The 144,179-nt window shown below is 31.8% G+C and overlaps 4 protein-coding genes across 5 annotated transcripts; 1 reads left to right on the plus strand and 3 right to left on the minus strand.

Annotated features, from left to right (window-relative positions):
• Positions 1-15,380: 15,380 nt before the first annotated feature.
• On the plus strand, positions 15,381-70,199 carry LOC143056781 (uncharacterized). Of its 2 annotated transcripts, none has more exons than XM_076229943.1 (13): positions 15,381-15,686; positions 42,334-42,456; positions 46,505-46,715; positions 47,866-48,078; positions 52,353-52,475; positions 53,470-53,676; positions 57,415-57,572; positions 61,923-62,053; positions 63,814-63,976; positions 64,754-64,958; positions 65,674-65,851; positions 66,926-67,115; positions 68,979-70,199. In XM_076229943.1, the coding sequence occupies exons 1-13, from the start codon at positions 15,483-15,485 to the stop codon at positions 69,267-69,269; spliced, it is 2,397 nt and encodes a 798-aa protein (XP_076086058.1). In that variant the 5' UTR covers positions 15,381-15,482; the 3' UTR covers positions 69,270-70,199. The 2 variants fall into 2 exon arrangements, with proteins under 2 accessions (XP_076086058.1, XP_076086057.1); XM_076229942.1 differs by lacking the exon at positions 15,381-15,686 and adding an exon at positions 17,927-18,328 and having other exon boundaries at positions 68,979-70,188.
• A 2,888-nt stretch (positions 70,200-73,087) lies between these two features.
• On the minus strand, positions 73,088-94,235 carry LOC143057746 (transmembrane channel-like protein 3). Its single transcript, XM_076231130.1, has 20 exons — positions 94,107-94,235; positions 93,173-93,310; positions 91,666-91,753; positions 90,898-91,032; positions 90,370-90,436; positions 89,841-89,907; positions 89,278-89,384; positions 87,509-87,553; positions 86,889-87,025; positions 86,265-86,412; positions 84,991-85,040; positions 84,064-84,214; positions 79,202-79,311; positions 78,406-78,499; positions 77,438-77,596; positions 76,709-76,983; positions 75,331-75,486; positions 74,442-74,520; positions 74,061-74,112; positions 73,088-73,476 (listed from the first exon to the last, which is right to left on the minus strand). The coding sequence occupies exons 2-20, from the start codon at positions 93,306-93,308 to the stop codon at positions 73,391-73,393; spliced, it is 2,142 nt and encodes a 713-aa protein (XP_076087245.1). The 5' UTR covers positions 93,309-93,310; positions 94,107-94,235; the 3' UTR covers positions 73,088-73,390.
• A 2,710-nt stretch (positions 94,236-96,945) lies between these two features.
• On the minus strand, positions 96,946-110,690 carry LOC143057816 (uncharacterized). The gene is made up of 4 exons (XM_076231237.1): positions 110,641-110,690; positions 105,602-105,905; positions 101,338-101,484; positions 96,946-99,467 (listed from the first exon to the last, which is right to left on the minus strand). Exons 1-4 carry the CDS (start codon positions 110,688-110,690, stop codon positions 98,604-98,606), a joined length of 1,365 nt encoding a protein of 454 aa, XP_076087352.1. The 3' UTR covers positions 96,946-98,603.
• Positions 110,691-130,622: 19,932 nt separating this feature from the next.
• Positions 130,623-135,676, minus strand: LOC143055956 (protein C3orf33 homolog). Its single transcript, XM_076229012.1, has 5 exons — positions 135,642-135,676; positions 134,329-134,451; positions 133,322-133,381; positions 132,194-132,508; positions 130,623-131,555 (listed from the first exon to the last, which is right to left on the minus strand). Exons 2-5 carry the CDS (start codon positions 134,422-134,424, stop codon positions 131,265-131,267), a joined length of 762 nt encoding a protein of 253 aa, XP_076085127.1. The 5' UTR covers positions 134,425-134,451; positions 135,642-135,676; the 3' UTR covers positions 130,623-131,264.
• Between the last annotated feature and the right edge of the window lie 8,503 nt (positions 135,677-144,179).

Raw genomic sequence — 144,179 nt, forward strand, 5'->3', positions numbered from 1 at the left:
ACCGAAGTTTTTGATCAATTGTGTATATCTGAAAAAGAAAAAAAAAACATGTATTTCTCGAAGATTAAAAGTTTGACGTTCGTTCTTTGCCTAACATTTGCCTTCTTTGCTATAAACTCACAAATAAACGGAGGCCTGTTTGTAACATAGGATTTTTATTTGTATTGTTGGATGGAAGAAGTCCAGATGGCTATATTTCTTTGTGAGTCAGAATAAACTCATCATAGATACCAGGACTAAATTTTGTATATACGCCAGACGCGCGTTTCGTCTACAAAAGTCTCACCAGTGACGCTCGAATCCAAAAAGTTAAACAGGCCAAATAAAGTACGAAGTAGAAGAGTATTGAGGACCAAAATTCTTAAAAGTTTTGCCAAATCCAGCTAAGGCAATGTATGCCTGAGGTAGAAAAGCCTTAGTATTTCAAAAATTCTAAACTTTGTAAATGTCCAACAATCTGATGTGTAGGTATCCCTTTCTTGCATCATAACCCGTAACTATGAGACACAATTTATCCTTAGTAATTTTTATGAAATTAATCGTCATAATATGCTAGAAATATCACATTGTAGACTAGTCATGATTTCGTGTACAAAACACTCATCAGATGTACTCCAATGAAACAGTTTGAAGATCTATGATGAGTTTATATACAAACACTGGGACGATGCCACTGCTGATAGAGATTAATTTGAAATTTTGTTTACTTGAATTATCATTGATATGTTCATATTTATAAATTTTTACTTGTATAAGTCTCAAAAATACTTGTTTGGCTTTATAACTTATTTGATCTGAGTGTCACTGATGATTCCTGTGTAGACTAAACCCGCATCTGGCGTATTAAATTATAATCTTGGTACCTTTGATAACTTTTTCTGAAGAATGAATTAATCTTTTAATAATTTATTGCTGTGTAAAATTCGAAACAAAAACCAAAGTAGGATATTTGACATATAGGACGTTCTGTAATCTAATGCACGTGAGCTGTTATTATTTTTACAGTCCTCTATAAAAGCAGCACACAAAGCAAACCTTTGAACTTGCATCCTATGTTTATTTGAATTTTTGTAAACAAAAGGTATGTAGTCTGTTTCCATCTGTTTAGTATATACTGGAATTTGATTGGACAATAAACATTAACTTCATTGCAATTTTATTGTCCAATCAAAGCCCAGTGTATATGAAACTGATTGAAACTCCTCCTACCTATTGTTTGCAAACACCCAAGTAAACATAGCAATCAAGTTTATCAAAGATTTTCTATGCATGCTTTTATAGAAGAGCTGTAAATTGTTTCCCAATGGAATCTACAAGAAGTGCACCACACATTTTTTACATACGACAATACCTGTACCATGCTAGTCAGGCATATGACATTTGCTTTCCTTTCGTTCTTGATGTTTCAGTTTTTGAATTTACCATTTGATAAAGGTCATTCGGATTTCCGTTATGAATTTTCCTTCGAGGAATACTTTTTATGTTTCATTTTTACTTTTAATTGTTTAAGTAAACGGCGTCCAATTATAAGATTTATTGAGCGGTCGAATCTATGTTAGAAAACGCCCATTGTTGTTGCAGAAAGGGAATAAGACTACATCGAAGATAGTTAAACTATAAACCCCTTTTTTGTCAAAAGCTTGCAGTTCTTTGAAACTGATATTATCAAGATGCTTGATTTCTTGATTGACAACATATTTGTTACGTTCGGAGGACGTGTTTTTCAGTAGACTGTCGGCATTCAAATGGGAACTAAACTGTACCCCTCTACTTGCCGACTTGTTTCTTTATTATTATGAGGCTGACTTCATGCAGGAACTTCTTAGGAAGAAAGATCAGAAGTTAGCAATATCCTTTAACTCTACTTTCCGCTATATAGATGATGTTCTTTCACTAGATAATTCAAAATTGGTGACTATGTTGAACGAGTCTATCCCATCTAGCTAGAGATAAAGGATACTACAGATACAGTTTAGTCGGCTTCATATCTTGACTTAAATCTAGAAATTGACAATGAGGGTCGGTTGAAAACAAAACTTTGCGACAAAAGAGATGATTTCAGCTTTCCAATTGTGAACTTTCCTTTTCTAAGTAGCAACATTCCAGTAGCACCTGCATACGGGGTTAAATCTCACAATTGATACAATATTCCCGTGCTTGCATTTCCTATCATGATTTTCTTGATAGGGGTTGCTGCGCACAAGGAAGCGATTAAAAACCTAAAGTTCCAAATGGTGAATTTGAAATCATCCTTTCGTAAATTTTACGGACACCATCACGAGTTGGTTGACCGTTATGGAATAACCGTTTCACAAATGATATCGGATATGTTCCTTACGTCATAACTACAATCCCCTTCCCTTTCATGAATGTGACCTACCGAATTAAACTATTTACCAGATTTTTTATCACATAAGCAACACGACGGGTGCCACATGTGGAGCAGGATCTGCTTACCCTTCCGGAGCACCTGAGATCACCCCTAGTTTTTTGGTGGTGTTCGTGTTGTTTATTCTTATGTTTTCTATGTTGTGTCATATATGCTGTTGTTTGTTTGTCTTTTTCATTTTTAGCCATGGCGTTGTCAGTTTGTTTTAGATTTATGAGTTTGACTGTCCTCTTGGTATCTTTCGTCCCTCTTTTTCAAGGTTGCTTATATAGAAACTATTGTTTGACATTGTAGTTACATTTATTCCAAATGGACTGTCGCATATCAATTGTAGTTGGTTTTAAACTTAGTGCTGGAAAATAACTTGTGCATTTTTTTAGGCTTTAATTTTCCTGTCTTTGTGTTGATGTATTAAATAAACATTTGGAAGTAGAAAAGCTTTTCTAATGTTTTGTAAATTTAGAATTTCCATCTGAAATGAAATCAGTAAACTTAAATGTATAATTCATTTTAAAAGAGGTACTTTAATAATACCTACTGAATAATTGAATATAATCATAGTAGGTAAATGATTGAGTACAAAAGACACACTAAGATATATGAAACTTGTGAAAATACAAAAGTTGTATTTCACACATAACTTCCTACATAATCATTTATGCAGATACGTTTTTCTAGTGCACATCACATGTGTATCCTCTCGTGACGAATTTATCCCCCGAGAACATGCTGTGTCCAATGTAGTCAGTCGTCTAAATATTTAACTCAAATGGTTTATTTCCTTGTGATTATGCATTTTTATCTTCGATCAACTAAGAAAATCAATTTAATGCACTATCAAATTCTGATGATAAGCACAGTAATCTATTGTATTACTGAATAGATTGTTTTTGATTTAGTTTCAGATTTTAACACTGCACTCAATAATTATATCTTGATTATGACTACCTTGGGAATTCAGCTTTAAAATAATCGTATATCATAATAATCCTGTCTGTCAAAACAAACTAGACTTTGATAGAGGATTTTAATTTCAATAAAAACTGGGATTAACCAGTTTTGTTATTAGTTTTACAAAAATACCTTTGTTTACCAAACCTGTACATATGTATGTGCAAACCGGAAAAGTCACAAACCACTGTGTAGCATGACCGTCGGATATAGGTTTACCCAAAAGCAAATAAACATGAGTCTTTTTTTCCCGCCGTACAATTTATCCGGTTGTATCTCTCTTAAATAATTTTTGATGTTAAAAGAAATACAATGTTGTTCAAGCGAAGATATTTTGATATAACTTTGTTCTACAAAAAAGGCAAATAAACAGGTGAAGAATTAAATGTGTTTTAACAAGTTGGATCTCGTCACATGCTTCTTTGAACAGGTACAGTGTGTACCCCCAGGTCCGATTCTGACGATTTGAGGAAAAAGAAAGTGAATTAAGTATCATATTCAGCCAATAGTATCATATATATTATTAGGAATCAGTATCACGAAATTTTACTCCTTTACAAAACGTAGAATATAATGAAAATACGAAGTAATTTACCTCACCTGACTCCAATTTTTTTCCACTGCTACACGTGTACCTTTATCCGGTGTCGATGCTAGACGGTACGTAGAAACATTGATAAAGATTCATTAGGATCCGAAAGAAGACAGACAATACAATAGCCCAGAAAAAAACCACGCATAAAGATAAACAGTAGTAGTTCGGTGAAAAAGTATACACAATTATCGTCCTTAGCTTGATATTTATTTCTTACACCTTCCAAATTCATATGTTTATTTTATACCTTTTGTTTAAGATAGAAAATTGGGGGATGAAACAACACCTAAACCAATTGGTCAGGAATTTTACTGTAAAGTATACAAATGAATTTTGGTCCAGTTGAGAACGGTTCAAAAAAGTATGTATGAAGCTGTCAAACTAAATCATACACCCCCTTAACTTAAAATGTCAATATTGTGGGTCAGTGCTGCGAATCCTTTCTATTACTTTGATATACCTTGACCCAAAAGAAGTACGCTACATTAACAATATCATTATTCAGAAATATCATGCGATGTTCTAAAATTTGCATGTATTGTTCTTAAGAAATGCACTTTGAAATAACTGTTTTCTCAAACTCAAAGAAAACAAAATATTAGGCAATTCAAAAGTCTAAGATTGAATAATATTTCATCCCTTGGAATATGCAATTCATATTTAAACACTGCTTGTTCAAGTTTATTGGTAATGTTTTGAAGAAATAGAATTCTACATATTCATAGCAAATATAGTAAGAAGCAATTTCATGCTTGCTTTCCTTATATTGGGCACTTAAAGTGAAGAGCGTTCTTTCAAGAAATTATGCAACACATTATAAACCCTATTTCAAAGACAGTCAGGGGAAATGGAATATAATGATTGCAATAACTTCAATAAAGACATGACACACCAGTGCGATACTACGACGTTTAAATAGTATACGTGCCATTACTTTGTATGGGTACATGTATACTTTAATAGATTATTTGTACTTTAAGTTATATTTCATCAGTGCAGTATACATCATAACAGATATGTTCAAATTGCAAACTCTATCATTATCTTCATTTGCTTTTGAAAACTTGAATACTGATAGATATAGGAAGATAAGATGTGGTCCATTCAAGTAACAATTTATAAAAGTATATCTAAAAATTGATACATTTTGTAACTACCGTTTCGTTGAATATAGTTTTTTTTTCTTTTTGTTTTTGAGTGATCAAGGTTCTGATCATCAAGAAAAATCCCATTGTGCGGTAATTGATCTTAAAACATGATGTAGAAATTTACGTATGCATTTGAATTACATAAATTAAATATATTATGTGGAATGTAGTAAATGTGCTGGCTGTGTGTGTTATTCAGTGTACACCACATTTTCTAAAATTGATTGAGAGAAAACAAAATCGGGTTACAAACTAAATCCGAGGGAAACATATCAACTTTTAGAGGAAAACAACAGAAACAACAGAAACACTAAAGCGCAACAAAAGAACGAACGCCATCATATATAAAAACGAACGTTTTGATAGCATTTGCCATATTCCTGACTTGAATCTGAGCCAGAGTCTTATGATCCTTTTTTTTATTGATTCTATCATATTCTCTATATGTTGCGTAAAATATAGTTTTAATTATGCAGGGTGTGCTTACGTAATATCATTTCAGATTTTGTGTTGTGGGTTGATGGGGATGAATTTTGTTCCTATTCCCCTGTTATGGTTGGTTCCTTTGGTATGTCACGGTCTGTTATCGCCCTTTAATATATATTATTCCTTGTTGGTTTATAAAAATAATCGGCGATTTCTACCTGATTGAACGCTTTTCAGAACACGGTATTTTAATCTGTTAACCTATTTGCTGGAGGGTCTTATCTTATAAATTAAAATTTAGCCAATATAAATGCAATATTAAATTCTTAACAATCCAATAGGGGGTATTACACTAATACAAATCATTAATAAAGTAATAATGATTAACCTTGGTAAACGATATTTCAGCCGTAAATCAAATACATAGCCTTAAAGCTCACTATTTCTTGGGACCATAGTAAAAACTCACCAGCTATACGATTCGCCAGACACAGGTTTTGGCCACATAAAATAAGTAAATATGTCATAGTGGGCTAGTGTGTTATATATCAATATATATAATTAGGAAAATAAAGTTAATCTGATGCAGTTTTTTACGTATTAGAATTTATATTTTACATTTAAATTGTAACGGATGATTGCAAAAGAGGGACTAAAGATCATAAATCGAAAAAAAACATTGCGGCATATCACTTGTTATTCATCGGTAACGATAAACCCTTTTTCTAAACAAAAACTAAGTTAGTCTTGATAACTTCAGCTGGAGAATTATGCTTATTCTACTAACATATATACGTGTTTTTCTATTGGATATTATGCATTATATAAATATTACCATGTACACATTGCTACTTCTTAAATGCTTAATTCTTAAATAATAAGATTTATGTCTGTGACGAGTTGTTCCCTTTAAAAAACATTCTCAGTTATGATAGTTTCAAAAAATTAAATAAGATTTCTTTTTTTACAGAATGTTACCAAATGTGTTTACATTAGATTTTGCGGCCATGTTATTGACTGGTAGTGATCTTAACTATCATACACATAGTTTATTCATTATTTAACATTATATTTTGGATATAAAATCATCATCAACTTTTAATTAGGCCTAGTTTAATTCCGAAGTTATAAAAATTTCCCACAATCAACTTGGTGTGCTATAGTAGCGCAAAGTAAACAACTATTGATCAATTACACGAATATAAACAACTATTGATCAATTACACGAATATAAACAACTATTGATCAATTACACGAATATAAACAACTACAAGTAACCACCAATGAGCACAATCTATACCGAATGATAAAATATATATCGTACCTCCTTCACTACGACCTTGTCTCTTGTGTGACGTTGTGGATTTAAATGAACGTAATCGTTCTATCACTGGTAAATTATAAAGCAAGTGATTTCGTTACCACAACGAAAACTTCCCAATCAAATGACAAAGTCAAAAGCTCAAGCACATCAAACAAAGTGATAACAAATCTAATGTCATATTTCTGAATTTTTACAGGCATGTTCTTATGTAGAAATGTTATAATAAACCTGGTTTTATAGCTAGCTAAACTTTTCACTTGAATGACAGTTGCATATAAGACCATTCTTTTGCCAAAAATTTGTGAACAAAATAATCAGAAACAATAGGTAAAAATGTCAAAAACAGGAATACAGCAGTCAACCTTGTGTTATAAATTAATTTCTATAAAACAAACAAATGTATCAGCAAAGAAAAACAAAAATGAAGATAGACAAAGCACACCAGCAAAAAAGATAGACAAGCATACAAAATTTGCCATAGCACAATGACGGGATGTATAAAGAAAAGACAACAGTAGTATACCGGTGTTCAAATGTCATATATTGATTGAGAGAAAACAAATCCGGGTCACAATTAAACTAAAACTGAAGGATGATAAGTCAATATTCATCAATATTCAAATGAATAATAAAGAAACAGATAGACCTCGCATAATGAACTAGTTTTTTACGTGACTGAAAATAAACTTCTATTCGTGTGAATAACAACATGTGTTTTTCTACGTGGCTGAAAATAAACTACTATTCGACGTGTGAATAACAACATGTGTTTATTCCATATTCCTTATTATATTAATTACAATAAAAAAATGTTCAATATATTTTGCCTTTCCACATGCTGATAATATGACTTACAATAAGAATGTTGAACATGTTGTACATATCTTTTCACTCACAATATACCTTTCTTACGTAACATTGTTATACAGAAACAGATCCATTGATTTAGCATATTTTATTATTGAAGTGCTATAGTTTGCTATCTTCATCAACTATTGTGATGGTTTCCTGAATCACATCATAATTCCATAGTTTATAGAAGTTCACTCTAACAATATTAGCTTCATTATTCCTATTTTGTAAGATTTAAGAATTTTCAAGAACTTCCGTGAAACGTTCGTTGAGGGATTGTTTTCGAATTTTTTTTCAGCTCATTTATGCAGTCTGTTTGTAATTAGTCTGTTAATTTTGTTTTTACTTAGCAAAGCTTATTGAATTTGACAATGTGAAAGTACTTCTGTTTTTTAATGGCATGTTTTTAGAAAAACAAAGTTGTTTGGACGCACGAAATATTTAAAGATTCGATTGCGATTTTTATAAGAAGGGATAATAATGAAACATGTAAGAGTCATTATTTCGAGCCTGAAACTGTAAAAATGTTACTTTCTACAACCCCTAAACTTATGTTGGTTAAAGTGATTAAAGAAATAGGTGATATATTATGAATATTTCCGGCAATATCAATATGGCGTTATAAACAAATCACTGGTGAAACGATTTTGAACTGAAACGGCTATTTTGATCTAAACATGACGAAACAAATGATATTCTATAAATATCATATTATGACATATTCATTTTTGCAGTAATGTGTCAGATTTTGTCACTTTGGTAAATATAGTACTGTTCACACACGTAGAGGTCAACCAAAAAAGTTTGTTTAAGTCTATTTTCATACTTTCCAATAGAATATATGGTTTCGGTACTTATACACATTCGGATTTCAAATGTTTGGCTTTGAGCGTTCCTGATGAAGGTAAATCCAGGAAAGTGCTTCGGACGCAAGAAATTAATGAACGTGTTGTTTTCAATTTTTTAACCTGAACAACTCATCAAGTGCTGAATTTAACAGGACTGGATTGACTGCAATCAATCTGTATGAACAGTACTGAAATAAAAAAAAAAAAAAAAAAAACACGAAATTATCTGAAAGACACTGAAGATAAAATTTCAAAAAATAATTTATCATTTACAGCATCAACTAAGGCATAGATATATCGGCACTAAACTTCAAAAAGATGCAGTTAAATTGCCCGTTTATCAATTCAAATATTATTAAGAAACTAAGGGGTAAACTCCTTCAAGCAAGGTTGACATTAGATCAATTTGACTATTGTTTTAAAGCCAATTTTGGTCATTAAGCTTATCATGTGCCTCGGTACTTATTGATTCATGTCTTTAAAATATCTGTCTTTAAGCGTTCTTTGGGTGGCTGAAATGTCCTAATTAAAATCAATAGAATGTTTTAATAATTTGTCAACATGAAGTTTTCATCATGTTTTTTTTTTTTCAAAAATATAATATCAATGCAATTGAAAAACAAATAAATATTTTCTTTGTCTAAGGAAACAATCACATGAAACAGACGTCATTTCATTTTGCTAAATCTGATGTGTTCGAATAAATTTTCCTGCTTACCCAAAGTGTGGAAAACTGTATAGGAAAATGAGAAAGAATATTAGATTTGCATTTGAATGCATATAGATCACGGACGAAACTGATGACAACATTCGAATTTAGAATAGAAAGTCAATTGTTAGATACATGCCAAGGCTTCAGTGTTGTGAATATGAAAGTATAGCATGCGATTAGTTTTATAGTTGACAAGGGACGACCTAGAGTAATCCTTTGTTTGTGTTTTTCTTTTGTAAGACGGATTACTTTTGAACACCAGTATACTATTGATGCCTTTACAAGTCAATGTGCATAACAAGACAAATAATCAAGAATATTAGATATTCATTTGAATACATCCTGATCATGAACTTAACTGATAAAAAAAATACAAATTCAATTGTTACATACATGGCAAAGGATAAAGTGTTTTGTATATGCATATATAGAATAAGATAAGCGTTATTTTGTCAAAAGAGACGAACTAGAGTATTCCTTATTTTGACAAAGAAATAAATTGTTTAGCTGTAAAATATTTCAATTGTCATTGTGTATATGGAAAATAGAAGCATATTTGTCTGTTGACGAAATGCATATGTTGATGAGCTATTGCTTAAATATGAGCAGTTAAAGTAGGATATTTTTTGTGATGTTTTATTATTCGATATATTTTTTTAATAGTTATCTTTGATATGTTTATAAGACCGTGTAACTGGAGAAAACAGGAGACAATGCCTTTAGACATTAACACAGTATTAAGTTTATGAACCAATACATTTCAATGATAATTCCATACCATTTTAATCATTAGATAGGGAAACATCGAGACAGCAGATAGGGTAAAATTATACCTAAAGACAATGTATATTTGTTCAATAGTATATATGGTTGGATCTTTTGTCTGTGATATGGAGATTTCATCGGGCCAATGTTGTACAATCTGTTTATAATTGCTTCTGACGCTGTATACTCAAGTTTGGGGAAACTGTACCAATTTCGTTCTTATGTGGAGAAACCAGGCTCCTCCCGATATGTATTTTAAGACAATATAGAATTGTTAGATATTTGTTTAATTTTAATTCAGGATCAATCTAATATTGTTTACGATGTTAGCAAAATGTTAAAAAAAATGAAAACAACACGTTTAATATTTATATGCGTCCGAAGCGCTTTTCTTAATTTACCTTCATCAGGATCCCTCAACGCCAAACATTTGAAATCCGAAGATGTAAAAGTACCGAAACCGTTAAAGAGCTTTATGACAAAAATACCTAAAATAAATAGCCAAATTATGTTTTTAGGTTTATAATGGACAAGCATATAAGGAATCCAATATACGATATTTTTTTGTTTATTTAAGGTTTGAATTACATATGGATTAACCAAGATACATATTTATACTGCAATCAGCTATTTTACTATACAGATAAATCTATACGTATAAACGTTAGCTTTATACGTCAATGACCTCAACTAACCTATAAGCCCCGCCTACTTACCGGAACTACTGTATCTCATCAACAACGTCACGTCAAAACCATGACAACGTGTAGTAACAATGGTCAAATTTTTATGAATTTGAACTTGTGATGTCTTCAAATTAGTGATTTTTATACCATATTTATTAAATGTTATTAATTATGTTCATTTTCCCTTTCTAATTCTTTAGAATTTCAATGTCTTACCGCCTGGACTACGCTCATAGGGAAATACCCCAAAATGGTACCCCAGGAGGGAAATTCCAAACACTTTTTTAAACAATACTTGTTACATATTTTTATTTTTTTTTTTTAATTTTTATCGATTTCAGTATAAAGACAATATACGTATAGTGGCTTGAAATATGAAGTTTATTTGTATTCGGCACGAAACGGGAAAATGCTGGGTACAACCTCGCATTTCCCCCGTTTGTAAGCCTCATACAAATAAATTTCATATTTCAAGACACTATACGTAAATAGTCTAAATATATATCATTTGACATAACTAAGATCAGTATGTTCATAGATGATATGCAGCTATTATTGCTTGTGATAAACTGCCCATCAATAAATGATTTAAATTAGATTTTGAATGAAGAACAATTTGTAATACGACTTCAATACCATAATTTTTACGAAATTACGTAAATGCTGTTTTAAATAAAATTTAGAAACAGGTTGCTATGACAATATTCTTAGAAACAATCGTATTTTTGTATATCACAATAGCTATCAAATGTACCAGGAGTATAATTTAATACGTCACACGCGCGTTTCTTCTACATAAGACTCATCAGTGACGCTCAGATTAAAACATTTATAAAGCCAAACAAGTTCAAAGTTGAAGAGCATTTAGAACCCAAACTTCAAAAAAAAGTTGTGCCAAATACGGCTAAGGTAAATAAAGACAACAGTAGTATACCGCTGTTCAAAACTCATAAATCCATGGACAAAAAACAAAATCGGGGTAACAAACTGAAGCCGAGGGAAACGCATTAAATATAAGAGGAGAACATCGACACAACACTAAAATGTAACACACTTTAATCAATGCCTGGGATAAAAAAAATCCGTAGTTCGAATATCATTTTGTGTGAATTTGTCCTGTATCTAGAAATCTCAGATGTAACTGTTTTGACAATTAGTCAAGGCAATATACACGAATGCTAATGTGTGATTTTTTGTTACAATATGGCTCAAAAAGCTTAGCAAAGAAGTTGTTTATTTATTAAACGCTGCATGGAATTCAAGATCGCAAATAATCAGTAAATATGTTGTACAAATGTATGTTATTGTATGTTTTCTTTGCAAAAAAAAATTATTCTCTCTGTGATGTCATATTTGTCATATATGTATATTTTGTTTAATCATTTGGTTGCCATTGTAATAAAGATTCATTTGATTCAATCAATCATTTATTCATTTCAAATATTTTTTTATTTGTATTTGTCACAAATTTATCAATGTATCATTACATGTGTTATGTGTTAAAATCAATGATAAAAGTCGTATTGTTGGGGGACACATTAATTACAATTCCATCTGATATATGACCTGCACTTTGCGTTTACAATGAATATAGTCGATTAAACGACGTTATCTTATTAGTAACAAGATACCGCCAGCTTTGTTGTCTACAATTATTTTATGTATTTCTCGGTCATATTTATCTGTTTTGATGTTCGTCTATTTTGATTCGAGTGCCACCAATAAATTTTATATACAAGAAATGTGTTGAATATTTGAAAACCAAGGATGTATAATAATGGAAACAGTTGAAGAGATATATAACAAAATAAGGAAATACAAGAACTTATGAGGCCAACTTTGCCTGAGAGATATAAAACCGTAATAATTTCAAAATATAATTTATAAACAGAAGTTTTAAGAAATATTTTTCATAAATCATGTCAGTACTGAAGTAAAATGATGATCTACCAAAATACAATGTAGCAACATATTTAGAAAATAAAGAATGTTAATTATTTCACCAAAATCCTTCGAATTTGTTTCTTAAGTTAAACTACATACTAGCATTTTAAAGTTAACGAATCAATGCTTACAATTGTTATTCCGTTCCTAATTATCAAGTCCAACGTGTCATTAATTGAATTCAAAATGTATTAAAATTTTGGATATTTGATTTCGTGGTTTTTCCAAAGTATATATAAGAGGTAAAATTAAAAAGAAATAATGTTCTCCAAGGAAAATTATCAACAGAAAGTGTTTTAGTAAATGTAAAAATCAAAAGCTCAAACACATCAAACTAATGGATAACAACTGTGATATTCCTCACTTGGTACCGACATTTTAATATTATGGAACTTGTCCACCTTGTCTATGTTGTTGAACGGTTATTTTCTCATCTTCACCCCCGTAATCAATTATCCCAAGAATAATATTGAATCCATAATATTCGGGAATATAAGATAATGCTGCATAAAGATAATTTAAATTGTGTTCTGAAAAACCCTAATCAATATATAATGATAAAAAATTGATTAATGTATCATACAATCATGAAGCTTCAAAGAATTTAGTGACTTAAACTCAGAACATGGCTTATCTTCGTAAATCAAATTGACTAGTTAGTGGTAATAATATTCAAACTTTGATCTTATCGTTACTATTAAGTCTCATGCCTAATACGTTTAAAAACCGGATGTTGGTTACAAGAGAAAGCTTTCAAGAAACCATTAGATTACTCATCTTCGATACCTGACCAATTGAACACATTAAGTTTACTTTTAAAGTTTGATGCATTAGCTTTGATACTATTCATTGATATTTGGTCATTCAAATGAATATTAAAGTTTAGTGTGATATGCCGAAAAAGTTTGAACATGGTTATATTTTATAACATAACACGTATAAATGTTTCGTAGTTCATAAACGAAATTGCAACTTTGAATATAATTTTTAGCATGTTTATTTAGATATAATAAATATTATATTAACGTTGGTTGTTAATTATTGAACTCGGGTTTTACTAACAAATTTAACAAAAGGTCATTACGACTGTATGTGGTCGATCTGTATCGGTATGTAACGAAAGGGTCGTCCACGTCTACATTGCAGTGGCTGTTGGTGATTGATAAATACAAAAGTAGTATACAGTTGTTCAAAAGCCATAATTAGGAGAAGACAAACCGAAGTTACAAACTAAATCCTAAGGAAACACATCAACTATAAAAGGAAAACAACGTAACAACATAAACACTGAGGTGCAACAAAAACAGACGCAAATGCAACATAATTTAAAACGAACTATTTGACAAAAACTGCCATACTTTTGACTTGGTACATGACATTTAAAAACATGTTTGGTTGGTTCTTCTGTCACCATGGATAAATTACAAAATTCAAATAAGGTATTGCTTTAATAACATCAATGTTTGCGGCATTTAATTTGCCCAGCGTTGAAAACTATATGTCAGTCTGCATATGATCCCTTATATATCAGTTGGTCTTTAAAGTCATATGAAACGAGTGAGTGGTGAAAAATAATGTTTTTCCAATTCTTGAACCAATGCATGTATATATCACAAACTCAGTCCTCTGTGCACGATTTTATCATTATTTACGCAAATATATCGTATAATCGTCAATTTTTTTTCTCTCTGTCTGTTATGATTTAACAAATATGGCTGCTCATTAAATGCCGTGTTTTGAAGCCGAAGTTTACCGATTGTCACCTTATAGTAAATAAATAACAAAAAGCATGGGTATTGAGCACGTGCTTAACATGTACAATCAGATAATTGTTTATTTTAATGACAGATTCATGCGTATTGCGATCACCGGATTTTTACGAGAAGGGTTACGCTCAGGTCACTATGCATACGGAAAATATGTCGGCGAATTGCTTCCTGGAAGCAAGCAATTAGAAATAAGTAAACTTCTTCTAAATGTGGACAAATTAAAGAATTTTCCTCAGAAAAAAGTATATGTACAAAAGTTTTATAATGAAAACTATCCATTTAGTTATAAAAAACAGATGCATATTTTTTTTAATTTGAGGTTTCATATGACTTTAATGAACATCTCTTTAATTTTATACATATCATAATAGTAAAATAATTGTACGTGTCGCGGTATGCCAATTAGTTTGAATATATCCTGATGTTTAAATAACATTAATGCGATATATTTGAAATATTACCAAAGTGAAAAAAGATAGATAACAACAAATTTGCTTGTGTATTGAAAATAACAAAAAAGCATTAGAAATTACCAAAATTACCAAAGCCAATTATAGTGGAATTAAAGGTTGTCCTGTCTATACGGTTCATTTTCATTGTCAATACTAGTATTTGAGTTAAAGAAATGATTTTTCTTATTATTTTTGTAGAAAAATATTACTAAACCATATAACATTATTCTAAAAGAAAATTGAACACAAATTGGCTTTTCTAACGACTATATATTGGTGCACCCTCTAACATGCACATCCAATCATTCTGTTTGTTTCAACATACATCAATCAATTAGCCTACAGGTGATTCCAAAGTAAGATTAAATCCAATACAACAGAGAATTCTACCATTACTTTTCTAAGTATATTATGGTTGTCAATTCGCGGAAGCATTAGTCTAAGTAATATTAAACATGAAAACTTATAAATAAATTAAAATGAATTTTTCAACATAATCATAACAATTTGTATGTCAGCTTCTGGTAGGTTCTGTAACAGTGTCGATGAGAACTATTTTCCAACTTATTTATCGTACTTTTTAAAATTTACATTCAAATATTAACTGCTGAAATATTAACAATGGCAGTCGGTGGATATATACGCAATACAACAAGTTGTCATAACTTGGTATTTGGGAATAATGAAAGTTTGGTGACAACCCAGGGACTTGCAGGAACTATAACTAACATGGAAATGGTTTGGTTAATTGTTGGCTTCGGTGTATTTACTGGACTATTGGCGGCTGGCTTCAGTGCAATCAGAAAACATATTCATAGAGATAAGGTAAATTAGCGGGTTTTTTATTTGTTGCATTTTCTCTTTCAATCCTATGATAATTAAGTATGTTCGTGAATTAAATGTACAACTGTTTCTATTAGTATTATTTTCAAATGATCACAATTTTTAAATTTGATTTCAACCTATCTAAATAAATACAACAATACGCTTGATAATTTGTAAAACACCAAACTTCTCCCATAAATCTGAGATTATGTAATCACTTTTTAAAAATGGCCAACATTGCATTTCCTATTTTTGTACTTGTATGCAATTAATTCAAAATAAATTATAAGGATTGTAATTTAATACGCACGACGTGCGTTTCGTCTACATATGACTCATCAGTGACGCTCAGATTATAATAGTTTTAAAAGCCAAACAAGTACAGAGTTGAAGATAATTGAGGAACCAAAATTCCAAAATGTTTTGCTAAATACGACTACACTTGTTTGTCATCGGCTATATCTCCCAATGAATTGACGCATACTCAGTCTGTCAGAAGTCCTTTGTGGGTATCACTTCTTCACAAATTCAAACGTACTGGCAAGAACAAATTGAAAGAATGTGTTTTAATTATTTCGTTTATCATCAAACCCAACAGTTTCATTTGAAATAAAGAAATGTTCGATCTATATCACTGCCATACTACGAAATGTTCGGTCTATATCCTTGACACAATAAGAAATGTTCCAACTAATACCTTGAAATATTAGAAATCAATTTCAATTTTTGTTATAAAAGGGTATGAAAATACTCACACGTTGTGAAATTTTTAGAACAACTTAATGAATTCAATATATATGATTTGTATGTTTAAAGAGTCTGGATATTAAAAAGAATATAAATATTCATCCTTTTAGTATTACACTACTCAATTGTGTATGTTTGTGTATGTTTGTGTGATATGTGATATGAAAAGGTACACTGGTACAGCATGGTCTTTGTATAGATGTTTGGAATCAGTAAGTTAATAAACAGAAATTTAAAACGAATAAATGAATTCAAAATTTAAGTAACAAAAAAAAATTTCAACCGATTGACATTTATAGTTACCCATCAGACCATCCATTGATTTCATTTTAAAAAAAAGTAATTATTTTTATATATTTATACGATCGCTTTCCAAATTTTACTACATCACTAAAAGTTTCATACGACTACTGTATGCATGGAATGTCGTTGGTCAACTGGATGCTAATTTGTGATACTTTAAATAGTTGTCTTCCAGTAATACTGGTACCCGACCGTCATTGAAATATATTTTGTTTCTTCCAAAGGCATACTTAATATTTCACGAAGGGAACGAACCTATCATCAAGTACTCTATTTGGCCAATAAATTTTCTTTATCAGTGACATTAACAACGAGACCTTTAGTTTGACCTCCATGCTAAAGAAATTTTTTACCTAAGTCCACTTCTGACTCTGTATGACGTCTTTACACTTGAACCGTTAAATGTGTACTGATTGATACTTTAGTATGGGCGAACATAGTTTATTTATTAGTTGCAGTTGAATTTGAAGTTACTGTTCGTAAAAGCGAGAACTCTTATATCGTATTTGTAAGTAGTTGTTATTGTGTGCTTCGAACCGTTCTACTGTGTAAGCCATTTGCGAAATATTTTGCAATGTGTTCACATGTTGTGTTGCTACACCACCACTGCAGGTAGGACTAACACACATTATTAATCAAGTGGTATTCTTTATGTGCCTGTCTCAAGTTATGAGCATATAAGCGGTTATCTCCCGTTTTCTGTTTTTCGTAAATTGTTTTTTTTTTTTTTTTATAAATAAGGACATTAGTTTTCCTGTTTTCTAGTTGGGTCCTTTTATAGCTAACTGAACGATATTGGTGTTTGTCATTGTCGTAAATCCGACGTATACGCTTATCTATAACTCTGTATTTCATCTTCATTTGAACACTGGTGAAGAGTGTTTATAAGGCAAATGTCGAAATGCCGCATTTCACTATAAATGAACAATTCCTTTGTCAATATCTTGTTTAATAATGGAGACACATTTGTAAAGCTGCATTTTAAGAAATTAACAATAACAAAACGTTATTCTTGAACTAGTAAAATCCTAATGCAACTTTCATCATAGATATCGTTGACATTTATATCCAATGTTCTACTAGCTACAATATACGCCAATCAATTAGTCTACAGGTGATACAAAAATAAGATAAAATCAGGTGTTACGGGATATTCTCATTATCAATTTTATAGTTGATACTGTAGGTCAGAATTAAAAAATATATATATCATCCTTTCGAATGAGATAAAAAACAAAAACAAAAACCATTATTGTCAAATGATATCATATCATTACAACAATACGCATGTTCGAGATATTTGTTTGAATTTGACACCGTGTCGTCGTTGACCATTTCCAACTTGTTCGTAGCTGATTATCATCTACGAAATACCATCTAAAATGACAATGGGAGTCAATGGATATATACGAAATACAACAAATTGTTATAATCTCGTGTATGGGATCAACAAAACCCTGACGGCAACCAAAGGCCTAGTAGGAACTATAACTAACATTGAAATGTCCTGGTTAATTATCGGCTTTGGTGTTTTTGCTGGACTACTGGCTTCTGGCTTTAGTGCAATCAGGAAACATATTCACAAAGATAAGGCAAGTATTTGGTAGCTGTTGGATAGTTGTCTAATTTGCAATCATATCATAACTTGTTATTTTATATTGACATATTAGGTCTGTAAAAAGCAATTATCAAAACGACTTTAGACACACTAAAGTAATAATGCTCACAGTTTTTTCTTGTTGACGTCATTGTTTGAATAATTTGTATGTTTGTTTGAATTTTAACCTCAGTTGTGTGGAATGTATGTTTACACAGTTTTGGCTTCTGAATCTTTGTTATTGTCATTTTAACCTGTTCTGTCTTTTTGGATTGCTCAATCAATTTTTCAATTCAGCCGAACTATACACAACGTTCATACATGTGGACGTTCAGCTAGCTTTAAAACATAAATTAGTCAACCAATTTCGTCGGTTGTTCACAGCCAATTACTATCGTAGATAAATCATGTTTTACAAACTATAAATCAATCATTTATCATCAAACAGATTTTTGCGTAAAGACATTACACACAGTCTGATAAGAAATGTTATAACTATATCGAAAGATAGATACAATAGTTAACAATATGAAAATGCTTATTCGTGATTCTAGAAATATCATCCATGAATCTTAAAGTAAACTTTGAATATAACAGTAAATAGTTATCAAAGGTACCAGGATTATAAGCAAGTACGCCAGACGCGCGTTTCGTCTACATAAGACTCATCAATGACGCTCATATCAAAATATTTATAAAGCCAAACAAATAAAAAGTTGAAGAGCATTGAGGATCCAAAAAGGTTGGGTAAAATACGGCTAAGGTAATCTACGCTTGGGATAAAAAAGATCCTTAGGTTTTACGAAAAATTGAAAGTTTTGTAAACAGGAAATTTATAAAAATGACTACATTACTGATATTCATGTCAACACCGAAGGGTTGACTACTGGGCTGTTGATACCCTCGGGGACGAAACGTCCACCAGCAGTAAAGTGTGTGATATGATTATTTATATATATATAAGACAACTATATAAGACAACTATATGTCATGGTACTACCCTCTTCACTGCGCAAAACCAATATCCCTACTACAGGAAACCTTTATGCTAATGCTACAACGTTTGAAACGTTCGTTTTGAATGGATAACGTCACTAATTTTTATGACAATTGACAATTGATGCCTTGGAACGTACGCGGAAACGAAGACGTATATGACAGATTTTAAATACATATTTTAATGCTGTTTTCTGTCGGTTTTATTAGAAACGAGATAACAATATTGTATTTTAAGCTCCAACGGCATCAACTGGTGATTTGATGGCCGTAAATACCCGTTTATTGTCTCCGCTAACGCGTCGACAGTTACCTTTATTTACGACCATCAAATCACCAATTGATGCCATCGGAGCTTAAAATACAATGCAGTTATTATCTCCTAACTACACTGGATTGAAACATATGCTGTAATAGTAAATGAGAAATCATACACATTTGATCATAAATATAGGTGAAGATAAGCATTACCTGATTTAGTGCGCATAACACTCGTTTCCAAACAGAAAAGTACGTGGAAAAGTCAAACACATTAAACTTTCATATGTATTTTATCATCTAGCGTGTAAGGACTATACAGCCAGTAAACGTGGTCAAAACGTTTATCGTCATCATCTAGCGATTACAGATAAGATACAATTATATAAGAAAGACATTATTGCAAACAGTCTGGTGGTATCTTTCCTGTCTGTATTTCTGCTATATAAAAAAAATTGACATTCGATTGACTTGTTCAAATCATGTCAATTAAAAAATATTGGAATTTAATTCCCTGCAATGTCTTTAAGTCAGAGAAAATTAACCAATTACATACAACAGGCTATAATTGAGGCATTACTTCATTACATGGTTAAGCCTTACTTAAATGCTTACTTTATATCAATAGAGCAGACATTGTGACGACTTTCATTCATTATCTTTTCAGTAATTGCACTCACGAATCGGGAAATTTGAATATTAAAATTGTAACTATTACATTTAAAAAGCTACAATCGCATAGAGATAATATAGTTCAGAACCAAGTAGTTATCTCCGCGATTCATTATTTGACTTATGAAAAAAGATTGATTTCTTTTTGAATTTTCAAATGCAATCGTTATATCAAATCACAAATCGGCCAAATATATATCTTTACAAACATCATACGCTTGATTAAATTTTACTTGTGTTATCGCAATATTTCATTGGATTACCTTTATCAGGAACACCCAAAACCGAATATTTGGACGCAAAGGATGTATAAGAACCGAAACAGTAGAAAAGCTATATAGCAACAAACATAGCTGTATTGATACATATATAGATATATAAGTATGATATTTTATACATACACAATGCCACTATTATCAACAAATTCGTATTCATGCTCATCTTACATATTTCGATTCTTCGAAAAATAAAAATTAATAAAAATATATTCGCTGTAACATAAAGCGACTTTTACAGTTAAACGTTAAACGGACGCTGCTCGCATTGCCAAGTGAACCGTATTTTGATATATGTGTGACTTATGGATGTTGTCGACTAGTAACCACAATCTCATCCTCATCTTTTCGATTGTGATAATACTGAAAGCCACCAAGACCAATTACACTTTGTCATTTTTCAACAACAGGCCTAGGTGAGTGCAAAATAAGATACACTCGCCATGATTGTCCGAATTTAAATCATTTCTCCACTAAAATCCTTGGTAAAATAAATAAAACAAAACTCTAGGTATAGGTTTAGTTGCTCGCAGTAATTTTTCTCTTGTCTAGCAAGCAATGTTTAATAAAATTATAACACACGAAATAATAACAACAATATTCAAAGTACATACACAATTGTCCTTTACATTTAAATGGACTGAATTCAAACTTTTATTGTAATCAAACATTATTATGCGACAAAAAATAGCAAATTGATAGTCGTAAATACGGTGAGCACTTTCGATGAAATGGCACACACATATTTTCTTTATATAATATAACGATCCCCACCCTTTAAATGGCCAAAGTATTTCACGTTCATATATAACCCATATATATTTATAAAACAAAGATAAGAACCCGTTATACAACTACTCTCATTTACCAGTTTTTAACTAATAAATAGAATAGGTATAACTGAGGGAAAACCCCAAGTCTTAACGAAAAGACGTTTAAAGAGCATTTGCAAATTTTAGTGAGATTCTCGTTTCCTAACGGAAGGATGCCATTCTCTACACAGCTGGTATATTGTCTTATACCATCGATCGGTCGCGGTGATATGGTGTCAATAGTTGAAAGCCATTTAATCTAGGTGTGAACAACACCTTGACACTCAAAATGTGATTACTGATATATTAAACATAAACAATAAATTACAGAAGTTATGACTTTACAACCTACATAATAAAAGTTCATTTACAATAACCAAATTTAGTAATTATCTATTATTATTTATTGATCTTGATTAATTATTCGGTGCGAGCCAAGGCTCCTTGTTGAAGACCGGAATTGACCTATAATGATTTACTTTTACAAATTGTGACTTGGATGTTGAGTTTTCTCATTGGCACTCATATCACATATTTTTTTATCTATTATTAGTAAATTAATGTCAAAACAATATTAAAGAAGGATTAACATTTCACGACGCTTTCGTTAATTGTCATTTTTAAACGGTTTTATTTATATTTACACATTGTCATTACACATCAGTTATTTTTTTATTATTTTCATTTTACAATTCCAAGTTTTATATGTTTCTGTTGTATATTGGATGATACTTGGCAAACACCACATATATATTTTTGCAACATGCCTAGATGGTATACTCAGTACAAGACACATTATCTGCCTTAAATACTTTCCATTTCATATTAAACCCATATTAATAATAAAAGTAGCAACATTCCAGCAGCACATCCATACGGAGTATATATCTCCTAATTGATACGATATTCCGGTGCTTTCATTTCCTATCATGATTTTCTTGATAGAGGGTTGCTGCTCACAAGAAAGTTATAAAACAAAGAGTTCCAAATGGTAAAGTTTAAATCATCCCTTCGTAAATTTAACGGACGCTATCACTAGTTGATTTACCGTTATGGAATAATTAGTAATCGAAGGTACCAGGATTATAATTTAGTACGCAAAACGCGCGTTTCGTCTACATAAGACTCATTAGTGACGCTCATATCAAAATATTTATAAAGCCAAACAAGTACAAAATTGAAGAGCATTGAGGATCCAAAATTCCAAAAAATTGTGCCAAATACGTCTAAGGTAATCTATGCCTGGGATAAGAAAATCCTTAGTTTTTCGAAAAATTAAAAGCTTTGTAAACAGGAACTTTATAAAATTGACCATATTATTGATATTCATGTCAACACCGAAATGTTGACTACTGGGCTGGTGATACCCTCGGGGACGAAACGTCCACCAGCAGTGGCATCGACCAAGTGTTTCACAAATGATACTATTTTTTATAATCTTTACTTTTTTTCTTGAAATTTAAATTTTATAAAAAATCAAATTCAAAAGACAAAATGAATTTCCTATTTGATGTCTATATATATATATTGTTATTGATTTTCATTTAGTACGTCTAACAGTAACTCAATAATGGAACCGATATTAAAAAAACCTACCAAAATCAATATTTCTATAAATCTTGATGAAACTACGTAAATATACTGATTGTTTTAACATCCTTTAAAATAACAAACTCTAATTGGACAGTCAAAGAATGATTTAACTAATGATGTGTCGCTTGAAAATATTTATGTTCTTTCTAAAAGATAGAATATCGACCTATAAATAAATATCACCATTAATTTCAAATATCTAGACGTCATGTTATCTTTAATATAACAGAAGTTTGAATATATAATAAGAAAGGAGCGTTAACTAACAGAATTAAAGAAATATGCAAGATGTCTTTCCCTCATCTAATTCTCATAATGCTCTGTGGTCCTTTTTAAATGTGTATTAGAATAGTATAATTTACAATCATTCAAGTAAGAAGTGTAGCTCACTAAAACTAGATTTCATCCACCTTTTTCTGTATAAGGATTGTATCAAGACAGGCTTTTGACAGTTGTTTTCCATTTGTTTGATGTATTATAGCTGATAGTATTACCATTTGATAAAGGTCTTTATTGTTTTGAACGCTTTTGGAGTTCGTTTTGGATTGTTTTACTTTTTCTCATGTTAATCATAATACCCAATGTTATTAAAAGATAGATGACTCTCCATTTCCCGTTGTCTATTTCATTCTTTGCGATCGGTCCTTCAAATAGAGTGAACTATTCTTATTCTCACTTGCTATCAATTCCTTGTGGTGTAGAGACTTTCATATAAAGTAATGGTTTGTTCGTTTACAAGATGCATGCCGTCAGGCTATATGTAAATGGTATTAGTATTTCTTTTGTCAATGTGTTTTTTAAGTTAGCAGTGCAAAATATACATATCTTTGTTTAACAAATACATTCTGCTGAGATGAGAGAAATCGAGGTACAATCAAAATGTAATCCTCTATTACACATGTAAAAATTATTATCAAAATTTGATAAATAAATATTACTTTCAAATCTTTATTCTCAACTTGGTGCCATGGATCTTGTTAAAATATTTTAAAATTATTTCCAAAATTCGATGAATATACATTTTGACGGGTTTTTCATAAAATAATCGTGTTGGTTTTGAAGGAAACAACATTTAGCTGACTTGCTGTTTCTGATTTTTAGATTCTTTCACTGATTGCATAAAGAACAATCAAATTTTTTTTTCGAACTTAAAAAGACCAAGAAATCATTAAAAGCCATAGAAATTGTAGTATAGGTATGTGGTATAGGTGCGTGTTCAAACTGAATTTTCATTTTTAGCTCACCTGGCCCGAAGGGCCAAGTGAGCTTTTCTCATCACTTGGCGTCCGTCGTCCGTCGTCCGTCGTCCGTCGTCGTGAACTTTTACAAAAATCTTCTCCTCTGAAACTGCTTGGCCAAATTTAACCAAACATGGCCAAAATCATTATTAGGATATCTAGTTTAAAAATTGTGTCCGTTGACCCGGCCAACCAACCAAGATGGCCGCCATGGCTAAAAATAGAACATAGGGGTAAAATGCAGTTTTTGGCTTATCACTCAAAAACCAAAGCATTTAGAGCAAATCTGACATCGGGGAAAATTGTTTATCAGGTCAAGATCTATCTGCCCTGATTTTTTTAGATGAATTGGACAACCCGTTGATAGGTTGCTGCCCCTGAATTGGTAATTTTAAGGAAATTTTACTGTTTTTGGTTATTATCTTGAATATTATTATAGATAGAGATAAACTGTAAACAGCAAAAATGTTCAGCAGAGTAAGATCTACAAATAAGTCAACAAGACCAAAATGGTCTGTTGATCCCTTTAGGAGTTATTGCCCTTTATAGTCAATTTTTAACCATTTATCGTAAATCTTAGTTATCTTTACAAAAATCTTCTCCTCTGAAACTACTAGGCCAAATTAAACCAAACTTGGCCACAATCATCATTGGGGTATCTAATTTAAAAATTGTGTCCGGTGACCCGGCCAACCAACCAAGATTGCCGTCATGGCTAAAAATAGAACATAGGGGTGAAATGTAGATTTTGGCTTATCTAGATCTATCTGCCCTGAAATTTTCAGATGAATCTGACAACCCGTTGTTGGGTTGCTGTCCCTGAATTGGTCATTTTAAGGAAATTTTGCTGTTTTTGGTTATTATCTTGAATATTATTATAGATAGAGATAAACTGTTAACATCAATAATGTTAAGGGAGTTCGCTTCTCAGTTTCAAAGTAATTAACTTTTCAAATCACTGGTTTATATAGATAGGGGATTAATGAAGGAATCCAAAGAGCAAAAAATATATACACTGTGCTTGTTTTCGAGATATAAGCCATTGAAATTTTGGCGGAAAAATATTCTCTCATGACTTTTCATAGCTTTATCATTGAAAAGTTTAAGTTCCCAAAAAACTGTTAAAAAGTAATTAAAATTTTATAAGATTCTAACAGATGGCTTATCATTATACATGTAAAAGATTAACGAAAAGAAAAATGGGGGTCACCGGTCAAATTTTTTCAATGCATTCCAATAGATAAAACCAGAGGATTCCGAAAATCTGACAAAAAATCTAAAACATGACAAGCCAGCTTCCTTAGGCAACGTAAGATTTACAAATAAGTCAACATGACGGAAATGGTCAATTGACCCCTAAGGAGTTAATGTCCTTTATAGTCAATTTTTAACAATTTTTATAAAATTTGTAAATTTTAACTAACATTTTCAACTAAAACTACCAAGTTCATTATAGATAGAGATAATTGTAAGCAGCAAGAATGTTCAGTAAAGTGAGATGTACAAACACATCACCATCACCAAAACACAATTTTGTCATGAATCCATCTGCTTCCTTTGTTTAATATTCACATAGACCAAGGAGAACGACACAGGCTCTTTAGAGCCTCTAGTTGTACTTATGACGCCTTATATAACTGAACAATTGACGTTCACCTGCCATGTTTTATGATTTAAACAAAAACAAACAATTATAAATCAGAACCATGTTAGAAAAAAAGTAAAATCACAAAAGTACTGAAGTTCGAAGAACATTTAAAACGGAAAGTCTTTAATCAAATGTCAAAACCAAAAGCTCAAACACAAAAAAAAATCAGACGAATAACAACCGTCATAATCCTGACGTGGTACAGGCATTTTCAAATATAGAAAATGGTGGATTAAACCTTGGTAGTATAGCTAGCTGCTATTCTCACTTGTATGACAGTCGCATCAAAGTCCATTATATTAAAAATATCTCCTATCAGTATATACATGTTAAATATATTACAAAGTCATTTCTCAACGAAAATAAATCCAAAATAAAATGAAAAACTAGATATTTGCGACTCGAACATTTTGATTGATTATATTTCCTTTTAGTTTTTTTTGTATATTGTGGGTTTTTATTTGGAGGGGGGGGGGGGTTCACCATGATATTATTTGTCTGTAAAGTTGATTGAAATACTTAATATTCATTGCTGTTTAGATGATCAACCCTGTACCATGTTAAGTTCTGATTATATTTACTTCGTACAATTAGATCAAAATTGTTCGACCGCACCAATGAACACAAACATATGATAATCTAAATCAGGAATGCCAATAGTGATTGATAAGTTATTTTATGTTCTTGATCAATTATGGGTTGTCACTGGTGAATAAGGCAATATACGTATAGTGTCTTGAAATATGAAATTTATTTGTATGAGGCTTAGAAACGGGAAAATGCGAGGTTTTACCCAGAATTTTCCCGTTTCGTGCCGAATACAAATAAAGTTCATATTTCAAGACACTATACGTATATTGTTTTTATACTGAAATCGATAAAAAAAAAATAAAAAAGTAACAAATATTGTTAAAAAATAAAGTTTTTGGAATTTCCCTCTTGGGGTACCATTTTGGGGTATTTCCCTATAAGTGTAGTCCAGGCGGTAAGACATTGACATTCGAAGGAATTAGAAAGGGAAAATGAACTTATTGATAACTTTTGATAAACATGGTATATACATTACCAATTTGAAGACATAACAAGTTTAAATTCATAAAAGTTTGACCATTGTTAATACACGTTGTCATAGTTGTGACGTGACGTTGTTGATGAAATGCGGTAGTTCCGGCGAGTAGGGGTCATTGACGTTTATACGTATAGCTTTATCTGTATAGTAAAATAGCTGATTGCAGTATAATCTATTTTTTTCGTCAATCTGAACGACAGCAGCTTAACCTGTGGTTGAAACAATTTACATGTTTGAAGCTTTTATATTTATGTTTCAATGAATTTGTATAATCAGGGATTATGTAGAATCCCTTGTTACTTAAGGGATTATATATAATCACTACAATGATGCTATTAAAATATAGATCATATTGTAACATATTAAAATGATAACCTTAATTTATCACAATAATTAACTTAACATGTAAAAAACTTAGGCACAATATATTAATATGATAGACACAGAAATATTAAGATGATTATCACACTATAAACATCAAGGGAGTCGTCTGGATTGGCAAGCTGATGAAGCCACGTCCACTTGTATTTTTGTCCATCTGATGAGTAAAGCCTTTTTCAACTCGTTCTTATGTTGTACTGTTATACCACTGTCGAAGGTTAGGGGGAGGGTTGGGATCCCGCTAACATGTTTAACCCCGCCACATTATTTATGTATGTGCCTGTCCCAAGTCAGGAGTCTGTAATTCAGTGGTTTTCGTTTGTTTATGTGTTACATATTTGTTTTTCGTTCATTTTTTCACTCAATTTGGATGGCATGGACTACTATTACATTTGTTTATTTCACATCTGTTTTTACCACAATATTAACATTTTGAAAAACCTTGTCCAGCATATATCGAATCAATGAATTTGAACGACATGTCGAAGCGAAATAAAGTTTTCAGCACAAACATCAGAAGATACAAATGAAGGAATATCAGTAATCTCGAACTGATTTGTTGTATAAGATCTCAACACTAGTCCATGATTTATGCCCAGGCGTTACCCTTTATATTTTTTTTTCGTTAATGACCAATGTCTTTTGGGGATCTGACTTTTCACTAACCATTTCTAGAATTTTTATGTGATATGCATATATTTTGTTTTTCTTCTTAAATTTTCATAAACTTTTGAGCATACGTATGCTTCAATCCAAGCAAGATCTACGACTGTGCCATGCTTATTTGTTGACATAATGAGGTTAAATATACTTTTTTTTAAACTTTCACAGATTTTTTAAAGTAAATCGCGAATAAAAACTTTTCACTTAAACTTTCAAGGAATAAGAAAACAAAATCAAACGATTATTTGTTTATTTTTAATTGTTTCAACAAACATATTGATAATAGTTTATATAATATTTATACAGGATTATAATTTAGTACACCAGACTTGCATTTCGTCAACATAAGACTTATCAGTGACGCTCATATCAAAATATTGATAAAGCCAAAAAAAGTACAAAGTTAAAGAGCATTGAGGATCCAAAATTCCGAAAAATTGTGCCAAATTCGGCTGAGATAATTTATGACTTGGATAGGAAAATCCTTAGTTTTTCGAAAAATTCAAAGTTTTGTTAACAGGAAATTTATAACAATGACCACATCATTGATATTCATGTCAACACCGAAGCGTTGACTACTGGGCTGGTGATACCCTCGAGGACGAAACGTCCACCAGCAGTGGCATCGATCCAGTGGTATAAATAGTTATCAACGCTACCTCGATTATAATTTCCCTGAAATCATATAAAGGTTTTGTAGAATAATAATTAAAATCATCAGTGATTATATAAAATCACTTGTAGTTTTCAGGGAATCTATATAATCACTTACGACTTAAGTGTTTTAGTGATTTCACATAATCCCTATTTTGATTATGTCATTCATTTAAGTTAAGAAAGCACATTATTTTGACAAGAAAAGTATTCCCCAGATTAAAAGTGATTCTTTAAAAAAAAGACAATTATTTTTAGCTCCATTAATAATAACATTCAATCATTACTTAAACGGATTAATAATGTTTAGACAGGATTAGTGTTTTATTATAGAACAAAAGAAAATTTCATTCTATACCAAATCAACTCATTTAAATTATACTTATAATCAATTTAATACCAGAATGACGTTGATTTAAAATTAGAATGTTATAACGTTGATGTTTGCATAACGAATAAAGTATACCGCTGGGATTCTGTTTGAGTGATGTAAATCGCATTCTTAACATGGATTTAACCATACCAAAATAGAGCGTGTCTTTGTTTCCATGACCAGGATAGATAGGAGTATTATTAGCGTGTCAAGACTCGAATGAAATACAGTAATATTCAACGAACTTAAAACAACTTAAAAATGCCACTGTTGTCTCGGTCTATGGTTATTTCAAACCAAGAAATCGAGTAAAATGTATAATTAGCGCATGTGTCTTCGCAAGTATGCGGCATTAAATATTGAGCAAATGAACTGGTTAGCCCTATTTCAGATTAAGGTTTATCAGATGCAGAAGGTATTAAAAAGATACAAAAGTTCGTCTGTAATGACTGTATAATATGTAGTGTTAACAAGACAAATGTAAGCCAAAACGTTAAGATTTTTAGCATGCATTAACGTAAAGTATATGCTTAATATTTTTGGTGTTTTTCTTTGCTGAGTTTTTAATTTATTTAGTTCACAAGTAGGAATAATTTAATTTTGGATTTAACGCGTCTTCTGATTGGCTGACGTTATTTTGTTATGAGCCCATAGATATAATTTAGTCATGTGACCATGACGTCATCAACGTTTTTTCATGGCTTTCTACGGTTTAAAATGGAATTTAGAATTAAATTATAAGAAATGACTGTAATATTTTTTTCTGTCTATTCGAAATAACACACAAAATGTACGCGCGTTATTCAGTGTGCACCAAATTTTTTATGTTATTTCTTCATAGACAGAAAAATATTACAGTCATTCCTTAATTAAAAGAATTTTTTACCACATTAACCTCATTCGAAACAACTTGATGCAAACTTGGTATGTATCACAGAATTAAAAAGATCTCATTGTAAAAATACTTTGCAGTTTTAAAATTTAAGAAGAAATTAGAAAACCAAAATGAAACACAAATTTACAAACAATAAATATATTGATAGTTGATATACTACCATCTTGCATCTGCTGGATGATATATAGAAGACTTATAAAATATGTTTGTGTTTTATGTAGTTCTAATCCAATTACCACTTATAAATAATTATGTGTTCCCAGATTGACAGTAACATACACAAAAGTAAGTGTTAAAAATATTCGTATGATACACAAGATAAATTAAACCTCTGTAAACCATTAGAAAGGCTAATTTTCTCCTTAATTTGGGGAATATCTATGAAAAAGAGGTGTATTATATTTCAGTTTGATCAAGAATTCAATGATAACGATATTATTAGTTACATAGTGTGCTAGTGACCTAATACGGTATATATATGGGGTCAGTAAATTTTATATGGGGTGAGAGCGAAGCTCGAATCCCCATATGGAATTTACTGACCCTATATATACCGTATTAGGTCACTAGCACACTATGTAACGAATTTATCTCACCGACTATCAGAATGTGTGAAATTTAGACTAGTGACCTATCAAAATGAGCAAGTCTTTAATACTGTTAGCATTCAGAAACTACTTCCATTGATCCCACAAAAACAGATTACAACAATAACAACTTGTCAGGTTTAAATGTGTTTGATGAATTTATTTCAATCTTAATTTAATCAACACTTTCTTCGTCTGTTGAAACCTTTACGATTTTTTTCTCAGTACCGTTTTGTTTTATTAAGGGACATAACACCACTACGTACCGTGTATGAAATAAGCCCCGCCTCCCTACTACCATATAAGGAATATAAAGGGACGTAACTCCACTACTCACCGTGTATGAGATAAGCCCGCCTAATATCAAATATATACGGTCTCCACGAGGGCGCTTTTAACCAATCACATTCCTAGAAATGTATAGGAGGTAAGATAATATTATATACTTTCTAATAAAAATATTGATGCTTTGCCACAAAAATATATATCCGAAAACTAAACCATAAGAAATTTAATTGTCATGTACTGTTCACGTTCGAGACCGTATTCCAACAAATCGTAACTGATGAATATGTTCCCATATCTTAATTTTATTTCTATTATGACGTTCTCCAAACGTAAAAATTTTATAATATTAAGCATTTAAAACTAAAAGTCATGAAATAAGTGTATTTTCTATCATTTTTATAAAATCAAAATGATTTATTAAAAAAAATAGGACAGTAATCAAGTAAGACATTACAAAAATGAAATCGGTTAAGGATTAAGTATCTATTAAAGATTTGCATGCCCAAACAGTCGTTGTCCGCAATTCACACGCAACTTGCTTTTTAGATAATGGAACTTGGAAGTAACAAACAGGATTTCCTCCTTTCCACCAGAAACATATATAAATTATAAATATGGAGGTAATCTGTTTTAGTATGCTATGTTAATCGTGTAATGTTCTTATTCAGTTTTGTTCTTCTTTTGTGACAATTGTAATAATAATTTCAATCACAGAAACAAAATTTTGTTGAGGTAATGTATGACTTGCATAAGAAAATCCTTAGTTTTTCGAAAAATTCAATGTTTTGTTAACAGGAAATTTATACCAATGACCACATTATTGATATACATGTCAACACCGAAGCGTTGACTACTGGGATGGTGATAACCTCGGGGACGAAACGTCTACTAGCAGTGACATCGACCCAGTGGTGTAAATAGTTATCAAGGTACCAGGATTATAATTTAGTACGACAGACGCGCGTTTCGGCAGAATAAGACTCATCAGTGACGCTCATATCAAAATATTTATAAAGCCAAAAAAGCACAAAGTTGAAAAGCATTGAGGATCCAAAATTCCAAAAAGTTGTGCCAAATACGGCTAAGGTAATCTATGCCTGGAATAAGAAAATCCTTAGATTTTCGAAATATTTAAAAGTTTTGTAAGCAGGAAGTTTATAACAATGACCACATTATTGATATACATGTCAACACCGATGCGTTGACTACTGGGCTGGTGATATCCTCGGGGACGAAACGTCCACCAGCAGTGGCATCGATCCAGTGGTGTAAATAGTTATCAAAGCTACCTCGATTTTTATTTCCCTAAAATCATATTAGGGTTTGGTAGAATAATAATTAAAATCATCAGTGATTATATAAAATCACTTGTAGTTTTCAGGAAAACTATATAATCACTTACGACTTTAGTGTTTTTAATTAGTGATTTTACATAATCCCTATTTTGATTATATCATTCCTTTAAGTTAAGAAAGTTATTTTGACCAGAAAAGTATCCCCCAAATTAAAAGGGATTCTTTCAAAAAACAGAAACAACAATTATTTTTAGATCCATTAATAATAACATTCAATCATTACTTTAACGGATTAATAATGTTTAAACAGGATAAGTGTATTATTATAGAACAAAAAAAAATTCATTCTATACCAAATCAATTCATTTAAATCATACTTTTAATCAATTTTATACCAGAATGACGTTGATTTTAAATTAGAATGTTATAAAGTTGATGTTTGCATAACGAATAAAGTATACCGCTGGGATTCTGTTTGTGTGATGTTAATCTTATTTTTAACATGGATTTAACCACACCAAAATAGAGCGTGTCTTTGTTTAAAGACCAGGATAGATAGGAGTATTATTAGCGTGTCAAGACTCAAATGAAATACAGCGATATTCAATGAACTTAAAACAACATAAAAATGCCACTGTTTTCTCGGTCTATGGTTGTTTAAAACCAAGAAATCGAGTAAAATGTATAATTAGCGCATGTGTCTTCGCAAGTATGCGGCATTAAATATTGAGCAAATGAACAGGTTAGCCCTATTTCAGCTTAAGGTTCATCAGATGAAATGACAATTATGGCCGTGTTTTCACCAAAACAAATATACTGTGAATGTAGACAAACGAACCAAATTAACCTCATTCGAAACAACTTGGTGCAAACTTGGTATGTATCACAGAATTAAAAAGATCTCATTGTAAAGATACTTTGCAGTTTTAAAATTTAAGAAGAAATCAGAAAACACAAAATGAAACACAAATTAACAAACAATAAATATATTGATAGTTGAAATAGTACCATCTTGCATCTGCTGAATGATATATAGAAAAACTAATAAACTTTGTTTGTGTATTATGTAGTTCTAATCCAATTACCACTTATAAGTAATTATGTGTTCCCAGATTGACAGTAACATACACAGAAGTAAGTGTTAAAAATATTCGTATGATACACAAGATAAATTAAACCTCTGTAAACCATTAGAAAGGCTGGTTTTCTCCTTGATTTGGGGGAATATCTATGAAAAAGAGGTGTATTATATTTCAGTTTGATCAAGAATTCAATGATAACGATATTATTAGTTACATAGTGTGCTAGTGACCTAATACGGTATATATATGGAATTTACTGACCTATATATATACCGTATTAGGTCACTAGCACACTATATAACGAATTTATCTCACCGACTATCAGAATGTGTGAAATTTAGACTAGTGACCTATCAAAATGAGCAAGTCTTTAATACTGTTAGCACTCAGAAACTACTTCCATTGATCCTACAAAAACAGATTACAACAAAAATAACTTGTCGGGTTTAAATGTGTTTTATGAATTTATTTCAATCTTAATTTAATCATCATTTCTTCGTCTGTTGAAACCTTTACGTTTTTTTCTCAGTACCGTTTTGTTTTACAAAGGGACGTAACGCCACTACTTACCATGTATGAAATAAGCCCCGCCTCCCTACTACCTTATAAGGAATATAAAGGGACGTAACTCTACTACTCACCGTGTTTGAGACAAGCCCCGCCTCCCTACTAACCTAATATCAAATATATACGGTCTCCACGAGGGTGCTTTTAACCAATCACATTCCTAGAAATGTATAGAAAGGTAAGATTATATTATATACTTGCTAATAATAATATTGATGTTTTGCCACAAAAATAAATCTCAGAAATCTAAACCATAAGAAATTTAATTGTCATGTACTGTCCACGTTCGAGACCATATTCCAACAAATCGTAACTGATGAATATGTTCCCATATCTCATTCTTATTTCTATTATGACGTTCTCCAAACGTAGAAATTACATTATATTAAGCATTTAAAACTTAAAGTCATGGAATACATGTATTTTCTATCATGTTTATCAAATCAAAATGATTTTTTTTAAAAATAAGACACTAATCAAGTAAGAAATTACATAAATGAAATCGGTTAAGGGTTAAGTAGCTATTAGTGATTTGCATGCACAAACAGTCGTTGTCCGCAATACACACACAACCTGCTTTCTAGATAATGGAACTTGGAAGTAACAAACATCATTTCCTCCTTTCCACCATAACATATAGAATCACTTTATTTCCAAAATCATTAAACTTTATAAATATGGAGGTAATCTGTTTCAGTATGCTATGTTAATCATGTAATTTTCTTATTCAGTTTTGATCGTCTTTTGTGACAATTGTAATAATATTTTCAATAACTGAAACAAAATTTATTTAGTGTACCTCGATTAGAACTAACAACCGCCTATCTTTGTCCTATTATAATTCAGAGGGGCTTATATGTCTATCAACTGGACCAGATGATGGTCCCAGTAGCCGACAGTTTATTCCTCGTTTTTGCTAATAAGTATAATTTCACGGTACCAAACCAGTCTTTGGTTGGTATAGAATACTTTGAAGGCGTTGCTCCTCAACTACGTACTTTATTTTCCCTATCTATTAAAAACTTTGTTTTAAACCGTCACTTATGAGTGTTTTGTAGACAAATTGTGCGACTGGTGTAGAGTAATATAAGCCCAGTATTATAATGGGTTAAAAAATTATCATTTTAATACTAAACGATGTTATGGGTAAACTCAAGTTTTTGATAACCCGTATTATATTTATAAAGAGGTGGGACGTCGACGACAGTCTAGGTGTTGAATGCAACCTTTCCTGTCGAGTTGTACGATTTAAGTTTCCTTTCGACAAATAAAAAGCGATTGGAAAGATACCAATGAGACATTTAAACCCATTAGATAAAAATAAACTGATAATGCAATGGCAAAATGAAAATATCAAAAGACAACAGCAGTACAAAAATATCAATATAGAAAAATCAGCATGTTTGAACTTTCATAAGCAACACGGCGGTTAACAAGTATTAACAAGTAGTAAGCAGGATCTACTTATCATTCTGGAGCACTTGAAATCACCCCAGTTTTAGGTGGAGTTCGTATTGGTCGTTCGTTAGTGTTTTATGTTTTGTTTTGTATCCCATGAAACATCTTTTTTTATGAATGACGTGCATGTAATCAACAAAGACTCAAAACTTAAAAACTATTCAGTGAAAAATAAAATAAAAAAACAATACTGAACTCCGAGGAAAATTCAAAACGGAAAGTTCCTAATCAAACGGCAAAATCAAATGATAAAACACGTCAAACGAATGGACAACACTGTCATATTCCTGACTAGGTACAGGCATTTTCAAATGTAGAAAATGGTTGGTTGAACATGTTTTTTAGCGCTAAACCTCTCCCAGGATTTTGTTCCTATAGTATGACGTTAATTTTTAGGATATTTATGGCTTCTTATCATTCCACATTATTGGATTTGCTGTATGTAGTCCTCCTCGTATGAAATAAAAAAAAAACATGACGACAAAAGAAGGGTTGGCAATCGTGTTACGGAAAAATCATCTTAGCATTACCTTTATGTTTGGATGAATCATGATGATATTAGCTTTACCTTTTACGCAAAAAGATATTCTTTTTCTTCATAAAGCAGACTCCTCAAATAAATTAGATTTGTAATATGTGTAATCAGGATTATGCATGTAATAACAAAAAGTTAAATGAATTTAAAATGATATAAATGGAAAAACTCTACGTCATAATAACAATACGTGCGACAGACCGGTGGGGTTGGTAATTGGTAAAGAGAGTATGTTTATGCAGGTCTTCACTTGTAAACAACCAGTTGTATATCAATAGAAAAAATATTAATAGTACATCACTGTGGCTTTTCTTGATATCTAAGATGATAAATAAACATCAGGTATCGTTGTGTATATTACCACAAAAATAAACATCCATTTGATATTGATACGATATTAGTTTATTTCAAGTTGAATTGGGAATAATATATATCAGATTAATCACGCAGAATTCATATAGGTTCAGCAAATTAGCTTAGATAATATGACCTGTAGATGTTTTTTTTTTCATCTACAATGTAAGAACAATGAAAATTATATGACATTGTATAGACAGAAGAAGAGAATAGAAAAGGACGACCTTAACTTACAGCTAATCGCTTAATACGGTTAGGTTATTCCGGATTTTACTACCATTTGTTTAAGTTGTTTAAACGAAGAGAACATGTAATTTCAAATATGCGACAAATAGTGTGTAATTGTAACACTAAATATTGTAAAGACGTATGAAATGTAAAAAGTGTCATTTCCATTATTCTGTTGTACTGATTAACACAACATTACGGCAAAACATTGTTTTCAACATGTGTGTTCTGTTTTTTGTCTTTTTTCGTATTTAAGGCAGATTTAAGGTAGGTTGCATTTCTATATATTGACAATGCAATTTCCCATAAGAACTCCTTTTACGGCTAAAACTGTACCACTTTTACTAAGAGGTTTTGAAACAAATCATATCCTAGAATTGAAGGTTCATATGCACCACAATTTTTTCAAAGGTCAAAATATAGGGCTGTGGGGCATATTTTCAACGTTTATATGCCCTGAACTTCTCAGAGTTTAAACTAACACTAATTTTCTTAACTACCCCTACCTCGAATGAAAGGTTACCACAGATTTCAATGTAAACAATATGCACATGCAAATTTACTGGTAACATTCCCAAGTTATTTCTCTGTGAGATGGAACACAGAGAGAATAACTGGGAACCAGTATGTAAACAAAATTAATTTTCTATGAATATTCAAGATCTCCCGAAAAGAGGCATGTTTTGAGAAACAGCTGTATTTATAAAGTGCAACCTGTACCAAGTCAGGAATTTGGCAGTTGCTATCAAATAGTTAGTTTCGTTGTGTGCTGGCGTTTGTTTTTGTTGTTCTTTATTGTTCCGGTTGTTCTTTTGTTTTCATCTTAAAGTTTACGGGTTTTGCTCGGTTTTGTAACCTGAACTGTTTTCTCTCAATATATCGATTTATGGCTTTTGAACACAAGTATACTTCCGTTGTCTTTATTGTATGTATCAGTGGTATATCAGTGGTATTGATATGTTTCAAGTAGTTGCTTAACTTTGAATTATAAAGTGATAGGAATGCTTATGCATCATTCATATATTGAAGTTAACATTTACTAACAGATATTCAGCATTATTTCAATATTTGCAAAATAAAATATTCAATGGTATTCCTCAGAGCAGGTGAAACTTAATGAGAAATAAGCGAATGGCCGTTGCTAACTGAATGAAAATTCTGTTCATTAATAATTTTATGAATCGTTGTAATTATCTATTGAAATCTAAGGATGGCAGTCAATCTAAGTTTATTTATGTAATACTTTTATTCATGCACTTGTATGTCGCACAAAACGAACTAAAAGTATATCTTCTAATCTTGTTTTATGACACATCCGGAATTCGCTAAGTAACTTTTATTGTCATCTTGCTTTATATTATTGACATTAGAACAAATATTCTATTTATAAAACCTCTTAGACATACAATAAATCTGATAAAAGTAGAAAACTAGGTTATCAACGCTGCTGAATATCCTTCATACGGCGGAAACTGTTTTTACACACGTGTGTTATAGTGACAATAGAAACACCACAACTTGGTTATAAACGCTCATCAACGTTTGTGATATACTGAATTGCATTCGTGTGCTGATTACAAATGTGTTTTGTTTAACGCTTTTACTTCCCGACAAAATTTTAAAAAGGAGAATTCAATTCTTTAATTGAAAAACAATTTCATACACTAATTATTGTTATATATTTCATTATGATGATGGTCATTGTAAAACTTTTGTATTTATTCATAATGAGTAATTTTTTGTTCTTGTGTTGTTTATTTTTCTTTCCTTGTTTTCAGTATGAAGTGTATTTTTCCTGTGTCATCATATAATATTACAGTGCATATTTGTAAAATATGTAAATATGCACACATAAAAATGAAGTAAACGCTTTACATCTTTTATCAAAAAGGTATACTTATATTTGTATTTGATACCTATCTGTAAAACAATTGGAAATGTTAATACAGAAATAGATTACAAGATTACTTTTAAAACAGTTGATACACTGATAATTCTAGTTTAAGAAGTCTGCATGAAATAAAAATTTCTGTACTATTCATCAGATGAATTATTTGCTGATGTATATTTTATTGAGTTTAAACAAGAGGTATAAATAGTAATGAGATATTCAAAGTCCTAAGTCAAACAGATATCGCCATAGCAACAAATGACCGACGAAAGCTTACAAGTGTTTACTCAAGCATTTACGCGCATTCATTTACAAAACACAACATATAAAACCAACGACTGAGCAACATGATACCCACCATAAACTGGAAGGGATCTAAAGTTCCCCGCGAGTGTTAGCTGATAATGCTATGCTGATAAGCTTTATTCAGTGCGATAGTCTCGTGTAGCAGCGGATTAGTATTCATAACACATCATCTAATTTGTAAACCATTGAAATACATTGTGTATGACATTTTTTGTTGTTCATACAACGATGTTCAAACGATCTCTGTTCAGCACGTATAATAGTAAATTTTTTTTCTTAATCAGAATATTTTTATTTCGTAAAACAGATGCTGCAATCCAGTACCAGTATCACGAGTGAGAAAGCTCAATGCGCTGAACACCTTTTAAAATGTAAAGCACGTGATAATAATCTTTCAAAACTAAATGTGTGCGGTTTTTAATTTGTGTCTGGTTTATGTAGTAAACGGCAGTTTATCATAAAATTACATCGCAAGCATTTGTCCTTAGCTGCAATGTTTGGATTAAAAAAAATCAAACTTGGGTCCAAATAGAGTTAACCTAAGAGTTTTTTTACATTTCAAGCATTAATGAATTTCAAGCAAAACAAATCTTTTTCATAAAAGTAAGGATTGCTTAAAATAAGAAATATAATGAAATGCAAAAACATAAGTTGATTTCAATTCCAAATATAATCAGATAATGGAATTTAAAGAAAAAAATGTTATATTGGATCTAAGTAACCTTCTACGTAAAAGTAAAGACAGATCTAAGTCTTATATGTTTCATATGATATTGTAGTTGGTATACTCTTCATCTTTGTTAAGACTAAGAATTGATGTACATGTGTTTGAAATCTGATTACGATGCACGATGGGAAATATATTAGATAATTTGTGAAACAATGATCTTTGATGTTTGAATATAGACAAGAAGTAACTTCAGAAAAAACTGGAGGTTAAAAGATGCGGATTTGACACTAGTAAACAAAATTGCTAAACTTAACTTAATGAAACTCAGACAATATACGAATATGGAGATGTGGTATGATTGTAAAGGAGACAACTATATAACAGAGTTCAAATAAGAAGATTCAAGCTAAATTTAAGAATGGAAATGGGGACTGTGTCAAAGAGATAATATAGGTCATCGTAAGACCTTCAACGATAACAAAAACAAAGATCATTTAGTTTAGCCTCATGCATGATCTGTTCTTTAAAACGGATTCACCTTAACATAAAGCATTTTTACTGTACATGGCTGAATGAAACAAAACACCAATATTCTATGGGATCTAGGTTGGCAACATCCAGTCATTAAATAATGCAATTGAAACACGAAAAACAACATGCTAACAATAATTAAGATTAGCAGGCGTTACATAAATAACAGTTCTTATCATATCTAGAAATATGTCACGCAGCCTGTACTATATACCAAATACAACTACAAAACATAAGAATAAATTCACAACTTTATGAATTATTTTTTTTTATTAAATACTGTAATGTGGCGATGTACATATATTTTTATTCAATTGTACAATTCGATGACAATTGTTGTATACGTTTGAAAGACAGTTAACAACAAATAGAATAGTTCTATTTTCAAAAAAGTTAAACAGACCTTCCAACCAATCAAACTGTTAAAATTGTTGAATGCAAACTGTCGAAGGATTTATCTCTAGCTTAGTATGCACAGTTGATCACAAATTGGATTCACCTGTGCAAATTACTATGCATAACAGTACTCATTATACCTTGTAACATAAAAATATTGATATTTAGAGGCCATGAATTGACACAATGTTATATATTTCAAGAGAGAAAATAAACGTCATGATTCAGACCTACACAATATTGTGGATTAATATATTTTCTTGGGTACAAATATCTAAAGTTTGGGGTAAACTTGCAAATTCGTGTATATCTGATTTCGTAATTTGTTGAAAGTCTGCATATATTCATATAAAAAATGCATTATGTTGAACTTTTAAATTCGTGGTTCCCCTGTACAAAATCAAATCCATAAAAATTAATATCCAACAAAAAATAATGAATCCACAATGAAAAAAAATATATAACAGACTACAACAAACGACAACCACTGTATTTCAGTTTTGTGACTTTGGAAAATTATATGCACAACGTTGCAGTATTTCAGGGGTTCGTAAGCGCTCGAATAAGGAACTTAAGGTTTTCTAAAACGAGTTGTCCAGTGGAGTTTATAACTTCCTGTTTTATTAGAAAATAACAAAGACAGTAACCTTCACTGTGGTAATAAAATTCAAGTCGTTAGCATGCACAGGCCTTTGAGTTGTCAGTTTAATTTCGATTAATGAGTTTGACTGTCCCTTTGGTATCATTTGTATCAGATCTACCATCTATTTGCTTCCTGTTTGACTAAACTTCTATTCTTTTAATCGTTGTGGGTATGAATTTTATCTTATTCATTTCTCAAGATCTATCGCAATGATTTTTGTTTTGTTATTTAATCTGAAGTTTCATAGTAAAATTGCTAATGTAAACGGGGAATGTGTCAAAGAGACAACAAACCAAACACATAGCAGAAAATTCGCCCAGGCTGCAAATGAGTTTTCACAGCGAGAAAATCTAAAATCCTGATCGTGCTTTATCTGTAATTTCAAAGACTTCTAGACAAAAACGTCTGTTCGTTTCGAATCTATAAGCCTTCTTACAAAAAAATTCATAAAGCATGACAACGCTTCAACTTTAAACAACCTAACCTAACAGATTACTACAAAATCCAAACGATAACGGATATTTAACAATATTGACACAGCTGGGCGATAGTTGGACTCTAACATGCTTTGGGTCGAGTTGTATTACAAACTAGTTAAAGTTTTTTTATACACCAATGAAAGTTTCATACTTGGTTAGGATTTCTGTGATATTCATTTTACTGTGATAGCGATTGTAAAATTTTCCGAGTAGCCACTCATTACCATCTATTTTATCTTGCTTGAAAAGACTAGATTGACATGTAAATGCAAAGAGTATACTGAAAAGGTACATCACAAGATAAATCTATTGTTAACTTGTTTGTGTCTAAAAACTTACTTTTATATAGTCATGTTTATGTTATAATTTATATTTCGCATTTACTTGCATGCAATCATTGACGTCTTTCATGTTTGCAGGAAATGTACTCCCTATTTTAGTAAAGATAGAAAAAAGATTTCTTTTATAGATTTGCGGATGATTGTTCTTAAAACTTGTTATAAATTCATGCATTCATCATTCATTTCAATTACAATCAGTTTTTATCCTGCTTGAAAAGATTCAATTGACCTACATTTCAAAAGATGAAAATAAAAATGTGCATCACAATATGAATCTGTTGTTAAAAGATGATTTACGTCAGAACTATAGGAAATCTGTTAACAACGGAATGTTAAAATCTATATCATGACCAGCATGTACTGCAAACATTTGAATGATAAAGAGTAAAATCAAATCCCACATACAGTGATATCTGAATATGTCGATGTGGGCTTGTCTAAAAAAGTAAAACAAAAGTACCAAACTTCAAGGTTCAGTTTGAGGGTGGCAATCCATGAAAAATGACAAAATAGTACATTGTGAACCAACGGAACGAGTGCTAAATTTATATTCATAAATCCGAATCATATATTCTAGATTGACCATATATTCTGAAAAGACCATATATTCTAAAAATACCATATATCCTAAAAAGACCATATATTCTAAAAAGACCATTTATTCTTAAAAGCCCATATATTCTAAAAAGACCATATATGCTAAAAGGACCATATATTCTAAACGGACTAATTGCCAAAGTTTACTTTGTAAACTAACCCCTTTTTTAAACTGATTAATGCGTTGTTTAATTATTAATTTCAGCTGATACTTTTTTTTAGAATGTATTTGATACAGCTTTTGATGCTGGAGGAAAAGTCAGTTCAGGACTAACAGCTACAACCATAGTATCACAATGGACCTGGGCTGCCACTTTACTACAATCTGCCACTGTTGCCAGCAAGGTACGAAAAGATAGTAATTTCAATCTATGTTATAAATTCAGGTTTGGTCTCAGTATATTATATATGAATTCATTAAAGCGAAATGAAAAAAAATTGCGTAAAGAAAATACAGAAAGATTAACAAAAAAGGCATAAGAAATAAGTAACAAATAAGGAATAAGGAATGAGAACCTAACTTGGTATGCAAATTTAGCATTTTCAAAATTCAGGTTAGTTTGCGGGAAATTTATTGAACAGCATATGGATTCATTGAGGCAATAATCAAGCATACGTTTACCTACATGTTCTTTTTTGCTTGTTGTTAAGTGAACACTTTGCATGACTTAACATACAACGTCCAGTGTTCGTTTTGATATCCGAATAACCATGTATACACGTGACAATACATTGGCACCAATTGCCTTATTTTAAAAAAGTCGTTACTGTTGAGAAAAAATATCAAAGAAAGGAACGCTATGAGAAGTAAGAAAACAAGAAAATAAGGAAAAAGTAACAAATAAGGTATAAGAAATGTGAAACAACCAAGGAATACACAATAAGTAACAAATAAGGCATACGGAATAAGTAACAAATAAGGAATAAGTAACAAGCTGGGGTTCGTGTTGTTTATTCTTTAGTTTTCTATGTTGTGTCATGTGTACTATTGTTTGTGTCTTTGTCCTTTTCATTTTTAGCCGTGGCGTTGTCAGTTTATTTTCGATTTACGAGTTTGACTGTCCCTCTGGTATCTTTCGTTCATCATCTTTAACAAATAAGGAATAAGGAATAAGGAATAAGAATCTAACTTGAAGATCCTTAAATTTATGACAATGAAGATACATTAGATACTTCTATAAGGGGTTACAAGCTACCAGCTCACAATTAAAGAATACAAAATAAAAAAACAAATAAGGAAAAGGGGATAGGTAACAATTAAGGATTAAGGAATAAGTAACAATAGATATCAAAAGTACCAGGATTATAATTTAGTACACCAGACGCGCGTTGTGCAATAACAAATAATGAATAGGAAATAAGTACATAACTTGACGATCCTTAAACGTATGACAATGAAGAGACATTAGCTACTATGTTACTTCTTTCAAGGATTCAATCTACCAGCTGTGATATAGTCAATTCATATGATATCAGATATCGATACTAAATCAATAATATTTATTAACACTTTATTTATGAAATCCATGCCTACTGTATTACAGTATTATGATGGGGATGTAATGTTCAAGATACTGATAGTTAGAATTGTAATACAATTTGAAATTGACATTCGCTAAATTAGTTTCAATAGATGTGAACTATTATGCAACATTGTATCATTATTAAGGGCGTCTTAAATGGCCACTAAACGTTAAAATTGTTAAATATTTCATTATTTAACTGTTTCCCATGAGTGTGATTCATTTGTAATGGGTGATATATATATTTTGGATGAAAACTAAATAAAGTTGTCCGAATATTTTGGTAATGAAGAAAGTTATTGATTTGTAAACCCTGCCGACTCACTCTAATATTAAAAATATTCCTCAGAAATTTGTGAGTTTGTGAGTCACTCACTACTTTATAAGGTATTAATACATTCTATACCATTGCAGTTATAATAAAATACTTTGAAAAATATTCATTCCAGTTTTGATAGTTATTGATATGATGGTTATTTTTATCGAAAAGTATCTTTTAGTTAGTAATATAAAATATAATGTAAAAACCTAACATTATCATATCTATAGCTTATTCGACGAAAATAAATCAAGTTGCAACCACACCCTGCTTAAGCACAATTGTTAAATAATTTAGATATAAAAAAAAAATAAAAATAATTGAAAACGTGCTGGTTACGCTAATTTCATGTAATATATAAAGTCAAATTACAAAAAAAAAATTATCAAAAGATAAATGAAAAAAGTTCCATTCGAATAATGTTTTCCAGATATATCATGTTATCGGTCCTTGCAGTATATAATTGTCGTGCATTGATATCAAACCAGACATCATTGTTTATGTTCAATTAAGGTTTTTGAATCTAATCTGATGATACTCCTAAAAGACACATTAAAATGAAATTTGCTTATAAAATTCTAAAACAAATAAATGATTGATGGCTTTTAGTTAATAACTTAATCACTTTGCTACGAAATATCGATATTTCCATTAAACAAGTATGAATATTTAATTCTCCTAAACAAAGGGTTGCAGAGAAATTAGTAAATATTGATAATATAATAATAATAATAATAATAATAATAATAATAATAATAATAATAGTTTGTGCGTGATTGCGTAAACAAAAGAATACAGTGCAATTTTCACAACGACAAAACAGTAAATGTACTTTTGTATATTTTTAAAACACAATTTAAACTAATCAGGTGGGCGATGTTTGATAATACATGATGGTTAGTATTCCTTGCAATGTTCTTTTCTCTGAGAAAAAGAAAACGACTAATGTTACTGTTACATTATTTGCTTTTTTTTCTTCTCACAATATTGCGATAATGATTGTTTTCTTTCAGATTGTACAGAGTTATATATTAATTGTAAAATTACTTATTCACTTTTACATATCAGTCACATACATTACAGGTTCTTTTATTTCTATGAATTTTGTGTTTTCCAATAACCATTCTTGCTTTAAAAGGTGGTTTTTGAGCCTCAGTTATACATAATTTGATAGACCACAACTTTCAAAATGCTTATAACAAATTTAAACTATTTAAGGCCATAATGATAAAAATATGCAGGTAGAAGTTTATAAAAAGTTGAAAAGATCTTTTTCTATTCACCCGTTTCTATTTTTCATTAGAGTTTTGTAATTTGCATTTTAACTGTGTTTAAAATTGCAAATCGTCCTAGTTGTCCATACTCAATGCAGTTGTGTGTTTTAGGTCTAATATGGTTTTGCAAATTCAAAAATGTGTACGTTTTCTAAAATATTCATTTTCGTTCTAAACCTTTCAACTTCAAACTGTAAAGTACAAAATGTAATACAGTTATAATGAAGTTATCAATCATATCTAATTGGTATGCAATTGATAAATTATTATACATTGCTTTTTATTGAATTTTAATTACATCAAGACCCTAAGTTAGCAACTAAAAAGTGTACAGGAGTTTAGACAATAAAAATGCATTGGAACGTGTTACTTACATTTTGTACTTGCAATACCACTCTTCCACATGTGGAGCAGGATCTGCTTACCCTTCCGGAGCACCTGAGATCACCCTTAGTTTTTGGTGGGGTTCGTGTTGTTTATTCTTTAGTTTTCTATGTTGTGTCATGTGTACTATTGTTTTTCTGTTTGTCTTTTTCATTTTTAGCCATGGCGTTGTCAGTTTGTTTTAGATTTATGAGTTTGACTGTCCCTTTGGTATCTTTCGTCCCTCTTCCATTCAACTATTTTTTGTGGATGTATATTTAGAAGTGAGAGGCGAAACATACCATAGAGAAATTAAAACTCATTAGTCGAAAATAAACTGACAACAAGCCATGGCTCAAAAAAAAAGATCAACAAACAAACAATAGTACATAAAACACAACGATGATCGAAGGTGCTCTGGAATGGTAAGCGATTTTGCTCCACATGTGGCACTCATCGTGTTGCACGTGCTACATACAATATAATAATTTCCAATAGTTATTGTTTCATGTTTAATGTTTTTTTTTAATTTAATTTGATGATTCTCTCAGCAAACATTGAAATTAAGTTTGGCAATTTAGCAGTTGTAAAAATTCCATCAATCTTTTGTAAGATTCCTAGTCAAGTTTAAAAATGTCTGCTCTGTAATAAGGTTTTTTTGTTCTTGTGGTGTGATAAATGCAACAAGTACTATCTTTAACAAAGACACCATACACCTCCTGATGTGATCATATTTAGTAAAACATACATTTGTCATGCATTTTATTATATAGCCTGAACTTCAGAAGACAGTTATTTTTAAGTTTATATGTTTCTTTTTTTGTTGTTGTTGTATAACCCATTTTGAAAAATCAAATTAAATTATACCTTGTAAAATAATGCAGATATCCATATATTTTATTGTGTTTTGACAGTATGGCATAAGCGGGCCCTTTTGGTATGCTGCTGGTGCTACAATCCAAATTCTACTGTTTTCAATTATTTCCGCTCAACTGAAAATACGAGCACCAGGTGCAAAGACATTTTTACAAGTGATCCGAGCCCGATTTGACAGGAAAACACATATAACATTCTGTGTATTTGGACTATTAACCAATCTAATTGTGACTGCTATGTTGATGTTAGGTACGTGTTATATCATATATAGTTTATATATATAGTTTAGTTATGAATGATAAAAAATAAAGAGGTAGAATTGTCAATAAGATATCTGTCCACCACAAGCCAAGTTAAATATTGTTAAATTAATTTGTTCTATAGACGTATATTATTGATTAGGATGTTTGTGAACGACAACAAATGGATACTAGTGGAAATTATAAACAATACTTATATCAAAACGTAAACTGATGGATAATTTTCAACAATGTATTCAGTCTGTGGCACCATGATTAAATTAAAAAAAGAATAAAGAAACCCTATGATTTGCTTTCGTACTGCGCCTTAAGTTTATGACGTTAAATTTGATGTATGTATCTTCAATATAAATCACATTATTACCTGCGAAGACGAAGCGAGCGGAGGTTGTCAATTCGCAACACTAACGTTTTCCGCAATGTATTCCGTAATGGTTTTATATTTTTCTTCTCTATTTACTCCATAGCTAAATCATCAGAAAATACATATTAAGTTTTGATATGTGTGGTTCTGCAACATAAAAATTGTTTGAAAATATCTGTGCTGTTTTATATAATGCATGCATACATGAATACGTTAATGCTATGGTCGCGATAATATATTATTAATACAGTAATAATCATGTCATAATACCTTCAAACTAATCGGTATCATGTTATCAGCTTTGTGCTTTCCTGATGAAGGTAAATCAAGGAAATGCCTCTGATGCATGAAATTTATAACGTTTTATTTATTTGTTTTGCCAGCATCGTCAGCACAGCAGTCAGTATTCCGATACCGACATGATTTATAACAAATTTTTTTTTTTTATTATTCAAAAATTTTGAAATTCAAAAGAAATTAAGGTTCTGAATTCCTCAAGCAAATTTGGCCTTGAATGAATAGGCTATTATTTAGGTCCCTTTGGGTCATATAGCTCCTCAAATATTACCGTTTTAATACATCATTGGCTTTCAAATTTTCTACGTTGAACGTTCCAGATGAAATTAAATACAGCAAGGTTCAAATTTGACCTCCGTTTTGACAGGTAAGTGATACAGTAGTTCCACTACTTAGACCAACACTCGACCACCGCAGTTCATATGATTTAGGTAACAATCGTCTCAGTCCAAATAATATTATTTTCATTCTTTTTCAGGAGGAGCAGCTGTGTTGACCAGTCTTGTCAAAGGACTAAATGTAGAATTTGCCACAGTGTTAGTAGTTGCTGTCATAGGAACCTATACATTTATTGGGGGACTAGGAGCTACGTTTTATGTGTCGTATTTTAATACAGCGTTGATATACATAATCATGTTGATAATCATGCAGAAAGTCTACAATGATCCGGATAACAGCAGTAATCCATTAGGTATGAGTCACAAGGTTGTCTTAAATATTTGCAAGGCTATTTGACAGAGTGAATAAACCACAAACAATGACAAGAATTCCGTCTTTAGTCAAATGTATATAGTCGTTTCGTTCTTTCCAAAACATAATGGTATTCCTCTTAGATACTGTACTGTACTGTGAGGCTAATGCTTGGTGAAAAGATACCCTCTTGCTTTTTGTCGATGTTTGCTTGTACCAAATTATAATTGCATGATAGAAACATCTCGGAAAATTTATGATTCAAGTTATTTTCTTTTAATCGTGGAGTTTTAGTGCCACTTTACTATTTATCTAACCTATTTAGGTAACTAAAATGAGATTAAAAAGAGATTTTGTGTGTACATCAATCAGACAAAAATCCAACGACAAAGGTTTTCTAAAACCATACAGAGCAACAGTCTACAATAAAAAAAAAAAAGGTCTACAAACAATATTCGTTGAAGTTTTATTTGTTAGCTATTTGACATATGCATAACATTTGAACACAATATAAAAAAAGCCTGGCATACTTGAATGTACCGGAGATAAATGGGATCAAACAGGAATATTCTTTATCGCTGTTTTACAAAATTTTTATAAGGAGTAGGGGCTTTAATGGCCTAAAATGGCCCCAGATTTACAAGATAATGAAAATTCTAACAGAGCAGATTTTTCTCCATAAATTATTAGAATATGAGTAAATGATTTAAAAAAAATGTTTTTATTTAACTAAAAAAGGTTCAATGACGTCACAATGGTAGGTGCAAATGACGTCATAATTGGGAAAATAAGCAAAAATACCGAAAATTTGATGGTTTTTCTAAATTTTGACCACCGCACCATGCTTGCACCAATTAGAAATTTTAACATTTTGACAAGTTCATACATATCAAACTTCGGATAAAAAATCTTTTTGGTGCAAGGTTGGTGCGATAGTTTATTTTATATTTTTCATAGCCAAGCGGAGCAATAAAAAGCTGAAATTTGCCATCCAAATTGGACCTTTTCATCTGACAAAGTTTAGTTTATACATTCTTATACCTATAGAAACTTATTTTTTTTGTTTATGAATGTAAAGTGTATTCCTAATTATATTTCCGTAAGTTTATCTAGTTAAATTTCTTTAAAAAATCAGACAGCAATAGCAATAGAATAACAATTTTGAGGACAATTGTTTTAATTATGAAATTTTAGATAGACCATCAATATAACAAAATCTGTACATTTCTGATGTTTTTGCTAATTATAAATTCAAAATTTGTTGTTTGAATAGGGCAATCTTCCCTCTCTGATATTAGGGTCAGATCCATGATTTATGTAACGAAAAGGGGTGGGGGGTGTATTTTACTTAAATGTCAATAATTGGCGAGAAACACGGGATTTATTTCGAAATGAAACTACCTATGTTCCAATTGAATGTGTCTTTGTGGGTAATGTGCATAGAGAACAAGTTCTATAAAATTTTATGGTAAAAAAACGGAAACAGCATAAGGTAGACTATCCATATATCCGTATAAACATGTAATCATATATTATTATATAAGTACATCTGAGCCTGTGACAACTCTACAACTGATTTATTCATTGGATCACCAGCAGTGATGGTTATACATGGCTATGCACATTATGTATATACAACTCGTCTAAACATCAACCCAACAATGTAAGATCTGTAAATTTGCAAATGTATATATATATATATATATATGGATAATTGACCTTTCCATGCATAGAAAATAGAGCCTGAAGTCTGTAAGCATACTACATGTCTGTTACCTTTTTAAAGGTTAGGTTTTGAATAGTTTTATAATCATGCGTAAAAATGAAGTGTAAATTTTAAAATGTGACCCGGCTTTGTTGTTAAGCCCTATTTGTGGGCATTATGTTTTCTGGTCTATGCGTCTGTTCGTCCGTGCGTTTGTCAGTCTGTTCGTCTGATTGTCCTTGTGTCTCGCTTCAGGTTTAAGTGTTCGGTCAAGGTAGTTGAATCTGACATTAGACTCAGACTTTTTTTGAAGTAAATTTTACTGTGTGTATTGAGTGTTTAATTTTTTTCTACTTTGCCTAGAGGTAAAGGGAGATGGGGTTTGACTTCGCAAAAAAAAAACATGTTTAAATCTGCCGATTTTTTGGGCCTGTCCTAACCTAGGATTTCCTGGCCATTGTTAGTCTTGCGATTTGGGCATCCATGTAATAAAGACACATTCTTGTTTTCAATAATTTTGACGAATATATAATGAATATTGTCATGATGATCAAAGACCAAGTCATACGATGCTAAGATTAGTGAAGGCGAAACTGAGTAAACTAATCACATTGACAAAAACTACAATAAAACAAATAATATATATATATATATGTAATGAATATAGAAAAAATCTAAGAATACAGATTTATTTGATATAGTAGCATGTTCCATTTTTTTTTGTTTTTTTTGGTTTTTTTTTTAATAATTAATCAGTTTATTGCACTATTCGTTGTTAACAAATACCCTAAAAGGTACAACTATCCCAGATAGGTATATCCCTGTGTGTGAATTATCATGTGAACCAGGGGATTCACAAGATAAACTTATTATAGGTTTCAAAATGGTTAATACAATTTTTTTGTTTTGTAATTCTATAGAATGTAACGGTAATAAGTCTGGACGACTGAAATAGATAATAAAAATAAGATGAATTTGGAAAAGTCAACCCTAACGATCCTTTACATAAGTCTAGAGGGGGTGGGGTTGGAAGGGGGGGGGTACTTCAATACTTAATTGATAGGGGTGCCGCTGTTTTGTCACCTTACCCAGTTTAACATTTTAAAAATATATACCTTTTCATAAATTGCGTAGGAAAAAAAGTTATATCATATATATCTGATAGTTTTCTCAACTTTTCACTTATTCAAGCTTAAAAAGGTGTAAATAGAAGTGCCCCCCTTCAACCCCAACCCCTTCTGGAAACATAACTACTGTCATGGAAATACACTGACTTTTGAAAACACCCTCTAAGGCATGTGTCTGTATCTATTTTTTGAAGATAATCAATATTAAGATTTCTAAGCGCTAAATGTGTCTTGTCTTTATATTATTCTTCTTGTCGCTGATAAGTGAGACCCCACCCAGCATCAGATGCACAATCTGTATATATCAGCAATACCCGGTATTTTGTTTTGTTTGTTGGTGTTTCAATATTGCTTTCCCCCTTAGTATTTACCTTGGAGTTTGTTTCTTTTTACAATTTACACCTTAAATTGCCTTTCTGTTTCAATATATTTAAAATTAAATCTTGTAAATAGAAAACAAATCGCGGTTGCCATGGGCACAGATATGTTGCTAGGGAGAAACAACAGTGAATTGGCAAAAATGTGCAATTAATTATGTAGTATTTAAATAGTGTACAAGTGTAAAGTTCACTACATGCTAAACAGGTTCAATTTCAAATATAGATATATTTAAGCTGTATAATAATCATATTTGATGAGTTTAACTCCGCCATTTTAGTGGTTGCTAGGCAACAAAATAAACCAGCTAGACCCAAAATTCGATTATTTTCAGAAGGTCTATGGTATAGACTTACAACATGACAAATTAAATGGAATTTGGGGGTGGGGCCAAAAATGGCCCTTATAGCCCCTAGTCCTTTATAATTCGTTTCTCAATTAAGTATAATAATAATAAAAAACATTTTTGAAACTAAGGGCACAAGTGCCGTTGTCAATGTACAATTCAATATCGTGATAGGCAAAATAGCGATGAACAGATTATCATTGGTCATCTCAAATCGATTGCTTATCTCACGTTCGCCTTAATGGCTCAAGCAAGAACATCAATCTCGTTGAAATATAAACAATGATAATCTATAATTATGGAGAGTTTTTATTGTTTTGTTAGTTTCTCATCACACAACACCAAATGACGAATATACAGGTACCAAATGTTCACTTTGTCCAATTTTAAAGTTTGTAAAACAAAAACAAACTTGACACATGACTCTCTTCTTTGTTTCATTGTAAGAGAACTTCTCATTGATAGACTTACCATGAATATTTTTTAAAATGTCTTATTTAATGTTATATGTCTATCTGAAACAGACATTGGTATCTTGATAAGCTTAAAACGAACAATTGACCTTGTTCATCAAGTAATTGTTCATACCAGTTTTAAGGAATTAAACTTAGTAAAGGTATTAACATTTTATTCATTTGGTCTATTTTATTAAACATTTCATTTAATCTGGTATAAGACCCAAATACAAGTCATGCTAGTAACAATTTTATTTGGTTTAGGAAGCAAGGACATTATATATCAGTTTGTTGGATGTAGTGTAGGACCAGCGGAAAACCTAGACAACAGTTATCTCACAATAATGTCGAAACAGGGACTCATGTTTGGTCTCATCAATATTGTAGGTAAGATGTAACAAAAATGGTGGTGTAATTTTAATATGACTTTGTGTGTCGTATATAATCACAGACAACAGAATAAAGATACTCCTGACTATGAACAAAGACTTAAAAATCTTAATCTCAATCAGCGGTGTGAGAAAAGGTTTACATAAAAACATTATGCTAATATCAACTCAAGAAAAAAAAAGTGCAAGTTTACAGAATAACAGACGACAGACAAAAGTACAAGCGAATATATACTAGAAATACCATATCGATGACTGTTCTATTTAAACCAATGTGTACATCTGAAACAGTTGACGGTCCCGTTCCGTTTTATAAAATCATGTATAAGATTGCACTTCCGGTTGGATATAATCACACATGATGAACCCTGCTAAGAAAAAACGAATGCTTAATAAACGCTCATATAATTCGTCAGAATGTTAAATATTCTTGACTTGAATGCTTGTTTTTGTAAACTCATTAGGGTGCTAAAGCGTTGACGGAATTGAATTATGTCAAAGCTTTTAAATTACTAGAGGAGGCATTCAATACTTTTATTTACATTTTTCGCAATGATCATGAAAACACTATTACTATCCAGTTGTTTTCTTTCATTTACCTGTGCACCTTGGTGTGGAAACGTGTGTCATCATAAACTTGAAAATGAAAATGGGGAATGTGTCAAAGAGACAAAAACCCGACTGTAGAACTGACAACAGCAATTCCTGCAATTCATTTAGGAATGAAGAATGATGCGAGATTGCTGTTAGCCAATCGAAATAACGTATAATAATGAATCATACTTCTAATGTAATTATATATCAAACAAAAGCAAGTAAATGTAATGCATTTATCCATGGTTGAGTATGTGTCCATAGCGGAAGTGCTTTTATATGACGGAATGTTGTTCTATAGAAAGATTTGCAAAATCTTTTATTTTCGCACTACGTTAGAAATCAATTGTATTTATACATATTCTCATTAATTGATCAAAGAAGTATTTTCATTTTAGGAAATTTTGGGACAGTATTTGTCGACCAATCATACTGGCAAAGCTCAGTAGCTGCCAAACCTAAGGAAGGAGTGTTCGGTTTTCTCCTTGGTGGTATTTGCTGGTTTGCCATACCTTTTGCGTTTGCATCCACTACTGGTTTGGGATATATTGCTTTGAGTGCTCAGCAAGACTCGCCATTGTTAGATGCCGCCAGCGTAGACGCAGGTATTTTCGTATTCGAAAAGATATATCTGAGTACTAACACTAAAGTCCTTTAATAATTATTTTTTTTAAATCCGATCAAACGGTCGAATATGACTGTATAATACGTGTCTTAGAGTAGATAACGCGTTATTGAGCATTATGTACTAGTAACTATAATAGATGTACTTTATTGTCATCTGAATTCATTACTGGTGAATTTAGCTTTGGAAATGAATGACCTTATATGTAAAATATTCAATTGGAATGAAAAAAAAACTGTTTTCTTCAGTATTGTTTTGAACAGTCAATTTATTTCAACCTTCTTTAAAGCTTATGATTTCAAATGTGCATTTTTATGTATTCTTTTTCTAACGTAAGCCCGCTGTATTCATCTTTGATGGCCTTCAAGATTTCCTCAGGAATGTAAAACCAGAAATAACTTTGAATTCGAAGAGTACTTCTAGACGAGAACGGAAACCAACATTGCTTTGAAATGTATAATAAATGTATTGACACAAGATAGTGTTGAATCATAAGAACCTACGGAATAATTATCAATTACTATGAAAGCTGTCTGATAACTGACATTACAAATCTATAGAACATATGCTAATGTAACTAATTACTACCATTAAGTAAACTTCCTTGTCAGTTAATTCTTTGTATAGTAATTCACTTCTTTATTACTTTAAACAATACAGTTCATCAGTTAAGTACGCCTTAGGTCAGGAATATGACAGTTGTTGTCCATGCGTTTGATGTGTTTCATCATTTGATTTTTCCATTTGATTAGAGACTTTGCGTTTTCCTCGGAGTTTAGTTTATGAGATTTTACTTTTCAATATACAATTTAATAAAAGTTGTATAGCGTTGACAAAAAAAGAAATATTAAACGCTAGAAATTTCAATAACATGTTAAACAGTTTGTGATTTTCAAAATAAATATAATATACATGTAAATTCTGCACTCAAACTCAAAGATTAAGTATTTTCCAAAATTACAAAGTTTGTTAGTGATTGAAATAATAACAGAAAGTGATTGATCTAACTTTAAAATTGCAGGTATAAATCTAAAATAATTATATTTCTTGATGAGCTTCTTAATAGATATAGGAAGATGTGGTGTGAGTGCCAATGAGACAACTCTTCATCCAAGTAACAATTTAAAAAAGTAAACTATTATAGGTCAATGTATGGCCTTCAACACAGAGCCTTGGCTCACACCGAACAACAAGTTATAAAGGGCCCCAAAACTACTATTGTAAAACCATTCAAATTGGAAAACCAACGGTCTCATCTATATATAAAAAAAGAAAAAGAAACGAGAAACACGTATAAATTACATAAACAAACGACAACTATTGTACATCAGATTCCTGACTTAGGACAGGTGCAAACATTTGCAGCGGGATTAAACGTTTTAATGGATCCAAACCTTCTCCCTTTTTCTGAAACGATTGTATAACATCACAACATAGAAAAACACACGATAAAATATCAATTGGAAGGCTTAACTCAATCAAAAAACGTAAATTGATACACTATGAACGAATAAATTTGATCTGCGATATCTGAATGCAAATGCACAGTTGATAAAATATTAGGGACAAACATTCATGGCCAAAAAGCAAACAAACAAGTCCAAACAAAGCCATGGCAATACACCACTGCAAAATATTTAACCTATCGAAAATATTCACTTTAGAAAAAAAACGGTTTTAAAAAATACAGGTAAATCTTGAAGTTTATACAAATGTAGTAAGAAGAAGTGAAAATTAGAAAATAATCCAAATTATCAAAGCTGGTATATTGACAAGATCCATATAAATAAAAAATAACAAAAAAGCATTATAAACAGTATCAACAGGTCGAATTAACAAGAAAATGCGATTTGAGAGTATTCGCAGTAACTGACAGCTAGTTAAAAGCCAAAAACAATTAATAATAAAAAATCATGCATCAGAAACTAAAATCAACTAAAACACATCCCAGGAATTTAGTATTTTAACGCCATGAACAGTCAGAGAAGACATGACTTGTGCTATGCCAAAAATAAATGTATCGACAGGTAGTAGGATAGTGAGGAGCGACTTCTATAGAGATAAAAATTAACGTGTCTGTGTCTCTATACATCCCGCCTCAAAAGAAGATACAATTTAGTTATGTTTTAATTTGCTAATGACAAAATCGATATTAGTGACAATGTAAACTATATTCAGAGATATAATTACAATATTGGTACGATAACCCTTACTTATAAGTTTGTTTAAAGGTTTGATGAGTTTACACGGATCACATAGTGATTTCCTCGCTTTAAGTACAATAAAATTTAGGATGTGAAATACCATTTTTAATAAGTTTTCTACAGGTATAGCCAAATTTATTAATCAAATATTTGTATCTATGAAAGAATTTAGTAAAAGTTTTAAGTAATGTATAGTATCGAAATCCCTGACACAACAATTTCCAGTGATGCATTGATTACGTTCGTTAAAATCTATGACATCAGAACACACACAGGCAAACCGAACGAGTTGGGATACATAAACACCGTATGATGGAGCCAAAGGCACATCGCCGTCTAAAAAAGGAAAATTAACAATAGGAAATGAAAAATCGTCTCTTTTGTCGTAAATTCTAGTATGAAGTTTCCCGTTTGAAATTGAAATGTCTAAATCTAGAAAAGGACAACTGCTGCTGTTTATGTTAGATTTAGTTAAAGTAAATTCTTTCGGGTTAATTTCTGAAGTATATTTAGAGAACTCTGGATTATTCAACGAAAATATATCATCAAGATAACGGTAGGTATTTTTGAATGTATCAACCAAATATAACAATGATGGGTCTTTAATGAGTTTGGGCATTAACTGATATTAAAAGCAATATAGAAATAAATCTGTTATTAAAGGGGCACGGTTGGTGCCCATAGGAATACCTACTACCTGACGATACACTTTATGATATAAGTGTATTATTCAAATTATAGATCACACCTAATACACATTCTGCTATTTTACTAATCCCGCAGAAACGACCAGTTTCAATTCATAGATTGTGTGAGGACAAACGAATTTTCGTTACCCATTTACGAGACAAAATACATTTTCTTAAATACGTCTGTGTTCTACATTTGACAAAATATACCTATATATTCTACAAGTTGGTGATTTTTAAAGCGTAAAATGTAACTCTATGTCATATAACAGTTTTTCGGTTAATTGTAAATATGAACTATCCAAACAAAGTACCCATTGGTTGTTCCAATAATTAATCAAACTAAGATCATATAAGTTGACCAGGTTTTGCATTTACTACTATTTGGTACTTATTTTTTGACGCATGACTTCATGATATAATTTTCACTACCATGAATTTTTAACCATAATTTGAGCATCCTCAAAAAAGAGGAGCAGTCAAACTCATAAATCGAAAATAAACTGACAACGCCATGGCTAAAATGAAAAAGACAAACGTCCCTCATATTATAACGATTTTACTTTAACGTAGCTAAAATATTGTTTGTAGGTTTTGAAACATTTTGTAAAATAAATGAAACACACCTGAGAAGTTTTCTTTTAGAAAAACATTGAAGATTGTGTTATTGCAAATAGAACACAATTATGCCATTTTCGAAGAATCAGTCATCCATGGGTACTGTTTTCATAATAAAAAACGCGGACACGACTCATGTTCATGACAATACAGCAAATATTTCTCAACTCATAAATTAAAGACATTTCAAAACCTTTATATTTTTAGGTCTAATTCCACCATTGATTGCACAGAAGTTATTAGGAAGATCTGGAGAATTCCTTATATGTGTAATGTTACTGATGGCTGTTACATCAACTGGGTCTGCCGAGGTTATGGCTGTTACATCTATATTGGTCTATGATGTTTATCAAGTTTACTTAAAGGTAATGTAGGCTTTAATCATTTAAACTTTGTTACTTTTTGCCTGCTTCATATTTCAATAATAAGAAATACTTCATTATTATACAATGATTTCCTACATCATTGATCTATGTGTTTGACCCTCCCTCTGGTATTTTTCATACCTCTTTTTGAAACGTTTTCAGTGTGCACTGGACCCGAGCATCTTTGAACTTATAAAGTCAATGTACATCTTGACGTTTTTCAAACATCTGTCTTTATTCTTATTTTCATAGTCGAACCCTGCCTAAAGAAATATATTATTGTTATCATTCAAAAAGAAGGCTTACACAGCTACTTTTGCATAGGTACTATTGCTGTACTAAATACTCGTAGTACTGGAAATCTACTTTTAATATTCAGTACTATTTTGTTACTCTAAAATTATTGTAATATTTAGGTACCTGTAATTTACAGTACTTTATTTGTACATGAAATTTAGGTACTACAGATTTTTGGTTACTACCATTACATTTTCAGTATTTTGAAAGTTTTTCTTTTTCAAATCTCTTAAAGTTTTGATTTTCAAACATGGAATATTGTATTATTTCTGTACCAAAATATTTAGTACAAATCAAGTACTGTAAAATACAAGTACGTAAATATTGCAATAGTTTTAAAGTAAAGAAATAGTACTAAATGTTAAAAGTAAATTTGCAGTACTGCTTTTTTTTAGTACAGAAATAGTACCCATGCAAAAGTAGCTGTGTAGAAGCAGTCATGTTGAGATTATTCCTATTCGAATATTCATCTCTTGTATTAACATACTGACGTAGATGTTTTGCCAAACGTGACGTCAAATAAATCACCTAAAACCAAACTCTATGGCGGTCAGATACCGATTGGAGTTAAGCGTATTACCCAGGTTGAACGAACACGTATTTATTTCTCAAACAGAGGTAAACATGTTTGTTCTTTATTTAGTTAGTAAGCTTAAGGGTAAAATGGGTGTTAATCCGACTTAATAAATAAACAAATCAGTTTTTAATCTCAACTTGATTGACTTTTTCAGCCGTAGATCTTCATTCGAATGTTAGAAGAAAATTAATTTGAATCTATTCTTCTTTGTTTTGATTCTCGTGCTAACACACTTACTTTATACAATCTCCCATTGATACGATATTCCCGTGCTTGCATTTCCTATCATGATTTTCTTGATAGTGGGTTGCTGCTCACAAGTAAGCTATTAAAACAAATGGTGAAGTTGAAATCATCCCTTCGTAAATTTTACGAACGCCATCACGAGTTGGTTGACCGTTATGGAATAACCATTTCACAAATGACATCGGATATGTTCCTAACGTCGTAACTACAATCACCTTCCCTTTCATGAAGGTGACCTACCCAATTAGACTATTTACCGGATTTGTTATCACATAAGCAACACGACGGGTGCTACATGTGGAGCAGGATCTGCATACCCTACCGGAGCACCTGAGATCACCCTAGTTTTTGGTGGGGTTCGTGTTGTAAATTCTTTAGTTTTCTATGTTGTTTCATGTGTGCTGTAGTTTGTTTGTCTTTTTCATTTTAGCCATAACGTTGCCAGTTTGTTTTAAATTTATGAGTTTGACTGTCGCTTTGGTATCTTTCGTCCCTCTTTTATACAAGTTTTTTTTTGCAATTACGAAAATAAGTAAATTTTATCTTTTTAATCAAACGTACTTATGCTTCATTACCGTCTACAACTAGACATAACTCATCAATCAATCAATCAATACAGTATAATTTGAAAAAAATCATTCAGAAACAAATTTTTTTTTTGTCAACAAATTGAAAATATATCGTAAGTATTACTTTATAAGTAGTTTATAAGCGTCAAACAAAAGAATTCTCACATCCACATCCTGTGGTCTGTAGAGTATAGTTGTTTCATTAGCAATCATACCAGATCTCCTTATTTTATACACATAAGTAATTTCTGTATAGTTTGTGATAAGTTCAAATCGTAAAAGTGATATTAGCTTGACCTGAATATTGGAGTGATTTATTTTGTTTTTATATTTTTGTTTTATTGTTTTACTTTTTATATGTTTTTGGTACAATGAATTCTACTATACAAACCAATTTACCGTTACAGTGGTTTCCCAGTGTAAAAGTAAATTGAATCAGATAAGAATTCTAAGACATGAAAAAAGAATAATTGTACATCATTTATTGTACTTACATCTAGAAATTGACAATGAGGGTCGGTTGAAAACAAAACTTTACGACAAAAGAGATGATTTCAGCTTTCCAATTGTGAACTTTCCATTTCTAAGTAGCAACATTCCAGCAGCACCTGCATACGGGGTATATATCTCCCAATTGATACGATATTCCCGTGCTTGCATTTCCTATCATGATTTTCTTGATAGAGGTTTGCTGCTCACAAGGAAGCTATTAAACCAAGAGTTCCAAATGGTGAAGTTGAAATCATCCCTTCGTAAATTTTACGGACGCCATCACGAGTTGGTTGACCGTTATGGAATAACCGTTTCACAAATGATATCGGATATGTTCCTTACGTCGTAACTACAATCCCCTTCCCTTTCATGAATATGACCTACCGAATTAGACTATTTACCGGATTTGTAATCACTTAAGCAACACGACGGGTGCCACATGTGGAGCAGGATCTGCTTACCCTTCCGGAGCACCTGAGATCACCCCTAGTTTTTGGTGGGGTTCGTGTTGTTTATTCTTTAGTTTTCTATGTTGTGTCGTGTGTACTATTGTTTTTCTGTTTGTCTTTTTTATTTTTAGCCATGGCGTTGTCAGTTTGTTTTAGATTTATGAGTTTGACTGTCCCTTTGGTATCTTTCGTCCCTCTTTTATCGCTATGAACATTTTTGAAGATTATATTGTACTTTCAGAAAAAAACACGAAGACTTTTATTTCAACTCAGTCTTACATTGATGTTTAATGGATGATATGACCTTTTAGTTCGTAGGCTATATGTATCAAACTCGCAAACGATATAAGGAAGTTTGCTACTTTGTTGAAAGATAACAAGCTTTTTAAAAGACTGTTATGAGATGACAGTATATGAATAAAGAAACAAAAAAGCAGAAAAAATAGAGGTTCAGTGTGCTTGTTTTCGAGATGAAAGCCGTTGAAAATTTTGCGGGAAATAATTCTCTCTAGATTTTTGCTGATACATGGATAAAACCAAAGGAATCCGAAAATCTGGCAAAAATTCAAAAAATAGAGGAGCAAACATCCTTAAGTTATTTAAGACGTTCATTTTGTAGAACAGAAAACATTTTTGTAACACTTTATGACAGCAAGTCTTTTCAACATGAGTTTAAGCTCTCATCTCATTGATTTCTCCATGAACCGCATTGAAGGGAATCCCCTACTAGATATAATCGATCAAGCATGTGCATTAAAGGCCTCAGCTGAGGGGCATCTCAAACAGTGAAAATAATACTATAGTAATTTTTTCGTTTGAAACACTTTTCTGGGTGAAGATTAATTGTAAAAGCTCAAACAAACCAAAATAAAACAGACGAAAGCCAGCTATACGATTAGAAGGAAAATAGATAACAACCAATATATCAATGGGAAATGAGGTATGAATGTCTATTGGATAACTTTCCGCTAGCATCAAATGGACGTAGAAGTAAAATCAACCCAAAGCAAACTTTCCCTGAACTAGTTGTTACCTTAGTTTCTAAATAATAATAATTTTATCAACTAGGAATTTGGGAAATCATTACATATATTGTAAAGGTTTTCACATTAACATGTTGTTGTGATAAGAAGTCTCCTATTGATGTGAATTAAATAATTGTATTTTCGAATGCATGCCATTGTGTGATCTTAATAAAAAACATTCTAATATAAAGTCTCAGGTTAATATCCTCACTGAAATACGATAACGTTCAAAATTATCTTCTGTTACTAAAATTTGTATAAGTACAGTAAATAGTTTTTCCTTTTTCATATATCTATATTCAGCTATGCACCACGCAATGTTATACATCATGTAGCTGTCATTGGACTTTTAACAGATAGACGCGCGTTATTCAGTGTGCACCAAATTTTTTATGTTATTTCTCCATAGACAGAAACAATATTACAGTCATTCCTTAAATACTGTGGGTTCATTTCCTCTCGCGGGGGACAATTTTTATGAATTGTAGAATTTTATTTCATAGAATTTTTTTAATTTCATGATTTGCAAAAGTATTCGTACAAGAAAATAGATGATATGTACTTCGTTAAACATTTTTTTTACAAATGTAAGAATAAAACAGGGTAGATGCTGAATACTATTTACTTTACATTACATTATTGTGTTCATATATTTTGTTCATTTCATCTGAACGTATTCTTTGAAATTTTTGTAGCCATTTAGAATGGTATTAGATTCTAACACCTGTATTCTATGTGGAAAGGCGAGAGGTCGTTTAGCTGTTCTTCGTGATAAATGCAAATGTGAAAGCATGACTAATTGCATTGCTTGCAAAAACGATGATAAGTATGTATATGTTCGTTTCAAACTAACTAACTAACCTATTTAACATTTTAATATTGATGTAAACATTTTAAGCTTTTGGTATGCCAAATGACGATTTCACGGTTTCACTGAACTTATACATAATATAGTGTGTTATCAGTTCTTTTCAATTGTAAAAGATTTGTGTTCGGATGTTTACTATGAATGTATGGTCATGTACATCACCTTTTAATTTTATTACCATATGCAATTTGTTTATGATGTGCCATATTGTGATTTATGTTTCACGGTTTACTTATCGTGACATGGTGTTCAGTTGACACATATGCCTGTGTGTTTTTGGAATAGAAAAATTAAAAAAAAAGAATTGATAGTTGGTGACATTGGAAAGTCAATTGGTTCGCTTTTAAAAAACGAGTTTAATAAATTGATAGAATAAAGTAACCAACTGCGGCGTCAGTTTTATTCTAGCCCTTATTAAGATGCGTGTTGTTCGTTATACACTAAAGGCTGAGAAACATTCTTGTATTTCCTCATTCTTACTACAATTGTCGTTCTAATCGAGTGAATAATCCATTGTTCTAGTATGAATAATGCAATGAAACCTAGAAGTAATATGTATACATGATAGATGTTAGATGTAAGTACAAACTACTTGTAACGAAAGACAGAAAAAAGATAACTCATAAGTCGGAAATAAACTGACAAAGTATTCGTATATTGGAATTAACCTGTATACAAAAATTAACCTAATAACTGCACCTGAATTATCATCAGATTGGTATCTTTATTTATCAGCATTGCGGATGCTATTATGTGAGAACGATGTACGTGGTTGTTTCCTTCCTGAACACATGAGTCTGCATACTTTCTATGTTTAAATATTCATTGAACTGTTTATCGACTTTGAATTTGATGGTCAAAATTGTGTCATCTGATAAAAATCAGATATCTCTTATAGTATGTAAACCATCTCAAAAAGCTAGACTTGATATGTGTATATATATAATTACTGCCTCTTGAAGGTCATTTACAGACATTGCTACTCAAAAAAAGTAAATTCAATTATTTAAAAAAAATGATATATATATAGGTCCTCACCGGCATCGAGTGTGATATGATCTTTATCCACTAGAGACAGTTAAATTTTCAAATTTAAAACACTAGGCTAGAGTTTATTTTTTTAGATATTTAAACTTTAGCTGTCGAGTAAAGATAAACATCGTAATACACGAGACTTGGTTGTGGGATCTGTTTCTCTAATGATTTTCTAACAATATGCAGACAAACTTATTCCTTTTCAAATGATCTGCAAAACGATGTGTTCTTTCTATATGACGTCATCAGGCATGGTCACCTTTTTTTCATTCTGTCACCATAGGTAATTTGGAGGAAAGTCAGAAAATTCGACGTCATAATCAGATTGTAACCAATGAGGATCTGAGATTAGACGAACCACACGTTGCCTCAATTTTTATACAATCGGTGCAGAATTGATAAGATTGACGAAAAATTAGTGAAACCTATTGTAACAATTCCTTATCGGCATGTACAAATTGAAATAGTACTCACTATAGATTTGTTTAGCATGCTTGTATACACCTGAATGACATGTTATTAAAATATGACAAAATCACATTACAATTGTGTGAAACATTGGTTTGTCATATTCATATACAAAATACTGTTTTCCAGTAATAATTTCTAAATATTTGAAATTTTAATACAAATAATAATATCATAGTACTATACGTTTTATACCCAATCAAAATATATTTCAGAGAGATAATCATGTGCAAACGAACAATAAAACCACAGTATATGTGTAAAACACATGGTAATTTTAGAACATATGTAGACTATCTGTTAAGACTTAAAAACTGGTGTCTAATGTGGACAGTCTTGTGTATTATACCTCTAACGGTACTTCTAAAAATTTTGACGGTATGTATTCAATCTTCATAATGAAAAAAAATGTACCAATTTTATTACATTATATTTGTATTTTATCAAGTCATGTCACTACAACGATGCTCCAGGTCAAAATATTTGAAAAATAAAAAACTTAATACAAGCATAGAAAGGCGTATCAACAAAAATGACTTAAAGTATAACAAAATTGGACAAGATTCGGCGCTTTATATTAGAGAGCTATAATCCTCAATTTAAAATGGGATAACTATATATTATTCTTGTAAAGTTACATAGTAAGAAGGTAGGAAATATTATCTTAGAAAATAAGGTTCGATAATAACCGTTATACGGTACCAAACCAAATTTCTGAATTATTACTTGCAAACTTGGAATATTGAAACTTGCATGACAGTTGAACATTGAATATTACAGTGGTATCATCAGTGTTTTTAAATAAAGCTTAATTATTTAACAGCAGTTTTATATTTGAAAAATATTTCAAGTAAACTTTACAAATGAACTAGAAAGTCCATAGAGGCAAAACAAATATGTTGACACCTCTGCAATAAAAAGATTGGTAAAACGTCCAGTGTTGATATATGTTTATTTGAATAGAGAAAACAAAATACAGAAGATTTTTTATAAGTGCATGCGCCAAAAGAAAACATTTAATGGAGAATTGTAAAACTTTTTTGCATTATAAACGATATTACGCTCCTCTCATATTTGATAGAGTAACCTGCTCAATATAAACGAATAGCTTTATGATTCAATTTAAATTAAAACTCCCAAACTGTTTTGTTTCAGGTCAGTCTCTCCTGGTTGTACCTGTTCATGGGTATTTTGATTGGATCAGCTGTTATACCTATTATTCTCTGTATGTTTTGGGAGAAACTTACGGGACCTGGTATGATAGCTGGGGGTATTTGTGGTACAGTGGCAGCTTTGATAGCATGGTTATTAGTCTCATCGTTATATAGCGGTGGACTATATGACTTTATAAAAAACACAGGTATGTATTTTAATATCATTGTTGTTTTATTTCAAAATTTCATTACGAAGTTCAATATCTAAGAAATTATTTAAATATTATTAACTTTATTTTGATACCATATAATGTGTTCCACCGAACGGTGAAGGAACAAGTAAAATCACAACAATAACGAACTCCGAAGAAAACTCAAATAGGAATTTCCCTTATGAAATGGCAAAATCAAATGGAGTTTGATAGAATGTATTTGAACTACAATGTATATTGAAATAGCGGTATCTGAGGTCTGGATTGGGTTTACAGAATACAGAATAGTAGCTATAGTTAAAAAGGGAGATATAAAGGTGTATCAAAAAAACAGAAAAATAGTCCAACAAATATAGAATTGAAAATAATGGAGTGCTAAAATATAAAGAATAGAGAATAATGGCAGAAATAGAGAAAGAATGGAGTAAATGTGTTTAAAGAATAAAGAAATGGCTCCCTATCCAGTTCCTTGTATTATATGTTATTTTTATATCTTCTGAAAACATAGGTGAAGGGAAAATATGGCAACGACAGGAATATTTTCCCACAAACATGTGAAGTCGAATTAACATTTGTATTTACTAGAGTGACGTAATTTCAACACTGATTACGATTTCTCTCATTGTTTTTTGGTTTACAATCAAATTGAAGGAATAATCGGGATATTTCACTCCAGGATAACATAATTACATATTCGTTTTTTCTACAGGAAAGGAGCTACCAATGTTGATTGGAAATATAACATCTATTTGTGTTGGTGGTTTAGTGTGTGTTCTTGTAAGCTGTTTTCAATCCCATAAGAAAGGATCAGGAATGTACAATGAAACGTGGGAGCTGACGAGAGATATTGACAGTCCATTGAGTCCATGGACCGAGCTATACGCTACGTAAGATCATAACATAATACATATAATACATACAATAAGCAAAGAACTGTTAGTCGTTATTGGTCTTGATTTCTTCTTACATAATGTGTTGTTTGTTTTGTATCTTATATGTGTTTTAATAGAAATCAACCATACTGTTGTTTAGTACAACATGACCAAATTTATGAAAACATCTAATTTACATTCCTCATTGGCAAATGTTTAGTTTCCTTAGTTTGTTTTTTTTTTCTCAGACATTCTCAAACATATGTCAACTATATTTGGTATATGAACGATTGTAATACATACATAGCTGTCTTAGTATCTTTATGAATTATATGTCATCTGAAAACTGTCAAAAATACCAAATATTGAAATCGTGTATTTGATGTAAATATACGAATCAGGACGCTACCCAATACAGATATGATTCTGCAAACATAACAAGAATGTTAATGTATTTAAATATCGTTTCGGATAGGTTTTTTTGTCTCATTCTGCTTCCGACATCTAAACTTCACTGTACCAACTTGTACAGATGATAGAAACTTATATATCTATAATTAAAATAAACATAATTTTAAAACACTCTATTAATTTACTAGTTGATATATTAAGGGTCAAGTAATAAATCTTATGATACCGCCTTCTGTTTCCTTCTTATTACCTGATAGAGTAATGGTTATACGAGTGATAACCAGCCCAGTTGTCAACACTTCGGTGTTGACATGAATATCAATTATGTGGTCGTTCTTAAAACATTTCTGTTGACAAAACTTAAAAATTTTCGAACAACTAAGGATTTTCTTATCCCAGGAATAGATAACCTTAGCCGTATTTGGCACAACTTTTTTGAATTTTGAATCCTCAATGCTCTTCAACTTTGTATGTATTTGGCTTTATAACTATTTTTATATCAGCGTCACTGATGAGTCTTATGTAGACGAAACGAGCGTCTGGCGTACTAAATTATAATCCTGGTACCTTTGATAATTTTTTTGTCCTATCACACGTGAAACATCCGCCTCATATTATTAAATATGTTTTTACTAGTGTCTAAGAATTATCATTTGACGTTATGTTTTATGTTAACAGGGACCTTGGTTTAAAAGAGGCGACTTCATTAGACTGTCGGCCAGATCTAGAACATATCAAAAAGACTTTTCGAATGTCAAGTGTAATAGCTATAGTAGGCGGTTTGGGCTGTCTATTATTATTGATTGTAGTATGGCCTACAACAATGATAGCCTCTGGAGTATTAAATAATACAGAATTCAATATATGGGTGAGTTAGATTTCTGACACGACAATTAAATGATGAAATTGATCTTAGAGGTTTCTTCATCAGCTTTTATTTTTATTTCATATCTTTACCGCAACGAATCTGTTTACCCATATGATTATTTGATCGAGATGAATTTATTTTCCCATGTGATTAATCAATCGAGATGAATTTATTTACCCATGTGATAATTTAGTCGCGAAGAATCTGTTTACCCATGTGATTATTTGATCGCGATGAATCTATTTACCCATGTGATTATTTGATCGCGATGAATCTGTTCACCCATGTGATTATTTGATCGCCATCTATTTGTTTACCCATGTGATTATTTGAACGCGATAAATCTGTTTACTCAGGTGAATATTTGATTGTGATGAATCTGTTTACCTATGTGATTATTTGTTCGCGATGAATCTGTTTACCCATGTGAATATTTGATCGTGATGAGTCTGTTTACCTATGAGATTCTTTGAACGCGATGAATCTGTTTACCAATGTGATTATTTGATGGCGATGAATCTGTTACCCATATGATAATTTAATCGTGATGAGTAAGTTTACCCAGGTGATTATTTTTTCGCGACGGAAATGTTTACACATTTCATAACTTGATCGAGATAAATCGTTTTACTCAGTTTTTATTTATTTATTATCAGTTTACATATACAATTTAATAACTAACAAACAGCAATTAAACTTTATACATGTCAAGAACCGTTTTTTTTCAATTTGACCATAGTTTACCATAATTTGGCAAATAAACAAATAGTTTCCACACACGAATGTGGGGCATACATTAATCCTTATTCAGAATATCAATTTTGTAAATGATATTTATTATTGTTAAGTTATAGACAAGATCCTATAGCAGGATTTATTAGATATAAATTAAATACACTGATCCATTCCAAATATTTAAAATAAACAGTAGAAAGTTACATAATAGATATACCGAACTCGAAATATTCAAAACGGAAAGTCCCTCATCAAATGGCAAAATCAAAAGCTCAATAACATCAAACGAGCGGAAAACAACTATTCTTGAGACCATAATTGAGTCATTTAATGTCATGTTATTCCCTACCTGTGATATGTAAATCTTATAATTATGTGAATTCATAAATACGTATCTTATAATAACGTATCGGGGATAATACGTTTAAGTTTTGTATTACATATCATCATCGGTCTTTCTAGCTTCTCACTTCTACGAAATCTGCAAATCGATATAATTATTGACACATAAAACTTTTCTACAAAGAAACCTTGAACCTAAAGTCCGAATTATAAGGTACAAATAGGTCAAATATATCACTGGGTGTTTGTGAAATTAATCTATATGTTTGTTACCCGTGATAAATGTTTGAATCAGTTGAAAAAAACTCTTTTTTATATATTTTGTGTGTTATGTTTTGGTTAACACTGTAACTCATCTCTTATATGTATTCAAGTATTATTATGTATGAATACATCTTTTAACGTATTCATATGAAACCAAACAAAACCTTTCGTTCTTGATATTTTGAGATTTTAGGACCTACAAATCCATTTTCTTAGTTGATCCTTTCAGCAAGTTTAATTGTGAACCTAACGCTATAACACGTTGTATTTGTATAATCTGTTCAATTAGTTAACTTTGGAACTTTTGCCTGTCAGGAATATGACAGTTGTCCATTCGTTTGTGTGTTTTATCATTTTATTTTGCCATTTGACTAGGGACTTTCCGTTTTTAATTTTCCTCGGAGTATTTTTGTGATTCTAATTATCTTTTTTTAATAACATACGTTGTATTTGTATACTCTTTTCAAATAGTACAATTTTGAGATTTTTGAATAACACACGTTTTATTTTTTATAATTGAAGGTGACAGTTGGACAGGTTTGGGCATATTTGGCTGCTTTATTCATTATCGTTGTTCCAATCATCACTGAAGGCATGGACATTGTAAAAACATATAATGAAAATACTAAAGTGCACAGTGAAATTTCTGTGGACAAACGACGTTCCACAATGAACATTAAAAATTGTGTCAGTGAAACATCAAAATCAAAAGGAAAATACAAAGAAAAGAGTACTCTCGCTGAAAATGATATTAATGTAACTGCGGATAAAATAATCGACAGTGATGAACTAAATACTGTTAATTTGATATGACTTTAGGAAATCATAAGTAATGTTATAAAAACAACCATTTTCTGTAGTAGCAACATAATTTCAAAATACGTGAATTGAAATGTTGAGACTGATTAGCAAAGTACTTAATTTGGACACTTCATTCAATGAATATAAGTTGTTTTAAACAGTGTACACATTATTGACGATGAATTCGAAATGACGGACCGTATTAACATTGTTTTCGTTAAAAGGGTAATGAATATACTGATATGTAAAACAATTTTAGAAAATCACAATAAAGCACACGGGAACACATTTAGATAAATGTAAGTACATGTAACTGCTTGGAATCTCATTATACTTCTATCAAAAAGTGTGTCTTTACTCACAGGCAATGTGTGTACGCAGTTTTCAAACTTTCTTTACGTACCATTATAGTCGACTGATCACTACATTTACAAAAGTTTCCTCTACTAGTTTGTGTGTGAAGTGTTTACTGGACGGACTCGTAGAGGGAATGCAGAATTTATTGTAGGGGAGAAGCTCTTATCCGTTTGGTGCACCTTTTATAGTATTTTGGAGGTCATTGGAAATTCCACAAGTTTTATTTCATCATAATAGAATTATACGTTTTGAACTACTGTGGCCTCCAATTTATAATACGAATGACCGTTCCGAATGATTCTACAATTTTGAAGACGTTAATGTCAAGTATGAACTGAGCAATGGAATCTCAGAACTGAGAGATAATATAAAGGAGATATGTCAAATTGGAAGTTAGAAATGTAAGTTGGAAGTGACAAAATGTAAGTTTGACGTGATCAATGTCATATTGTAAAAGAAATATAAGAGAAATGAATAGAATAAAATGTTCTAACTAGTCTTTCGTAGTACGAGATTTGTTACCCTATTTATGTATATACACGTACTTTATTTTACATTATAAATTTTAAAGTGATTATAGTTTATAAATAATTGGTAGAATAACATATTGACATTTTAACTGACTCTTTTTTGTTTAACGTTAATGATATTATAAGGTCTTTAATAAAACTGAATCAAAACATCAAGAGACAACCACATTAGATGAGTCAGATATAAGAGTTGCACCAAATAAAATTATATAACAGTACACAACCACTGACAATGTGCTTCAATGAATTCATATTCACTGGATTATGTTTCACTTATTTATTTTGAAATTATAAAATTGATGCCTAAATGTCAACTTCAAACTTGGAAATGTCAAGTCGTAAGTGCGAGATATCATTTGAAAGAAAGATATTTCTAAACGGAAATCATATATAAAATATATAATTCGTGACCAGTCTTTCGAAGTTTTATGTTATTAATTGAAATATATACATATCTGGTTCAATTGCATTTTTTTGTAATAATAGAAAGATTATTAAAATAATGTATTTCTACCCGAAAACACGACCCCGTTACATGAGTGTGATATCATGATTATACAAAACTGAATTGAATGCAAGTACAAAACTATGTTGCAATAGTTTGTCCTTTCTTTTGCACCGACAATGTAGTACAATAGATTAATATTTATTGAACTATGTATTAAATGTCTATTTTGAACTCTAAATTAATTTTTGGTTTAAATGATGCCTAAATGTCAACTAGAAACTGAGAAATGTCAACTTGGAAGTAAGAAATGTCAACTGTGAAGTGAGAAATGTCAATTTGGAAGTGAGAAATGTCAATTTAATAGTGGGAAATGTCATATCGAATGAGAAAGGGGAAGGTTCACGAATGGTTAAAATTGGCCCTGATTTTTTTTATGTTTTTTAAATTGGAGCAAAAAATTACAAATGTCACATAGAAATACTTGTGATAATACTACTAAGACAAAAATATTTTTCTGGCACTTTTCTTTACTATTTATGGAGCAATGACCCCTTAAATGAGCATAATTTGTATTAAAAGGTCATTTTTGGTACTTTTTGTCCATAATTTTTATTGTTTTTGGCATAATTAACCTTGGCCTCCATCTACGATCCAAAAAGTTTTTATACTGATGAAATCTATATCAAAATTGGAATCTTTTGGTTACAACACATTCTGGATCGTAGGTGGCGGCCAAGGTGTTTCAAAAGCTTTTAGGTCTGAAAAATGCACAAAATGGGCTTACTTTGGCGAAAATTTTGTAGTCTTATGAAAAGAACTGATATATTTAGCATTGATACTTTTGAAATAGACCCATTTACGAACCAAATCGAGACTTGTTTCAAATTGGTGTTTTATGATAAAGTTGATATTTTAGGCCATTTTGTGCCATTAGTCAACCTTGTCCTTTAATATAAAATATGATGATCCAATCAGTCTATCATAATATTAAATAAGGTATTTGAAGTATTAAGGGTGTCCCTTTTACATGTACACAGTACTTTATCTTACATCTATGAAGTGATAAAACTTGTAAACTGCCCTTGTCTATATGATATATAAATGGGTACAGGACATGAATGATGATAACATCAACTTAATATTGTTGTGACTTGGATTGAGAGTTGGCACTCATATCACATCTTCTTGTATCTATTTGATTATACTGCTGTTCCATTTCTCTAATCGTGTTTGGGCGAAAGAACGCAATAATTACAAATTGGTAATGCCCATTCTGAAAAAAGTTATATGAAGTTATGTGTCCCTTAGGCTCGAAAATTATGGCAACGTCTATTTAATTTAAAGATAAATGACCTTTCTAACTATATCAAAATTGTTGCGCTGGCTTATAAGCTAATGATCCAACTTTACTCTCTTTCTAGTAGCTGTTATATAATTCTGCGATCAAAGGTACAATAAGGTGTGCATTGTGTTAAGAAATGGTAAAATGAGATATACATGTTTATGAAAAAAAATAAGTACACGGATGGCCCACTCGAAATCTAATTGTCTATGTTCAGTGGACCGTGAAATTGTGATCAAAAGACTAATTTCGCATTAAAATTAGAAGTTAGACAGATCTGATCATAAGAAACATGTGTACTAAGTTAATTGGACTTTTGATTTCATCAAATACTACTTCGAACAAAAACTTTAACATTTTAGACGGACGAATAAACAGAAAGAAAAACATAATGCCCATAATTGAAGCATAATTAACGTTTAGGAACATTTTTAGACATTTACACATTTTAAGAAACTAAGACATTAAAATTTACCCTTTCCCTCACTTGGACAAACCAATTTAATTTAATCTGATCAATAATTCTATCTAGGCTATTTCCTAATCAAGCAAATTGTATTCTTATGTGAGGGTTTAATAATGGATCTGAAATGACAAAAGAGAGCTACTAGAATAATACTAAAAACAAAGCCTTTTGCTATTTCTGCGACTTTATTCAAAGAGAGTTAAACAGAGAATGAAATTTCACAAATTCGTTATGAAATTTAAACTTATTAAAGTTGATGCCCATCATACCTTACTAGACATTTTCAATACGTTTCAGACAGATCCATATCATTTCAGAAAAAGTGTTCATAGAAACTTTGTACTCCCTTAACCAAAAATCGAATTGTTCAAACGTTTATGTATTCTGGACCATATTTGTGAAACAATATGCCAATGTCCTTAGGAATATTACCAATTCTTTCAAATACAATTTAACAGATCCTTTAACTATCAAATTTTTCCCCTTTGTTAGACTTTATGCAGTTGTATAGAATTTTATATAATTCTTCTTGACTGTCATACTTCTGTGGATGAATATGTTTATATAGTCGTATTTCAGCGATTTTGTGTTCATTCGTTTCTATGATGAGGACAGCAGAGAGAATTAGCTAACTGAGTAACCCTCTAAAAATAGAATATTTTTGTTATGGCGTACTAATGTACATAATTATTAAATTGCAAATTGTATTTTTGTTAATAAAAATGTATTTGTCTTATTAATACAACAAGTCACGACCACGTTAGATGATTATGAAAACAGAATTTCCCAAAGATGAATTTCATAAAAGTACAAAAACATATATCAGGTTGTCCTTTTCCTATCACTGGCAAATTGGTACAATACATCAATATTCATTGCACTAATCGTCACAGATCTATTTTGCACTTTAGACAAATGATTAAGATCATACTGATGTATAATTATCCGAGTACCGTCATTCATCACTATTAAATATTTTATTTTTACATTTTATGTTTTTGTCTTTATTATTGGAAAGTTTGTCTGTTCCACGTCAAATTCGTACTTTTGTCCCGTGGCTTTACTTGCTGTGCCAACTACGAAAAATAAAAGATAAAATATCATTAAAAGGCTTCAGACAGCATTCTACTCGATATTGGTAAAATGATTCACAAAAATACAATACCTTGCACATTATAACAGAGCATGCTGTGTGATGGACTTATGTAGTTGTAAATGCATAGACACAATCAATCTCTTTGAATATAAACAGCCTATCAACTGCAACATAATCCTACGCGATAAAAATAATCCGCAAAAAATACTTTTATCTTATAATGAAGCTTGCTGTGTGATGAAGTTGAGAACTTGCAGATCCATTGAAGCAATCAATCTTTTTTTTTTTAAACGTGAACACAATTTCAACACTATTCAATTTAATCATCGATATTCAACATCCAGAATTGGATAAATGTTACGTCTGTTTTCTCTCATTTTCATGCTATTTTCACATTAAAAGCTGTGAGCAACTGTCTCATTTGCAATCATACCACATCTTCATATTTTTATATCTCTACTACCAACTCAACAAGTTTTAGAATCGTTGCTGTCTATTCCTATGCATAGATTTTTTCTTTATTTTACAAACACATACTGATGTAAAGTTTATTATTAAACTTACAAGGTGTTGAAAGAGCACTAGCATACACTTTCCTCTTCTCAACTTTTCTTTCCTATCAAAATGTTAGATAATAATTTTAAACTCACGAATAATAGTTTAACTCTACACATTTCTTTCTTAGTTTATTCAAAGATGAAGTCATTAAATAGCTTTGTGATGTCATTGTGATTTTCTGTTCTGTAATGTAACATGCAAATAATAAAGCGCTTTTACATAACAATACCATGAATACTTTCTTTTGAATAGTACCACCGAAAGTTCACATTTTCACTTATTTGTTGCTCGTATTTTTTTTTTGAATAGATTAGGTTGAAATTGTTTGCAAAATTACGGATATCAAAAGCAAAACAAAAAGACAGCACAGATTATTTGAGTACTTACAAATTTAAGTTGATTTCTAAGTTCTTTAATCAGATCGGCATACGAGGAAGACTTCGCTCTGTAGTAAAGAGCTACCAACCTGAATAATATTACAAACTAATGAGAAATCAACACCAAATATATCAAAGCAAGTAAGTTTTGAGCTTTCTGGATCCTGATTTTTGTTTATGTCCCCGTCTTATTTCTGGTTCTTTTTGGTACATTATCATTTTCCCTCCCCATCTTTCGTTTTTGTTTCTATAGTAGAATCGACCAAGTGATTGATGAACTACGAACATACCAGTTATGAAATATTGTACATGACATGTGTGTTTCGTCTACATAGGACTTATCAGTGACGCTGTAATCCAAATGCTTGGAGGAAAAAGCAAACAAAAAGTTTTGTTTCTTTAAAATAAAATAGAATAAAATAAACAAAAGCTTTGCCAAAGTCGGCGTAAATTATCTATGTATTGGGTAAGTGTAAGAGTATCGAATAAATCAACATTTTTTTAAATGTAAATTTAGGAAAAAAAATCTTTATATGAATTATGTGATATTAGAATTCTGCAGTATATTTTACTCATTCGAATTTCATTTTTGGAACTAAAGTTCAAGTATATTACATAATTCTCTAATTGATTTTGAAATCGATTTGATGGTTATCCTCAAATCGTTATCAAAGGTACCAGGACTAAAAGTCAATGTCTTGGAGTCGTAAATTGGAATGTCCATATTGTTATTGGTATCTATGGCATCCGAATAAGATTATTATTTTTTTCACATGCAAGCAGTTCATATAACTCGAATATTATTCAATAATGTTTTGATATTTCTATATAACCAAATATTCCAAATATAATATCAGGAAGTTGTGCTAGCAACAATTATATAAATAAAATAAACTTACAATAGCAATATTATTACAGGGATAATTACTGCGGCTGTTCCTATATATTGGACAGGTTCCTCGAGCCAGTCTGGCCAGGTTCCGATGCTATGAGATATCACATCATATGCCTTACACATCTTTTTGAAGGGTCCGCAATCTGCAGAGGGACTTACTCTGTAAAAGTAATAGTAAAATTACATTCCGTGTAAGCATCTATAATCGGCTTCTCTCAAGCATATTACTTGAAGTTTCCTTGTATAAACTGTGGAATGATTCTTATTTGCGAATCACGACCAGTACCACATACAAAAAACATTTCGAAAAAGCTATGTCAGACAATTCCGTTATTTGTAGGTACTTGTAATCGAAAGCTACTTAAGGGGGCTCGCGGGTCTAAATCATTTTTTTAATTTAGTATAGGATTTCTCTATATTTTTCTATAAATGAACTTTATTTTATACTTAATAGAAAAATGAAATAAAAAAAAATAGGGTCACCGTTCATTTACGCTCACAATCTGTCTTCGAAAGAAGCATACATTTTTGTTAATATCCTTTTTTCTGTTAAACTAATAGGAGAAATAGCGGTAATATCGAAATCAAAAAAGAACTTAATTACAGAAATCGCTTAAATTTTTTCAATTATTTAGTTTATGTACAGCTTATTCGAAGACAACGATAAAAAATAAAGGTCGTCGTTGAGTTAAAAAAGATATTTCAATTTTAATGCAAAAAAATGGTATTTTTGCACCAAAGGGAGATAATTTGGAGATTTTTCAATGATATCTACATTTTAAAAGTCACCTGGGGGCAACAGGAATTGATTTTTTTGAATGATTTTTGTACCATATGATAAAGTAACAACTACTAAAGGTAATAAATAAAATGTGTAATGAAAAAAATAATGTTTATTGTTTTTCTGAAAATCTTATACCCGCGCGCCTCCTTGATTTTTAATTTCGTGATGTTTTAATATGGACAGTTGCTTACTTTTTGGCTTGTTCAAGAAATAACTATTTCAATACAACAAAAGTAAGATGGAGATGACAAGAAAGATAGGCTGTCTGATTCAAGCACTAAAATATAGTTATATTTCAATTAGTATTTTATGATACATATTTCTCTTACTTTGATTTTATGTGTTGCCGTAACAAGTAAAGAACAATAAAGAAAATCGTATTTAGCAGTTTCAACCTTTCATATTGTTTGCGGTTGCTGTTGTTTTTTGGTATAATCTTATACACTATAAAATAAGTAAATATCAACTAGTAAACAAAGAGGACAAATTATAATTTTATGTGAGAGGTCACAGTTCAATGCATCATTACTAACAATTGCATGTTTCATTTATTGTGTAAAATATACATTTGTAATATTGCAATATCAAAATAACTTACTCTGCAATAGTGTAAGCAGTTGGTAGTATACACAAAAACCATGTGAGCAGCAGTATAAACAAATAAAAGTTCCCAGATCGTGATGCTCGAAATACTTTCTTTGGAGCAACCATAGCCATTTTGGCAACAAATAATTGTGTGTAGAACACAACGAATAGTTTAATAATTCCTATAACTATTATCAATGGAGAAAAATATAATCCAAGCCATATCAACCCTTGTCCATATATCAAATCTAACACACTAGATGTTATACCAAACTCACTAAGTTCTAACTGAAATTCAAAAAGAGTGCAATATTACTACTTGATTAATTATTGATTTCATTCAAGTACATAGTATTTGTACTTTTGATGAGGGTGTGGGTGGGGTTTTACAGAATAGAAAATAATGGACCTACTAAATCAAGTATACAGAAATGGAGGATCAGATCAGTATAGACAACTGTCAGTCTATATATATTGTGTTAATGAGATTGCGTATATAGATTATGTATTGCTAACTTTAATATCTTTAATGGTTTTTTTCGTATCCATTTTTTCGCTGTGGTTAATTTCTAGTTTTAAACCTTTGGTTTTCTTTGTCTGTTCTTTTAATTATATACAAACAATATATAAAGGCAAATAAAAACATAGTCAAAATATTGTAAAGATAAGCATAGAGCTAAATAATGAAAACAAGTAACAGGGGAATCAATATGGTTCTGTAAGGAACTATATTCAAACAAACCTGTATACAACATATTCTGCATTTTATAAACAAAGCTTTCGCAACATGAAAAAATAATCCAACAGCTATACATAAACCCAGATCTATAAACACCACTTTCAGAACTTCTTCTCCAACTCGATTCTCCCAACAGCACACCACCTCAGTTGTATTTATACCCTAAAACATATTTCATTAAAATACATTTATTTGTAGTTCTATCATACTGCGTCTATAGGGGAATATAACCTACCACCTTCTACAACAGTTTATAATTGAGTTTAAGGATATTTTTGTCTCTTTGATTTGAATCTTTCAAATCCCCTTATTTTTCATAAGGTATTCGAATTTTTCTCTTAACTCAAGGTTGTCCCACTCTGTAGCAACTACCTTTGTTTTGATTGATTGTTTTAATTTTCGTCATGATTGTCCTTAAAAGAGGGAGGTAAAATGTTATTTTCATGCAACTTGTTTTGCCATTTTATTTCACGTGCAGCCATGAGAAAGGTTCGTTATTCACCTGTTTCATGGATTCGGTAAAAAGATCAACGTGCAAGATATTTTTAATTGTTCGTTCATCGTGAAATGGCATTTGTATTTCGCGCTCTTCTGTGCAGATACCCCTTTCAAAATAGTTGCCGCAGAACATTGAGGAAGTAACAGTCGAATAAAACATGTTTCTTGACAACTATTCACACTTAATTTCGAAAATAAAGTTTAACTTCCGTTACTTCCTATTCACTTTGGATTTTTTTCTATTCAAATATTAAGTAAGGGTAATTAATTAAAGGTAAGGGTAGTGCGTTTAGAAATATTTGGATTAATATTCATCTGGTACGCTCGAAGTCATAGGTTTTGGTGGAAAACCAAATATACATTTTAAAGCAAATCGTAAAATGTGTAACACTTAATTGAATATACAATAACTTTTCTATCAACATAGTCTAATGTACCAATTCATTCATGAACATTTTATGAATAATTCATACCTTATCACTGCATGAGGCACTTGAGCATTCTGATGCAACATTATGTAATGACATATCAAATACTACGAGACTTGCAAAATAAAATAATGTTGTTCTGAAAAGTTAAATATGCGTGTCGTTTTAATACGGCATACAACACAATTGTTACAACATATAATACAAAATATGCATAATGGTTAACACATGGATGATAAAATTGCATAGTTATTCGAAAAGAAATTTAGAATAAGTTCATAAAAGTTAGCACTTTCCACAACGTTGCAAAAATGAAATACAATGTATTATTCACCGGAAAATATCATGCAATGATAACATATACATTATATGTAGATATGTATGGTTCATTATCAGTTACCATGTCGCTAAAGCACCCTAAGACGATTTTTTCTTCTTTCATTTTTCTTAATTGATTTCATTAGTATTACTCTGTTTAGTAGAATGTATATTTGATTCGAATCTAAACTATACTAGGGTTGTTTTTCTCAAAGTCATACACCGATTCTTATTACAAAGTTGCTTACGTAAAATTATCCATTATTTGAATTCCCTGATACTTTGAAATATATAATCGTGTCTGCTTATATAATTTGTATATATCATATAACGTCTTTGTATACTCAAACGTATGGTTCCATTTAATAGTCTCTTTTTGGTTGTGGTTTCGTAATGACATATCATTATCTAGATTATTTCCTACAAATTACGTTTCTACTACATAATAATGACTGAAGTGAAGAAAGACATGTTTCGGTGTATCTTCAAATTATTCAAAAAAATTGTCTCAAACAGAACTTGCCTAAACAATGTAATTTTTAAAGCTGATCTTGGTGGCCATCCCTCTAGATGAACCAGAAATTCAAAAAGAAGAGGTATGAAAAGCTTCAATAAAGAAACTACTGCTGACAGCTAAAATAAAATTTCATTTCACAAATTAAGACGTGTATTTTCTTGTGTGAAGCGCATGTGCTATGAATACCAAGCTGTTGCTGCACTGTTCAAAATATGTCATCAGCATTAATTCACTAGTTTGTTTATTGTATAACATATAATACTTGAATACAGTTCTGTGTGTAAAAGCTTTCAATGCAACAGAACAATACCACGAACAAATAGTCTACTTAAAGACAATCTCAAATAAGCGCAAAATCGTTCTTAATAATCTATAATTTTGTCATTTACTTTAAAGTAAAAATATGTGTATTTCTCAGTAGAACAGGTAAATATAAGCTGTTTTCTGCTCTTTGATCGGGTTGTTGTACCTTTGACACATTCCCAATTTTCGTTCTCATTATTATGTTATAACGGATCTTGCTTTTACAAACACATTCAAAGAAGAAATTATCTAAAAAAAAAACAAGGAGGAAAACTTTCATTATTAACACTGATATAAAATGTTGACCATCGTGTTGTGCAGAAAGATTGAAACATTTTGCTTTTTTCATCTAGTGGAAATCATTTAAAGGATATTCAGGACAAGAGATGAAATCAAATTGGTTTGTTTCTCATAAAACGGTCGATACGGATACTTCTTAACCGTCCTTTCTGTCAGTATCTAATGATTTGTTATTGGTATATCGCACATGAAACAATTTAACTTAATGATAAATCTATTAAATGAATGAATCATATAACAATGCTATCGTTTATATTATATGTTTTTTTCCCAATTTGTTGTTATAGTATCATATATTTTTTTTTATTTACAAATCTTTAATCATAAGCCTTCATGCTGAGGTCTGTATATACATACCATAAAAGTGTCTGCTAACACTTCTCAATCACATGAGATGACCCCGGTTTTCCTTAGTGTTCTTGTTGCCTAGTTTTTAGTTTTGGATGTTGTGTTTCGTAAACTGTTTGTTTTTTTGATAATTTATCATTTGCAGTGGCATTGTTAGTATCCAGAAACACATGTCATGATTAGGAATTCATCACAGATGATTGTTTTTATTTAAAGGGAAATTCCGCGATTTTTTACTTATCATCTAATTATGTTCATCTAAACATAAAAAACACATTTGCAAAGTTTTAAATTTATATTCCTTCTAATAACGGAGAAAATCAAGTATTTGTAACTTTTTTGGTTGAATTCTCGAGTGGGTCGTGACGTATTAGCCCGATTTATTGAATTCTGGGAAAAAATAAAATCTGTTTAACTCTTATAGCTTATCGACAATATACGTAATTAAAAGCGCACAGCTGACGAATGGTCGAAGTTATAAACCACAATATAAGAATGAACGAAAGTGAATATGCATATATATACCGTTTTGTATTGATTGAATTAAACTCCTATAAAATTATCTCTAGTAAATGTTTTTGAATAAATTTAATTAATTATTGTTGAGATTTTTTTCATAAAATATTTATTGAACATTTTTACTGATATTGAACTGAAAATATTTCAGTTCTATTTACCGTTATTGTTTTGATAATCATTTCAATGCAACTAATGTGTGAGCAGAGTGTGTATATTATTTTGTAAAGGTCACTGTATATTTCTCGGCTTGAGGTCAATTTGTTTACCTTGTAGCTATTTAATAGCCGCAGGTGTGAGTTCAAGCGTACACAGGTATAAATGTTGTTATTTGGAAAGGATAAATAGAAAGGATTAGAGTATATATGCTGTCATGATGTTAATACACTAAGATTTAATACACGATGAGAATAAAGATACAATAATTAAATTGTGTAAATTAATTGAAAATAAAATTCAGATTCGTAATTCCGAAAGTGTATAAAAATAAAAGGAAACAATTTTTGATTACTTTCTTAGCGGCAATTGGCGTAAAGATTCAAATATGAAGCAAAAAATAGTAGTTTTAATCTTTAATAAAAACTAAATGCAATATTACCCAATTTGATATACCATTGTACATCTGTTTGATATCATTGACTTTACCGGAATTTCTTAACTTGTATTCAAATCTGGCTGTGTTTAAATGCTAATAAAACTATTGCAATTTTAAAGTTTTTAATTGACAAAAAAATACAACATACAACATGCATAATTTTTTTTAGTTTCTTTTTAACATTTTATTCTTACATAAAATTCATTTGACAATCATTTACACGAACTTTTTGTGAAAAGAATACTAATTATCTAAGCTAAGGCATTATATCTTTTGAGGATTTTTGAGGATTTTTTTTAAAATTCTATGATAATAGTTGTGCAATGTTGAACATGATAGCCGTCATTAATCCAAATAAGTAATACAGTAGTTGTAATAAAAGTTATACTTTAGTCATGCATTACAGATATTGACGAATTTATAATAGTTCGTTCATACATCGTTGTTCATGAAACAATCATTATTAGTATACATGTAAGTTTCCTGACGTATAAGAGCCATTGAGGATGAGCTCCAGAGAAATCAGACTAGTTGCGTTTCGTTCGTTTGTTTGTTGGGAAAGGAGAGGAAATGCAACCGCTTGTACAGATAAACGACAGAATTACCATACAAGCATTTATAGTCAACACAATCAGAAAGAGTTCCCATCGTTAGACGGGGAATATGAAGGCTTCCAAGAATGAACAAGTGACATGTCTAACTCTGAACAGTTAGAGAACAGACTATCGACATCGAACGCTTGTTCTTGATATTTGAAACTGTATGCATATATATACGTATACGTTTATGATATAGTGATGAGTTCTGACAAAAACTAAATTCCTTCATGGTTATATCTTGCCATACGTTTATATTGGTTTGTAAGGTGATTACTCAAAATCGTTATTTGAAAATCCTGTTTGTGAGATGTAGATTCATTTCAATACAGAAATTTCGTCTATATATTTCACAAGTGTATAACACGGAGAAGCTCTGAAGGTTCATTACTCCCATTTTGTTTGGGTGTGAACCATCGATGTTTACAGCAATATCAAGGAATAAGGTGATGATGGTAGAAAGAACTATGGGCGTCATGTGGCAAATATTACATGCATATCGGACAATGAGTTGTCAATCTGTATGAAAAGTTTTCCAATACAACCATATTATTGAGAAGGAATGTTTACATGCTATACTCTCGTACTAGTATTACAGGGTTCTTGTGGCGTTCACCTTAGACACACATCGTTTTAACGATGTTTAAAAAAAGACAGAACCAATTTAATGTCATATTTCCCTATTTTTTAAATATAACCAAAAATTCTTTTATCTGACAAGAATATCCCTATTTAGCGAACAAGTAATTTATTCTTTTTTCGGTTATTGAATACCAAGAAAGAAAATAAATCCCGAAATTAATTTGAAACTTTGATACTCAAAAGTTTCCCAGCAAAATATTCACATCCCCTGGGGATAATTAGTGTTCGTCCAGTGGCATATATAACAATTGTGATGACGAATTCCTTCCTTTGTTTGAGAACAATCTTATTGAAATATAAATCTGTGATTTTCCTAGGTCCACAGCTTCAATGAACCAAAGCAAAAGTTATACATCGACCTGTATTTAAATCAAATTGGTTCTCTTCTTCTTTTGGTATACAACTGTAGTCTATCGACATTCGATGATTACATACTGTTGGCATATGTTGGCTAGTCTATTTACAACACTTTTACCCCTATTTATTCAAAATATATGTTTTTTTCTTATGTTCAATGTATACACGTATATATTTTAAATTGCGCTATAGTTCCGTAACTTTATATCCAGTCGTATAAACGAATCGTCGGCAAGTGCGTACATTTTTTTAAATCAATATTTCTGGTCTGTTCCAATCTGTCCTTCACTATTGACAATGACTATATATTACATTTTCCCAAATTCACCCTTGGAAAAAATATTTAAATAGATTTTAATTTCATCAAATCTTATTTTTTGGGTATTATTTATATATTATGAATTATATTCTTTACACCAGAAATGTTATTTATAAACAAGCGTATGAGTTTAGTAATGACAAGTAAGACAGAGTTGTATATTATACATCTGATAGTTCAAAATGGAAAGTTATAAGTTATAAGTTATCAGCCGTGTACACTGATCAATACCTGCAGAAGTGAAACGATGCATGAACTTGCAAGCCCGACAGGAAATCGCTTGAATACCTGGACGTGTCACCTCACACCCCTCACAATACCTTTGGAAGTAATACCTTTAGCCATGCTGGTGATCAGATATTTAGGGAAGATCAAAATATATTTGAAAAAAGTTTATTACTTTAAAGAATTATGAACAAATTAGATTTTCGAAAACAATTTTCACGGAACACTTATTTATGATTTCAACTTTGACTTTTCACCTAATTCCAATATCAACAGTTTAAAAACAACAGACCATGGTAATTTAAAAAAAGTAAGAATATTTTCCGTATCAAGTTAGTTAGTCGTATTAAACAACCGTACGATTGACAAGATATCGACACGCAATTACGACTACATCGGTTACTGTAGTTTTGTTTCTTTGTGGTTTATAGACATATCGTTTTTATTCATCGGGAAAGAAGACAAGATGGCGGATCTCGGAGAATTGATACTCTAAATTTAAAATCGATGGTGATCGCTTATCAAGCGGAATAAAACTTTAATATCTATGAATTTGAGCATTTTTATACAGAATGAACATAATATCAATTTTTGATTTTTTTGCGAAGTTTCCCTTTAAATCAGCAGTTATTATTTTATAGAGAAATATAACTAAAAAAAGAATCACCTGATATTTATCAAACAGCTTTTTCAGTTCTGTCGGTGTACTATCTGGAAGCTCAAATTCATCAGCAACATAATATACAAGATAACCACTTCCACCGAGTAATCCCAATACAATTGTATTGCTGATGATACGACCAAGATATCGGAGGAGTCTTTTAAAAAGAATTGGAGAATGTTTCTTTTATTTATTTATTTCATTGAATATGGTTTTGCACATTTTCATATCAATGTACACATTACGTAATGTAAATAAAAATCACTACTTTGTCAAATATGAAATATTTTTCAGCTATATATTATATATTAGTATGTCGCTCAAATACATGAACATTCATCATAAACCAAGAGTTCCATGTAGTGAAGTTGAAATCATATCGTCATAAATTTTACATACCCCATCATGAGTTGACCTTTACGTTATAACCCTTTCAAAGATGAATAAGGATGTATTATTAATGTCGTAACTACAATCCCGTCCCCTTTTCACGAATGTGACCTACTGAACAAGACTAATAACCGGATGTGTAGTTACACAACCAACTCAAATGGTGCCGTAAATGGAGCAGAAACTGTTTAACATTCCGAAGCACCTGACATGCCTGAGGTCACTCACAGTTTTTGTGGGGGTTTGTGTTGCTCAGTCTTAAGCTTTGTAAGTTTTTGTGCTATTGTTTGTCTAGTTTTTTTAAAAGTTTTTCGCTGTCCGTTTATTTACGATTTGTGAGTTTGAAGCCTCTCTGGTATAGTTAGCCTCTCATTTATCAGTGATTATTGGTTTCCAACTTAATTTTGTCAAATAAACTTCTATACAGTTACTATACTCAGAGACTATAGTATTTTTGCTTTTATGTTGCTGTCTTGTTGCCCTTGCCCTGTGTCTAATCATACTGATATTTTTTTTATATAGGATGGTCTGTATTCAGGTTACCTTGTTTCCAATCTTGGTTTTCTTGCTTTACGTTCTTCTCTTATTCTCTCCTGAAAAAGAAAAAAAACTTTTTTTATGAATACAGATTGTATTAGAAAATATGTACTAGTATATCTATTTTCAATCGTACTTTAGAAAAAATAAAAAAAGTTTACAGGCAAAAATCTTAATTACATGTTACACAGTTGTGTTTTCGGACATGACGATGAGTTTGTTTATATAATCATTGAATACACAACAACGATGACAGTTCAGAAAGAGTCATCTTCAAGGGCATAAAAGGGAATTATTTAAATCTCAGTGATTTTTACAAAACTATCATTCAAATACAATACATGTTATATTAAGGTATTTAGGTGTCATATACTTTCGAAATATAGTTTTAGCTCTTTCCACGGTTGGAATTTTCACATATTGTTTTTTAATTGAAATGATTAGGTTTATGTGTTGCAGTTCAAGCTTAGTCTATGTATATGGAATTATCATTCATAACATACATAGTTGTTGTGATGATTGATTGATGTGTTGTTGTTTGCTTCACGACAAGTGGCAACAAAAATGCATGTATATTCAAAGCAAGAATCAATTGACAATCAATCCAATCGGAAGTTTTTACAAAGTGCGACTCCCGGAGTGAAGATAAAAACAATATTCCAATCGGGAAAGAGCTAATGTCTTGCAACAGGCAACATGCTACCTAAGGATGTTTCAAAGAGTTGTTACGATGTCCATTTTCACTCTCTCTCTATACTAAGCATTGAACTAAATCTTCACAATTACAACAAATGGAAGTGTTTAACGACCTTGACTGGCTTTTCAGCCCTCGCACGGTCGGTACTTCACAATAAGACCCAAAACGGAGATGCATTTTGATACACTTCACAATGCGCAACTGAAAACCCTCTGCATGTGATTTGGTCGGATAGGATCAGGTATTTTACCTGGCAATAATCCAAGAATAATCCCTTCAGCTGTTGCAATACTCCTCGTACGCACAGAGGGCATGCCATTCTACTTTTAATTAGCATCATAACCTCGATCAAAAATTGCGAATCTTTACAAATCCACCGTCTGAGCATGTATTTTATCATTTCCCGACAGGAGAATTCCATATTACCATATTTTTTTACCCAAGTTAGTCTGATTAGCTGCATGACGTAATACATTGTGATATAAAGGTCAAAGTACAGTTTTTGTGTCAATACAATACGGCATAGCTTTGAATCGAGAAAATAGGTAAATACTCTCAATGAAGGATATAAAACCTGCTTTACCTTCAACTCCATACACAACGCTTTTCGTCTATCTTTCACTCCCTCCTTTGAATATATTGTGTGATCCCATGCGCTAAATGTGCGAAGAGCAAACTCATAGTCGTCTGCATTGTCAGAAAGTTTACTTTGTCGGTAGCGAACATGCATCCTGAAATAGATCCAGCAATTATAAGAATAAACAAAAACCTATTTCATAGATATCATGATAGTATTTATCAGATTCTTTTTGATAATAGAATATAAATTTTGTGTAGTCTTCAAAATGACTCAATTAAACTCGAATCAAAAAAGTTCAAAAGGCCAAATAAATTATAAAGTGGGTGATTATTGTGGAAACGAAATCTTGTAAAAGGTTTTGCCAAATACAGATAGTACTAGTAATATATTCATGAGGTAAAAAAACTCCTTAGTATTTTAGATGTGCAGCTTTTGTAAGTCCAACTCGTTCTCTCTATCTTATGTTTTTTTTTTTTTTATTTATGTGTTAAATTGTAGGTTTCGCGTAAACTCTCAATTTTGTTTCGATGACATAATTCACATACGTTTATTCGTTTTCTTTTTCTCTGATAAAACTGGAACATAGGTTAGAAGTTCCTAATAAAGATATTACTTAAAACAACTTACGCCACAGCAATAACTATCAAATAAAAAAGACTGACTCCCATCCAGGTAAGAATATATGCTAGCGGTTGATTGTATGAATTGTTAATTTTATCTGAGCTGTAGGATCCAAACAATAACATGCTTTTAGATAACCAGCCCTTCAAAGAAAATTATATGGCAATAATTGGATACGTCCAGGTAAGTTGTCGTCGGGAGGTGTTTGCTGCAGGTATATCAGGAGACGTTTGACCAGTCGACGGTTCATATTTTATTTATCATATTTGTCTTTTAAGGCGATTACTAGTAATGAATTTTGAACATCGATAAGTCACAGTATTCAATATTTCTTATAACCCAATCCGGGAAAATTTGGGATAAATGATACAAAAGTATTTCTTATAACAGAACGAATACGAATGAAATATTGAATAGCAAACGGAAACATCAAAAAGTATCAATATATTGTTTATTGATTTAAATTTTAAACAACTGCCATCAACGCGCAATATGCATAAATATGACAATAAAACATAGGGTTAAGATATAAAATTCAACTCCTGTGCATTATTTTTTACTTTAGATAGGCACATGAACCTTCTGTTTAAGATCAAGACGAAAATGTTAACTAAAATCTGACTTACAAACTGACTGATAGATGAGTTAAATGATTGTGGTCCGTCAATTGCCTGAAATAGAAAATATTTTAATTAGAATTGAAATTGACAAAGCATACAAATGTTTCGAAAACGCAAATAATATACGTGATATTCAAAATAAAAGCAAAACATTGACACTCAGTCCTTGATTACTTTTAATCCACCAGCACGTAGTCAACACAGTGTTGACTTGAGTTATCATTGATATATTTACATAATAGTTCTTGAAAAACTGGTCATTATCGTGATATATGGACTGCCCACAGGACAGTGGTATTGACTAAGATAGTGATAATGACTGAGCCGAAGGCGAGGTCATTATCGCTGTCACAGTCAATACCACTGTCCTACGGGCAGTCCATGTATCACGATAATGACCAGTTCTTCAAAAACTATTATGTTTATTTCATTGAGGAACCATGTTTTTAAAAATTCTCATAAATTCAAAATGTCCAAAGCAAACTAGAGTAGCTACATGTGATTTCTATGGCAAAGATTGAAGAATAGTCGTAGTAATACTGCCATTCATTTTAGTTCAATTCTTCAGTATATGAATACTAAATCAAGTTCTCTATGATTTTATAATTTACGAAAACATATGGTAAACAATTCAACAACTTAAATATTATATTGAAAACAGGTAAATGTTTTATTAAAGGGACATCTCTCTAACAGAGAAATCACGCCCAAACGGTCATTAACACACGGAAACCACGCCCCAACGGTCATTAACAGACGTATACCACGCCCCACCGGTCATTATCATGTAAAAATCCGTTAACGACCGGTTTTCTGGTCCGTTTCGTTCTGTTAATGATCGCTGGAATTTATTACTGAAGAATAATGAATATCATGTGGTCCCTTTTTATCCAATAAGAGAAGCTTATTCTTAACCGATATGAAATAATCATAATTATAAATTAACTGTTAACAAACCTTTAATGTTTTGAAATACCAAGGCTTTCTCCCTCAGGAATAGATAACCTTAGCTGTATTTGGCACAACATTTAGGTATTTTTGGTACTCAGTGCTCTTCACCTTCGTACTTTATTTGGCCTTTTTAACATTATTTTTTAATCAAGTCACTGTGAGTCTTTTGTAGACGAAACACGCGCCTTGCGTAAATATAAACTTTCAATCGAGGTATCTATGATGATTTTATTTTCAACCAATGGCATGTAAGTAAAATATTGCCATAAAATTATTATATTGACTTTGCATGATTCACCTCACTTCCATGGTCATATTATATGAATTTTAAACATAATGTTTCTGTATTCATCTTACACTTTCGTACAAACCTTAATGAAAATCAACATTTACGGCTTAATAACGGAAATACTTTTTTTTCACTGTACGGGTCTGAAACAAAGTCTTGAGAACAGACTGAAAGTTAAACCATTCAAATTTAGCTTTTCCTGATATTGTTGTATATTTTGACAAGTTTATTTGCTAAAACGTTCATCAACAAACAGACAAAACAATAGTTAAGCGTGACCACAGCCAATAAAATTATATGAGATTGATAACCCTAAAATGTAGAAATCATTAAAACATTTTGGTTTTAGTATCCAAATGTGCATAAGCCGAAGCAGGATTTGATGGAACTTTTGGGTGATTTTTTTTTCAATTCTCTTCAACAAAGTCATCTATTTTCTTTGCTACTGATTCATCTAATTGCAACTGATTCATATTGCTTTCAGAAGATAAAAATGAATATAATACAAATATTTGCTTATTCTATTACGTTTTACCTGTGGAACAGTTATAAAAGATATCATCAGTATTCCTGCTGCTATATTCAACAACAACAAAATCCTCAGGAACTTAAAGTATGACGCAACATTACTTCCAAAGTAAGCTAAACCAAAAAAAAAATTACAGAATGACGAAAAATTACTTTCAAAACTAGCTTAAAGAAACAAACATAAAGTATGACGCATCATATGTACAAAAGTAAGCTAAAACAAACAAGTTTAACGAATAACGTAACAGTGCTGCGAAAGAAAGCTAAAACAAGCAAACTTAAAGTATAACGCAACATTACTGTCAAGGTAAGTTACTAAAAAGCCAATCAAACAAATATAAAAAGTTTTAAACTACGGTGTTTAGTCCTTGGTAAATTATGAGTTGTTCTGTATTACCAAACAGTTTAACATAAAATGAATGGAGACTACTTGACGAAGGATTCTTTTAGAGTAAACGTTTGAAACATTCTGTGAAATAGAGAAAAATGAGGAAAGTCATGAAATGAATAATCAATGGTACAATTAATTTCCTTTTACAAAATGTTTTAAAAAAAGTAGTAATCACCAACCTGATAAGTTTGCGATTGTTTCTTCCCACAAATTAAATGGAACAAATGTGTAATTGCGGTTCACGCTCTGCAATATAAAATTCATAAAATTCGAATTAACATTATTTTTACATATAAGGGGAACTATATTTGTACATTTTCGAACATATTTTAAAGTTAGAAAGGTTAATAGAGCTTTCGATTTGTTTGAATTTATACTCTCTTTGCAGTATTGTGTCTCAACCAGACAAACATTTACAAACAAAAGAAGGAATGCTCTTCAAAAACTCTAACCGGAAAGACAATGTCAAATAAACAAAATATTCAATCGTTAATATATAAATAGTTGCTTCTAAGTTGAATTTGCCAGGTGTTACTGAAACACTGCCTTTTCTCAACCGGACAAGGCACAACAGGAATACGAGATGTAAAAAAAGATTGGTGTTGAATTTAGTCTCAAAACGTAACATGTCTTTTATGTTATTTGTGTTCAACGATGGAGACAATAAGATATTCTAATTTTTTTCAATGTTTATTGAATACGTTTTACCTTTGTTGTTGATTCTTCTATTTCTTGTTCACGTCTCCTTCTAGTATGAGTCTTTGAGTATATTAATCTAAAATGTTCAAATAAGTAGCTGATAACCAATGAAACTGTTTATTTGTCCTATAGCGTTCGCTACTCTTCAACAAGTATATACTAGTTGGATAAATTCAATCAATACCAAAACCTAGATAAAATAGGGTAAGAAACACAGTTCGAACATAACACGACTCCATAATATAATTAAATTACTCGTTTTAATTCTAGTGAGACAATGGCTTCCATTTGAATTTTTTTTTCACCATGAAGAGTAGATGATGCCACTTTGCGAAGAAAAACATAATTAGAAGCAAACATATTCGAATTGATAAAACGGGTCTTTTGTGGTATTCAAAATTAAAATTTGATGTATTTGTTGATAATTGGGGTCGACTATGGTAACTTAATAATTATTACCACAAGATTGGTAATTGAATGTTTTTTTTTTATGTGTAAAACATGTACTTATTGTTTAACATTTTTCATATTCAGTACCTTCGCAAACCAAGTCGTTCCCTCATAGACATAGGCGTTTCTTTTAGATTATCGAGTACTGTGTCTCGGAATGCAGATCGTTCCAATGTATTAAGCATGGATTGTGCAGCTTCAAAATCATTTTCCGCATCAAAACTATAAAACAAAATTTTATAACAAACACAGAACGACTTGAACAACTTCAAAATGCCAGGGATTGTGTGTGTGTATTACACATGTTTGTATTTGTGTTTTTTCCTTCTTACATTTTTCTTTTGGATATATATACTTGGCTATTTATGGAAACTTTTAGAATACCGACCTGTTCAAAACCATATAAATAGCATTTGTTTCGGTTCCGATGGCTACACTGCAAAAGTGAGTTAGAATATTGGCTCCAAATCGGAATTGGTACCAGCTTGGCTAAATGTTGTATTTTTTTATTTTGTTTCTTTGAGAATTTTTGTTCGGACAGCTATCTTGAAGGAAGCATGACTATATTAAATCAGCTTAATACAACGCATTACATACATAATATGCAATAAGGAGATGTTTTATGTTTGCCAATAAGAAAACTACAATTGAAGACAAAAATTCAAGACATGCTGAACTACTAGTACTCATACATTATTAAGATGGTGTTGTCCGTGATGTAAACGTAATAGTTCCTGTTGAAAAGCGTAAAGAAGCAAAGTTGAATAAATTTTCCATTTAGATTTCTTTTTGTCGTTCTATTTTGACAACAATTAATTACAATCATACTTATATTTGATTTGAAATACACATTACCCGTCATTTCTGAAGGCATATCTCATTCGTTGTAATACGTCTTCTGGTGTCACGTGACTGGGAGGTGGTGCTCGAAAATCAAACGTTGCTGGAAAATATTTAAAAATTCTCGTTGCATCTATCTTACTTTATCTTTCAATAACTTTGGCATCAAACCGTTGAAACTTAGTTGCTAATAAGCCTTTACAATATGTATGTATAAATGTCATGAATACCAATTACCCTTTACCATGTTTACAATATGTATGTATAAATGTCATGAATACTAATTAGCCTTTACAATATGTATGTATAAATGTCATGAATACTAATTAGCCTTTACAATATGTATTATAAATGTCATGAATACCAATTATCCTTTAAAATATGTATGTATAAATGTCATGAATACCAATTAGCCTTTACAATATGTATGTATACATGTCATGAATACCAATCAACAGCAAAATTAATGAGACTTTTTTTTTCATTTTTTTAGAACACTTTATGAAGTTCGACTTGGTCATTCTAAGTATTTTTGGAGAAGAATGGATGGTCTATTTGATAATTCTTTAATGATATACGTCTGTTATGTATGGCAAGTCAAGTGCATTGTCAATGGTCGTATTTAGTTGTATCTAAATGTTTGTTCTATTGCTTATTATTTGATGGCAGATCTTTTTTGTTATCATTTGTGTTTTATGTATTTACAACTTCTTAACTTATGAAGAATTCTCTTCATTTGAACTTCGGTGAAAAGTTGTCTCTTTGATAATTATACTACTTTATTTCTATAAACACACATGTGTTAAGCAGGATCCAATTAACTTTCCGGAACACCTGAGGCTCCCCTTAACCCCACTCCATCCCTATTGTTTGGTTGGGTTACTGTTGCTGTGTCTTTATTTTTCCATTTGTTGTTTTATTATGTGGTTGTCTTTAAAACATTTTGGTTTTCCTTATACATGACATTGTCCTTTTGTTTTCGACTAACGATATAAAATATTCTTTTTGTATCTCTCTTCTCTTTTTTGTAGACTTTTGTCAATTGTCGAAGTTCCTATATTGATGTTGTTCGGCTTAATTTATGTATCTTTTTAGACGTATACCTCTATCTACTGTTATTCTTATTTCAATATATTGTAAGATTAATTGTACAACTCGTCAGTTGTTAATTTTTTGAGACGTCAACCCTTTTTCATTTAAAGTCTTCAAATTCGGAATATTTTGTGTTCCACTATAACAAGTTACGAGTCATAATGAACCAACTGTTGAAGTCATGTATTCTGTTTCTGCTTTAATCAATTCTTTGATCTGTCAGATTATCTTAATTTTCATGTACTTTAACTTAATCATGATCCATGAAAATACCAGTTTTCTTAATTGTTTGAGTCCTCAATATGTATACTTTGGTGCGCTTATTGTAGAATTTTAAGCATTTTATCCCTTTTTTCGGTCCTTTGGTGTTAAGCCTATTCTGACTGCTGGGTTTACTACTATGTGAAATGTTATATATTTTTATTCATACCTGCCTCGCTGTGATGAGAAGTTGTTCCACTGCTATGTGAATATGTCCTTACTCTTAGAAGAGGATCTTTAGCAAGTAACAATGGTGTTTCTTCGCCCATCTCATCCGAGCCATTGTTCTGAGATTTTGTCGACATTGCTAGAAATTAATAATTAACGAAAACATTGTTAATCTCGACTGACTTTATCAGTTTATTTCATATGTTCTAGCATTCGTGAAGGGGATTGGCCACTCACAAACATAGTATGTATCCCGTCATATTCTGTAAATGTATGCCTTTTCAAAGTCTTCCCAAGTCTTCAGTAATGAGTCGCTTTATGATATATTTGTTTCGTTCATTGTTTTGCATTTTTCTCGTTTGAACTGTTTTACGTTTTATAATGCCGTGACGATACGATATGGATTTTGCTCATTGTTGACAAGCGCTCGGTGTCCTAAAGTTGCGTAAATCCAAGCATGTGGCCCCTAATGGATATTTGTCTCGACATTTGCATTCATACCCAGTCTTTTTATTTTCATAGTGTGTTGACCAATAAGTTTGTTTTTAATTTCACCTTATGTTTAGTAATTGTAATTAGAATATGGTGTTCTTCAAGATTCACAAGTGAATGACGCGTTTATGATACTATTATTATAGTAATCATGACAACATACTTGAGTCCCATTAGTTTTGGTTCTTAATTCGTTGTCATTCAATACATTTTTTCTTCGTAAAATGGAAAATGGAAATAACAAAAATTACTGTCTTTTGTTTTGGTAGATATGCAGTTTACTTGACTCTGAAAACTAATATTCAATTATGATTACTTATATAGAAACAGAGAGATTAAAATCAGTATAAATATATCTGTCTCTACTTAATGATTACTTTTTATACTTGTTTCATAACACTGTCACACAATACCACATAGAAATAGATAGACATTATACCTACCTACATCTGATTTTCTTTTTTGCTAATAACAAAAATTACACTTTGAAAGGTTAATCCTCATGTCAAAGTCCGTATTTTTTTTTAAAGTATGAAAATGGTAAACAAAGAAGTACACCATTAAATTCAGAGTTAATAACATCAGATGATTAAAGCTTTGTGATCAGATTATTTTATCAGGTTATCATAATAATATAAATTTTAATAGATAACTGTGTAGTGAATATTTATTAGTTTGTTTTATTATCTGTTCATTTCAGTTCATCTGTCATTTCATTTCTTTTATTTGACGCGTAATTTGCATTAATACATGTCATATTAATATTTTAAAGAATATATATACTTTGCCACAAGTAATTCATTTTCTATTTTTATAAACACATATTATCTTTTGATGAGGTCAATGAAGGATGGTTTTATTGACTTTTCGAATCTTTATTTTCACTTAGGACAACGGCCGAAGTGAATATCAGTTTCCGGAATCTAGTAAACCACATATTTTCGGAAACAAAAAACAGTAATTGTTTCCTTTCCATTTTCAATATTCTAGGAGGGAAATGTATTTGATGACAGCACATCTGTCATTTCATTTCTTTTATTTGACGCTTATTTTGCATTAATACATGTCGAATTAATATTTTAAAGAATATATATACTTTGCCACAAGTAATTCATTTTCTATTTTTGTAAACACATACTAGCTTTTGATGAGGTAATTATAGGATTGGTTTATCGACTTTTCAAATACGGATATTCACTAAGGACAACAGTTGAAATTTATATCAGTTTTCTAAGTCAAGTAAACCACATATTTTCGGAAACAAAAGACAGTTATTGATTTATTTCAACTTTCCATATTCTAAGGAAAACAAATGTATTTGATGACAGCAATAACCCAAACATATTCTTATATCTAAACACGTTAACGTTAACTCGGATGACTGATTCATGAAATGATGTCGATCGAGGTCAGGCGAGCCAGGCTATCTGACGGAAATAAAGACCTTGAAATTAAGGATCAATATGCAAATTATTTTTTCATTCAGTCACAAAACCATGCAAAAAGAGGCCAAAGACAACGGACATATGGCAGACCAAAACTTCAGGCATCTGTACAAAAGATATGAAGCATCTTGGTTTTCTATCCTCTGAAATATAAAGCTAAATACAAATAGTTTTAATACGATGCCATCTACATCGACAACATATTACCGCAAGCGATACCAAGTCAGGAAAATTCATTTGTACCCTTTAAAAAGTTTGATTATTTGTTTTTTTGCCTATTTCATAAGTGTATAACGTAACATTAACTTATGATCATAAAAGATAGAAATAAGGTCAAATCGACATATACTCTATTATATTTGTTCAGCACCAGCGTAGACGACGATCAAAATAAGGATATGCAAATTTTACAACGCGGTAGTCAACTTGAAGAATTGGAAATATCTATACCATCAAAGTAGCTATATAAAGGATACAATAGATACAGGTTGGTCTGTCAAATTTCTTGTCTGACATCAAGAATTTGACATTGAGTTTGTTGAGAAAATAATAATTTCACGACAAAAGATGTGATGTCATCTTCCCAATTGTGAACTTTCAATTTCTATCTGGCAAAATTAAAATAAAAGAAATACAGAACTTCAATGAAAATTCAAATCGGAAAGTCTTTTGCGTTCGTTTTACTCTGATTTTTACGTTGTTTTGTGTATTGCTATTTTTCTTTTGGTAGTTTTTTTTAATTTTCAGATCGTCCATCATGGATTTCATGCTCTTGAAATCTTATTAAACTTTTGTGTTTGTTCCATGGTCACACTTATTATCCTGGTTACAGCAATATTGGATGGCTGATCCTTGCAAATCTGATAGTCTAGTGGTCTATTAGATGAATGGCAAAAATGAAACTAGTTTTCATAAAATTTAATATTACACTTCTTGAATTTTATGCAAGCTGCTCAATGTAAAGTGCAACTTTCTAAGAAATTTATATTTCCCCTCAATTGAAAACGTAGAAATAACGTTCTTTTAGAATAAAAATGTAACAACAGACAGTTTAAAACAAATATCTTGCCATCATAACCTATTGGCTTCAGTATCAGAGAAACAGTTATAACCATGAAAACTTAACCTTGTTTAATTTGAGGTAAAGTTAAGATGAACCCTACCTAACAGATATATGCACCTTAAATTTATTCAATACACCAAATATAGTTGACTAGGCAACAATTACTACATTATGTGCTCCTGAAGAATAAGCAGACCCTGCTCCACATGAGATGTCTGACGTGTTGCTTGTGTTAGTACGAACCTGGTGAAAGGTGTTAACATATTTTCTTGAGAAAATAACAGGAAATTGTCAAATAGCAGCCTATGAACTAAACATATTTTATATTCTATATATTACCTAATATGCATGTAACTCTATTTTCTCGTGATTTATATCTGAAGATTTATATTATTATTAGATTAGATACTGCAACTTTCACAATCATGGCTATAACATATCTTCCTTGTTAAATCAAACAGTATGATCGAGCTCTACCTATATATTTATATTATTTTCAGTTTTACAAGAATCTTTATCTCAAAAGGAACATGGTAATGGACTCTGATTCCCTGTGCTTAACACATACACTCCTTTTTCCAGTTTTGGAGTCCATTTGTTTTAGTGAGACTACTTTTTCCAATCTGACTCCTATTTAATATTGTTGAAATTCTAGATGTCGTGGGGTTTGATTTTTTTTATTGGGTTGCTGTCTCATTGGCATATTTCCCACATTTTCTTGTATTCACATCAATAAGTGTGTATTGATTCTTTTTGAGGAAACTGAAGAAAAAACATGTGCACCATATTTTATTAACTCATCAAAATTAATAACAGAACATATCATACAAACTAATACAACACAAAAAGCTGTAAGTAATACTTTGCATAATTTCTTTGAAGAACATGGCGAATTTGGTAGTTTGTTGTAAAACAGTAGGTTAAATAAAGTACATGCATTTTAAAGTTTCATATACAATATCAAGGACCTGATCATAGAAGGATCACCAACTCCAAGATCGTGAGATTTGGTGGTTATATTTTAATATTTGAAATTAATATTTATAACTTGAATTCAATCTTAAAAATTACTTTCATTTTATAATGCAATTTATTTGATGAAAATCTGTTGAGTATGAAAAAAGTTTTTTAGACTATTAATTAGACCAATTTTTTGCCCATCTTGACCGGAAATGACAAAAATTTAACTTCTGTGTATTGAATTTGTATGAAGGAATTAACAGTTTCACTTGAAATTTACTCTGAAAATACAATTCACAATTACCTTTTAAATGAACTTTATTTCATCAAAATCGGTCTACAATTGTAAAAGTAGTTAGCTTTATACATACATGTAAGAAAAATAATATTAAAAATAAGAAAAAAAGAAATGAAGAATAACAATATGTCACCCAAACTCCGTTTAGGATGCCATAATAATAAGAAAAATAATAATAAGAAACGGACCAAAAACAATAAGTCTCCACAAACTTTGTTTGGGAGACTTAATAAATGTACATATTATGTGAATAAAATATCTATATATCATACCCGTCACTTAGATAACTGAACTTTAGAAAAGTCTGTTAATTTACCTGTTTAGACAGTTAACTGCACAAAAAGTCCGTTAATGGAAAATTCAAGTGATCCTTTAATTGAAAAATTTGCACACTCATCTCTCTCTCTCTCTCCCTGTATTTCAAACATAGGATAATCTACTGATTACAAAATTCGCCTCGTTACTCAATGTATCACAAAAAATATGTATATTACCATGTCAGATGTTTGCTGAAATTCTTGGAAAAAATTTAAATGATACAAAGACAAATTTAGGTATATTCTTATAAATCAACAAAACACAAATGAAAGAATGAAATTAAGATCTTATTGATATTTCACATTCCAAGTTATTTGCAAAAAATCGGTCAGACACAAAAACCCGAATTTCGTTAAACAGGAAGTAGACCTCCGACAGACCTGAAAATTGCGGCTACATTAGTACATACAAATTTTCAGAATCCTATGATTAGTAATTTCTGAGAAAACTGTTACGAAAGTTTTTACCCGCCGCCCCTCAATCACCATACTATAACCCATTTTCACTTAAAAGTCTTTTGTGAAATTCCAGAAAAAATTGATCTAAGACACAAATATCTGAATTTAGTTGAACAGGAATTTGATGTCTGACAAACCTGAAAATCGCTTACGACTTGTGTGACACCAACCTGAGGCTACATAAAATATTTCAGAACCCTATCATTTGTAGTTGCTGAGAAAAGTGTTACGAAAGTTTTTACCCCGCCTGCAGCTGCCCAATCACCATACTATAAACCAGTTTTCATTTTTGTGAAATTCAGGAAAAAATTACTAAAAAAGAAACTATATATGGGTGTAGCTATACATATATACAACTCTAGACACCCCCCCCCCCAACCGACACGGAACCTTGTCCCTTAATTATTGAAGGAGTTCTGTAAATAGCGAAGTAATTGAAGTATCAGGTTGGTATCATCCCAAGTAATCAGATCTGTTTCTGTTACTCTGTAAATTTGATTTTGATCTCGCTCAACTTTAACCAATTTAATACCATCTGGAACAAAAACGAGGCCCAAAATATGTTCCTGGTTAAATGATAACCCAGCTAGGCACTGCTGTACACACTGATGTGTTGCATGATTCAGAGTTCGTCTAAAATTTGCTTCCCCAAACCTTTGCCAGGAGCAAATTTCCACTGTACATAATAGTGCTGCAGACAGGTTCTGTCCAATATTCTGCTCTTTAACTACTACACAATCTGGTTTGTGTGGTTCAAAAAAGTTATGTAAATTGGGGGCATGCAGATCATAATTATCTGCATCCCCCAAAAAATCATGGATGTCGTTTGGTGGCAACGGTCTAGGTGGTATACGCCGCCTTACCTGTGGACGGATGTCATTTGTAGGAGAAGGGGATCTAGACTTGGATCTTTGTCTGTCATTAGGTATAACAACTCTATGAGTCAATTTCCCATCTTCAGTCGCGTAATATTTTTCACGTCCACATGCACGTTCTCTTAATCTTTGTTCACGTGGACGTTGCATTTGTTCAGTTGCTCTATCAATTTGATCTTCATGAAATCCATAAGTAAGACAGTGCATAACGCCTTCCCTCAATGACTTATTCCCAGATGTTTCCGCTGGTGTATTTATACAGTAAATATCTGACCATACTGTACCCAAGCCAAGAAGGTTCGTTAAGAAATCTTGGATAGATGATTGTTCTTGGCCCATACCTTCAGTAATACAAAAGGCAAAGCTTTGTATCCACGTATTTTCAACCTAAAAGAGAATAAATTTTGAGACATTACAGAGCATTTAATATATTAGTATGATTCAAATTAATTATGGCATTTACAGCGATTCCCCTAACACTGAATGCACTGGGTGTTGTGATTTACATTGAATTATACTTAAGACTTCTACACATACAATATACACAAAAATGTGCAGATCTAGCCTTGAAAGGTCATCTAAAAATATCAACACATTTTTTTGTACATTGCCATAATTTTAGTCCATTCAATGGCTGTCTATAAATTATTTTTAATGCAAAATGATATTTTTAATGATTTTCAGCCACCTACAAAATTTCTGATTACAACTTAATACTTACACCGAAAGTTTGAAGAAAAAAAATCTTTTGACAACAAAAATCCTAATGTTTGTTAAAACTAGACATCAGGGAGATGGCAGCCATCTCGAAAGGCCCCACCTGATTGAACCCTATTGGAAAAGTCCAAGGGCTGTAACTTGGTTGAAAATCAACGGACCCGAACGAAACTTAAGCTCGACTTGTTACGCATCATATCAGACACACATACAAATTTCATCCCAATATCTGCAAGCGTTTGGAAAAAAAGTCTGGAAAACTGTTATTTTAGTCCAAGGGCCGTAACTTGGTCAAATATGGACAGACCGGACCAAAACTTTAACTTGACTTGTAACTCATCATACCAGACACACATACAAAATTTCAGCTCAATATCTGCAAGCGTTTAGAAAAAAAGTCAGGAAAACTTATTTGTTATGGACAGACAGACAGACTGATTACTATAAGGGGAGATAATATTTTACCTATATTTAGCATGTGAAAACCCTCATACATTATACAATGAATTCCTTTTTCAAATTTGGTTGTAGCTAGTTTGGAAAGTCCGAAAACTTTATGAATACAATCTCTAAATGCAAACATAATCTTCAATCCTACTATTCTGAATGCCGCATGTACAATGTCAATATACATGTAATTGGTTTTAAGAGAGATATACATTTTCCTTTGAATTTTTCTCACCATATGTTAGAAACAATAAAAAAACTTAGCTTATAAAGATTCCAAAAATGTGATTTTTGTAATTTATCTGTATGACAGACTATCCACCTGAGTTATATATATATACAATCATATATATATGAGTTGGTTACCTTACAGTTATCTTATACACATTCAGACTGTCAAAGACACAGGCATTTGGGGTCAGAATTGTTCTTACACTTTTGATATACATCACATGTACCATTTCTAGATTTGGCTTCTGTGTGTTATTGAACACATTAAATGGTTAGGAAAGATCAAAGAGTTTTCACTTGCTAAATATAGAGAAAATATCATCTCCCCTTATTTGAACAATAAAAGCTACGCCGAGTGCAGCATGATTGGGGCCATTGTGGGTAGTATGTGTTTGTCATATTCATCTCACGGTGGACTGACTAAACATTTTTGTCATCCCTTAAATAAAAGTAAAATATTTTTTTTCATTATAACATACAAAACTGTACATGTACCAATTTGGGGAGGGGGAGGAGCAGAGGCAATGTTTTTTTCCCAATTTCACCGGAACGCAGATGAAAAATTCCCAAAATGACCATAGACTCCTTTTTCCCAAAAGGTGCTGATAAACCCCTGCCTGGTTAACAATCGCGTGCTGACAGGAATTAATCCCTATATGTCACTTCTGTAACACGTTGCAGGCAGCATAATAACCTGTTAGAAAAATGTGATTTAAAATTCCAAATTATAGGCAATTTTGCATCAAAGTTTACATTCAAAATATAACAACTCATAGGAAAATACAACCGGACTGTTACAGGGTGACAGTCAAGGCAAGCAAACATACATTATCTGGCAATAAATACCTTACATCTAACTCACCCAATGCTCTCCAATGATCTGCTTTAGTGACGCCAATCGCACAGGTTTAGGTGTTTCATTACGGGAGTTGTTTATCCCACCAGTCCATATGTCGCTCTTTAATCCATCATGTAATGACTGGGGTGGAGGTCCATTTGCAGGGGTCATCTAAAAACATATAATTCTATTGAGAAAATATAAATAAATTTTGGAAAAAATTCAAGAATGCTTCATTTTGATTTAGCTGAAACCATTGATGCTACTTTTTTTATAGCTCACATGGTTTCACCATTATAATTTGTGAATCATTTGGGTTTCCATGAAAAACATGGTTGGTGTTACTATAAATAGAACACATGGTTTTGACTACTTTTTTTCACAAGTTTTTAGTGCATATTTTCAAAAATAGAGAAGATACAGAAAAAACCGTTACATGTACCTGAAAATGAAGCCCTAGTGAAAGTCTACCTAGGATGAAAATTTCAAGAAAATCCAATAAATCATGTAGGAGTTATTATTGCCATTTGAACGTGCATTTTCTACCTAAATTTACTAATTTTTGGTAAAGGACAAGGGGCAATAAGGGCCCATTTTGACCCTAAAATTCAGCAAAATATGAAAAATTCAATGGCAATGTTCTAACCTTGCATATTTTAGCAGAAATAGTTGCTTGTGACATATCTTCCACTTTAACTTCCCTAACGTACCAATAATTCTTCGCAGTGACGTCATAAAGTGTAGAAAACATCAATTTTTGGCGAAAAATCATGAAAAGAGAATATTTTTCAGCAGTTTTTCACCTAGTTAGATACCTGCGCATGCTTGGTACAAAAATATATTTTATATACATGTACAGGTCCCTTATGGTAATAGGAACATTTAGTTGTACCACGAATGCGCACATATTCAATTCTACGAAATTGCACTTGATTTTTATCAAATTTTGCTGTTTTTCATCAAAAAGTTGATTATGACGTCATTTTGTGATGTTATGGTAAATTGCATGGAAATAAATCAACAAAATTCAACTCAAAATTTAAAAACATGGATATTCCTCTGCCTTTGGGTAAATTTTGAACACATTTTAAGAATGTTTATTTTTTTGGCCAATTCTGGTCCTTATCCCTACTCCTTTTGCATTTTTAGGGGATATATCATGAAAACCATAAGGGATAAATAATTAATATGTGAAGCAAAAATGTTCAGTACTATCAGCTCTACTGGCCTGCAAAGTTTCATGAAAATTGAATGGTGTATGTGGGAGTAATCAGGCTTCTCCCCAGAAAATTTTTAAAGCACTTTTAGCGTGTGAACGCCATTTTCGCAGATTCACGACACAGCTTTCCTTTCACCAGTTAGCATACATAATTAACAATGCAGTGTTAATTGTAGGATGCATGTCATTGTTAATATTATGTGTATTTCTTTCATTTTGTTTAGCTTGTGTTTTACTACATATGTAATACATACTGACAGGGATTGGGAAGGCCTTGATTTTGCCCCTTAGAATCAGAAATGACCCCTTCTCATTTCATAATTTTATGTAGAATGTTAAGAAATGGCCTCTTCAGATTTTCAAATTTGATGAAAAAAACATGAAAATGGCCCCTCTAAAAAATTTCCTTCCCAACCCCTGCGATACATGTATATGTATTTCTTTATTACTTTGCATTTACTAATTATAATTATTTTAAAAGCATTGAACAGGGGGGAAATTGTGAACTAGCTGGTGCATTCGATGGAATGCGTATGTCGCCTGCTTTGAATTCATTGGAGAAAAACAAACTAAGTCGGTAAACAGACGGTAGGGATCGCAGAGGACTCAAATCATACAGGGCGGTATGGGATCAATAGCTGAAGCTGCATACTAAATATTGAGTGGCTATGATGAGTAGTTCCTGAGAAAAGTGTGACGAAAATTTTCACTTAAGACCATAAATGCTAAAAAACATACTAATAAGCCAAACAGAAAGTTGGGGTCGCAGAGGTCTGAAATTGCATAGCGTGGTATGGCACCAATAGCTGAGGCTGCATACCAAATATCAAAGGGCTATGATGAGTAGTTCCTGAGAAAATTGTGACGAAAATTTTCATTTAGGCCATAAATGCTAAAAAAATTACTATTTCGGTAAACAGGAAATAGGGGTCACAGAGGTCTGAAATCGCATAGCGCAGTATAGGACCAATAGCTGAGACTGCCTACCAAATATCATGGGGCTATGATGAGTAGTTCCTAAGAAAAGTGTGAGGAAAATTTTCACTTAAGACCATATTAAAATGCTAAACAAGACCAATTACAAGTCAGGACCTGCGTCACCGTCATACTATTTTGTGCGAAACTTATGTACAGCTTGAAAATTATTAAGTTGAAAATGCATAATAGAGTATCCTTCAAACATCTCAAATGTGTTAATAATAGGTGGTAAAAACTTAATCAACTTTATCAATCTAATGCTAAGGTCCTTCAATTCTAGAATACTTCATGAGTAAAAGATATATAAGCATCAATGTCAATATAATTTCTGAAAAAGAAAGCAAAGTACAACATACATGTAGTTAAAATCAAATTATTATATCATACTACTCTTTTAAAAAGGAACTGTAATTCTTAAAGCATCAATAATTTCAATGTACCCATATTTTAATAGAGTTATCCACCTTTTTACATTGAAATTTTTTTGTGAAAAGTCCAAACATAGCAAAAATCACATTATTTGTGATAAAAAAGCAGAGTCCAACACAGTAAAAATCAAATTATTATATTATAATACTCTTTAAAAAGGACTCTGTTATTCAACATTGCCAATTATTCAAATATTGTGATAGAGTTATCCCTCTTTGTACAGTATAATTTTATTGTGAAAAAAAGTCCAAAAACGGCAAAAATCACATTATTTTTTTTTCAAATTTCTCCAAAATAGGAGGTGCACATCTTCAATATATATATAATCACTATGTAAAGTTTGAATGATGTAGGTTGAATACTTTTTAAGTTACGGATTACACAAAATTTTGCGACGGACGGACGAACGGACGGAGTCGAGCGACTACTAGACCTGCTTTCACCGTTGGTGACACAGGTAAAAATGACGAAGTCGGTAACAGGAAGTAGGGGTCGCAGAAGTCTGAAATTGCATAGCACGGTATAGGACCAATAGCTGAAGCTGCATACCAAATATCGAATAGCTATGATGAGTAGTTCTTGAGAAAAGTGTGACGAAAGTTTGTGACGGCGACGACGACGCAGGACGACAGATGGTATCCCTATATGCCGACTCTGCTAAAGCAGGCGACATAAAAAAGGCAAAACAATTAACTATAAGCATGATAAGTATGCATTACACCTCCATTAGTGATTGAAAGTGCAAACCTGGTTGATAGGCCTGTGCATATATCATCACTGCACAGAATTGCCAATTTTCATGTATATCAAGAATTATAGGGAAACTACATGTGTATGCATGTAGGGAATCTTCAAATTAATACAAAAAATTGACATCCTGAACTAAGCAAAAATTGACATTAAATTTCCAGAGCCAATACATGTAACTGTACATGTACCTTGACTTTCTTATATTAACCCTTTCATCGACAGTTCTCGGTCTACCGGGATCTAGAAAAGTAATGTCGAGACGACAGTTCCCGGTTGACCGGGATTTGCGGTATAGGTTTTTGTATGTCCGTAATATGGCGCGAAAATGGAGTTATCTTTCTTTGGCGGTCTTCCGGTTTGAAAGGCAAATGTCGGGCGGTGTTTTTGTTGAAATCCTGGTGAAAAAAAGACGAAATATCATGAATATTATTGATTTTACGGCAATTTGAAGTTGGAAAACTTTTCAAATTTTGGAAAGCATGTTAGGTCTGAACATGGGCGATTTCGCGTTGAGTACTCGTTTTCCAGCTGGAAAGGATCGATATAGACGTTGGATTTGACACGTACACTGTTTGGATCAAACTTTATCCAATCTTTTGGTAAATATATCTGATTTTAAGTCAATTTGGACAATTTTAACGGCAATCTTGAAGTTTGACTTGTAAATGGCGGAAAGTCGGCTTTATTTAAATAATTTCGGTTCCAACTTTGAGAAAAGATTGAAAACGTATTTTTATTGTTTTCTTCATAAATGATGGACTTTTTATTTATTATTAAAACAATTTATCAACATTAAATGTGAAAACTCCATGTCTGACATTACTGCCAGGGAAGCCATCGTCTGAGAGTAATTCCTGTAGAATAAGGGTAAAAATAAATTATTTAGTCCTCTAATTATCAATTTGTACTTACCATTTGAATTAAGGCATGCTTAAGATGCAGCAAAAGGTTTGTTATTTGAAGCCACAAGTTTGGTGGGACAATTTCAAAGCGGTTTCCCTCTGTATTAAGATCTAGATTTGGTCCCTGCAGCATGTTCCTGGTTGGAGCGTTGGGCCAATCTACTGACATAAACAAATCACTTCTGATAGCTGCCTTAACAAAGCCATCATTCACTTTCTGAAAGTGTATACCAGTGATCTCTGACTTCTCATTACCATACACTTCGGGTAGTATATCTCTACCAATTGAAAGACAAGGTACTTTTCCTGCAAACCTGAAATATGAAAAATATTGAGTATGCTCCAATGAGAGATTCACATGGCATTTAACATTTAATACTAATTTGTATATTCTCTAAATTAAAGTGACATATATAACAAATCAATTTATAGGTATTTATTTTATCCAGTGCTCATAACCCTACAATATTCAAACTAGATGGAGCAATCCAGGGATAGCATTTGTTGCCTGTGCTGTGCATAAGTTATTGGTAAACAGGAAGTAGATGACATAGAAGCATAAAATCAGAATATGGTTCTATAGTATTAAGACTTGTGTAAAGTTTCAAGCCTCTGCCGTTTTAAGTTCCTCAGAAAACTTCAAAAGTGTGGCGGAAATTTTTTGTGACGCAGGACGACACATGGTACCAAAGCAATCCCTATATGTCGCTCCAGCACACATAGTAGCCGACATAAAAATCATAATAATTCCATGGAGACCCTGAATGATCTTGACCGAAAGGTCAGGCGAGCTAAAAATAGGTGTGTTTCCTATTTCCCGACCCTACCTAATTTTTCGTCCCTACAAACATGTACCCTAGAGTTTTTTTCACCATTTTCCATTAAGTCGAGATTTTTCTCCCATAGAGTAAAAAAAAATTACAAAAAAAAAAATAAAAATTTTACTTTCCCTACCTATTTTTTTCTGGCATGCAATAGGTAACGCACATATTTTTTTGTTTGGCCCAATACCCTATAGAACATTTGAGTATGGTTTGGTTGAAAATGGTTCAGTAGTTTAGGAGGAGTTAACGTTTGAAAAATGTAACGAATTTCAGTCACTTTTGTGACATTTTTCAAAATGGCCACCAATCGCTTCCAACCAATTTTGATATTTTTCATAAAGTTCTAGTACATGTACTAATAAGTCTCTACCAACATACCAAGTTTCATCAAATTTGGTTCAGTAGTTTCTGAGATACAAGCATTCAAATGCGGTTTTGGGGTACCCCTCTTTGAACAACAGCCATTTTGAAAAAAATTTAAACGATAGGATTGTAGCCAATACCCTATAGAACAATTGTGTAAAGTTTGATTGAAATCGGTCCAGTAATTTAGGACAAGTTAAGGTTTGAAAAAGTTTACAGACACCGACGACAGACAACGGACGCCAAGTGATGGAAATACCTCACATCACGTGACATGGTATTTCGGCCAGGTGAGTTAAAAAGAAAGAATTTGCTGGAACAGAAAAAGTAATGAAAACAATATCTAAAAGGGTAACAAAAACATTTTAATGTTCGGCGGAGGAAACTAAAACAGTAAATGAATGGATTGAGGGCAAAAATAGCCACATTGGCTGTTTTTTTTCTAAATGTATGATTAACTGCTGAAATAACCAGTGTTCTCCCCAGGATTTTTGGATAGCACCAGGGTAACGCGTGACGAAATGAATTTTACAATATTGTGTGTCGCGTTGCGTCGCTTATTTTTTTCTTGTTAGTTTTTGTCATTACCTTTTTGCCTTTGTTTTGTTTACTATGGTACTGTGTTGTATGGACTTTGGGTCAGAACATTATTGGTAGAAAAAGTAAATCAATAAAACAGTTTGTATACTTTAATATCTACTTGTCAATACTGGATTAAACTGGTTAGAACTGGTCAATTTTCATGTAAAATTTTAATCCTCACTGAAAGTTGAAGTCATCTGAAACTTTACCGATTTTGATACGATTTTTTTACCGAAAACTTTAGCACCACGGAGAAAAATTATACATCGCGGCAAGAACGATACCACCGCGGTAGAAAATTATACATCGCGGGCCCGTGGTCCTTTAAGGGCCTGGGGAGAACACTGATAACTCCAAATTTTTACTGGCGCCAAGGTACATGTATTTTTACTGGAAATGACCGACGATCCGGTAAGTTAGTTTCGCATACAATTTGACTTTCACCAAAAATTCCGTCAACACAACAACAGGAAAGTAAAAATAAACTGTGACAAAGCTATTGTATTTACATGTATGATTGCTATGTTAGCATTTAGGCAAGGAAGAGACGTTTAATATAAGGCTCTGGGCAAGGCCTACATGCTTTGTAGATCTATGTGAACTCTCGCAGGGTTGATCTTGAGAAGTTGAGTTGATATGCAACTTCGGTCGCCTTAATGGTAGAGGTGCTGTTAAAAATTACCTACAACCTCAATTTCCAATGCTTTCCCTTATTTTTTCTCTATCTATGATGATAAAAAAATTGTTCTAACCCTTTCATGGGCGCCGCCATCTTGAATCCCGTTCTCGCAAAGCGAGAATGTGATTCTGTCTCTAATTTCTCCACAAAAGGCACAATTGGTGCCTCGATTGTGTTTTTTATTCACAAAATATAAGGATATATATTCAGTCTTCGAAATTGGTTGAACCGACTGGAAACATACCTGCCAACAATTGAAAATGCTCATGGGGGTTTTCGCGCGTGAAATTTCATGGACACTCAAGAAACACATTTAATAGGGGGTTCAAATGCTTTAGGATGTTGTTTTATTGATTCTTTATGATATTACAAGCCTATTGCAAACGTTTTTGTTTGATTTTATTAAAAATTGTGAACAAAATTGCACTTTGAAAATTATGATTTTAAAGCTCTCATGGTTTTTTTTGGCGGAAAACCCCCACAAATAGTGAGACTTGGCAGGTATGACTGGAAATATCCACCAAAAATTGGTTCGGCCCAGTTAAATTTTGCAATTTTTACATTGAACATATAGGGGAAATTGATACGCTTCCAGTTTGCAAATGATTGTAACGGTCACAATTTTAGCCGCAAACAGCAATTACTGTGTTTCGCGGACTTTTAGACGCTGTCATTCGGGGTGAAAATGAGATCATGACAACATTGAGCAAAGGGACAGCTATTTTATATCAACGATTGTCACGTTTTTAAACCAGAATTACCCCATTTGCTAAATTAATGAGTGATCCCGTAAATGCGCAATCCATGTATTCTGGTAATTAAAACTGATGTAAACAACAAAGAAAATCATATGTGCTCGTCACACAAATTTGGTCGCATCAACAGGTAACGCCTGAAAATCATATTAATTTTTTTGCTTAGAGTCACAGGGTTTCGAGGTTAGTATATGTGTACATAGATTAATATTCATTTATATTAATCTATGTACACATATACATACTCCTATCAACACTTGGCCGCTATTTTGGGTATTTAGACGTTTTTCATGTCCGTTCCGGATCCGTTCCAGGTGAAAAAACGACGTTGTGGCAATAAGAGCAAAGGGAGAATTTTTTACAGCATGTTGTAATTTTCATTTTGCACCTACATGTATTTGTGACAAACAGACCCGGTAAGTCGATTTTTGAAGCACTGAGACAATTTTCTAGGGGCTTAAAACAACCTTCTGCAACAAAATAAACAAAATCACTTCACTCCCTATGTAACAACCGGAAACCAGTAAACCAGTTTTCGGTGAAATTTGACCAAAAACCCAAAAAGTGTTGATTGGAGTATTGTACAGGTCCTGTCCAAATACATTTTAGCTTTAGTAGCTAAATTTAGCTATTATAGCTTGATTTAGCTTTCATTTATTATCTCCCTTTGCTGTTTTAATGAAGTTTTCCAAGATCTTTGTTACTGTGAGTAGGTGCACCTTATAATTTGGTGGATAAATTAATCAAATAGTAATGCAAACATTGACAGCAAAAAATGAGACTTTTGCCGTCAAAATATTTTTCAACTTTTTACTTGAAATGTGTGTAAAAATGCATATGGTCAAAATTAAATCAACGGTAGACTATTTAAATTTTTAACCGTACATGTATGTTGAAGAAGTGATTCCTGAATCCGTCTGCATAAAATAAACATGCTCCTCCCAGAAATTACAATGTTGAAGACATTTACGATTAATTCTGACAAAGGGAGATAATCATGAAAGCTGAATAAAGCTATAATAGTTAAATTTAGCTACCATAGCTAAAATGTATTTGGACAGGACCTGTTGTGAGGGGGGATAGGAGAGGTCCCGAAATCCCGGACTAGAAAAAACGAAATCCCGAGGTCCCGAATTTAAATAAAGCAAATCCCGACATCCCGAAATCCGAAAAAAAGGATTCCCGGATCCGCAAAGGGTCAATCCTGAAATCCCGAGCTTAAAAACACCCGATCCCGGAGTCCCGATAAAGGTCCTATCCCCCCTCTGTTGTACTGACCTCGAAACCCTGTGCTTATAGTCCCTATGAGATCGTGGTCCAAATACAAATAAAAATACCCATTTAGGCTTAAATTAAAATATTGTTTGTTTGCCCTTTACCGACCGACCCTATAAATTCGTTCCGCCTGAAAATCTTTTATTTGTCTTTATCAGCAAGATTTTATTTTATTTTATTTTTTCGTTCCTACCAAAAATCTTATATTTGTATTTCCCGCTCAAAACTTTTTTTACCGGAATCCTCGGGTTTTACCTTTATCTGACAAATAGTCCCAGAAACTTTGTAGCAAAAGCAAAACAGACAAAAATGACATGATTATGAAGATTTTGTATCTATAAAATAAAATATTATACATACCTGCCTACCAATGACAAAAAATATACCGACCAAAGTTATTTTTTGGGGGGAAAAAATAAAATATTTTACCTACCTACCTACCCTGTTTCAAAACATAGGGTCGGAAAAGGGCAAACAAACAATATTTTAATTTAGGCCTTACGATTTCGCAGCTAGGAAAGGCCTATTCCATGTTATATTCTTCTAAAGAATCCGTCGCTCCAATACCTACCTTGCATTAAACATGTGATAATCACAAAGCCCATCAACATCCCGCGCCATTTTGTCAGGGGAATATAAGTAAGGGGAGGGAAACCAATCTGTTCTGTTTGAGAAAATCCCTCCTTCAAAGGAGCACTTCGCACAATGACGAATAATGTTTATATATATATGTTTACCTAAAAAGACATACTACGTACGCCTCGTGAGATGATCGTAGTTACTGTCAAAGACCCTTACGCTTGCTTGACGGAAGGTTTTTAATAATACGAGTTCGTAGTCCATGTAGAGCAAAGCAAAGCTTCCTTGTGATGTATTCTACAGTATAGCAGACATCCATGCATTTACATTTACAACCACAAGCACAAATAAAGCTACTAGGGTCCAATATAAAGTTAGTTTCTATTGTGATGTTACTATGGATACTACATTTCATGCACACATCAATACTACAAATAAAATTATATAATTCTTGTAGATAAGGTGACCGGATTTCATGCAGAGCTGGACATTCCATAAGGAAATGATCGATTGTTTCTGGCTTACCCTTGCATAATAGGCATGTTGGGTCGACTGTGTTTTGGTTGAAGGCAGCTTTGTTGCTTTGTAAATAGTAAGTACCTGTCAACAGTTTCAACTTCGTCGATAATCTACTAATATCTTGAGAAGAGGTATTTACACTGGCTAAGCTTGGATGTGGTCTATTCCATAGCAGATTATTGGTGGATAAGAAGCGAAGCGATGAGTATAGACGAGCAGAAGATGTGGTTTGATCTTTGTAATAATTGTCTACAGCCTTTTTTACAATTGATTTCCAGCGCTCTTTGCTGTATGGGTTATCAAGAATATCCTGTGCTGATGGGAGTTCATAAATGGCAAGGAGATTTGGAAGCTTTCCAAACCAGCTAGAAGAGGAAAATCCAATTAATGCAAGTTGTCTTACCGCACGGTCTTTTTCCACAGATGAATCCATGTCGCAGATTTTATTGAAGGTGTTGAGGGCTGATTTATGAATTGTCCCAATAATAGGAATAATTAACGCCCGCAAGTATATATATTGCAACGTCTGCTGTATTTGTTGGCATGGATAGATTTTGCTTTAATGATTTTCGATAAAATAAGTTTCTATATTATCTAGTTGTTTCTTATCTGGGAGGAGAATTTCTAAGCCGTATGTTAACACCGGTAGAACATAATTATGTATGAAATATATGTAGACTTGTTGTAGGGTTGAGTCCATTTTTGCCATGGAGTCCTGCGCCCATTAGGCTATACATACTTCTTTTTGCTTTCGATATGTTTTCATTTATGTGAGAGGTGATGGTCTTTTTAAAGTTAGCATTATGTTTAATACCCAGGTGTACCGCTGAATCTGGTTGAATAATTGCTTGCTCATTAATTGAGAAGTCTTGGAGAGAACTGGCGCTACTGTTACTGCCCTTGTTTTTTAAGACAACGCTCTTAGTAGGTTGAAGAACATATTTTTCGTGTTTGCTGTAATTTTCCACCGTTGAGATCATTACTTGGAGTTCTGTTGGCGAGTTTGCTACCAAGGCAATATCATCGGCACATGTTGGCGCTCCACAGTAGATGTCTCCAATATATTTTCCTAACCCGTTGTCCTCTAGTTGGTCAAGTACATCATTCACATATAGCTTGTACAGTTCAGTACTTAAAATTCCACCCTGTCTAACTCCTTGTTGTATAAGGAATGGTTCAGAGGTAAGACCGTCCCATTTGATAGAAGTGAGTGCATTAGTACTTAGCTGTCGTATTAGTAGCCAGAGTGTACCTCCTACACCTGACAAGAATAGTTTTCGGTACAAGCTGTACATGTGATGGTTCACAACATCAAAAGCAGACTTTGCGTCCAAAAGAGCTATAAAGATTGATGTTTTTTGATCGAGAGATTCCAAAATAGATTCTAGAAGAATAAGAGCACTGTAGAGCGGGGAGACTGTAGGAGTAAATCCCCTTTGAAGCCTGTTTTGTAGAATTTTGATGAAGTCCCTGATAAGATCACGGAGTAGACATTCTAAAATTTTCCCTATAACTGGTAGAACCGTAATTCCACGGTAATTTTTTGCTTCAGATAGTATGCCTTTGTTTTTAAAGATTGGAGTAAGTATACCTAATTTCAGGGAATCAGGTACTGATGCTGTTGAACATATATGATTGATTATTGCTGTAACTGCCTTAATTAATGTATCTCCTCCAAATTTTATATGCTCTACCGTGATGCCGTAAATATCTGGAGCTTTTTTGGTATTAAGTTTGCCGATTGCTTGACAAATTTCCTCTTCTGTAAAAATTATAGGTGAGGCGTTGTTTTTGCAGATTTCTTCGATAACGTCACTTAAGAGATAACTGTATTGTATTTGAAGCTTTAAGGACGTCCATCGGTAGTTTTACTGTCGCAAATTTAGTTTACCTGGCGACGCGGAGCGGAGACAGGTAAACGGGTATTTGCGACAGTAAAACTACCGATGGACGTCCGCAAAGCTTCAAATACAATACAGTTATCTCTATTCTAATGCAAAACAAGTTCATAATTAAATTTCAATCATTATTTCAGTGTAAAATCTTCATTAAAGAAAATTCCGCGAAAAGATGTTATCTTCTTTGGTCCCTACACTAGGTGACGTCATAGGTATGCTTCCGGCGTCAAACATAAACACCGGGCGTTTTCTGGCTTCTCTGCCGCTTCAAAATGTAATAAATTTTGATAAAAAGAAAAATTTTAGGCGCAACAAGTGAGTTTTTTTTTTATTATTGTAGAAATAACATATCAACACATTCCGAAATTCAAAATGTCGGCTTCCTTAGTTACAGACAAGGCGATAGAGAATTTTACGCTTGCTGTCATCCAATCAGAACAATTGTTACAAAATAATTGCATTAGAATATCAAATTCTCTATCTGTATATTCCACATTTTCGTTTGACGTTTGTGGTGTTGCAAGTTGTTTAAAGTGTTTGTTCCACCCTTGAAGAATGTCGTCCTTCAGTGGCGTAGCTTGTATGTATGCTCAGATGCTCAAGCATCCACATCATTTTGACAAAAAACATTTTTTTTAAATAAATATATAATGCAAGAGTTGGCAGCATATACACATGGAGGTATCCGAATGTAACAAGGGTGAGGGATATGAGAATAGCGTCCAATCATTTCCGAAGCAGTATGCGTGGTTTTTCCTTTGTGTAAACAAGATAGATAAATCCTTGGACTATTATACTAGTTAAATCGCAGAACAGTGTTCTCGACTTTTTCGTAAAAATTCTACTTCGTAGCGCGTCGTCGGCTACGGCAAGTGCAGATGATGATGATGAAACGGACCTGCGGACAAGTTTGGTCTGAAATTGAGCCAAGCAGAGCTATGACACAGCAATGTTACTAGTTTCAAAAAAAAAAAATCTGAAACCATATCCTGATATCGTTTCATGTGACACGAATTACGACATGATAAAAACTCTATTTGTAATGAAGTGTTATCATTCCTGGGGTTATCGTTTTCGATAAAAGATCAGAGTTCCAATGTCCCCCGCATTGGACATATTTTATATATCCAAGATACAATGGCAAAAACTAAACAAAGCACTTTTTTCTTTTTTTCTTTTTTTTATTTATATCTCGAGAGAAATAAAAGCTTCAGAACTGAATGGGATTTGCATTATAATTTATATTTCCAAGGGGCATAATTGTTTAAAAATATTTTATCAGGATTTATACTCGCATGTGTGAAAGACATTGCTGCATGATGATATAAGTTTCACAAAAATCTGGCAAGAATTGTACACATGGCAGCGGTAATTACAAGACCGGACGGATGGAAGTCCGGTATTTCCATATTCACTCGCTGCACTGAGTTAAGACAAGTTATCAAAAACCCCATTGGGAGGCTTAAATTCGGGGAAAGGGGGGGGGGGGGTCACTTCGGTTCTTATATTCCAAAGTTCCTTATACAGAAGTGCCGCTGTAATGTATTTGTTTTTGAGATGTCAAATATAAGATTTGGTGTGAAACTTTCACATCAAATATTTCTGAATTTAATAATGGTAGTCAAGTTCGAGAATACAATAAAATTCTGTTGGAAATATAATGTATATTGATGGGTATTTTGAACTTAAACAGAAATGTAACCAGTGTTGGATTCTAGGTGAGTACACATGCATACAGGGACAACGTCCAAAAAATATAATTTTCTGAATAAAAAAGTCCCAAAATTGACAGAATGGCATCCACAGCATTTAAACCCTGGCTACGCCACTGTCCTTTGACGAGTGAATTTCTCCTTGTACATTAAGCTCTGATAATATGGTTTTTCCTGATTTTCTTTGCGCATTTACCAATTTATGGAACATTTTACTGTCACTACGTTGAGCCGTCATAATGGCTTGCATAGATTCATCTCTTTGTTTGGCAATCTCCTGCCGCCTATAGCTCTTCGAAGTGCCTTTTTTGTTTTCTTGCGCTTTTGCATTGTTTCTCCATCAACAGGTTTATCCTCTTGTCTCCATTGATAAAGTGCCTTTTTGTTTTCCATAAGTGCCAGACCAATTTCATCATTCCAAATGTGTTTGTTTCTTTGTTTTGTGGGCTTCTTTATAGTAACAACAGAATCTTGTGATTGTTTAATGATGTCCAATAGTTTTTCAATGGCTAAAGGATCAGCAGTATAATCAATTGGATTACGATCAAGTCTAGTTGTTAACTCAGCCTCGTACTTAGAAATGTCGATTTTATCCCAGTTGACGTTTTGTGGTTTGATTGGTTGATCACTTTGATGTTTAAGCTTTAGTCCCATTTCAATTTCTGTTAAAAGTGGGTAATGATCAGATGTATTATTATGAAGCATATCTAGTCGTATTGTATTATAGACTTGTGCATTGATAGATTCATGAGTAAGGATGTAGTCAATAGAAGAAGACTCGTGACCGTTTGGATGAATAAAAGTGAGTGGCATAGATCTGAATTTCAAATTTGATGTTTCAATAAATTCTTTCAACCACGATTGTCTGGCTGATGTTGTGGAGCCATTTATTAAGTCAGTTTAGGTCACCGCATATAATGGGGGTGTATTTACCCGAGTATTTTACTATTATTTCATGAAGTTGATCAAGGCAGTCTTTTAATTCTTCATTTGCATGTTTAGTACCACGACATGGCATATAGGCACAAATTAATAGTATTGGCCTAGGGTTTACATTCAGTTTAATGCAAACAATTCTTTCTGAGCCATCATCTACCTTTTCAACAATATGATTGAGACTATCCTTCCACAAGATAGCAACTCCTCCATAACCTCTCGGTTTTTGTATTGGTGGTATTGGGTTATTATCATCTACAGATTTAATCGCACAGGAAACATTCTTAAAAAGAGTTCCCATATTTTCCTGCTCAAATTTAAAAAGCCAGTGTTCTTGAATACAAATAAAATCAGTAAAATCTAAAATATCATTTATACAGTCCTGAGAATTATATACATTTTTACAGTTAAAAGTTGATATTCTTATCAGATCGGAGGAGGTTTCTGCTAATTTATCATTAGGTTCTGACCGCCCTTTGCTAAAAAAGACCTGTTATGTTCAGTTGTTTCTTGCGTATGTACATCAACTGGCGGGATTTCTTGTTGTGTGTCCTCAAGATCAGAAGAATCTGAAGTATCAACAACTTCAATGGTGGTCACTGCTTCAATAATTGAATCTTTGCTGAAGTCTACAATTTGTTTTTCTCCTATTTCAGTACTGTCAGCACCAGTGTCAGTTAACAGATTGTCATGTTTAGGTACTCCAGGTTGAGTAACAGGCTCATCTGGTATCTCAATTGTTTCAGTGATATTTGGTTGATTTAGCTCAGGCTGACAAGCCTTAATTTCATTGTTAGGTATTACTTCAGTTTTGAAAGCTTGTAGAGTATTTAACCTGTTCTGGTTGTTATTGCGATTATATTTGATTTGTGCTCCTTCAAAATGAGATACAGATTTAAATTTTGGATCAGATACACCCATTGGCTGTTGTCCAGCATATGACGGTGGTGGTATGTTCATTGCCTGAGGAGGTAAACCATAAGGAAAATTGCCTGGTGCATATATTTGTTGTGCTGGGTTGTAGAGATGTTGCATGCCTACACTCGTCGGAGTAGGGAGTCGGTGGAACTGTGGATGAAACGTTGAAAATGGAGGATTGTACATGGTAAATGCTGGATGATTTGGAATGGAATGAGGATTTTGATATGGTTGATATTGTTGGTAAGATTTCTGATGTTCAAAAGTTATTTCTAAATTTTTAAGTCTATTTTGGATAGATTGTATTTCCATATCCTGCATCTGTCTGTATAAAGTTCTAGTATTTTCTATATGTGTTATTCTATCTTTTAACAAATTATTTTCCAAAGATGAGATATGAGATTATATACTAAGTTTTGTCTCATCGTTTGAGTTCTGTGGTAAGCTATTGTTCTTTCTAGTTTCTGTAGGTGAGTCTGAAGGTTGATTTTGAGTGCCAACTATTTTCATACGCAATATGCGGTTACTATTTTCTAGCTCTTTAACTTTGGCTTCCATGTTTACAGAGTATGTTTTTAGCCGTGATTGATCTTTAAGGGTGTCGCTTATGGAGGCTTTTTCTTTTTTTAGTTCTTCTTCTAACCTCTTTAATTTTGATTCTCTTTGCCGTAACTCTTTATTAGATGTGCCTATCTCAGATGAAGTCCCATGCATTGAGATTTTGATTACGGCTCATGGATTGCTGTGGAAGTACAGGTACCTTTGGTGTTTTTAAACCTTCAACTGAACGAGTCCTAATGGATAGCTCTTCATCTAGTAAAGCTTTTGCTGACGTGATAGTTTGTTTTTCCATAGGACCTACATGTACATGTATTGGGTTGCCCTTAACATGTTTGTCTGGTGTGTACACAGAGTTCAAAGCTGTTGGCATTGTTCTTTTATAATTAGGTTGTTTGGGCAAGGAAATCGAGGAGTGGTCAGTGGTCTTTTGTTTTGAGACTTCTTCAGATGTTGGACTATGAGTCATAAGACTATTATCTGTGTCAAGACAATGAGAGCAGATGTAGTGCTTGTCACTGGCTGGATTTTCGAGCTTGTCAATGTCCACTTTTTTAAGCTTTTCACAAGCATAACTTGATGTATCCAGTGTAGACCTTTTGCGCACAAGACCCCTCTTGATAGACCCTTGCGATTACATTTTGGACAGGTCTCATTATGATTTGACGTAGGTTGATCATCAATATGCACAGTGTTGGAGTTTGGTCTAGTTTTGGTTTTAATGCATTTGTCACTAATCTGCACAATGCTAATATGCTGGGAAGATCTTATTCGAACCTGTTGGGACTTTACCATATGAAATGATTAAATATCAGAGATAATCGAAAAATAAATCGTATCGTGCCATTGGTTTAAAAACGTTTACGTCAAAATGACAATAACTTACAACATGAATATTGATATATTTGAACTCTATTATTCTAAAATTAAAAGGTCAATACACAGTTTGATAACAAACTAACGCGTATTAATTACATCCATGCGCTTGTCCGACTAATGATATATATATAAGATTATAAAATGCCAACCTTCAATTTATTTGTTTCTGTTGTGCACACATTTTTGAAGATTATAAACGATTCTCAATAACGATTCGAATCTAGTGACAGGTAATTTGCATTCTACCTGCAATGCTTCTTTACGCGTGCACATGTCACCAGGCCGTTGTATTATTTGAAGTGTTCGATGGTTCTTATCTTTGTTACTCTTGAGTCAGTGATGATTATATAATTTGTGTCATCTTTTATAGACTTTTCTTTTTCTAAAATATGAATGCAAATTTAGCTATTTATAACAAAAGCGGCTTGTTAGTAATGTTCTTATGTTCTACTTAAACGAACATAAAATATTTATCAAATAAATAACCGGAACTCTCACATGGACCATAAACTATGTTTATGTCATAAACAAGAAGCAACGCTTATCGATTTGCCATAGACAACTAGTATATTTTATTCCAGTTTTCTGATTTTTTTATACTTTTTTGGACAACTCTGTAGTTGTCAATGTGAAATGTGAAATGATTTTCTTTTCATCTATCATTAAGATATATCATGATCTTTTATTGGAGAGTTTATAGAAAAATCGTAAGGGTTACGCGGAACCCAGTGTCTCGCCTACTTTTGTTGTAAAAGAGTGTAAGCACATAATGTAGTAGAAGGTAAAATCACAAAAGTACTGAACTTAGAAGAAAATCAATTCGGAAAGTCCATATGGCAAAATCAAATAACAAAACACATCAAAAACGAATGTACAAGAACTGTCATATTACTGACTTGGTACAGGTATTTTCAAATGTAGTAGGCTCTACAAAAAATAAGGAAAAAAGATAAAAAAAAATTTGCAGTCTTTTATAGATACTGTATATATATTTTGATTCTGTCCGCTATGTGTGGTCAAAACCCATATGGGAATATGAATCCAAGGATTTGTATAGTTACTATATACAAATCCTTGATGAATCTAATAAAAAATACTTTTAATGCACACTGTATGTCATGTAAAAAAAAGTCCATTTAAAAGTAATTAATATACGGAAAAACAGGAAATAAATTATCATAAAATATCCTTCTAGATACAAGCATTTGGTCATAATCTAGATTCTATCCTAGTTATGTACAAATCCAGGATAGTAAGTTAAGCGTTATTAAAAAATAAAAAAAACAAGAATGTGTCCCCAGTACACGGATGCCCCACCCGCACTATCATTTTCTATGTTCAATGGACTGTGAAATTTGGGGTAATAACTATAATTTGGCATTAAAATTAGAAAGATCATATTATATAAGACATGTATACTAAGTTTCAAATTGATAGGACTTCAACTTCATAAAAAAACTACTTTGACCAAAAACTTTAACCTGAAGCGGAACAGACGGACGGAAGCACGGACGGATGGACGCACGGGTGGACGGACGCTTAGATCAGAAAACATAATGCCCCTCTACTATAGTAGGTAGGGCATAAAAATCCAGAGTGAATGAAATGATAACTGGCAGAAAAAGTAAGTCCATTTAATTATAAGTAAAATACGGATTTCCCTTTTTTTCAAAATTTAATTCTGGATGGTTACTTTCTTTACATCATAAACAAGCTTCCTTCAAAGTTTGATAGAAATCGAAAACAGTTTCAGAAAGTTATTAAAATTCCACAAACTTTAACCAAAGAGTGAACATTTGTGGACATAGCACCGCCGACGGCAAAATGTAGGATCGCTTTCTCGCTTTTGATACAAAAGGTAGGCTTGACAAACTCAAAGTCAAGTGGAATGGTTGTCAATGAGACAACTCTCCACAAGATACCAATATGAAAAAGAAATTAACAACTTTATATAACTAATATATAGGTTCATTCGTCTCAACTCGGCCGATTCCGTACCCTCTAAGAGAGTAGCAGATTCTACCGAGGATTGCCGAATGTATATAGGTCATGCAACGACGTCTGATGGCCTTCACCAATGAGAAGAGCAATAACAATATTTTCAACAATAAAAGGCCCCAAAAGGACAAATCTAACTATTAAAAGGAGAAAACTAACGTTGTAAATATGCATAGGCGGATTTAGGGGGGGGGGCGGGGTAGCCCCCCCTCTCCCTTTTTTGGACAAATTTTTGCTGATTGCTTATATAGGGAATCACTGAAGTGTGACTGGAGCGGGCCCACTCTTAGGTCAGTCAGTGGGCCCCCACTTATGAAAAATCCTGGATCCGCCACTGATATGTACAAAATAATGAACGAAAAACAAGTATAAAACATAGAAACTAACGAAAAACACAGAATTACAGGCTCCTGACTTGGGGAAAAACACATACAAAATAAGGGGGTTTAAACATGGTATTGGCTATGGTAGAATATTCCAATATAAGAACAAACCATTAAAATCAGTTTGAAAAGACTCAAATCATCAGATGGATACAAATAGAAATACATCTAACAAAAACACAGACTGTACCATCTATTCTCCTTGCATGTTTAAAATATTTAATAAACAAGATAGCATTACCCTTTGACCACAACCTGTGATATATTCCAGGCGAGGATCCAGTCATTTTGAAAAGGAATTCCGAGCCCAGGAAAACTCCCTGGATCTGCTAAGGGAGCTTCCATTTGATTTTTATGGGGGGGGGGCTATGATGAAAAATTTTGTCCTGCTTTTTTATTTAGTTGTAATCCCTGTCCTGCCTTTTTATTTTTTACTCTATTCGGTCCTGCCTTTTTTTTTTTACTAGTTTATCCTGACTTTTTTTTACACAAATTGTCATCCTGCCTTTTTTTTTACCAAGTTGCTCATCCTGCCTTTTTTTTTTCTCAAAACTCCTGTCTTGCCTATTTTTTTCAAATTTCATCTCTGCTGGGGCATAGCATAGTGTATACAAATACACAAAATCAAGGATAACAAATTCAATAAGGTAGCAGTAATTTAGTTCCATTATTGCTATCATTTTGATGAACTATTTCAAATATGAAGTCACAAATAATACTTTATGTATGATATGCATTTTGTAGCTCAATTTTCAAATTTTTATCATCAGGTTAAATCTTTGCAATGTTGCAAAGCAGAAAACAAATTTTCAAGTGTTGGACAGCCTGAATATTCCTGTAAAATTTGATTCCATTTCATATATTCTTGAAAACTGAAACCATGTGTATTAAACCTACACAGCTACTTTTGCATACTATTCTTGTACAAAAAATCTGTAGTACTACTTTTAATTTTCAGTGCTATTGTGTTACTTTAAATTATTGTAATATTTAGGTACATGTATCTGTATTTTACAGTACTTGATTTGTACCCATGCAAAAGTAGCAGTGTAGATGAAAATTAAACTAAAGTCAATATACTATAGCTATTGAGTTTTCATGTTGACTTTCATTGCCTTTGATGGTATTTTGAATTCCCTGTTGACCCAAAATAGTACCTATTGTGAATATGACTGTAATTGGCTTTTATGTTTAGTTTCAGTGAGTTGGCTGGTTTAAGAGGAATCATTGATAGTTGGTTATCTTGTTTGAATTATTTTACACTCTGTAATCTTTGTGTCTTTCATATATTATTGCTACACAATGTCAAACATAACTGTGACCTGTATTTTCTAACATTTACTTTGGTCTCTGGTGGAAATTTGTCTCATTGGAAATCATACCATATCTCCCTATTTTGTATTGAAACAGTTCCAAGAAAATAAAAGCTACAACTATCATTCTATTAAACATACAAAATTTCTGAGAAAGGCAATTCTGTACTTTTGGATATATGGTATGTTAAATCTAAACAATTTTATTAAACTTGAACTTTCACATAGGCTGTTGATTTTTATGTGAGCTTGTCTGTTTTATTTAAATGGTTGACAATATTTCATTTATCCATTTCATAACTTTGTGACATTAAAATATTCTCAGCATACATGTAACATGACATGTATAGTCACACATACTTCTTATATTTGTAAAAACTAATATATAGTATAATAACATGTCTATTAACATCTTGACTTGGTTAAAAGAGTTCTTTGATTCTATGAAAAGGAATGCTTTCCTTTTTTACATGCAATTTTATGATCTAGGGTGTCTGCTGTGCAGCTACATCTTTTTTCCTGGTATTTTAGAAATAATTGCATGCAGCCACAAAAGTCTAGACCTGGTATTGTTCTTTTTTCTATTTGTTGATGCTCTTGTTAACAGTTTTCAAATTTTCACCATATTTTTTGGCACATGTAACTCATTTTTACCTACAAAAGAGAAGAATCATATAGATAATCGGACAATATAAATCAAGAATAAGACAAAATGTGTAACAGTATGTTATTATATAAAGATCATAAGCATATATACATAAATAGTCATCAAAGGGGGCCCACTCCAGTCATGCTTCAGTGATTCCTTGGCCTATATAATCAACCAAATTTTTCGCACAAAAAGGGGGGAGGTTCAGCCCACTGCCCCCTAAATCTGCCTCTAAAGATACAATTTTCTTGTGTTACTGATGATTCATTTTAATATCAATTGTATATTCAACAGGGGAAAACAGTCCAATAAAATTGTGATTTTCTAGAAGTTTGATATTGTAAGATGAGTAATGTACTATCATGACTATCAACGAACTATCTTTTACATTTGCCTTGCTTTATACACAAATGTGACTTTAACTGAAATATTGAACTCTAATAAATGTTTTTACATTCACTGATAAGCTGATCATTTCTTATGATTATACCATATATATACAATGTACTTACACCTTAAGTTCAAAGCAGTCAATGTATGTTCATATATCTCTTTTTTTCCATTTCAAATACCACTACAAACTCAGAACAGCATCTGCAACACTCAAAATCTAAAGGTTTGAAGAAAAAAAAGGGGGAATTTTCTTAGTGCAATAATATCAAACATGTCAAAACAGCAAAGATAATTAATATAAGAGATGTTTCATTTTGCACTCATACATGTAAGATCATGTAACCCAAGGGGAAACTCCTTTCATAGCAGCTATATTATTTAATGTTTTATTGCATAAAATACAAAATGGGATAATGGGATGCAATGATTTGTTATTTACCAAAAGGTTGGGATCCTGCTAACATGTTTGACCCAGCCACTATATATTGTCAAAACATTCAAGCGTGATACAGCTCTGAATTTGGATTGTGATCAAATTTTTGACATTACATGTTTTTTTTTACACAAAACAAATGTCAAGATTTTACAAATCAATTAAAGATTTCTTCTTCAAACTTTTTAAATCTAAAATTAAATAGTTGACACAGCATAGGTTTCTGACACAGAATGAATGTGGTCTAATGAACTTAAAATATTTTTTTTGCCTTTGAGCAATTCACTATGCTGTTGAATATTAATCCTCTCAAAAAAATGTTTGAAGAAATTTTCTTTTTATTTATGAAATCTGAAATGAGAAAAATTTAAACCCCCCCCTTTTTTTCACATCCCTGTTTCCCTTTTTCCAAAACTGAAATCAATTCAAATTTCTAATGGAGTTTGCAACAATAACTACTCTTTTAAATACATCATAAAATATTAAAATGTAAAATAAAGTGCTTGTTATCACTGAATGGTAAAGATTGGTTGGTAGTAAAAGTGAATATACATTGTTTATTGTATAAAACAATAAAAAAAACTTCATCAGCAACATTTTATATTGGCAAATTTCCAATGAAGTTATTTACATAAAGTTATTGGCAAATAAAAATAGAAAATGACATCATAGTCATGTCTGGCAAATGTCCAACATACATTATCTAAAAACATTTTAGATAAGATAAGGAAAAAAAGCTTCATCAGCAACATTTTATATTGGCAAATTTCCAATGAAGTTATTTACATAAAGTTGTTGGCAAATAAAAATAGAAAATGACATCATAGTCATGTCTGGCAAATTTCCAACATATATTATCAACTTCTATTCTATACAAAGAAAGATAACTCCAATTGAAAATTAATTGCTATTGCACAATATTGTGCAATTAGATATTTCTTGCTATTGTGCAATACTGTGCAATTGAAAATTTCTTGCTATTGCACAATACTTGATATGGAATCCTGATTTGGACCAACTTGAAAACTGGGCCCATAATCAATCAAAGCACCAAAGGGTGCTATAGGCAGTTAATCAAAAACCCAAAGGCAAACTTGGCAAAGTTCAGATGAATAGTGTAAAGAATTAGTCAATTATATTTATCTCAGGCATTGTTCTCAGCTATTTCTAAAGTATCAAATAATGCTTGTACAGTAATGTTTATGTTATGCAATCCTACCACTTTCAAAAGTTATTTCCAATTTATATTTATAAAGATTCAATGTTTGAGATTATACACATACCAGGGATGGGGTCGATTACTTTGAAATGTAATCGATTAAATTACAATTACTTTGCTAATAAAATGTAATCGATTACATTACAATTACACCCTATTTCATATGTAATTGATTACATTAGATTACTTTTCTTTATTGTAATCATGATTACTTTAGATTACTTATGATTACATTGTATATCAAAGTTTTTTGCTATATCAAAGTTTTTTTATAACTTTTTATCCGCTTATTTAGGTCACATACACTGTCCTATGTTAGGGGAGAGTTTTGTGCCAGTTAAGATGTTTAAGCCGCCACATTCTGTATGCACATGTCCATAGTGAGGACCCACTAATGCAGGGCTTTCCCATGAAATTGAAGTAGAAGGCTCAATTAAAATTATAGGCGGCTGTAACATGCGTTCAGCGAAGCCAGACGCCCACCAAGCTGTAAGCTTGGTGCCTTACGGCAGGGGGTCTAGGGGCCCCTCAAGGCCCCCAGAAGCTCTGGCATAAATGGAGCATGAAAACCTGCATTCTCGCAAACTCCTGGCACCTAATTTCATCTTTCAACTGACCATTTTTTATGTATGAAATTTAAGAAAGAAATAAAAATCTCAAAGAAATTTCATTTTTTTTATGTTATAGTTTTTTATTTTTATTACCTTATGCTTAAAATTTATTTACTTTTAAAGGAGTTTATTTATATAATAATCCGGTTTGTTATAAATCTTGATCGATTTATTTTGCATAACTACGTGCATTTGTAAACAAATGACCCCCCTCTTCTCTCTAAAGACTGTTACACGTATTTAAATCATACAATTATTTCTCAAGCATTGACAGAAAATTGATATATCCTCTGATTTTCTTTTTTTTTTTTTGTAAACTGTTCAATAAGTCTGATACATAAATCATTTGGAAATGTTATTTATTTGAGGTCGAGTCGACAATATTCTACTTTCGTTTTTGACCTTGATTCTCTGAACACCACGTGGGCTTTGAAAAATGAACTTCAAAAGATACTGTTTTCCAGATTCTGAACAATATGATCTACTACACTTTCTTTAATTTGACTGATATTATTCCATAACATAAGATTGTCATCCTATCTAATTGTCTTCACGTTTTAAAAGCCAAAAAAAAAAAAAGCCAACGAGTTAAAGCCCATCGGAACGTCTCTATTGTTATCGTTTAATGACCACCGGAACGTCTCTCTTGTTATCTTTGAAAAGAAACGATGCATTCTGACTTAAAATAGACAACCAATCAGTGACCTGAATTCATGTGAACTATATTTAGCCCGTGGTAAACACTGACTTTTCACCCTTGTTTATCGTGACCGCGACTTTGCGACAATACGTCTCTCGGCTGCCTGTAAACATTTGAAAAAGATATTTTTTTATCTTTTTGAATTTATATTTTTGTCAGTGAAGTAGCCGGCACTTGAAGCCACCGAAAGCCCTGATCATCAGAATCCTCTCAATTTAAAAGGTACGCTCAATTTAAAAGGTACGTAAATTTCGTATTCTATGTAATTTGAAATTGCCGCCAAGTTATTAATAGACTACTGACGTATGTAATACGTATCGATGACAAACAATATTCCTACGACTTTTGCCATTTGGGAAATGTAAACGACTCATCTTTATAGATTTTCGGCGACCAAATATTTCCCCAGATAGCAAACATGTGTTGGGCCAATATTGGCATTCTGTTGGCAACATTGTTGGGCCAATGTTGGAAAACTATGTTGGGCCAACGTCATTTTGCTCATCGGCCCTCAGTTGGCCCAACATGTTGGGTCTTTGTTGGCCCAACATCAGTATGCCAACAAGGTTAACTATTTGCCAACAATCTGCCACCAATGTCAACTATTTGCCAACAGTCTACCAACGTCGTCTAGTTTTAAAATTATGTTGGACCAATGTTGGTCGAACAGCAGTATGCCAACGATGGCTTCAGTCTGTCAATCATGTTTATCACGCATTTCATGTTATGTATTAAGAAATATTTATCTCTAGTATATAATGTATATTATATTGGCAGGTCAAGCTCGGCTGTCATGTGGAGAGTGTGATATTACACTCGTGTCTTTTTTTTTTATCTTTATTATACTCGTGTCAAATGAGCAGCTGAGTTCAGTTGATTATTTTAACAACTTGCAGAAACTATATTCAGATTTTATTTGTTTTTTTGGGCTGGTTTTAAGTATTTTTTGTTTGTGCATAAAATTATTCAATCATTAAGATAAATACATTTAAATGACTACACAGATTTGAAAATATTAGATAAAGAGAATGAAGAGCACATTTTTTGGTTTGCACTTTGAAATAATATCTAAATAAAAATCAAAAAATCTGTGGTATAATACGGGGAGATAAGAACTTAATACGTTGGCATATTGTTGGCACAATGTTGGCTCATATTTCAATATTGTCATGAAATATCAATGATATGTTGGTATTTTTTATAAATATACTGTTTTAAAAACTTTTGAATTATGGCAAAATACTAAGAATTTTCTAGCTCTTGGCACTGACGGTTTAAAATAGTCCTATTTGGGAAGACTTTATTATTTGATTTTATACTAAGTCCTCAATGCCCTTCAAACACAATCTATAGTCTCTATGATAACATAGAATCATTCAAATAAAGTTCGAATAAAATTGGTTCAGTAGTTTCAGTCAGAAGATCTTACACTGAACCAATGGATAACGTAAGTCAAATATCGTTGGGCAATTCAAGCTACTTTAAAAATAACAGTTGGTAAGAAAATGTTGGGCCAACATTGGGCCAATAACACCAAAATGATAGTTGGTGGAAAGTCGTCGGGCCAACAAGGGGCCAATAGTGTCAAAATAACTGTTGGCTGAGTTTTGTTGGGCCAACAAGGGGCCAATAGTGTCAAATAACTGTTGGCTGAGTTTTGTTGGGCCAACGTCGGTTTCTTGTTGTGCTGCCAACGCCAACTATTTACCAACTGTGCCAACCAATCACCAATGTTGGCCCAACAAAGTATTGCTATCTGGGTCATACAATTGTTCTTTGGCATCTTAGCCAACAGCACAGGGGATAATAAACTATAGAAGGATTTCTATCGAGCACTACTTCCTATGTGCAACTTCAAAACTTTTGGGAAAATCGACGACCATTTAACGTTTTTATGATAATATTTTTTATATTCCAGAATAAAAAGTATGACAAAAGTGTCCAATTAGTTATAAATAACATGATAGCCAGCCAGATAATAAAAGTGGCACATATTTCAGCATTTATTGGGTAGAACATAAATCCAGGGTGCTCGCATAAAGCAGCTTAACTGCTTAAAAATCAAAGTACATATTTAGATAAAGCATATCAAATAAGCCCAAGAATTTAATTTTTGTTAAAATCAAACTTAGTTTAATTTTGGACCCTTTGGATCTTAATGTAGACCATTTGAAAACTGGACCAAAAATTAAGAATCTACATACACAGTTAGATTTGGCATATCAAAGAACCCATTTATTCAATTTTTGATGATTAATTTTGGACCCCCATTTGGACCAACTTGAAAACTAGGCCAATAATTAAAAATCTAAGTACATTTCTAAATTCAGCATATCAAACAACCCCCAGGATTCAATTTTTGTTAAAATCAAACTAAGTTTAATTTTGGACCCTTTGGATCTTAATGTAGACCAATTTGAAAACGGGACCAAAAATTAAGAATCTGCATACACAGTTAGATTCGGCATACCAAAGAACCCCAATTATTCAATTTTTGATGAAATCAAACAAAGTTTAATTTGGACCCTTTGGGCCCTTTATTCCTAAACTGTTGGGACCAAAACTCCCAAAATCGATACCAACCTTCCTTTTATGGTCATAAACCTTGTGTTTAAACTTCATAGATTTCTATTTACCTAAACTAAAGTTATTGTGCGAAAACCAAGAATAATGCTTATTTGGGCCCTTTTTTTGCCCCTAATTCCTAAACTGTTGGAACCAAAACTCCCAAAATCAATCCCAACCTTTCTTTTGTGGTCATAAACCTTGTGTCAAAATTTCATAGATTTCTATTAACTTAAACTAAAGTTATAGTGCGAAAACCAAGAAAATGCTTATTTGGGACCTTTTTGGCCCCTTATTCCTAAAATGTTGGGACCAAAACTCCCAAAATCAATCCCAACCTTCCTTTTGTGGTCATAAACCTTATATTAAAATTTCATAGATTTCTATTCACTTTTACTAAAGTTAGAGTGCGAAAACTAAAAGTATTCGGACGACGACGACAACGCCAACGTGATAGCAATATACGACGAAAATTTTTTCAAATTTTGCGGTCGTATAAAAACCTTTCATTATACACTGTGTCAATTATTGAAGACAAATTTATTTGAATAGTCTAAAAATGTAAATAAGGAACGATAATTCAGGATGTTACTGTGAAATCGTCTGGTCGTAGTTTTATTCTTACTTTAAACATCTCCCCATGCAAGTATATTTGTTCTGTTTTTCTTTGATTATGATCGTTTATATGTTAATCGTGTTCATGCACCTCAATATTAGTCATAGTCTTTAATAAACATCTTTAAAATGGTAACGCGATCACTCCATTTGTATTATTATTAACCTATGCAAAACTATGCACCAGTTTGCGCAGCAACTAAACTTCACTGTCTTTCATTCACTAAGAGGGTGATATAAAATCATGATCTATTGGATGGATGCGATTACTGCGATTTTATTTTTTATTTGAGTTTTTATGTCGAGATATTCCGGACAGGGTATTATGAAACCGCCCGTTTGGGTTATAATCACCCGTTCGGGGTATAATCACCCGATACAACAACTGAGCCGGACCTGTTTAAGATGACCCTTAACAGCGTCAGTCAGACTTTCAAAATTAAAGAGTGCCAATGCTGAAAACACGCTCTTTCATTGGTCAGTCGATATCAATGATTATTCATGAGTGCGAGAAAAAACCCATGAATAGGCCCACGGTCGGTAAATGAAACGAATTGGTAATGCATCTGATCGTGGGTTTCCGACGATGCGGTATATAATATACATGACATATTTAATGTTCTAATATTTGTACAGTTTAGAATAAATTTCTACAGAATCACTAAATAAAGGCTTGTTACCATACAAGGGCCTAATTTTTATCACTATTACAACTACAAGTCATTCAGACAAAAAATATACTTTTCTTATTATTATATGCAAATTAAAAAATTAAGACTGACAGACCAATAATATTGCCCTTCTTTGAGATACTTCTTATCTCTATATCTTTATGTCAATCTTATTTCAGAAGTTCACTTTAAAACGCTTGCAGTTCATACCCACAACCATACATATTCAGTATACTAGTGCATACTGGTAATAATAATAAGCTTATTCTTTTACATATCCTTTCCACGTCCCTAGCTTAAAAATGCGTAATGATGAAAAAAACAACTTTACAGGGTTTGCATGGAGCCTCTTGTTTTCAAATTTGGTTTTCAGAGAAATAGGCACCATCTATGGTGTGTAGACATCATACTGACCAAATTGTAACATATATCATAAAATGGATGATTTTATCCTGAATATTAAAGGGCCACCGTTATAATAGAGTTTAATAACATGTAAAAGTAATTAGATTATACAAGATAAACAGTAGCAGAGTGACAAAGAGAAAATAATCAGTTGTTGACAGCTCAATTTAATTTACATCATGATGACCTTTTAGTTTTACATGCAATAGTTTGAATGACATAATAGAATAATTTGCTGTCAGCATCAATCTATATTACAGTTTCTTTACATGTGTTTAAACTGTAAAGGTCATGATGTAAAACAAGTGTGAAAAAGTGTGACATCTGTAATTATTTGCACTGTATTTATCTCAAAAGGAACCTGATAATGGACGCCATGTGCTTAACACATACACTCTTTTTTCCAGTTTTGGAGTCGATTTGTTTTAGTGAGACTACTTTTTCCAATCTGACTTCTATTTTAATATTGTTGAAATTTTAAATGTCGTGGGTTTTTTTGTTTTTATTGGGTTGCTGTCTCATTGGCATATTTCCCACATTTTCTTGTATTCTTATCAATAAGTGTGTAATGACTCTTTTTAAGGAAACTGAAGAAAAAGCATGTGCACCATATTTTATTAACTTATCAAAACTAATAACAGAACATATCAAACAAACAAATACAACACAAAAAGCTGTAAGTAATACTTTGCATAATTTCTTTGAAGATTGAAGAACATGGCGAATTTGGTAGTTTGTCGTAAAACAGTAGGTTAAATAAAGTACATGCATTTAAAAGTTTCATATATATTTATATATAAATAAATGCTTTTTAACTTTAAACAACAATAAAAATCCTTATTTATTCCAAACACTTTCATCATTTTCGAATTTTTCATCAGATGGTGTCATTAAGAGTATTAATTATTTTCCAAGAATATAAAATGTACCCTCTATGCCAACCCCCAAAAAATATGAATAAAACTATAAGACTTTCTTCCTCCCGTGTGGTTTCATGTTTTATTGGTACTGTATATCTTAATGAAAATTTAATCTTTTATGCAGCTTTAAAAAAATATTAATTTATTTGTATTACAATAACTTTAACGACTAAAAAATCTGTATAAAAATAAGTATCATTTCATACAGATAAATAAAGTTTCATGTACATTAATACATGTTATATATCTACACAAATATATATATGAAGTTATTTGTCTACCAAATATCAAAATTACTTTAAAAAAATTATCAAAATTCACCTATCTTCTTAATCTATCTTTAGCAGTCTTATATAAATATTTTCCAAGAACAACAGGTGCATACATTGATTTATATAACATTGCCTTTACAGACTCCTTAAAAGGTGGTTTTTCTTCTTTCCAAATTCCTCTGCCTTTTTTATCTGCTGTTCTTTCTAAGGCTACCATTCTATGCAGAAGTTCTACCTGTTTTTCTGTCAACATTTTCATTTCCTCATCAGAGAGATTTGAAACTTTACATACTCCTTCTTTGATTAGTTTTTCATTGATGCAGGTCCTCCAAACCAAAAACTGAAAGTATAAAATGAAAATTTGTATTCTTAATTGTCTACATGTTACATTTTGTATATAAATACATTTTCAATTTTGGTTCATTTATATGTTTCAGAGTTATATGTGATATCCAATATTGCTGAACTAGTATACATTATTGTTTTGGTGCCAGCTGAAGTCCACTTTGGGGTGTGGGATTTTCTCGCTGTGTTGAAACCCCATTGGTATCAGTACAGTTATCTGACACCTTAATTTCTGCCAAGGACTCATAATCTAATAATCAGTATTTTTCTTGGCCTCATAATTCCCATATGTATTATTTCATGTGTTTGGATGAACTAAACCAGGAGATGATGCAAAAATCGAAAATAAGATTTTAAGATATATTGTATGATTTTCATGTATAAATGGTATCAAATAAAATGAAATTCTTCCTTTTGGGTAAATCACTTATTGCTTAAGGATAGTTATGAAGGTATAACTACAGGTACAATGAATATTCTAGCTGTTAATACATTGCATTTGGTATTTATAAATAAATTTATTTCAATTTATTAACTAATTCAGATTTCAAACAATCATAAAAATCAACTTGAGATAGGTGCATGGCTGGCTGGCTGGCAATTAGACCATACTTTAACTTTTATCTTAAATACCTTTTGATGAAACAAAGCTGCCTGCAATTGATCTTTATCTTTTTCCCTTCTAAAAACTTTGAACCAAATATGTGTATCAAGAAGATTCTGTTCAAGCCATTTCTTGCAATTTGGAGTTAAATCTACAAATGCCAATGTCATGGGCAGAAGTTCTGTCCTTGGTTTTTTTAACCATGGTAACCGTAGGTCCAGAATAGGAATATGTTGGACATATACAATGCCATCCAAATCTATTTCTTTCACACGTCCTTGTAGTTTAACACCTTTACTTATAAATCTTTTTGGGATATCCTTTCCATGTCTAAAGAATGTGCCCTGAAATAAATGAAAAAAGGCTTATATATATACAAGGCAAATATAGTTTTATCTAAAGGTGCATAAGCTGTTCATCGATTCAATCAAAATTGTCATATTTTATTTATCATGTTTATAACATACTAAAATAAATATTCGAATAACAAAAAGTTCAAAATAAACCATTAACTATGCATGTGTTCCAGACCAGACACATACCTGCCAACTGTCACTATTTGCGTGGGATTTCCCCTATGAAAGCTCTCAAATATAAATTTTGTAAGAGCAATTTTGTCTACAATTTTAAACAAAACAGTTAATTTTACAACTGCTATAGGCTTTTAAAAGTATGGAGAAGCAAAAAAAAACAACATTAATATACATTTGAAGGCTCCCATTGAAGTTTTTGTAGGACTATAGGCAAAAACACCATGGGCATTTTGAAAAGTTGGCAGGTATGCTGAGATGTCCTCTGAAGACTGCCAACAGTCATATAAGCTTACACAAACATAAACATTAATGTATAAAATAGATAGCAAGCATGTGCAGTCAAATTTTTCTTGATCTTTTTTATTTCATTTGATAGGCTAAAAATACATGTTATTCATTGTACTACATTATTCTTTTCGTGAGACAGATCAATCACTGAAATTGTTATTACTGGTGTTTAAACTTTTCACTGGATATATATTTTTTTATTAAAAAAGGCAAGTATTAACAATAGAATGATACTTGAAATCATAAAATGTGGCCAGAAAAGTTGGGGATAATAATTATATAAATACCAAGTGAATTACCCTAGTTTATATACGAAAAAGTATAAAAAGTACTTACAACATGTATGCTCTTCAGTAATAGAGCAATGCCAGCACCTCCTACAATATAAAAACTGTTCTGAAATAAATAAAACATTTATTTATTCGGGGACTAAAATAATGAACTGAACATCAGATTTCATAGAGGTAAAAAAGACCTATTCAAATAATAATCAAAGAATTCACATTTTCATTTCTAATACTCGTGCTACATAATAATACATACATTGTACTTAATCACAATTGTCATGACTGTGACACTAATTTTGAGATTTTTTTTCACAAGTCACATACCATCATAAAGGTACAATCAATATATACCTGACTATAATAGTAAAATGTTTCACAAAGGTAGACCAAATTTGCATAATTTATCAAAGGGAGGTAATTATGAGCAATTTATATTTTAAAGATATTAATATAAATATATTTCTGAATCTATTTTATATTGAAATTTTTCCTTGAATCTTATTTTTTATATATTCATTTATTTAAAAAGATGACTTACAACTTGATTTAATAAGACACTTAACATTTCACAGGTAAAAACTATCCAGCTATTAAACATGCTTTTGTTCCAATATATTGTTATGCTATGATTTATCTGATTTCCATATAATCAACAACTACATCCCTGTCCCCAGACAAAACTATTTATATAGTTAAAAATATCATCATAATCAAATTCTTCTATTACTGTTAACAGTAGTAATGCAACTATATTTCTACTTTACTTTTAAATTTATATTTGTACTGAGATTATAACACTACTTTTATTTTAACAATTTCGCTAAGTTATTTCAAATACACTAGTTATTATTATTTCATAGTATTTTTAAAGGATAAGTTCTTTCTAATAACTATTCAATAAGTTAACTACCAAGATAGAATTTCATGGCAAAGGAAAAAAATATCCCAGGGAAATATTTTCTCCGGATAAAAAAATAACAACAGCTACTGTGACATTTTTTCCTCCAGATAAAATTTCATCCGGATATACATGATATAATTTTGCTTTACACTTACTCTGATGGCTCTAGGATTTTGATCAATAAAATCATGAGTCTTGTCCAAGTAGGACTTTATAATAACACTTAAAGGTTCTCCACTATTATCTGACATCTGTATGAGTACATAGTAAGAAATACTCTGCAAATAAAAAAACAACATTTTAAGATTTAAGCTTCAATCTCATGACTAACTCACAGTAACTGTGTAAAATACAACCAATAATAAAACAATCTAAATTTGAAATATATGATAATTAAATGTCAAATTGGAATACAATTATTACATATATATCAAAATTCAAAATTAATCTAATTTTAAAGACAGTCTTTTTACAAATGTTTTACGATTATATTGATTACATGAAAGTCTCATGTAAAATGATGAAAAAACATGTTATTTGAAGTTAGAATAGAAAGACTCAGAGATTAGAGAAAAGCAGCAAATTGCCAATTAAAAAACACTGACTATGATCCCAATTTGTTCGATTCATCTCAAAAGTTTAAGTATAACGTGAGGGTACCCAAATTGCACCTATTTTGACAGTTTTTTAACCTACATTTACATATGCTTCAGAAAAAAAGTATTTATAATATTATGTGTTTATTTTGTAGATGTATCATTATTTACTATATCATCAGGTTTCCCCAATTTAATTTTGAATCCATATGGAATATAGAAAAATTGGTCTGAACTAACCTCCAAACCATCAATGATTCTGTAATGTACCCAAATTGCATCCATACTTATTTACCCTTAAATTCGCCTCGTCAAAAGTCTAATAACAGACAGATTATTCGGTCTATGCATGGCCATGTTTCTGTTCATTTTGCATTTTCAGTAAACAGTCAATCTTTTGATAAATACTGTGAACGTTTTGTGTATATCTAAACATTTTTACCTATGTCGAAAGACATGCATTGTATCAAATCATAAAATTACAAATTATTAATCTTTGCTAAATAGGTGCAATTTGGGTACCCTCGCGTTAGTCACTCATTAACTCCCAACATTGATCAAATATGAGAATTATATTCATTCTACATTAAAAAATGAATAATTAGCCCAATATCAAGTCATAACACACAGAACAAGAGAAAGTCAAGAAAATACAATATTTAATTTATAGTGCAGGGTCGACCCGATCCATAGGTCGAACGAGAATAGGGGCGAAATTGGCCAGTTTCAACTTCAATAACTAACTTATGGCATTGTTTTAGTCTTCTCAAATTGTGCAACAGATACGGAAATACTGGAAATACATTTCTTTCTCTATACCCTTGTCACCAGCTATATATCTTTTTTGCCCTACGCCTTTTCCCTTGGCTGACCTTTCTAAAATATTGAAATACGCGGTTATTTGCCCTTAGCTGCTGCTGATCTGAATACCAAAACGGCATTCAAGAACGAGACAGCAAACGGACAAGAATACAATACCGTTTTGTTAAAAAAAAAGGGGGGGGGGATATTTTCACCCTTACTACTAGTAATACCATCTCACCGGAATATTTCATATGTTTATTTTTGCGATATAACGATAAACATTTTTGCGCCCTTACCGGCTTTGCGTAATTTCAATTATAAAAACTTCAACATGTTCAAACTAATTAATTTTCTCCCTATATATCCCTTTTTCTTGATCAGTACTTTGATTTACAAGGCGTCATCTTGTGCTAACAATTCAGAAAAAAACACTTTTTATTGTTCATTTTCTTCACTGAAATTATGAAATAGTATTTGATCTTTGTCTCCTGTCAAAATATACGATGCAGCGATTGAAACATGTGAAAAGCAACTGCATTTCTTTCTTATAGTATAAAATTGAGAATGGAAATGGGGAATGTGCCAAAGAGACAACAACCCGACCATAGAAAAAAACACAACAGCAGAAGGTCACCAACAGGTCTTCAATGTAGCGAAAAATTCCCGCACCCGGAGGCGTCCTGAGCTGGTCCCTAAACAAATATATACTAGTTCAGTGATAATGAACGCCATACTAATTTCCAAATTGTACACACGAAACTAAAATTAAAATAATACAAGACTAACAAAGGCCAGAGGCTCCTGATTTGGACAGGCGCAAAAATGCGGCGGGGTTAAACATGTTTGTGAGATCTCAACCCTCCCCCTATACCTCTGGCCAATGTAGAAAAGTAAACGCATAACAATACGCACATTAAAATTCAGTTCAAGAGAAGTCCGAGTCTGATATCAGAAGATTGTGTGAGCCAAAATTTGTTCCTGTGAAAAAAGTTCCAATGGAACTAATTTCACATGAAATATGTTCTGAGAGAACTTTTTTCACAGACAATTTCCATATAATTTGTTCCATCTGTATGAAATAAGTTCCACACTTTACCTAGTGAAATAAGTTCTTGGTTGGTGAAATTTGTTCCTTACCTAGTGAAATTAGTTCCATGTTTGTGAGATTTATTCCTTACCTGGTAAAAATAGTTCTGGATCTGTGAGATTTGTTCCTCACCTGGTGAAATAAGTTCCTCGTCTATGAAATATGTTCTGCTGGTTAAACAAGTTATCTTATATATATACTGAGCACTTGTCATCAGTGAGTTTAAAGTCATTATAAAAAACGTGTAGTATATTGATAATGTAATAAATAATAAGTGTAAACATTCAATTTGGATCCTGTGGAGTAAATCAAAAGTTTAATAACATTCTCAATTATTAATACTAAAAATTACACTTATGAACTAGGAAATAGTAGAATAAGAAATAATAATAAAAGTAATTTCGTAAAAAAGTATTATAGTTAAAGTTGAACATTTGTACCTATTTGAAAAGGACAATGTAACTGATCAATTATTTTAAAGGCATAAACAAACAAAAGACACACTCTTTTTAAACTGTGCAACGACCATAGCTAGGTACATGTATGATTAGAACACCCATGACAGATCAACAGGAAACAAGAAGGTTGAATACTATTCAGTCATATAAATGATAAAACATACATTGTAGATAAATAATGATACATAATCATTGCTTTTATTTCTTATTTTCATCCTACAGTCATGCCTTAATTGCAAATGCCCAATGCAAGAAAAGTACAGCATTCAGCTTGCATTATAATTTTTTTAGTGTAACAAGAAAATATTTCGCTGTGCAATAGGTTAAAGGTACTTATTTTCTGTGAAATAGGTCCGAGCAGAACATTTTCATTGATTCCTGAAAAATAATTTCGTTCAAAACTAATATCACAGGAACTTATTTCACTTTTTTTTTCAAATTTTAATATTGGAACAAAACTCATGCAGCTGTGATTTTTGTTCCGGAACTTATTTTACGTTTAGTTAAAAAATTAGTTCCGGAACAAATTTTATAGTGCTGGAACAAATTTTCTGTGATATAAGTACCGATGGAACATATTTCCTATGAAATTTGTTCCAACGGAACAAATGTCACGCCGGAACAAATTTTTTGTTACACCTATAAGTGAATCAATATTAACGCCAAAATATGCAATCTTTAATGACCAGGCACCTGACAACAGTATCGTAACTATATCCCTTCTTAATAAGTCTATTCAAAGGTTTTGTTAGTTTTCGAGGTGAATACTGACACCTTTGTGCTTTATAAAGAATATTTCCATAAAAAATTGGATGTGAAATACCTGAACGTATAAGAAGTCTGCATGTTGAGCTATATTTACGAATGATGTCCTTATACCGAGGATAAAATTTAGTAAATGTTTTTACTAGTTTGTGATATCGAAAACCCTGGTGTAATAATTTTTCAGTAATACACAAATTTCTCTCGTTAAAATCTTAAACATTGTTACATACACGAGCGAATCGTACAAGTTGAGATACATAAACACCGTAAGATGGTGACAAGGGAACGTCACCATCTAAAAATGGATAATTAACGATAGGAAATGAAAAATCATCTCTTTTATCATAAATTTTAGTATTCAGCTTTCCGTTAGTGATATAGATATCAAGATCGAGGAAAGGGCAGTGGTCATTATTAGTATTAGCTTTATTTAAAGTAAGTTCAACAGGATAAATTTCATTAATATACATACTGAAGTCGTCATTATTGAGAGCCAAAATATCATCCAAATATCTAAAAGTATTATTAAATTTGTTTATCAGATGTTGTTTCGATGGGTCTTTGCTTATTTTTGTCATAAATTGTAACTCATATCAATACAAAAACAGGTCCGCAATAAGTGGTGCACAGTTAGTCCCCATTGGAATTCCGATAATCTGAAGATATACGGACTCCCCAAAGCGAACAAAAATGTTATCTAGAAAAAATTCAAGGGCATATATAGTATCAAAGCATGTCCAATTGACATAGTTTTTTTGTGTATTGCTACTAAAAAATTACCTAAAAGAGTTTGAACATATATATTCACATTCTGATTTTTTGAATGCCCATTTAATAGGTGTGTGAATTTTTTCTTAATGAGAATGTGAGGCAATGTGGTATACAGGGTAGAAAAATCAAAACTTTGAACAGATTCAAAATCACCAATATAAGCATGCAACTCCTCAAGTACTTCCAACGAGTTCTTGACACTCCAAAAGTAATTAATTCCACTATTTTCGAAGGCCTTATTTGAACAATTTATTATCAGATTTTTAATGGTACCAAGTGTGCTGGTAAGAAGAATAGACAATTTAGTAGTGGAACAATGGCTTGAATACGAAATAAATCTATGTTTTTAAGGTGTTTTGTGTAGCTTCGGAAGCCAATACATAGTTGGGAATTTCATTGTATTTGGCTCTGCTTGTAAAGCGGTAGCTAAAAGTTTATGTTTGTTACAGATGTCGTTTTCTGAAAATGGAGTCAGTTGGAATGTTGGTGAATTGGTGATTTCTTTTTTCAGAACCTAAATGTAAAATTTACGTCAAACAATAATAATATTATTAGCAGCTTTATCGGCCGGGACAAAACAAATTTCTTGGCTAGTTCTTTTAGTTTATGTTTGATACGAGAAATAGGTTTATTGTGGTTATTGTTAATAGTAAAATGTTCTTTAAAATGTTGAATACGTATATCAACTATCTTCATTACTGAATTAAAAAAAAGAGTCCAAAGATTTTTTTGTCAGCTTTTTCCCGTTTTATCCATTTCGTACAGTAAGTATGGAGTGAGTCGTGGATGATATTACGACACTCATTCCAATTAATAGTTGACGGGGGACGATATTTAGGTCCTTTACTGAGGAATGATCTTAACTCTCGGTCTTGAACGATGTTAAGATCTCCTGTTATAACATGGGAAATGGGTCCATAAATATATTCGGAGGTACTACAATTACATGAAGTAGGTGTATTTTCACTGATATTAACATCTTTACACAATTGACTATAATTAAACACAAATTTGCGGGTAGATTTCTTGTAAATGTAACAAATAAGAGGTAGCTCAGTATTGTCAAAATATCCAGGAATTTGTTCTTTAACAGAATAGTCGTTAAATATACCGGCAATATTTACAAAATCAAAACCTTTATTGACATAATTTATTTTAATAAAATGTTTTTTATTATCTTCAGGGCGATCAATTTTGGGAAATAGTTTAGAATAACAATATGCCATAATAATTTGAACAATTTCATACTTAGGACTGCTATATGAAATTGTGTTGCAATCCTCCAAAATTTTATTTAACTTATTAACCGGTAATGAACAGAGTTTTGTTAACAGATAATGTCTGCCGTTGTTTTTTGAAATAGAAATTAGGTCCGAAATATTGGTATGATTGGTCCGAAATTTTCTTTGATTGCGATTTGTTCTACGACCGTGAGAACGGTTTTTACGAACAGTTTTAGAAACTATATCCAAAATGTTAACGGAATCGGTTCTAGATATATTACCAATTCCCATCGGATATTATCATTAAACATTTTGTCTTTTTATAAGTTACGGAGAAAATATGAATGACAAATCTTAAACATTTAGTAAGCTTTATAACCAATATAATCCCTTATGAAAATTAAAATGTTGCTGCAGCATTGCCGCAGCATTGCGGCTTTAAGGCTGCAACCTAATCAGGTTGCCAGAGGATTGTTGCCGGAGTAGTGACGGATGATGCTGCTAGCGGCATTGTTCTGGCATCATTGCGACACTAATTCCTTTCAAAATTAATGAGCACCACAATATAGCCAGAAAATTTGATGATGTCATTTCCTGCGTTTTTAGCTATTCCCTGTACTTGTGTGTTAGAAATCCACCATGTTGCTTGTGATTATAATTGTATTGAAGAATTTGGTATTCTTGCTGGTTTTTTGGAAGATTTGAAGACTTGTAAGTAAACTCATATCAAGTAATTGCATGTATAGAAAAGATCAATCTTGCATTGTGTATTTCAATAACATGGCCTCATCTGAGTTCACTATACATGTATCGGTGAAGTTTGTGTTGGTTTTTTTTTGCAGCAGTTTAATTGCATACTTGTAGTTTGGTAAATAACACAATATTATTTGCTAAACTTGGGGCACATTAAAAATTTTCATTTTTTTTATGCAGATACATTTATTTTATGTGCCTGTGCATACAAATTAATCATGCATGAATGCATGTCATATATATGCATTGACAACTTGTTTTTTATCGCACAATACATTTTATACAAAACACGGCCTATTCGCATGTTTTGTCACTAAAATGATGCAAGAATATAGCCGTAATAGCGCCACAATCGTAATGCCAGAAAACTAATTTGCATACGAATTACGCTATAGCCGCATCAGTGCCGCAACATGATGCCAGAATATTGCCGCAACGGTGCCAGAATATAGCCGCAATTATGGTGCCAGAAAACTAATTTGCATACGAAATATGCTATCGCTGCATCGAAGCCGCAACAGTTTGCAGCAACAAAGCCGCAGCATAGCCATACTGCTGCCGCAACTATGTGCCAGAGGGCTTATATTTCCATAAGGGATTAATCCTATAGAAAAACAAATGGGAACTATACATTTATTTAATTCCTAACTGCAGGTGAAATTATCCCTCCACAATAAATAAATAAAATAAATATATATTTTATTTGAGTGTCACACATTGATTGATAAAGTACCGATATATACAAATAAATTTAAGTAATTCAAAAAGTTATCAGTTGTCTTCTAAAATAGACATAATTATAATAAAATATAAATCCCAATGAATAAAAATACCTTATTTTAAAAATTTGAGAAAAGCAAATATGCTTAATGTTTAAAACTTAGACAAAAACTATAGGCTATCAAAATAAAACATTTCTGTAAAATTTTACATAGACATTTCTGAATTTCCTCGGCCGGATCTCATTATAAATATAAACTTATCGTCCATATGCATTGTATCAAAATTCTCAATTAAATAATTACATTCACAAAATAAATCATATCTTATGTCTGCATATAAAGGGTACTCTATTAGAAAATGTTTTTCAGTCTCTACATGTCCGAGATCGCAATATATACAAAGTCTAACGTTATCTTCAAGTGGAACTTGCGGCCTGGAGAAGCGACCCGGCTCCAAGACCAGAGGTAACGAGCCGGCTCGAAACATAGCCATATATATCTCCTTTGACTAAGTGGAATGTTCATTTTTACATATGGTTCAACGTTTACAGTTTGTTTGTATAGTCTGTATACATGTACGGAGTTTGTTTCCGTTTAATGTACCGCGGTCGTTAGAAATGTCTTCACACCATTGATGATTGTCCAATTGTTCTAGCTTTTCATTAATTATTTTCATAGTGTATTTTGTGCATAAAGATGTGTCACTTATAAGCCCTGTACATGCATAAAGTTTAGTCACAAGTCTGTTGACTTCGAATGTCCAACCTTTTCGTCGTCGCGCCGCCCAAGGCCAATCTTTACTTGGGAGTCGATTGTTTTCAAGTCTGTAGAGTTTGCACGATAGCCAAAGACACGATTTCTGCAGTTCAATTTTGCATGATGTCCAACCCATGTCACCTCTTGTAGATAGATTTGAAGTGTGTTTTCAAACATTCAGAAAGAATTTACATGCTCGAGTTTGAACGGATGAGATGCAGCTATACAGTCCTTATATCACCAAACACCACTTCCGTATAGAAGAACTGGTTCTAACATTGTGTTGTATAATTTAGTAAATACAGAATGGGGCATTCCTCCAGCTGTTATTACTTTTCCACATAATGCACCAAGAGCACGGCTTGCTGCTTTAGATAGTTCTTTTGCATTTTTCTGGAATGTTAAGTGTTCATCCAGCCATACACCGAGGTATTTATATGAGTCGGTAAAAAGTAAAGGATGTCCACCATATATAAACGTACTTTGCGATATGTCTAATGAAAGTGGCCACAATAAATTACCGCTATATTCATGATTTTATTTTAACCATTAAATGTAAAATTTTCAATACTTAAAAGAGATGTCAATGCTAAAGATAAGTATGATTAACCGCGAAATAAATGCATTCCGTGAAAAGGAGCCATTAAGGAACAGAAAAGGAATAATAAGAAAAGAAAAATGTCCAGTTTCTAACAAAGTTTGCAGCCACCACTTTAGTATGCAAATGAAGGTTGCGGCAAGCTTGCTGCAAACACAATTATGCGAATTAGATTTGCCGCAAGCTTGACACATGAATTGTTTTCTGCAAGCTTATGGCAATTGTTTGTTGCAAACTTGCAGCAGACACATTCAATTTATTTCTTTCAAATTAAACAGCAAAATTTTAAGTATATGAAAAAGAATTACTGCCTGTATACAAATAGTTATTTAAAGAATACTTGCAAACTTAGGAGATTTTAGGAAATACATACATGCATTTGAGTTTTGAAAAGGGGACAGGGGTCATTCTCAAAGGACATAAAATACTGATGATTTGCTGCAAGCTTGCGGCAATTGTTTGTTGCAAACTTGCAGGAACTACAAACATACACATATATACCAATGTCATGTGCGTAGACTCTTTCAAATTACACAGCAAAATGTTAAAAAAGAATTCCTGCCTGTATATTTACAAACAGTCATTGAAAGATTACTTGCAATTGTATGAGATTTAAGGAAATACAAATTTAATATGCATTTGAGTTTTGAAAAAGGTGCCAGGGGTCATATATAATTCTCAAATGACATCATATACCGGTGATTAAGAAATGAAAAAGGATAAATTTCAAATGTTTATTGGGTATAAAGCTAGGTAATGATACAGAATTGATAATAAACATGGTACAGTACACATGTAATCAGTTCAAAAATTCAAAATTAATAATTATAGCTAAAGTATTTCAAAAACATAGTTGCTAACTTGGTTAGATGAATGTGACATTAATTATTTATCAAACAACATTACCTATACCGAATATCCTATATCATTGAACCAAAATGACTTATCATCGAAAATAAAATCACAAATAAATTATGTTATTTATATTAAAACTCATGAAATAATACTTTAAAAATATGAAACTTGATAGAAATTTGCGTTAAAATTATTTGTTATCACAAGTTGCGAAACTGTTAACAAAGACAATTTACTTATGATCCAATAAAACAATTCAAACCAGCTAGACTAGTGAAGTGTAAAAAATTTCAAATAATTATTATAATAATAAAATATAATCTCCCCCTTTTTTATTGGATACACTATGATCACTTTTTTTTTAAATCTTTTTTTTATTTTTTGTAATACCACAAAATATATGAGTTACAATGTAAGTATGTACATCTCTGATGAGCCAAACATTTCTTAACATGATTTTTGGTTATTATACATGTCAATAGAAAATTATTGTTGAAGAAAAAATCTTTTTGTGATGCACTTCTTTTTTTTTTTGCTACGGCCCTTTGAAGGTACCCAATGCAATGTTGATGATTTTCCCATTTTTCATCAATTTTTACTTTTTTTGGGTGCAATTAT

Source organism: Mytilus galloprovincialis, chromosome 13 (assembly GCF_965363235.1).
Source record: "Mytilus galloprovincialis chromosome 13, xbMytGall1.hap1.1, whole genome shotgun sequence".
In the NCBI taxonomy this organism is placed as follows: Eukaryota; Metazoa; Mollusca; class Bivalvia; order Mytilida; family Mytilidae; genus Mytilus; species Mytilus galloprovincialis.

Coding starts and splice junctions, on each gene's coding strand:
- LOC143056781 (XM_076229942.1), top strand. CDS start 18,119: ATGACAATGGGAGTCAATGGATATATACGAAATACAACAAATTGTTAT. Junction 18,329..42,333: donor AACATATTCACAAAGATAAG/GCAAGTATTTGG, acceptor ACTTTTTTTTAG/AATGTATTTGATACAGCTTT. Junction 46,716..47,865: donor GACTGCTATGTTGATGTTAG/GTACGTGTTATA, acceptor ATTCTTTTTCAG/GAGGAGCAGCTGTGTTGACC.
- LOC143057746 (XM_076231130.1), bottom strand. CDS start 93,308: ATGTCGACAAAATCTCAGAACAATGGCTCGGATGAGATGGGCGAAGAA. Junction 78,500..79,201: donor TTAAAAATTACATTGTTTAG/GCAAGTTCTGTT, acceptor TTAACTTTTCAG/AACAACATTATTTTATTTTG. Junction 74,113..74,441: donor TTAGAAATCAACTTAAATTT/GTAAGTACTCAA, acceptor ACATTTTGATAG/GAAAGAAAAGTTGAGAAGAG.
- LOC143057816 (XM_076231237.1), bottom strand. CDS start 110,690: ATGGCGCGGGATGTTGATGGGCTTTGTGATTATCACATGTTTAATGCA. Junction 105,906..110,640: donor TATCACATGTTTAATGCAAG/GTAGGTATTGGA, acceptor TTCATATTTCAG/GTTTGCAGGAAAAGTACCTT. Junction 101,485..105,601: donor AGCATGCCTTAATTCAAATG/GTAAGTACAAAT, acceptor ATATGTTTTTAG/ATGACCCCTGCAAATGGACC.
- LOC143055956 (XM_076229012.1), bottom strand. CDS start 134,424: ATGTCAGATAATAGTGGAGAACCTTTAAGTGTTATTATAAAGTCCTAC. Junction 132,509..133,321: donor TACTGAAGAGCATACATGTT/GTAAGTACTTTT, acceptor CATTTATTTCAG/GGCACATTCTTTAGACATGG. Junction 131,556..132,193: donor CAGCTTTGTTTCATCAAAAG/GTATTTAAGATA, acceptor TTATACTTTCAG/TTTTTGGTTTGGAGGACCTG.